This window comes from Tursiops truncatus, chromosome 9, assembly GCF_011762595.2.
Source record: "Tursiops truncatus isolate mTurTru1 chromosome 9, mTurTru1.mat.Y, whole genome shotgun sequence".
Classification (NCBI taxonomy): domain Eukaryota; kingdom Metazoa; phylum Chordata; class Mammalia; order Artiodactyla; family Delphinidae; genus Tursiops; species Tursiops truncatus.
In genome coordinates this window covers 47,775,929-47,920,107 of record NC_047042.1, presented here as the reverse complement: position 1 = coordinate 47,920,107, position 144,179 = coordinate 47,775,929, and the positions used below count along the sequence as shown (strand labels likewise).

General features: G+C 38.7%; 3 protein-coding genes and 1 long non-coding RNA gene across 10 annotated transcripts in view; 2 read left to right on the top strand and 2 right to left on the bottom strand.

Moving 5' to 3' along the window:
• Positions 1 to 13,247, top strand: part of CASD1 (CAS1 domain containing 1) — a 77,198-nt gene extending 63,951 nt beyond the window's left edge. For both annotated transcript variants that reach the window (XM_019927557.3, XM_019927551.3), the window contains one exon: positions 11,775 to 13,247. In XM_019927557.3, the coding sequence (XP_019783116.1) occupies positions 11,775 to 12,041 (267 nt within the window). In that variant the 3' untranslated portion in view covers positions 12,042 to 13,247. The remainder of the gene's footprint in view (positions 1 to 11,774) is intronic.
• A 27,084-nt stretch (positions 13,248 to 40,331) lies between these two features.
• LOC141279540 (uncharacterized) lies at positions 40,332 to 44,725 on the bottom strand. The gene is made up of 2 exons (XR_012333967.1): positions 42,030 to 44,725; positions 40,332 to 41,873 (listed from the first exon to the last, which is right to left on the bottom strand). It is a non-coding gene; the product is annotated as an uncharacterized lncRNA (long non-coding RNA).
• Positions 44,726 to 60,485: 15,760 nt separating this feature from the next.
• On the bottom strand, positions 60,486 to 128,211 carry SGCE (sarcoglycan epsilon). 5 transcript variants are annotated; one of them, XM_073809701.1, is made up of 13 exons: positions 128,023 to 128,210; positions 111,758 to 111,865; positions 102,315 to 102,437; positions 100,305 to 100,462; positions 94,286 to 94,358; positions 89,752 to 89,950; positions 78,575 to 78,737; positions 75,972 to 76,183; positions 75,002 to 75,028; positions 74,086 to 74,274; positions 63,592 to 63,635; positions 62,680 to 62,714; positions 60,486 to 60,780 (listed from the first exon to the last, which is right to left on the bottom strand). In XM_073809701.1, exons 1-13 carry the CDS (start codon positions 128,129 to 128,131, stop codon positions 60,730 to 60,732), a joined length of 1,491 nt encoding a protein of 496 aa, XP_073665802.1. In that variant the 5' UTR covers positions 128,132 to 128,210; the 3' UTR covers positions 60,486 to 60,729. The 5 variants fall into 5 exon arrangements, with proteins under 5 accessions (XP_073665802.1, XP_073665803.1, XP_033718945.1 ...); XM_073809702.1 differs by lacking the exon at positions 75,002 to 75,028 and having other exon boundaries at positions 128,023 to 128,211; XM_033863054.2 differs by lacking the exon at positions 62,680 to 62,714 and having other exon boundaries at positions 128,023 to 128,209.
• A 218-nt stretch (positions 128,212 to 128,429) lies between these two features.
• Positions 128,430 to 141,211, top strand: PEG10 (paternally expressed 10). 2 transcript variants are annotated; one of them, NM_001291099.1, is given in 2 exon segments: positions 128,430 to 128,651; positions 134,869 to 141,211. In NM_001291099.1, coding segments are annotated over 2 exon segments (2,358 nt in total). In that variant the 5' UTR covers positions 128,430 to 128,646; the 3' UTR covers positions 137,221 to 141,211.
• Positions 141,212 to 144,179: the final 2,968 nt, after the last annotated feature.

Below are 144,179 nucleotides of genomic sequence, written 5' to 3'. Positions count from 1 at the left end.
CTGTTATCTGTTCAGATGTCCCGCAGGCACTGAATTTACAAAGCCAGCGGCAGAGGTGTTAATCCATGGCTCACACAGCCACGGGGAGAGATTTCAGCCCTGCTTTCTGAGTTGCATGGCCCCTGGGGCTCAGCTGTGGTTTCAGCCCCACCTCTGCTTGTGGGCAACACAGTGACATCTCCTCCCAGGGCCTGCCAAGGTGGCGGTTGGTGTGGGAGCCTGCCAAGGCAGCGGCGGCTGAGGCACGCTCTCCTGGAGGCCAATAAGGTGAGGCAGGGGCCAGCACATGAGCTGCTATGGTGGCCCCATCCTTCACGCACCACTTAACAATAGCCCTTTGTTTCTATGGCAGGCCCAAGCATCTTCCTCGAACACCCACTACTGCAGCCGTACCACACTCCAGCCCCTTCAGGCTGTCTCTGTGCAGCCAACCCCAGTCCTCTCCCCAGGTCTACCTCATTGCAGTTTTGATTTGCATTTCTCTAATTGTGATGTTAAGCATCTTTTCATATGCTTTTTGGCCATCTGTAAGTCTTCTTTGGAGAAACATCTATTTAGATCTTCCCATTTTTTCATTGGGTCATTTATGGGTTTTTTTTTTATTTTTATTGGAGTATATTTGATTTACAATGTTAGTTTCAGGGGTACAGCAAAGTGAATCAGTTATACATATACATATATCCACTCTTTTTTAGATTCTTTTTCTATACAGGCCATTACAGAGTATTGAGTAGAGTTCCCTGTGCTATACAGTAGGTCCTTATCAGTTATCTATTTTATATATAGTAGTGTGTGTACGTCAACACCAATCTTCCAATTTATCCCTATGCCTCCCTTGCCCCTGGTAACTATAAGTTTGTTTTCTACATCTGTAACTCTATTTCCGTTTTATAGATTAAGTTCATTTGTACCCCTTTTTTTTAGATTCCACATATAAGCGATATCATATATTTGTCTTTGTCTGACTTACTTCACTCTGTATGACAGTCTCTAGGTCCATCCATGTTGCAGCAAGTGGCATTATTTCATTCTTTTTCATGGCTGAGTAATATTCCATTGTATATATGTACCACATCTTCTTTATCCATTCCTCTGTTGCTGGGCATTTAGGTTGCTTCCATGTCCTGCCTGTTCTAAATAGTGCTGCAGTGAACCTTGGGGTGCATGCATCTTTTTGAATTACGGTTTTCTGCAGATATATGCCCAGGAGTGGGATTGCTGGATCATATGGTAGCCCTACTTTTAGTTTTTTAAGGAACCTTCATACTGTTCTCCATAGTGGCTGTACCAGTTTACATTCCCACCAACAGAGTAGGAGGGTTACCTTTTCTCCACACCCTTTCCAAGCATTTATTGTTTATAGATTTTTTGATGATGGTCTTTAATAATGAATGATGTTGAGCATCTTTTCATGTGCTTTTTAGCCATCTGTATGTCTTTTTTGGAGAAATGTGTATTTAGATCTTCTGCCCATATTTTGATTGGATTGTTTGTTTTTCTGATATTGAGCTCCATGAGCTGTTGGTATATTTTGAAGATTAATCCCTTGTTGGTTGCTTCATTTGCAAATATTTTCTCCCATTCTGTTGGTAGTCTTTTTATTTTGTTTATGGTTTCCTTTGCTGTGCAAAAGCTTTTAAGTTTCATTAGGTCCCATTTGTTTATTTTTGGTGTTATTTTAATTACTCTAGGAGGTGGGTCAAAAAAGATCTTGCTGCAATTTATGTCAAAGGGTGTTCTCCCTATGTTTTCCTCTAAGAGTTTTATAGTATGTGGTCTTATATTTAGGTCTTTAATCCATCTTGAGTTTATTTTTGTGTATGGTGTTAGGGAGTGTTCTAATTTCATTCTTTTACATGTAGCCATTCAGTTTTCTCAGCACCACTTATTGAAGAGGCTCTCTTTTCTCCATTGTATATTCTTGCCTCCTTTGTCATAGATTAGGTGACCATAGGTATGTGGGTTTATCTCTGGACTGTCGATCCTGTTCCATTGATCTATATTTCTATTTTTGTGCCACTGTCATACTGTTTTTTCATGGGACTTTTTTTTTTTTTTTTGGCTGCAATGTGTCTTTGTTGCTATGCATGGGCTTTCTCTACTTGTGGCGAGCGGGGGCCACTCTGTTGCGGTGCATCAGCTTCTTGTTGCAGTGTCTTTTGTTGTGGAGCACAGGCTCTAGGCACACAGGCTTCAATAGTTGTGGCACGCAGGCTCAGTAGTTGTGGCACACGGGCTTAGTTGCTCCGCAGCATGTGGGATCTTCCTGGACCAGGGCTCAAACCCGTGTCCCCTGCATTGGCAGGTGGATTCTTAACCACTGCGCCACCAGGGAAGCCCTATCATACCGTTTTGATTACTGTAGCTTTGTAGTATAGTCTGAAGTCACAGAGCCTGATTCCTCCAGTTCCATTTTTCTTTTTCAAGATTGCTTTCGCTATTTGGGTTCTTTTGTGTTTCCATACAAATTGTAAAATTTGTTCTAATTCTGTGAAAAATGCCATTGGTGATTTGATAGGGATTGCATTGAATCTGTAGATTCCTTTGGGTAGTATAGTCATTTTCACAATATCTGTTCTTCCAATCCAAGAATATGGTATATCTCTCCATCTGTTTGTGTCATCTTTGATTTCTTTCATCAGTATCTTAGAGTTTTCGAAGTGCAGATCTTTTACCTCTTGGGTAGGTTTGTTTCTAGATATTTTATTCTTTTTTTTTTTTTTTTTTTTTTTTTTCGGTACATGGGCCTCTCACTGTTGTGGCCTCTCCCGTTGCAGAGCACAGGCTCTGGACGTGCAGGCTCGGCGGCCATGGCTCACGGGCCCAGCCACTCCGCGGCATGTGGGATCTTCCCAGACCGGGGCACGAACCCGCATCCCCTGCATCGGCAGGCGGACTCTCAACCACTGCGCCACTGGGGAAGCCCTATTTTATTCTTTTTGATGCAATGGTAAATGGGATTGTTTCCTTGATTTCTCTTTATGATCGTCCATTGTTAGTGTATAGGAATGCAGCAGATTTCTGTGTATTAATTTTGCATCCTGCAACTTTACCGGATTTATTGATGATCTCTAGTAGTTTTCTGGTAGCATCTTTAGGTTTTTCTATGTATAGTATCATGTCATCTGCAAACAGTGACAGTTTTGCTTCTTTTCCAACTTGCATTCCTTTTATTTCTTTTTCTTCTCTGATTGCCATGGCTAGGACTTCCAAAACTATGTTGAGTAATAGTGGTGAGAGTGGACATCCTTGTCTTATTCCTGATCTTAGAGGAAATTCTTTCAGTTTTTCACCATTGAGAATGATGTTTGCTTTGGGTTTGTCATATATGGCCTTTATTATGTTGAGGTAGGTTCCCTCTATGCTGACTTTCTGTAGAGTTTTTATCATAAATCAGTGTTAAATTTTGTCAGAAGCTTTTTCTGTATCTATTGAGATGATCATATGGTTTTTATTCCTAAGTTTGTTGATGTGGTGTATCACAGTGATTTGCAGATATTGAAAAGTCTTTGCATCCCTGGGATAAATCCTACTTGATCATGGTATGTTCCTTTTAATGTGTTGTTGCATTCTGTTTGCTACTATTTTATTGAGGATTTTTGTGTCTACGTTCATCAGCAATATTGGTCTGTAATTTTCTTTTTGTTATATCTTTTTCTGGTTTGGGTATCAGGGTGATGGTTGCCTCATAGAATGAGCTTGGGAGTGTACCTTCCTCTGTGATTTTTTGGAAGAGTTTTAGAAGGATAGATATTAAGTCTTCTCTAAATGTTTGCTAGAATTCTGTGAAGCCATCTGGTCCTGGACTTCTGTTTGTTGGAAGATTTTTAATCACAGTTACATTTTCAGTGCTTGTGATTGGTCTGTTCATATTTTCTATTTCTTCCTGGTTCAGTCTTGGAAGGTTGTACCTTTCTAATAATTTTTCCATTTCTTCTAGGTTGTCCATTTTATTGACGTATAGTTGCTTTTAGTAGTCTCTTATGAACCTTTGTATTTCTGTGGTGTCTGTTGTCATTTCTCCTTTTTCATTTCCAATTTTACTGATTTGAGTATTCTCCTGTTTTTTCTTGATGAGTCTGGCTAAAAGTTTATCAATTTTGTTTATCTTCTCAAAGAACCAGCTTTTACTTTCATTGATTTTTGCTATTGTTTTCTTTGTCTCTATTTCACTTATTGCTGCTCTGATCTTTATGATTTCTTTCCTTCTGCTAACTTTGGGTTTTGTTTGTTCTTCTTTCTCTAATTGCTTTAGGTGTAAGGTTAGGTTGTTTGAGATTTTTCTTGATTCTTGAGGTAAGACTATTGCTTTAAACGTCCCTCTTAGAACTGCTGCATCCCATAGGTTTTGGATCGTCTTTTTCCGTTCTCATTTGTCTTTAGGTATTTTTTGATTTCCTCTTTGGTTTCTTCAGTGATCCATTGGTTATTTAGTAACATTCTTTAGCCTCCATGTGTTTGTGTTTTTTACAGGTTTTTTCCTATAATTGATTCCTAATTTCATAGCATTGTGGTCAGAAAAGGTGCTTGATATGACTTCAGTTTTCTTAAATTTACCAAGGCTTGATTTGTGACCCAAGATATGATCTATCCTGGAGAATGTTCCATGAGCACTTGAGAAGGAAGTGTATTCTGCTACTTTCGAATGGAATGTTCTATAAATATCAATTACATTTATCTGGTCTAATGTGTCATTTAAGGTTCATGTTTCCTTATTAATTTTCTGTTTGGATAATCTGTCCATTGGTGTAAGTGGGGTGTTAAAGTCCCCCATTATTATTGTGTTACTGTCATTTTCCCCTTTTATGGCTGATAGCATTTGCCTTACATATTGAGGGGTCCTATACTGGGTACATATATATTTAGAATTGTTCTATCTTCTTCTTGGCTTGATCCCTTGATCATTATGTAGTGTCCTTCCTTGTCTCTTGTAACTGTCTTTGAAGTCTACTTTGATATGAGTATTGCTACTCCAGCTTTCTTTTGATTCCATTTGCATATCTTTTTCCATCCCCTTACTTTCAGACTGTACGTGTCCTTAGGTCTGAAGTGGGTTTCTTGTAGGTAGCATATGTATGGGTCTTGTTTTTGTATGCATTCCACCACTCTAAGTCTTTTGGTTGGAGCATTTAATCCATTTACATTTGAGGTAATAATTGATTTAATTATTTTACATTTAAGGTAATTATTGATAATGATATGTACATTCCTATTTCCATTTTCTTAATTGTTTTGGGTTTGTTTTAATTGGTCTTTTTTCTTCCCTTCCTCATTTTTTCTCTTATGTTTTCTGCCTTGAGAAGCTCCTTTAGCATTTGTTGTAAAGCTGGTCTGGTGATGCTGAATTCTCTTAGCTTTTGCTTGTCTGTAAAGCTTTCAATTTCTCCGTCAAATCTGAATGAGGACCTTGCTAGGTAGAGTATTCTTGGTTGTAGATTTTTGCCTTTCATCACATTAAATATATCATGCCACTCCCTTCTGGCCTGCAGAGTTTCTGCCGAAAAATCAGCTGATAACCTTATAGGGATGCCCTTGTATATTATTTATTGCTTTTCCTTTGTTGCTTTTAATACTTTTTCTTTGTATTTAATATTTGTTAGTTTGATTAATATTTGTCTTGGAGTGTTCCCCCTTGGGTTTATCCTGTGCAGGTCTCTCTGCGCTTCCTGGACTTGGGTGACTGTTTCCCATGTTAGAGAAGTCATTCTTTGTTTTTTGATAGATTAATCACTTGTCAGTCACATTGTTTGCAAATATTTTCTCCAATTCTACAGGTTGTCTTTTCATTTGGTGTATGGTTTCCTTTGCTGTGCAAAAGCATTTATTTAATTCAGTCCCATTTGTTTATTTTTATTTCCATTACTCTAGGAGACAGATCCAAAAAGATCTTGCTGTGATATATGTCAAACAGTGTCCTGCCTATATTTTCCACTAAGAGTTTTATAGTATACGGTCTTACATTTAGGTCTTTAATCCATTTTGGATTTGTTTTTGTACATGATGTTAGAGAATGTTTTAATTTCATTCTTTTACATGTAGCTGTCCAGTTTTCCCAGCACCACTTACTGAAGAGACTGTCTTTTCTCCATTGTATATTCTTGCCTCCTTTGTTGTAGATTAATTTACCATAGGTGTGTGGGTTTATTTCTGGGATTTTTATCCTGTTCCATTGATCTGTATTTCTGTTTTTGTGCCAGTACGATACTGTTTTTATGACTGTAGCATTATAGTATAGTCTGAAGTCAGGGATCCTGATTCCTCCAGCTCCATTTTCTTTCTCAAGATTGCTTTGGCTATTTGAGGTCCTTTGTGTTTCCATACAAATTTTAACATTTTTTTGTCCTAGATCTGCAAAACATGCCATTGGTAACTTGATAGGTATTGCATCGAATCTGTAGATTACCTTGGGTAGTATAGGCATTTTAACAATATTGATTCTTCTAATCCAAGAACACAGTATATCTTTCTATCTGTGTATGTCATCTTCGATTTCTTTCATCAGCATCTTATAGTTTTCAAAATACAGATGTTTTGCCTCCCTAGGTTGGTTTATTCCTAGCTATTTTATTCTTTTTGTTGCAGTAGTAAATGGGATAGTTTCCTTAATTTCTCTTTCTGATCTTTTGTTGTTAGAGCATAGGAATGCAAGAGATTTCTGTGTATTAATTTTGTATTCTGCAACTTTACTGAATTCATGGATGAGCTCTAGTAGTTTTCTGGTAGCATCCTTAGGATTTTCTATGTATACTCTCATGTCCTCCCCAAACAGGGACAGCTTTACTTCTTCTTTACCAATTTGGATCCCTTATTTCTTTCTCTTCTCATTGCCGTGGCTAGAACGTCCAAAACTATGTTGAATAAAAGTGCTGATAGTGGACATCCTTTTCTTGTTTCTGATCTTACAGGAAATGCTTTCAGCTTTTCACCTTTGCCAATGAGGTTAGCTGTGGGTTTGTCATATATGGCTTTTATTATGTTGAGGTAGATTTCCTCTATGCCCCCTTTCTGGAGAGTTTTTTAATCATAAATGGATGGTGAATTTTATCAAAAGCTCTTTCTGCAGCTACTGAGATGATCATATGGTTTTTATTTTTCAATTTGTTAATGTGGTATATCACACTGATTGATTTACGGATATCAAAGACTCCTCGCCTCCCTGAGATAAATCCCAACCTGATCATGATTCTGTGATCCTTTTAATGTATTGCTGGATTTGATTTGGTAGTATTTTGTTGAGTATTTTTTTGTCTTTGTTCATCACTTGTGTTGGCCTGTAATTTTCTTTTTTTGTGGTGTCTTTGTCTGGTTTTGGTATCAGGGTGATGGTAGCCTCATAGAATGAGTTTGGAAGTGTTCCTTCCTCTGCAACTTTTTGGAATAGTTTCAGAAGGATAGGTGTTAAATGTTTGCTAGAATTCTGTGAAGCCACCTGGTCCTGGACTTCTGTTTGTTGAGAATTTTTAAATCACAGTTTCAATTTCAGTGCTTGTGATTTGTCTGTTCATATTTTCCATTTCTTCCTGGTTCAGTTTTAGGAAATTGTACCTTTCTAAGAATTTGTCCATTTCTTCTAGGTGGTCCATTTTATTGGCATATAGTTATTTGTAGTAGTCTCTTCTGATCGTTTGTATTTCTGTGATGGCCATTGTAACTTCTCCTTTCTCATTTCTAATTTTATTGATTTGAGCCCTCCCTTTTTTCTTGGTGAGTCTAGCTAAAGGTTTATCAATTTTGTTTATCTTTTTAAAGAACCAGCTTCTATGTCATTGATTTTTTTCTATTATTTTCTTCATCTCTATTTCATTTATTTCTGCTCTGATCTTTATGATTTCTTTCTTTCTTCTAACTTTGGGTTTTGTTTTGTTCTTTCTCTAGTTGCTTCAAGTGTAAAGTTAGGTTGTTTGAGATTTTTCTTTTTTCCTGAGGTAAGATTGTATTCCTATAAACTTCCCTCTTCGAACTGCTTTGTCTGCCTCCCACAGGTTTTGGATTGTTGTGTTTTCATTTTTCATTTGCCTCTAGGTATTTATTTCCTCTTTGATTTCTTCAGTGATCCATTGGTTGTTTAGTACCATATTGTTTAGCCTCCACATGTTTGTGTTTTTTACAGCTTTTTTCCTGTGTTGTGGTCAGTAAAGATGCTTGATATGATTTCAGTTTTTGTAAATTTACCCAGGCTTGCTTTGTGGTCCAGCATGTGATCTATGCTGGAGAATGTTCCATGTGCACTTGAAAAGAATGTGTATCCTACTGCTATTTCGATTGGCACACCTTATAAATAGCATTTAAGTCCTTCTGGGCTAATGTGTCATTTAAGGCCTGTGTTTCCTTATTGATTTTCTGTCTGGATGATCTGTCCATTGATGTAAGTGGGGTGTTAAAGTCTCCCACTATTTTTGTGTTACTGTCAATTTCTCCTTTTATGTCTGTTAACGTTTTGCCTTGTATATTGAGGTGCTCCTGTGTTGGGTGCATATTACAGTTGTTCTGTCTTCTTCCTGGATTGATCCCTTGATCATTCTGTAGTGTCCTTCTTTGTCTCTTGTAACAGTCTTTATTTTAAAGTCTGTTTTGTCTGATATGAGTATTGCTATTGATTCCCATTTGTATGGAATACCTTTTTCCATCCCCTCACTTTCAGTTGTATGTGTCTCTAGGTCTGACATGGGTCTCTTGTAGACAGCATATATACTGGTCTTGTGTTTGCATTCACTCAGCCAATCTATGTCTTTGTTTGGAGCAATTACTCTGCTTACATTTAAGGTAATTATCAGTATGTATGTCCTTATTGCCATTATGTTTGTTTCGGATTTGTTTTTGTAGGTCTTTTTTCTTCCTTTCCTCATTTGTTCTCTTGTGATTTGATGACTATTTTTATAGTGTTATGTTTGGATTTCTTTGTGTGTATATCTATTATGGCTTTTTGGTTTGTGGTTACCATGAGGTTTTGATATACCTGTCTATACATGATTGTTTTAAGTTTCTGATATCTTAATATCAAATGCATTTCAAATATCCTGCATTACTTTTCTGTAGTTTCCTTCTCTCACAGTTACTGGTTTAGATATCATGTTCGTGTGTAGATGATTTCCTGTGTTTCCTGTATGTTTGCCTTTACTGCTGAGCTTTCCCATTTCATAATGTTCTTGTTTTAGTTGTGGCCTTTTCTGCCGAGAGAAGTTCCTTTAGCATTTGTTGTAAAGCCGGTTTGGTGGTGCTGAATTCTTTTACTTTTGCTTGTCTGTGGAGCTTTTGATTTCTCCATCTAATTTGAACTGAGGGCCTTGCTCGGTAGAGTAATTTTCATTGTATGTTTTTCCCTTTCATCACTTTATATTGTGCCACTCCCTTCTGGCCTAGAGTTTCTGCTGAAAAATCAGCTGATACTCCTGAGGGGATTCCCTTGTATGTTATTTGTTGCTTTTTCCTTTTTTTTTTAATATTTTTTCATTATCTTTAATTTTTGTCAATTTGATTACTGTTGTCTCACCATGTTCCTCCTTGGGTTAACCCTGTATGGGTCTGTGAATTTCCTGGACTTGGGTGACTGTTTCCTTTCCCATGTTTGGGAATTTTTCAGCTATTATCTCTTCAAGTATTATCTCAGGTCCTTTCTCTCCCTCTTCTCCTTCTGGGACCCCTCTAATGCAAATGTTGGTGTGTTTGACATTGTCCCAGAGGTTTCTTAAACTGTACTCATTTTATTCTTTCTTCTTTATTTTGTTCCATGGCAATAATTTCCACCACTCTGTTTTCCAGCTCACTGATTCATTCCTCTGCCTCATTTATTGTACTATTGATTCCTTCTAGTGTATTTTTCATTGCAGTTATTGTATTCTTCGATTCTGTTTGGTTGTTCTTTATACTTTCTAACTCTTTGCTAAAAACTTCTTGTAACTTCTCACTCTGTACATCATTCTTTTCCCAAGTTATTGGATCATCTTTACCATTATTACTCTGAACTCTTTCTTGGGTAGACTGGTTATTGCTACTTCACTTAGTTGTTATTTTGGGACTTTTATCTTGTTCCTTCATCTGGAACATATTCCTTTGCCATCTCATTTTAATTTCCTATTTGTGTTTTTATATATGTTGTAGTTTAGTTATGTTTCTTGACCTTGGAGAAGTGGCCCTCTATAGGGGATGTCCTGTATGTCCCAGCACTACACTCCCCTCTTGTCACCCAAGGGCCAGGGACCAGCTGGTCCCAGGGTAGTTCTGACCTGTTTTCGGACTCAGTTCCACAGGCTGCTGGATCATAGTTTTCTTGCTTCTGGTGTCTCCCCTCTGGTGGGTTAGTCCAGTCTAGACGCTTGTGCAGGCTTCCTGGGGGGGGGGGGGGGGGCGAGGCCAGTGCCTTCCTTTGGTGGGTGGAGCCGGGTCTTGGCCCTCTTGTGGGCAGGGCCATGTCAAGGGGCGTGTCTAGAGGTGGCTGTGGGCTCAAGAAGTCTTTAGGCAGCCTGGCTGCTGGTGGGTGGGGCTGTGTTCCTGCCCTTTTGGTTTTTGGCCTGAGGTGTTCCAGCCCTGGAGCTTATAGGCAGTTGGGTGCAACCAGGTCTTAGTCAAAGGACCCAAGATGTCTGCCTCTAGCCAAAGTTCACGTAGGTCCCCGCATGCCTGCCACCTTCCAAGACCAGCAGGTAATTCTGGCCCAGGCTCCTGTGGAGTCTCTGCTTTTGCCCTGGGTCTTGGTGTGCATCCTCCAAGAGTGAAGTCTCTGTTTCCCCCAATCCTGTGGAGCTCCTGCAGTTGAGCCCCACTGGCCTTCAAAGCCAATTGCTGTCGGTGCTCCTCCTCCCAATGCTGAACCCCTAGGCATGGTGTGGAGCTCAGAGCTCTCACTCCTGTGGGAAAACTTCTGTGATACAATTATTCTCCAGTTTGTGGTCCTCCCACCCAGGTGGTATGGGATTTGATTATATCATGAGACTGCCCCTCCTACTATCTCAGGTTTCTTCTTTATGTCTTTGGAAATAGAATATCGTGTTTTGGAAGATTCCAGTCTTTTTAATTTTTTGATGTTCTCCTGAGAGCAAGGTCCTTCTGCTCTGCCATCTTGTCTCTGAATGTCCTATTTTTTAAGTCTCCTTTAAAAGAGAGATTGTATAGAATTTAGCATTCTTCAGCATGTTGATATTTGTTGAAGTAGCTTAAGCATTTTCCTAATCTTTGATATTTTGAAGCAATGTGATGGTAGAACCACATTTGTAATCACAATCAAAAGTAGTAGTTGTGTCCTCTAATATGTATACTCACATAGAAGTTGAAATACACTTTTGAAACATTCAAATGCAATTCAAGACATTTGTCTGGTACAGAACAAACACGAGGACATCTTAAAAAACATGCCATTTCCCATTCATATACACATATACATAAGTATATTCACAAATATACATGTAGTACAGACGTGTACACACACACACACACACACACACACACACACACACACACACAGTAATTCTTTATTTGGCGTCTGAATACAAAAGTCCATATATCATTGCATGATGTAGAAGACAGCTGACAAAGAAATGTTTTTAAAGTTATAAGGTTCCTGGTGGTTCATTTCTTGGGGACTTTGAAGCAGTGCTTCAGCAATTAGGAGTTCTGGACACTAGACACTAGACTTTTCAAGGCCAACAGTGAAACATAATTAAATGGTTTTGGAAAAGCCTTCTGACGTAATTACGCTATCATATGTTTAAATTAGGAAAATCTGTAATATATTCATGGACCCTCTGAACATATCTGACTTGACATATTTTTCCTTTCAGCTGTTTATTTGTCAGTATCACATATGGCTGGCAGCAGACACAAGGGGTATCTTGGTACTCATACCTGGAAACCCTATGCTCAACATCATTGTCAGCACTTTCATATTTGTTTGTGTGGCACATGAAATTTCTCAGATCACTAATGATCTTGCACAGATTATTATTCCTAAAGATAACTCATCTCTGTTGAAAAGATTGGCATGTATAGCTGCATTTTTTTGTGGACTCCTCATCTTATCATCTGTTCAAGATAAATCAAGACATTAGGATACTAAAACCTTAAACTCTTCAGATTAACTTTGTGTCTACCTGGAGAACAGCATCTATCTGAAGATACAAATGTATATGTAAATAAAAATTTGTGTGACAAGAAGATAGCTCAGTGACATCTGTTCAACATATGTGGTTGTATATTTTGGAAATGTACATATATGATGTGAAATACTGAAGAAAATTGAAGCAGAGTGTATTGTATAGGACTGCATGTGAAAAGTCTTTTCTACTGGATCTGTATTTCCTTTTATAAGTGATTTTAAGTTAACCTATGAAGGCAGGGAAATAATTACCTTTCCAGTAAAAAATACAGATAATTAGCTTAGTGACACCACTGAGTGTTTTGATATTTACTAAATTTGTGGTAATAAAATTGTATGCACCTATATTCATCATGGAACTTCCTATTTCGTTGAAAACTTTCTTACTCAAGAAAGACTGCAATATTGTTTTCTTATATGTGCAATGATGTGGAATGACAAACAGTATGTCTTCTGTGTTCATGTTCTGATTGTTATGTTTCCTGACATGAGTTTTCTTCCTAACTATGGTTTTCAGGTATGTAAGCCTAAAATCTTTGTACACTTTGTCTCAAATTTGTTCTAGGCTCCATGACAGGGTTTTGTCATTGATACTGTTGTAGCTTTTTATAAAAAGGCCGTTTTTTTCTTTCTAGTCCAAACATTCACCTGTTTCCTTTCTTTAAGCTATACCAGTGTAATCCCAGTTACCCTGTGGATCCATTGAATATGCTTTCCCCCATCTAATTTTGTATATTATTTCCAATGTTTGGAAGCTCTTTATAACCATTTTGGTATTTCCTATTACTCCCTCCTATTTTTAAAAAAATATTTATCAACCTAAACTTGTGCAGTGTAGTAAAGATTCAAGTTATGTGTGAGATGTATAACCATAAGTAGAATTTTAAGTAAACCGGTGACCTTGGGCAATGTATGTTTTTGGTTTTGTTACAAGCTAACTGTTAGAGGTATAAATTTATTTATCTGTTGTACAGATTTGATTATAAATTTTAATGTTTGAAAGATTGCACTTGTTTGCTGTTACTGTGTATGGGGTAAAATATTTTTTGTTCACAGTATATGAAAATATGGAGTAATTTAAACAGTAAATAAACATTCTGTGGATGCTTATTTTTGTATTGTAAAGTATCAATTAAACTTTTTTTTTTTTAAAGCTGGATCCATTAATGCTTGGTTCAAATGTCTAATTCATTTCCTCAGCTTAAATTTACTTTTTCAATCTCTTAGCATATATGGGTAAGTCACTGTGACAGTTAAAGAATAATTTAGTTATCAGTGCTTCAGAGGATAATCTGCCTTTCTGCCCATGAGTTAAAACATTGTTTTATTAGTAATGTTAAAGTTTTTTTTGTTTTTTTTTTTGTTTTTTTTTTTGCAGTACGCAGGCCTCTCACTGTCATGGCCTCTCCCGTTCCGGAGCACAGACTCCGAACGCGCAGTCTCAGCGGCCATGGCTCACCGGCCCAGCCGCTCCGCGGCATGTGGGATCCTCCCAGACCAGGGCACGAACCCGTGTGCCCTGCATCGGCAGGTGGACTCTCAACCACTGCGCCACCAGGGAAGCCCCCCATGTTAAAGATTTTTTAAATTTATTTCTTTAGCACTGGATTTATGTGCTAGTGATATATTTCCATTAATTGAGGAATATTTCTCTAACAGATGTGTGGTCTTTCTTTTTCCTCTCTTCTTCTGCCCTTACTTAATCTTTTGACATTTCCCAGATAGACAATTGTAATGATTCATTGCTCTGCCTCCTAGACTGCAGGCTTATAAGTAGAGAATAGTATAGTTATAAATCAAAAACTTCCAAGTACTGTGATCACATTATTCTTGCTGGTGTGGCTTGCCAAAGAGTAGAGTGCATTTTAATTTAGCTTGTAAGTTTTATCATCTGAGAAAGATTCCTCCTGATGAAACAATTGAAAAAGAAAGATGACCATTATTTGTTTTTGAAAGTACTTATGTCTTCTAATAGTGATAGCCAAGTAAAAAGTTTTTTCCTAAAACTTGGAACTGGTAAGCCCTATTTCTTCATCACGTGTTCTCATTTAATTTATATGTATAAAATAAAACAGTGGCACATAAAAATTAAAATCAAAATGTGCATGTTATTAAAATATATTTGATTTTCTTAATGAGTCTTTATGGATAAGAGGTTATTGTGGTATTAGTTACCACAATGATAGCATCTATGGTATGTTTTAATATTTTTTCTGCATTGACTCACATAGTGATTATTTGCATTAATCATACCATTCTTCAGAAAGATGTTTAACAGAATATTTAGATATGCTAAAATTTAGATAAAACCACAGATTCTCTAAAACTCAAATTTTCTATAATATAAATCATGTTGAAAAATCTATCATCTGGCCCGAAAGGTACTTGCTTGACTCACTCTAACCCAATCCTTCCCCATTTCCCTTGTCAAACGGTCCCATTTTTATGGATAGCCAACATAGCATTAAAAATTCAGAGCCTTCACCTAAAACCATTCTCTGTACCTATGAACTGGATCCTATTATTTGTTTTAGGTGCTGGCATAAGATAACATTTACATCCTACCATTCCATTGTAAGATAAGTTAACCAGTTAAAATTTTAAAGATGGGTGAATATTATTTCAAATGTTAGTGAGCATAGTAAGCTTTTGAGCTTGGTAAAATTAACTTTAATGATAAGCATGTCTGTGTTTGATTATGTATATTTTTTACTACCTTGTAAAAATATGTATATAGGGCTTCCCTGGTGGCACAGTGGTTGAGAGTCCGCCTGCCGATGCAGGGCACACGAGTTTGTGCCCCAGTCTGGGAAGATCCCACATGCCGCGGAGCGGCTGGGCCTGTGAGCAATGGCCACTGAGCCTGCGTGTCCGGAGCCTGTGCTCCGCAACGGGAGAGGCCACAACAGTGAGAGGCCCGCGTACTGCAAAAAAAAAAAAAAAAAAAAAAAAAGTATATAAACTATTAAGCCTAAACAAATAAACCATAGGACCTAGGGCAGAACCTTCATAAAACAGACTCAGTAAGAACAGTTTGTCAAAGAACATGCAATTTCTACGAGAATGCCTCTCCCCCTTTAGATTGATAAGAGAGGAAGAGGCAGTCTAGTAAACTTGAGAGCCAAGTTGGAATTTTTATGTTGAACAATATTAAATCGCTAATATGCTATCATTTTGACCTACAAAAATGGCAGTTTCATAGGGCTCAACCTAACAGTTTCCCTTGATTAAAACATCAACAACAACTTGGGTAGTTTCCTGCAGAATTGATCTTGACAACTTCAAAAATTCTAAATATTAAGATACTCATGCTTGAAAAGCACGTTTAAATCTGTATTGGTCTTTTAATGAAATCCCTCCTAGCATCTTGTATTATATGAATTAGAATTATAAAACTTCCGTAAAAGAGCCGTAAGGTAGTATAAACGAGACTTATTTTCCAAAAGTAGAGATGAACATATTATGAGCTATAATACATCTAACATTAAGAAATAAGACTTAAATTTCTGTGATTAAAAAACTTCCGACAAACAAAAGTCCAGGACCAGATGGCTTCACAGGCGAATTCTAGTAAACATTTAGAGAAGAGTTAACACCTATCCTGAAACTTCCCGGAAATTGCACGGGAAGGAACACTCTCAAGCTCATTCTACGAGGCCACCATCACCCTGATACCAAAACCAGACAAACACACCACAAAAAAAAATTACAGGCCAGTATCACTGATGAACATAAAAACAAAAATCCTCAACAAAATACTAGCAAACCGAATCCAAGAACATTGTAAAGGGATCATAAACCAGGATCAAGTGGGATTTACCCCAGGCATGCAAGGATTCTTCAGTATATGCAAATCAATCACTGTGATACACCACATTAACAAATTGAAGAATAAACGCCATATGATCATCTCAATATATGCAGAAAAAGCTTTTGAGAAAATTCAACACCCATTTATGAGAAAAACTCCAGAAAGTGGGCATGAAGGGAACCTACCTCACCATAATAAAGGCCATATATGACAAACCCACAGCTAACATCATACTCGGTGAAAAGCTGAAAGCGTTCCCTCCAAGATCAGGAACAAGACAAGGATGTTCACTCTTGTCACTTTTATTCAACATAGTTCTGGAAGTTCTAGCCACGGCAATCAGAGAAGAAGAAACAAAAGATCCAAATTTAAAAAGAAGTAAAACTGTCACTGTTTGCAGATGACGTGATACTGTACACAATTACTTACAAAATACTTTTTAAAATACCATTCCAAAGCATAAAAATGGGGTAGATCAACATTTTAAAAGGAAATTTATGCTTACCTAGAAGTGTTTGTCATGTGCAGGCAAAATCTTCATCCTTAAAAGTAACTTTTATGATATTTAAATTCAGCTGATTGTATTAGCATTTACTTCACTAATACCTAGTGGTCCTATTATATAGAAGACATTTGAGAGAATTTTTTAATAATGAAAATCACTTAAAAGGAACATAAAACTTAACAAATTTTTAAAAATTCTATAGCTACCACAGATGGATTATTTCTTTTAATCGCCACTTCTAAAATAATAAACTAGAATTTAGCACGTGGTAAAAGTTCTCCATGTTTATGCCTTTTTAATATGAATTCCAGCCAGACCAATCTTACTGTTCCCCAAATATACTATTCCTTTGTTCCCACTCTTCATCTACCTAGATCCAACTTCTTTAACATAGAATTTAAACTCCGCCTTTTCTGTGACACCAATACTTTATCTTTTAAACTATTCTAGCATTAGTTACCTGGTGCCATTATGTTGTCATTTCTTCCATTCCTTCAGTAAGACTGTAACTCCAGAGTCAAGATGGATATAGTAACGTGTTATACACAAAGTAGGTATAGAGAGGCTTGACCATCAGCTAACGGATTCTGGCTTTATTTTCTCCCATCTTAGAAACAAAATTCCTCTATCTCTAGCATTCCCAAAGCTACTGCTTCGTTTATCTTCTCCAGACCTGAACTGTTCTTGTCAAGATCAGCAAGAGCTTCCATACTGCTAAATCCATTGATGAGTTCTGAGTTTTCACCCTACTTGACCTATGGGCAGTATTTGACGCAGTTGATTTAATGCCTCCCTTTTCAACCATCTCCTTCACTATGCTTCCAGGAGATCACCATTTCCCATTTTCTCCCTACCTCAGTAGCCATTCCTTCACAGTCCTGGATACTGGATCCTCTTCACACCCTCAGTCTCTAAACAATTTCCCAGAGGTCAGTTCTCAGAACTTTAGGTGATATTACTTAAGGAGTGAGTATGAATTGTCACATGGCTTTAAACATTATCTATATTTTGATGTCTACCAAATTTTTGTCTTTAGTCTGAACTTCTTCCCGAAAATTCAAATCCAGATACCTACCCGCGTACTTTAACATCTCCATTTGAATATCTAAAAGACATCTCAAACTTAACAAGTCTAAAACAAAACTAAGCTTCCCCACTACTGGCCACAAACAAAAACACCCACAGTCTTTTTCTCAGTAAATGGCGACTACATTCTTCAGGTGCTCAAATAAAAAATTTTTGACTCATACTTTTTGTGTTATATTTTAGTAAAACTTTTCAGCTTCATCTTCAAAATATATCCATAATTCAATAATTCAACCACTTTTCATCATCCCCTGTGTGATCACCTTGTTCCAGAAGTCCACCAGCTCTTTCCTGGATTATGGTACTAGTCAGCTTCATTTTTCTCTGTAGTTCCAACATACTTAACACTTTTTATTTTCCTATTTTTTTAATCTTCCATCTCCCCCCATTAGAATGTAGTCTTTCTGAGGACAGGGATTTTTCCGTTTTACTCTCTATGGTATCCACAGCTCCTAGAACAATACCTCTCAATTATTTGCTGAATGAACTAATAAATAAATGCTCCAGAAACTGTCAAGTACTAACCCCATACAAGGCAGGTGGGCAGCCCTGCAAATGATGAAAAGGAAAATTATTTTCCCAACTGCCTTCTTAGTGATTTGGACAGGAGGCTACAGATATACTTTATTTGGCTGTTAGCATGTTGATTTGAATAATGTTATAAAAAATTTAACCCACTTATGCAGCCAGATAAAGAGTGAGTTTAAATAGTCACATGGCACATAACCTGTGACTCCGCAGCAGGGTAAGAGTCTTTCTGTCCTGGATGCAAACTACTTGCAGACCTGAGTGCTTGCCATACCAGGTAGAACATAAGCTTTCACTCGGCTGTGAGTCCTACCGTTCTTCATTTTTTTGCTTTATGCTGGGGGAAAATGTCAACTGCAATTTGTCATTGTACTTATACTATTTGTTATAGTAGAGAGAATTATTTCTTTGGAATCCTATCTCTTTCAAAATTGGAAAATGAAAAGATAAACTAAGAAAGCCATGTATTTTTAAAAAAGATTGTGCTTTTTGTGGAACTCAAAAATATTCTTCTGTGTTCAGACAAAATGTGACTATGTCATAAAATACTACTTAAAAATACTACTTAAACCGTTGTGAAATAAACTATATTAAAAACTATTGCCAGTACCTAGAAATGTATATATGAGTGCCAGTATAAGTAAAATCAGATTAATTAATTAAATGGAAACCTGAAATTTCAACAGGACTTTAATGAAAATTTTTAAAATGATAATGCTGTGAAATTCAGATATATATTAAGTGAATAAATTGTACCAGAACATTTAACAGATGGTAAGTTTTAAAAGCATATCCATTGAATAGAGCAGAAATTACATGCCAAAAAAATAAGCTTTTGAAAATAGAAGGCTAACTAGGAAAACTTATCTCCCTTGGTATATCAAGATATGGCTGAGAACTTATAGAGGAAGTTTATGAAAAGTGTAATTTGTGACATTTTCTATTGCAGTTGAGAGCACAGGTATCAGCAAACCACCTAGTTAATTATATTTTGCTTACACTGAGAATTCTAATGTAACGGACTCAGAAACATACCTATGTCATGTTCATTATAAGCAAATGATTTACTGATTTGATTGAGGAGATCTTAAAGTTTGATATAGGCTAATATTAATAAAGTTAATTAGTATGATAACAGAAAGTGCTATTGTGATGATCCATGGACTTACAAAATAAGACTGAAATTAATGATGTTTTGCAAGGACATGGAACTTAAGTCCACTCATTTCATTCCCTGGGAATGGCTTTATGCTAAATTTTAAAAATAGAATACATTCTGGATATAGCCATTGATATCATAAACTGGAAGTGTTTTGTGGGTTATCTTATAGACAGGTCAGTGTTTTGTTTGATAGGTTGGATGTACCATATGGGAGCCTGCTATATGACAGGAGGTTAGATGGCATTGTACTTAGAGATCTTTAGAACTATTGAAAGAGATTCAATTTTATACATAATTTAAGAGAAAATGACCATTAGCCTAATTTCAAAGACTGAAATAAAGATGGCCAATTTTGACTGGCAGTTCAATCTGTCTTACCAGTTTGAATATTTTTCTGCAAAGACATTCAAAACTGAATATATGACTCAATTTATTCATTCTCAGGATAATTGTGATTTGAGGAAATGTATTTGGCAACATTTATTCTGGTTCATTTTCTTATGCTAAAAATGGTTTCCAGAGAAGGAACGATTGGCAACTACATTCCCAAAATTATAGGGTTGACGACTAAATTCTAGAAAACTTTTTCTGGTTTTAAATCTTATAAAATATAAAAGCGCTATATGTTTTACCTTTTCATGTTAATAGTGATAGTAAAAATGAGATATGAGAAAAAAGTGGAATTTCTATGGCTGCCATTCAATATGGTACCAGAATCTAAATATGACAAAATTTTGGAATACCTGAACTCTATGTAATAGTAGGAATAGTTGTCCTAAAATATAAAAGCTATTATACAGGTATTTTATCCATTATGAAGAATTTTGGGGACTATGGAACAGGATAAAATGAAATACTTTGTCTTTAAAGGATTCAAAGATAAAATTTTACTGAGCATCATAATGGAAATATCTGACACTTTATATCTTAGTAAAGAATGGTACCCAAGATTTTTTTTCCAAATTCAAGGTAAACCAAGAAAGAAAAAAATTTCCATTTTCTAATTTAAAATATCTCCGATATTATAAATGTTTATGTTATATTAAAGGCTTACACCCTCATACATTAAAAATAAAAAGGTTTGATTCTCTATCTGGCAGTTGTGTCTTGTTTTTTTTTGTTTTAATTCTTAACCTTCTTTATTCTACTTTCTATCTAGTCAAAGTTCTTGACTTTTGACCATAGCTTTTTCATAACTAGGTATGTTTTGTTTTGTTTTGCCTGATAAGTCATAGGGTCAAGGTGCTGCTAATAAAAGGATTAGACTCTCCTCTATGAGACTAGATTAGATATTAATGTTTGGAGTGGCAAGATTAGTTTTAACTAAGTAATTCAGGAGAAAAATAGTGACAGCCATCTCTGGTATAGAGAGAGTAAACTAGAACTAGGAACCCACATTTTCCTTACCTCATCTCCTTCCATCTCACCCCCACCTAGGAACACTATCACTAAGAGAGAAAAAAATGATGGAAAAACATTTGGTTGAAGGCCAAGGGGTCCAGCACTTTCAAAACACATTCGTACACAAGGGACACAGAGCTGGAGCACTTACAGACTACAAAATTAAAAATGGAAACTATAGAGAAGTAATACATGGGCACGGCTATCCAAAAAAGAGTTCAAATAGAGTAATGAAAGGGGTAGGACTTGTACAATTAGATGTATAGACACATTAAGCTACAGTTATCAGTGTGGGATAGATGCAAGAATATATAGATTGACAGAATATGAAACAAAAACATTTTAATTCCAACAATTAGAGTAAGGTAATATTTGATTTCACATTACTAAGGAAAGATAGACATAGTCTTTAAATGGTCCTCAGACAATTGCTTAATTATGGGAGTGGGGGCAGTAAATTCCCTTTCTTACTCCAGATACTAAAAGATATTTAAGATGATTAAAGGGTTTAAAGACTATCATCCGAAAATGACCCTACTTCTGAGAAGTAGTGGTCATGTAGTGGATGATAGTGGTGCTGCTTTTATCTGAGTGTGATGAAATCCATGGTTTTACTCCAGCTAACTTGACAGATGAATGTGTGGTAAGTAATACCACGTGTGGTCCTGTCCACACTGCAGTCAGCTGATGTTCAGGCCATTGTTCTCTCCAGGTTTTAAGGAGGACTCAGTCTCCAGGTCGGAAAGGATGTAAGGCTACTTCCGTTGGATAGGCAGACCGGTTGGAGGCAAATTCATGAACAGGGGTTAGTATAGTGCCCAAAGTTTTAACATAATAGACAACTGCTAGGTCTTTAGAGCATTTATAGATTCTCCCACCCAGCAGACACCTGGAATGGTCTACCATACAATATTTCAAAGGGGCTTAATTTAAGCTTGCTTCTGGGAGCCACTCTGATCCATATCAGGGCAACTGTCAAGGCCTTATCCTAAGTTAAATTAGTCTCTTGACATTTTAGCAATGCTCTTTTTTAATGGATGATTCATTTTCTCGGTTTTTCCTATTGATTGTGGTCTCCAGGATGAACATAGTTTCCAATTAATTTGCAATGCTTTAGATACCTGTTTGATTATACTGGAGACAAAAGCAGTCCTATTGTCACTTTGAAGGGTGTTAGGGAATCTAAATCAGGGAATAATTTCCATAAGGAGGACTTTAATCACTCGGAGGCTTTTTCTGTCTGGGTGGGATATACCTCCACCCATCCTGAAAAAGTATCCAAACACTAGCAGGTATCTGAAATTTCCTGCAGCTCAAGGCATTTGAGTAAAGTCTATTTGCCAATCCTCGGTGAGGCAGGTTCCTTTGTGTTGAATCCCCATCTGGGGAGGTCTGACAGCAGTCTTCAGGTTATTTTTAAGCACAAATCATGCAATTCTGAGTGACTTGCTGGATTATCTTTTGTAGGTTAGACCCCATTATATACTTTTTAGTCCATGTAAGGTGGCATCTCTCATAATGGGTACTATTATGAATGTGCTGCAGCACAGTGTCCAAGAGTGTCTCAGGGATCAAAACAATTCCTTGTGCACTACATTTCCAGCCAAGCAAGGTGTGATCAAGAGTGAAACCCCATTCTTTGGCCCCCTCTTTGTCCTTTTCTACAAAGGAGATCTTGGCCCAAAAGAGGGATTGGAAACTCTGACATATATAAGAATTTTTGTTTCGGGGTGAGGTCTCCTAGTTGGCATTCTAGAGATTGTAAGAATGAATGATTTCGTACTCCTCCAGATACTCCCGTGACCAGGACAGATTGAGATGTTTTCTGTGCCACTTTGATGTCTACCACAGACTACGTTGCACCCGTATCTATAAGAAAGTCAATCAGCTCATTCCCCAGGACTCCTATCGGGAAATGGGAATTAGATGCCTCAAGTCCAAGGGAGCCCCTGGGCCTCTTCATTCATCAGAGTGTCCCTCTCTTTCTACCATATGAGAGGCTCCCGTCTTTTATTGTTCTTATGTTTTAGCTTATGGCAATCCAATGTCCTTCCTCCTTACAGTAAGCGCATTGTTCCTTCCCCAGTGGTGGCTTACCTCTCTTCAGGTTACTCGCCTCCCAGGAATCCAGCGCCACTACCAGAAGAGTGGCATTTCTGTTAATATTTGTTTTATGTATTTAGGTGCTCCTATGTTGGGTGCATATGTTAATGAATGTAATATCCTCTTCTTGTATTGATCCTTTTATCATTATATAGTGTCCTTCTTTATCTTTCTTTATGGCCTTTGTTTTAAAGTCTATTTTGTCTGATACGAGTGCCGCTACCCCCACTTTCTTGTCATTTATTTACCTGAAATATCTTCTTCTACCCCCTCACTTTCAATCTATGTGTGTCCTTTGCCCTAAAGTGAGTCTCTTGTAAGCAGCATATTGTAGTCTTCTGTTTTATGTTTTTTAATCAAATCTGCCACTCTTGATTGGAGCATTTAGTCCATTGACATTTAAAGTAATTATTGATAGATTTAAAATGGCAAATATATATCTTGTTTTCCAGTTGATTTTGTATTCTTTGTTCCTTTCTTTGTTTTCCCTTTTGTGGTTTGATGGTTTTCTTTTGTATTATGCTTGTGTTTTCTTTTTGGTTTTTGTGAACCTATTGTATGTTTTTGATTTGTGGTAACCCTGCTTTTCAAGTATGTTAACCCATTACTATATCTATTTGCTTTAGACTGGTAGTCCTATAGGCTCAAACACATTCTAAAAAAAAAAAAAGTACATTTTCTTACTCTCCTCCCCCACATTTTATGATTTTGCTGTCCTCTTTTACATTTTCTTGTTTTCCTTTTGCTCTTCATTGTAGTTATCATTGCTTCCACAAAAACTTTGATTTTCTTTTTAAATCTGTATACTGGCTTATTTAAGTCATTTACTTTCCAATTGTTATTTTCTCTTTCCTATAGGTTCTTGCTTCTTTTCTATTTAGAGAAGACCTTTCACTATTTCCTTTAGGATATGTTTAGTATTGCTGTATTCTTTTAGTTCTTGCTTGTCTGAGAAATTCTCACTTTCTATTCTAAATGATAATATTTATTAATACTCTACCCAGCAAGATTAACAAACATAAAGGGAGAAGTTGACAGGAATACAGTAATATAGGAGACTTTAACACCCTACTCACATCAATGGACAGATCTTCCAGACAGAAAACCCATAAGGCAACAAAGATATTAAGTTACACAATAGAATAGTTAGACTTAAAAATATCAATTAAGACATTTCAGATTTTTTTTGGATATATACACATTCTTTTCAAATGCATATGAAACATTCTCTAGGATTGACCACATACTAGAACACAAAACAAGCCTCAACAAATTTAAGGATAGAAATTATTTCAAGCATCTTTTCTGAACACAATGGCATGAAACTGGAAATCAACCACAGAAAGAGAAATGAGGGAAAAGATAATTGCATGGAAACCAAACAACATGCTACTGAAAAAACCAATGGCTCAATGATGAAATCAAAGAGGAAATTTAAAAATACCTTTAGACAAATTACAATGAAAACACAACAATACAAAATCTATGGGATACAGCAAAAGCAGTCCTAAGAGAGAAGTTAATAGCAATGCAGGCATTCTTCAAAAAACAAGAAAAATCTCAAATATACAACCTAACCTACCACCTAAAAGAATTAGGTTTTGTCACTCTTTTTCTAAAGTAAACAAAAGGAAGGGAATAAAGATCAGAGAGGAAATAGAGATTTAAAAATAGAAAAAAAAATCCATAAAATCAAGAGCTAGTTCCTTGAAAGGATAAACAAAAATCGACAAACCTCTGGCCAGACCCATCAAGAAGAAAAGAGGACCCAAATAAACAAAGTAAGAAATGAAAGAGGTTAAATAACCAATACAACAGAAATACAAAAAAATAAAAATAAAAAATAACAGAATACTATGAAAAATTTTGAAAAATTATATGCCAAGAAGTTGGACAGTCTAGGAGAAATGGATAAGTTTCTAGAAACACACAGCTCATCAAAACTGAATCAAAAAGAAATAGATAATTTGAACAGATCAATCACTAGAAGTGAAATACAATCTGTAATTTAAAAAAAAAAAAAAAAACTCCCTGTAAACAAAAGTCCAGGACCAGATGGCTTCACTGGGGAATTCTACTTAACATACAAAGAACTTCTTTTGAGCCTTCTTGAACTCTTCCTAAAGATTGAAGAGGGAACACTCCCAAAGTCATTCTATGAAGCCACCATCACCCTGATACAAAAACCAGACAGACAATACCAAAAAAAGAAAATTACAAGCCAATATCTTTGATGAATATAGATGCAAAAATTCTCAACAAAATATTAGCAAACCAAATCCAACAACACATAAAAATCATACACCACAATAAAGTTGGATTCATCCCAGCGCCACAAGGATGGTTCAACATAAATCAATGTGCTACCCCACATCAACAAAAGACAAAAAAGCACATGATTATCTCAATAGATGCAGAAAAAGCATTTGATAAAATTCAACATCCATTTATGATTTAAAAAAAACTCTTCCCTCCTTATAGAGGGAACATATGTCAACATAATAAAGGCCATTTATAACAAACCCACAGCCAACATAATACTCAATGGTGGAAAGCTGAAAGCCTTCTTGCTAAAATCTGGAACAAGACAAGGATGCCCACTCTCATCACTTCTATTCAACATAGTATTGGAAGTCCTAGTCACAGCAAACAGACAAGAAATAAAAACATATCCAAACTGGAAGAGAAGAGGTAAAATTGTCATTATATGCAGATGACATGATATTATATATAGAAAACCCTAATGACTCCACACAAAAACTACTAGAACTGATAAACAAATTCAGCAAGGTAACAGGATACAAGATTAACATACAGAAATCGGTTGCATTTCTTTATACTAACAATGAAATATCAGAAAGGGAAAGTAAAACAAACAAACAAAATCCCTTTTAAAATCACATCAAAAAAATAAAATACTTAGGAATAAACCTGACCAAGAAGGTGAAAGATTTATATGCTGAGAACTGTAAAACAGTAAGGAAATTGAAGATGATTCCAAGAAATGGAAAGATATCCCATGCTTTTGGACTGCAAGAATTAATATTGTTAAATTGGCCATACTACCCAAAGCAATCTACAGATTTAATGTGAGCTCTAGCAAATTACCCATGACATTTTTCACAGAACTAGGATACTAAAATTTACATGGAAGCGTAAAAGGCCCAGAACTACCAAAGCAATCTTGAGGAAAAAGAACACAGCAGGAGGCATAACCCTCTCAGACTTCAGACAATAGCACAAAGCTACAGTAATCAAAACAGTGTTGTATTGGACAAAAACAGACATATGGACCAATGGAACAGAATAGAGAGCCCAGAAATAAACCAACACACTTACAATCAACTAATCTTCAACAAAGGTGGCAAGAATAGACAATGGAGAAAAGAGGGTCTCTTCAGCAAGTGTTGGAAAAGCTGCACAGCCACATGTAAATCAATGAAGTTAGAACACACCGTCACACCATATACAAAAATAAACTCAAAATGGCTTAAAGACTTAAATATAAGACATGACACCATAAAACTCCTAGAAGAGAACATAGGCAAAACATTATGACATAAATCATATAAATGTTTTCTTAGGTCAGTCTGCAAAGGCAATAGATATAAAAGTAAAAATAAACAAATGGGACCTAATCAAGCTTATAAGCTTTTACACAGCAAAGGAAACTACAAACAAAACTAAAAGACAACCTATGGACTGGGAGAAAATATCTGCAAATGATATATTTCCAAAACACACAAGCAGCTCATAAAACTAAACAAGAAGACCCAATCAAAAAATGGGCAGAAGACCTAAAAAGACATTTTGCCAAAGAAGACATACAGATGGCCAAGAGGCACATGAAAAGATGCTCAATTTCGCTAATATTAGAGAAATGCAAATCAAAACTATAATGAGGGGGTTCTGAAGATGGCAGAAGAGTAAGACGCAGATATCACCTTCCTCCCCACAGATACACCAGAAATACACCTACACGTGGAACAACTCCTACAGAACACCTACTGAATGCTGGCAGAAGACCTCAGACCTCCCAAAAGGCAAGAAACTCCCCATGTACCTAGGTAGGGCAAAAGAAAAAAAGAAAAAACAGACAAAAGAATAGGGACGGGACCTGCACCAGTGGGAGGGAGCTGTGATGGAGGAAAGGTTTCCACACACTAGGAAGCCCCTTCGCGGGCGGAGACTGCGGGTGGCGGAGGGGGGAACTTCGGGGCCGTGGAGGAGAGCACAGCAACAGGGGTGCGGAGGGCAAAGCAGGGAGATTCCTGCACAGAGGATCGGTGCCGACCGGCACTCACCAGCCCGAGAGGCTTGTCTGCTCACCTGCCGGGGTGGGCGGGGCTACGAGCTGAGGCTCGGGCTTTGGTTGGAGCGCGGGGAGAGGACTGGGGTTGGCTGCGTGAACACAGCCTGAAGGGGTTAGTGCACCACGGCTAGCCGGGAGGGAGTCCGGGAAAGGTCTGGAGCTGCCAAAGAGGCAAGAGACTTTTTCTTCCCTCTTTGTTTAATGGTGCGCGAGGAGAGGAGACTAAGAGCGCTGCTTAAAGGAAAGCCAGAGACGGGCGCGAGCCGTGGCTAAAAGCGCGGACCCCAGAGATGGGCGCGAGCCACGGCTAAAAGCGCGGACCCCAGAAACAGGCGGGAGACGCTAAGACTGCTGCTGCCACCACCAGGGAGCCTGTGTGTGAGCACAGGTCACTAACCACACCCCTCTCCCCGGGAGCCTGTGCAGCCCACCACTGCCAGGTTCCCGGGACCCAGGGACAACTTCCTTGGCAGAAAGCACAGCAGGCCTCAGGCTGGTGCAACGTCACACTGGCCTCTGCAGCCGCAGGCTCGCCCTGCACTCCGCGCCCCTCCCTCCCCCGGGCCTGAGTGAGCCAGAGCCCCCGAATCAGCGGCTCCTTTAACCCCGTCCCGTCTGAGCAAAACACAGACGCCCTCCAGGGACCTACACGCAGAGGCGAGGCCAAATCCAAAGCTGAGCCCCTGGGAGCTGTGAGAACAAAGAAGAGAAAGGGAAATCTCTCCCAGCAGCCTCAGCGGATTAAAGCTCCACAATCAACTTGATGTCTGTAGAATACATGAATAGACAACGAATCATCCCAAATTGAGGAGGTGGAAACTGAAAGCAAGATTTATGATTTTTTCCCCTTTTCCTCTTTTTGTGTGTATGTGTATGCTTCTCTGAGATTTTGTCTGTATAGCTTTGCTTCCACCATTTGTCCTAAGATTCTATCTGTCCGTTTTTTTCTTAATATTTTTAATTTAATAACTTTATTATATTTTACTTTATTTTATTTTACTTTATCTTCTTTCTTTTTTCCTTCCTTCCCTCCTTCCTTCCTTCCTTTCGTCCATCCTTCCCTCCTTTCTTTCTTTCTTTCTTTCCTTCTTTCTTCCTACTTCCACTAATTCTTTCTCTCTACTTTTTCTCCCTTTTATTCTGAGCCGTGTGCAGGAAAGGCTCTTGGCGCTGCAGCCAGGAGTCGGTCCTGTGCCTCTGAGATGGGAGAGACAACTTCACGACACTGGTCCACAAGAGACCTCCCAGCGCCACATAATATCAAACGGTGAAAATCTCCCAGAGATCTCCATCTCAGCACCAGCACCCAGCTTCACTCAAGGACCAGAAAGCTACAGTGCTGGACACCCTATGCCAAACAACTAGCAAAACAGGAACACAACCCCACCCATTAGCAGAGAAATCATAATAAAGTCCACAGACTAAAATCATAATAAGTCCACAGACACCCCAAAACACACCACCAGATGTGGACCTGCCCATCAGAGAGACAAGATCCAGCCTCATCTACCAGAACACAGGCACTAGTCCCCTCCACCAGGAAGCCTACACAACACACTGAACCAACCTTAGCCACTGGGGACAGACACCAAAAACAACGGGAACAACAAACCTGCAGCCTGCAAAAAGGAGACCCCAAACACAGTAAGATAAGCAAAATGAGAAGACAGAAAAACACAAAACAGATGAAGGAGCAAGATAAAAACCCACCAGACCTAACAAATGAAGAGGAAATAGGCAGTTTACCTGAAAAAGAATTCAGAATAATGATAGTAAAGATGATCCAAAATCCTGGAAATAGAATAGATAAAATGCAAGAAACATTTAACAAAGACCTAGAAGAACTAAAGATGAAACAAACAATGATGAACAACACAACAAATGAAATGAAAAATACTCTAGATGGGATCAATAGCAGAATAACTGAGGCAGAAGAACGGATAAGTGACCTGGAAGATAAAATAGTGGAAATAACTACTGCAGAGCAGAATAAAAAAAAAAGAATGAAAAGATCTGAGGACAGTCTCAGAGACCTCTGGGACAACATTAAACACACCAACATTCGAATTATAGGGCTTCCAGAATTAGAAGAGAAAAAGAAAGGGACTGAGAAAATATTTGAAGAGATTATAGTTGAAAACTTCCCTAATAAGGGAAAGGAAATAGTTAATCAAGTCCAGGAAGCACAGAGAGTCCCATACAGGATAAATCTAAGGAGAAATACGCCAAGACACATATTAATCAAACTGTCAAAAATTAAATACAAAGAAAGCATATTAAAAGCAGCAAGTGAAAAACAACAAAATAACACACAAGGGAATCCCCATAAGGTTAACAGCTGATCTCTCAGCAGAAACTCTGCAAGCCAGAAGGGACTGGCAGGACATACTGAAAGTGATGAAGGAGAAAAACCTGCAACCAAGATTACTCTACCCAGGAAGGATCTCATTCAGATTTGATGGAGAAATTAAAACCTTTACAGACAAGCAAAAGCTGAGAGAGTTCAGCACCACCAAACCAGCTTTACAACAAATGCTAAAGGAACTTCTCTAGGCAAGAAACACAAGAGAAGGAAAAGACCTACAATAACGAACCCAAAACAATTTAGAAAATGGGAATAGGAACATACATATCGATAATTACCTTAAATGTAAATGGACTAAATGCTCCCACCAAAAGACACAGATTGGCTGAATGGATACAAAAACAAAACCCATATATATGCTGTCTGCAAGAGACCCACTTCAGACCTAGAGACACATACAGACTGAAAGTAAGGGGATGGAAAAAGATATTCCACGCAAATGGAAACCAAAAGAAAGCTGGATTAGCAATTCTCATATCAGACAAAATAGACTTTAAAATAAAGACTATTAGAAGAGACAAAGAGGGACACTACATAATGATCAAGGGATCGATCCAAGAAGAAGATATAACAATTGTAAATATTTATGCACCCAACATAGGAGCACCTCAATACATAAGGCAAATACTAACAGCCATAAAAGGGGAAATCGACAGTAACACACTCATGGTAGGGGACTTTAACTCCCCACTTTCACCCATGGACAGATCATCCAAAATGAAAATAAATAAGGAAACACAAGCTTTAAATGATACATTAAACAAGATGGACTTAATTGATATTTATAGGACACTCCATCCAAAAACAACAGAATACACATTTTTCTCAAGTGCTCATGGAACATTCTCCAGGATAGATCATATCTTGGGTCACAAATCAAGCCTTGGCAAATTTAAGAAAACTGAAATTGTATCAACTATCTTTTCTGACCACAACGCCATAAGACTAGATATCAATTACAGGAAAAGATCTGTAAAAAATAGAAACACATGGAGGCTAAACAACACACTACTTAATAACGAAGTGATCACTGAAGAAATCAAAGAGGAAATAAAAAACTACCTAGAAACAGATGACAATGGAGACACGACGACCCAAAACCTATGGGATGCAGCAAAAGCAGTTATAAGAGGGAAGTTTATAGCAATACAAGCCCACCTTAAGAAACAGGAAACATCTCGAATAATCAACCTAACCTTGCACCTAAAGCAATTACAGAAAGAAGAACAAAAAACCCCCCAAAGTTAGCAGAAGGAAAGAAATCATAAAAATCAGATCAGAAATAAATGAAAAAGAAATGAAGGAAACAATAGCAAAGATCAATAAAACTAAAAGCTGGTTCTTTGAGAAGATAAACAAAATTGATAAACCATTAGCCAGACTCATCAAGAAACAAAGGGAGAAGACTCAAATCAATAGAATTAGGAATAAAAAAGGAGAAGTAACAACTGACACTGCAGAAATACAAAAGATCATGAGAGATTACTACAAGCAACTCTATGCCAATAAAATGGACAATCTGGAAGAAATGGACAAATTCTTAGAAAGGCACAACCTGCCAAGACTGAATCAGGAAGAAATAGAAAATATGAACAGATTAATCTTAAGCACTGAAGTTGAAACTGTGATTAAAAATCTTCCAACAAACAAAAGCTCAGGACCAGATGGCTTCACAGGCGAATTCTATCAAACATTTAGAGAAGAGCTAACACCTATCCTTTCAAACACTTCCAAAATATAGCAAAGAGAGCAACACGCCCAAACTCATTCTACGAGGCCACCATCACCCAAAACCAGACAGGATGTCCCAAAGAAAACTACAGGCCAATATCACTGATGAACATAGATGCAAAAATCCTCAACAAAATACTAGCAAACAGAATCCAACAGCACATTAAAAGGATCATACACCATGATCAAGTGGGGTTTATTCCAGGAAGGCAAGGATTCTTCAATATACGCAAATCAATCAATGTGATACACCACATTAACAAATTGAAGGAGAAAAACCATATGATCATCTCAATAGATGCAGAGAAAGCTTTTGACAAAATTCAACACTGATTTATGATAAAAACCCTGCAGAAAGTAGGCATAGAGGGAACTTTCCTCAACATGATAAAGGCCATATATGACAAACCCACAGCCAACAGCATCCTCAATGGTGAAAAACTGAAAGCATTTCCACTAAGATCAGGAACAAGACAAGGTTGCCCACTCTCACCACTCTTATTCAATATAGTTTTGGAAGTCTTAGCCACAGCAATCAGAGAAGAAAAGGAAATAAAAGGAATCCAAATCGGAAAAGAAGTAAAGCTGTCACTATTTGGAGATTACATGATACTATACATAGAGAATCCTAAAGATGCTACCAGAAAACTACTAGAGCTAAGCAATGAATTTGGTAAAGTTACAGGATACAAAATTAATGCACAGAAATCTCTTGCATTAATATACCCTAAGGATGAAAAATCTGAAAGTGAAATCAAGAAAACACTCCCATTTACCATTGCAACAAAAAGAATAAAATATCTAGGAATAAGCCTACCTAAGGAGACAAAAGACCTGTATGCAGAAAATTATGACACTGATGAAAAAAATAAAGATGATATAAATAGATGGAGAGATATACCATGTTCTTGGATTGGAAGGATCAACATTGTGAAAATGACTCTACTACCCAAAGCAATCTACAGATTCAATGCAATCCCTATCAAACTACTACTGGCATTTTTCACAGAACTAGAACAAAAAAATTTCACAATTTGTATGGGAACACAAAAGACTCTGAATAGCCAAAGCAATCTTGAGAATGAAAACAGAGCTGGAGGAATCAGGCTCCCTGACTTCAGACTATACTACAAAGCTACAGTAATCAAGACAGTATGGTACTGGCACAAAAACAGAAAGATAGATCAATGGAACACAATAGAATGCCCAGAGATAAACCCAAGCACATATGGTCACATTATCTTTGATAAAGGAGGCAGGAATGTACAGTAGAGAAAGGACAGCCTCTTTAATAAGTGGTGCTGGGAAAACTGGACAGGTACATGTAAAAGTATGAGATTAGATCACTCCCTAACAGCATACACAAAAATAAGCTCAAAATGGATTAAAGACCTAAATATAAGGCCAGACACTATAAAACTCTTAGAGGAAAACATAGGCAGAACACTCTATGACATAAATCACAGCAAGATCCTTTTTGACCCACCTCCTAGAGAAATGGAAATAAAAATAAACAAATGGGACCTAATGAAACTTCAAAGCTTTTGCACAGCAAAGGAAACCATAAACAAGACCAAAAGACAACCCTCAGAATGGGAGAAAATATTTGCAAATGAAGCAACCGACAAAGGATTAATCTCCAAAATTTACAAGCAGCTCATGCAGCTCAATAACAAGAAAACAAACAACCCAATCCAAAAATGGGCAGAAGACCTAAATAGACATTTCTCCAAAGAAGATATACAGACTGCCAACAAACACATGAAAGAATGCTCAACATCATTAATCATTAGAGAAATGCAAATCAAAACTACAATGAGATATCATCTCACACCAGTCAGAATGGCCATCATCAAAATATCTAGAAACAATAAATGCTGGAGAGGGTGTGGAGAAAAGGGAACACTCCTGCACTGCTGGTGGGAATATGAATTGGTACAGCCACTATGGAGACCAGTGTGGAGGTTCCTTAAAAAACTACAAATAGAACTACCATATGACCCAGCAATCCCACTACTGGGCATATTCCCTGAGAAAACCATAATTCAATAAGAGTCATGTATCAAAATGTTCATTGCAGGTCTATTTACAATAGCCCGGAGATGGAAACAACCTAAGTGCCCATCATTGGATGAATGGATAAAGAAGATGTGGCACATATATACAATGGAATATTACTCAGCCATAAAAAGAAATGAAATTGAGCTCTTTGTAATGAGGTGGATAGACCTAGATAGAGTCTGTCATACAGAGTGAAGTAAGTCAGGAAGAGAACGACAAATACCGTATGCTAACACATATATATGGAATTTAAGAAAAAAAAATGTCATGAAGAACCTAGGGGTAAGACAGGAATAAAGACACAGACCTACTGGAGAACGGACTTGATGTTATGGGGAGGGGGAAGGGTGAGCTGTGACAAAGCGAGAGAGAGGCATGGACATATATACACTAACAAACGTAAGGTAGATAGCTAGTGGGAAGCAACCGCATAGCACAGGGATATCAGCTCGGTGCTTTGTGACCGCCTGGAGGGGTGGGAGGGAGGAAAATGCAAGAGGGAAGAGATATGGGAACATATGTATATGTATAACTGATTCACTTTGTTATAAAGCAGAAACTAACACACCATTGTAAAGCAATTGTACCCCAATAAAGATGTTAAAAAATATATATATATATATAATGAGGCATCACCTCAGGCTGGTCAGAATGGGCATCACTGAAAAGTCTACAAATAATAAATTTGGAGAGGGTGTGGAGAAAAAAAGAACCCTCCTACCGCTGTTGGTGGGAATGCAAATTGGTATAGACACTGTAGAGAACACTATGGAGGTTCCTTAAAAAACTAAAAATAGAACTACCATATGATTCTGCAATCCCACTCCTGGGCATATATCCTGAGAAAACTATAATTCGAATCGATACATGCACCCCAGTGTTCACTGCAGCACTATTTACAATAGCCAGGACATGGAAGCAACCTAAGTGTCCATTGACAGATGAATGGATAAAGAAGTTGTGATATATATATACAATGGAGTATTACTCAGCCATAAAAAACCTATGAAATAACGCCATGTGCGGCAACACGGAAGGACCTAGAGATTATCATACTATGTGATATAAACCAGAGAAAGACAAATATCATATGATATCACTTATATGTAGAATCTGAAAAAAAAAAGATGCAAATGAACTTATACACAACACAGAAATAGACCCACAGACATAGAAAACAAACTTATGGTTACCAAAGCGAAAGGGGAGGGGGAGGGATAAATTAGGAGGATGGAATTAACATATACACACTACTATATATAACAGATAACCAACAAGGACCTACTGTACAGCACAGGGAGCTATACTCAATATTTTGTAATAACCTACAAGGGAAAAGAATCTGAAAAAGAATAGATACATAGAAGTATAACTGAATCACTGCTGTACACCTGAAAACATTTACAACACTGTAAATCAACTATACTTCAATATTAAAAAGTAACAGAAAAAAATAAAAAGTGGCATTTTGCTTTGCAATTTCCTTTTTCTGTCATTGTTCCCTGTTGCTGAACACTTTAAAAGCAACATCTACCAATTGAGAACTGTTCACTCCAAATGCACCATTTAATTTTTGCAAATTTCTCCTGATACCTGAGGCACCTTGCCCCAAAAAAGATCAAATTTACCATTCTCATATTTTCAGGGGCCTTGGGATCTGCATCAGTATAACATCCGTAGGGCTGATAAATCCTTTCCAAAAATTCAGAGAGGCAGACCAGTGGAACCGCTGCCAGCCCACTCTCGGTCCACACAGCCCGTGGCGCTGGCCACCCGCTGCCATGGGAGTGCAGGTGGAGACCATCTCCCCCAGGGTCCGGCGCACCTTCCTGAAGTGCAGGCAGACCTGCATGGTGCACGACACGGGGATGCTTGAAGATGGAAAGAAATTCGATTCTTCCCTTAAACAAGCCCTTTAAGTTTGTGCTGGGCAAGCAGGAGGTGGTCTGAGCCTGGGAAGAAGGGGTTGCCCAGTTGAGTGTGGGTCACAGAGCCAAGCTATCTCCCCAGACTATGCCTACGGTGCCAGTGGAGCTTCTAAAACTGGAATGACAGGAATGGCTCCCCATCCTTGGATGTGCCATGGAAGGATCTGGTGCCTCCAGATGCACACAGTGAGTCTGCAGGGAGCTTTCCCTGAGGTTCCACTACACTCTTTGTATAAACATCTTCCCTGACTGAATGTGTTCTGTCACCGGCTCTGCTCTTCCCCTTTCTCCTCGTATGTACGTTGACCTGAACTATACGCCATAAACCTCAAGTTACTCATTTTAGTTTGCTTTCGTTTTGGGGTGAAGACTGAGTTTCAGTCGTTTGGATCTAGGTTCCCACTTAAGTATGAGTCAAGTATTAACAGCACAAGTTATAGATTAACTTTAGAATAGGAATTGGTGCATGGGGGTGGGGTGGAGTGTGTTCAAGAATCTATTTTATTTTGGGGGATGAAAGTTTTATCTATTATATATTAAACATTCTTGCTGCTGCAAAGCCATACCAGATTTGAGGCGCGTTTAAGGGCCAAATTATTCTCCAAGTTGAGAGATGTCCTTGGGTTGAATTAGAAGCCCTACCCAAAACTAAAATGGGATGCCCAGTGCCTCCACTGCCCCACGCCTGCCCTCCCCTTAAACCCTGTGCCTTTTGACAGCAGATCGTTTTCACTGAGATGGTGGACACTACAGGTATCTGTCCCCAGGCCATCAGGGACCTCTGAAACCTTCATGGCCTGGCTTTTTTTTTTTTTTCCCCCATCCTGTGATTTTTCTAATGGATATTCAGGACTCTTGTAATCTCACAGCTATACAAGCTCCACTTCCCAAAATTTAAAAACTGTAATTGAAAGTTAAATTGAGGGTGCTGTTTGTAGACACTTACCGCCCATGAAAGCCCAGCCACCATGACAAATCCCGTCGTCTTAAGAAAGTGATGTTGGCCATCACAGCTTCAGCAGCTCCTGGTTTTTCATGCTCAGCTTCCCCCCTCTCTCACCTTTGCTGTCCTGTGTGGTGATTTGGTGAGAGAAATTGATGCCTATTCCCCCACCCCTACCCCCACCCCCTGCATTACATAGGTTTCAAGTTTTATTATTGCAATAAAAGTGCTTTTATGCTGGCTTTTCTCAAAAAAAAAAAAAAAAAAAAGAGGAGTCTTCATTTGGTTTTTGCTGAATTTCTTGAGTTTTGTTCAAACTCTTGCTTTGGTACCCCTTTTCAAAGCCCTGCCAAGATGCACTTACGGTAGAGCTCATATAAGGGCATTCCTCACTCACTGGGGTCCCAATTTGGCTCAGCTGTGGGTACTGCCAAGTGGGCTTCAGGTGTATCATTTGAGTCTCTTAGGTAGAGATGGTACTCTTCTTCCCTGGCCTTATCAATGACCATTCTTCGTTCATCTCCTGTAAGCATATCCTCCCTCTAAGGAGGGCTGCGATCTTTCCAATTAAACAAGCCTGAGGTGGAGAAAGGAATATGGATCCACGGAAACCCAGCTGGTTTCCATTTGCATTAAGGCCTCCTAGAGGATATCGGCACAAGGGAAATTGCCCTGCTCCAGAAGCGGCTCCTGGTTCAAACTGAGTGCCTTGTGGAGGGCTTAGATGGGAATACCAGACTAGGTCCCTGCGCCCAAGGAACTAACACAGGATTTTCTAGTTGCCCCTATCAGAAGGTGGGGCAGTCTGACCACTTCCTGATCCCCAGCACCGGGAATTGGGGCTGGGTCGGAACAGGAGGCAGTGGAAGGGGTGGATATATTAGTATAATGGCTGGAGCAGCTGGGACAGTCAGCTCCACCAGAGGTTGGAGCAACATATCCTCACCCTCATTCCCTTTCTTTTCGTCTTGTATGACAGATTTTCCCTTGGTTTCTTTTACCATAAAGGTGACGACTGTCTGACTTTTCCTCACCCTGATGTAATAGCACAAGTGCTGCACACAGAGGATCATCATTCTTCCCCGCTCCTTCACAGAATAGCTACAGAGCCATTCAAAGTCCACCGTAAAACCATAAATAGCAATTAATCATCTTTAACCATTAAAAGAATGCGTTCTTCTCTTGACATTAGCCAACCAGGCTGAATTTTGGAATGGTGATTTTGGTGATTTTAGGAACCCAGTGGAAACTCTTTCTCCCTGAGAATATCCCGCTTTCAGACAAGAACAGACAGGTTTTTTGTTCTTGTTGTTCCTTTCCTCCATTGACATCAGTCTGTAAGCGGAGAAATGGTACCCAGACAAAATGAAATGAAAAACCCGAAGAACAAACAGACAACCCTCAACAAACCCTCAAGTTTGGTCTCAGGGTTTTACATATCACAAGAAACATCAACTTAACCCCAAGGCAATGTGACTCCTTGGAGAGCTGTTGGATCCAGACCAACAACACAGGAGACCACAGACGATGTACTTGACGCAACAAGGGTGACAGTACATGGTGCACAGGCTCCCAAGGTAACCTGTCCTAAACCCCTTGTGGAGATCCTAACAGGTACTGCGGCCACACATCGTTACAATAAAATTTCTTCCTCTCAGTCATGGGTTCATAGCTGTAATCACATCACTTAACCAAAATGTGCTTCGAAGAACTTGCTTTAGGAATAGTTGAAACATTCCCCATTTTTTTTTTTTTTTTTTGGGGGGTACGCGGGCCTCTCACTGCTGGGGCCCCTCCCATTGCGGAGCACAGGCTCCGGACGCGCAGGCCCAGTGGCCATGGCTCACAGGCCCAGCGGCTCCGCGGCATGTGGGATCCTCCCGGACCGGGGCACGAACCCGTGTCCCCTGCATCGGCAGGCGGACTCTCAACCACTGCGCCACCAGGGAAGCCCCTCCCCATTTTTTAAAGACAGAAATACAAGACAAACAAAACACAAATGGTGCACACAGATGCTAGCATTCAAAGAAACAAACAAACTTGTTCACAAATCGGGTAAAATTCCAAGAACTATTTTCTCTCTCCAACAGGGTACTTCACTCCAATACAAAACAAATTGGCTCATTCCAGAGGAAAAAGCCCCAAACAGAGGAAAAAGAGTTTCTGGATGTACAAACCAGAGTGACTTACCCTACTGTATTGAGCCCATCAGCTTCCAGATGTCGATTCCTTGCTCCAACTGCCAAGCCCTGGGTCAGCCAGTTCCGTTTCGGGGAATTTTGAAGGGAAGACCCTCAGGACAAGTGGTCCTGGCAGCTGCTAGGGCCTTACCTGAAAATTCCCCAACTGGGGATGGCTGCCCACCAGCAGCAAGGCTCCTAGCTAGCTTCGTCAAAATTTGTTCACTAAGTTCAAGCTTGTACTGCTCACTACACGACCAGCCAACAAGTCAAGAGATGAGCTCTTGAGGCAAGGAATAGCGAATTTTTTGGAAAGCCAGCAGACAGAGAACACGGCGGGCTAGCGTCCCAAAGAACCATCTTCCCCAAGTCAGCATTCAGGCTTCTTTTATACTGAAAGGGGAGGGGTTACAGTCCTGGTTCCAGCCAGAACCCAGAGGGCGTGTTAATTTATTCCTCCTGCGGCTGTTCACAGGTGGGCCTGGTCAGGATGTTTCGTTTGAGCTAAACAAAGGTATTTTAGCTAAATGCGTATTACCTGGGAGGCAGGGTTCCCAGATATGGGCCTTTAGGTATAATTTAAGCTTATAGGCAACATTCCTTTAGTGATTCACTTGCAATAGAATACAAAGTTTCTTCCCTATTACAAGTAAATATTTCAAGATGAGAAAAGATCTACTAAGAATGAAACAAAAGATAAAACAGAATTGTTACATCCCATTACATAAAAATTTAAAACCAATACGCCAAAAGATATTAATAGAAAAAATACAAGCCAGAAAATTTTAGAACATGAGTATTTGACAAAAATTTAATGTCCTGTGTATATATAGAGCTCTTAAAGTTTTGAAAAACCAAGATATTTTCCAAATTTCAGTTGGTTCCTGATTAATTCTAGACAGAAGGTCACTTCATTCAGATACCTTGATGTACATTACGCAAATAATTTAACTTGGAAGAACATCAGGAAATCACAGTACTCAAAGCTAGGCTTTCTATGGATGTTTTTTGGGAGTTGAGGGAGGGGAGGATTAATTTTAATGGCCACTATATTTAGTTTGCCTTTCTTACACATTTTGCAGACTAATATTAATTAAGACTAGGTTATATTGAGCAGAAATCTGGAACCTAAATGGCCCATCTGTCTGAGAGTACATATTCCATTCTTTTTTTCTAAAGAGAATCTTGGCCAAGCTTTAGAGTACTCCCTCAGAAACTCCTGATCCTTAGACTCCTAAATTATCCCAAAAGGTGTCGCTCCTACACTTACTCGATGTTCTATTGTGCTACTGCTTTTTCCCTAGACCTCTGGAATAGTAGAACTCCAGGTGTAGGATATCCAGTTTTGAACTTTCAGTTATCTAATACCTATCAGCTATGGGTTTGGCTTGGGCCAAGTGTGTAAAGGAACATTAAAGATTTGGTTTTTACCGCTTCCTCAGATCCTTTAAAATGTGCCTCAGAATTAAGTCAGGCAAGCACCCAGAAAAGACCACCAGTGCAGTAGCTTCCTTCTGTACCCCCAGGATTTGCCTTTGGTTTGAAGCCCTTGGTCAGCATTGCAGGACACGCTACAAAACCATTACATGAAATTTATCATCACGTCACTGTAAGAATGTTGTTGATTACGTTACACAATGGCCTCTTTCTATGGACTCTCAAGAGTTATTTCATTCTGGCCTTAGCACTGGATATTTGTGCTTCTCCTGAACAGTTAGTTCATTTGCTACTATCTTATGGACACTGTGAGTTGGCTTTTCAAATATGCTGATAAAAAACTAGAGCTAAATTTGTGCTCCATCCCAGAATACAGGGCACTTTGGTCTCTGTTATTTATATTAGCCTCATTCTTGGCCCCTTTTCCCTCTCATCTACTTCAAATGATGTTATCTGACTATACTTTTGCCCAGCCCTGTAAGCCATCTTATGTCCTTTCTTCGAACAAGGCAGTGTGGTGGTCACAACTGTCTTCAGACCATACCACCCAGGATAGCAATAGAGGCATACCCAGCTCATAAAATGTTCCACAAAGCGTTCACAGTTCTCCATCTAACTCTTCATAAAAACAAGGCTGAGAGTTCTCCTCCTGTTCCCTCTACCTTATTTCTTCCTTCTCAGCCAATACTGTTTCTTTTTTTTTTTTTAATTACCAAAAATTCTAGTGGTATCTGTGCTGGTTCCTTTCCTAACTCCCAGCTCTGTTTCCCTTCTGGAGGTTACTGCTCTGAGGACCAGATGCCAGGCCACAGCCTCGAGATGTTGGTACACATGTGCCCTCAGGAAAGGGCAGTGACCTCTTCTGTGGAAACTTGCTTCTCACTGTAACATCGTTATGCTACTGCTCTGACAGCATCTGGCCCCGGCCAAGTGACTTCATTTTAAACCATAAATCAGATGCTGTCTCCCCACTAGCATGTAGTCTCAACTGCCCCCTTTTTCCTGTATCCCAGAGGATGCTGGAGGATTCAGGAAGATTCCTCTGTTTCTTGTAGCTTTAGTTTTCCTGGCCCTTCAGAAAAATTTAAGACACCCTAACGACCTGATATGATGTTGACTGAAAGGAGAGTAAGGTCTGCCCCATGCTTAATCCCCACCCTACACACAGGGGCCTTGAGAGAAATAGCAGTATTATCTCTAGAGGGACTCTAACCCATGAATTCCCAATCTGTAGTCTGTGTCAAAGTGAGGAGTGACCCTTGGCAGAGAAGAGAGGAGGAAGAAGAACCTGGCACTTGGAGGAGGTGTTGAGTAGACCATTCAAGATAGGAGGTTACACTACTTCCCTCCTTATTACCTTTTCCATATTTTTTAAAAGGGGTCAGTGTTAAAGAGGCCTCTTCCATGCAAAGGTCAGAAAAGGCCTCTCTGAGAAGATCATATTTAAGCTCTGGTAAACTCATATATAGCTAAAGAATTCTTTGAGGGAAGGTGTTTTTGTTGGGTTTTCCTTTTTTTTTTGATGGTTGGGCCGATAAGAGAATCAAGTCATAATTATTTATTTTCAGTTTTCAATTTTTTTCTTAATAAAGTGCCTATTCATTTCCTTTATCCATATGGAACTAAAAGCTTGCCTTTCGGTAATCTGTAAGCACTCATTGTATAATAGGATGACAACCCTTTGTCTAGTTTTGCAAATACTTTCCCTGGTTGCCATTCGTCTTCTATTTTGACTGATTATAATTTTTTACATAAAAATGTTCAAGCTCAAAATTTATGTCATTTTTATTCCTCTCTTTCCCTCAAACCATGATGCATTTGTGATACCTGTGAAAGGAAAGGGGAAAGGATAGAAATTTGGGTAAGGAGCTGCAGAGTGCATGAAACCCTGAGAAGTCTCAGGCAGGCTGTTGAGGAGACCTGGAGCAAGGATCACCCATTCAGAGGAGTCCTGTGTCAGAGGGTAATAGCTCGGCTAATGGACACCCACCATGCTTGCTGTTGGCTGGGGGCAGCCCAGGGAGATGGAGACCTCAGCCTGAACAATGAGGCAGCTGCAAAGGTGCTGTATCTGCAGACTGTCCACTATGGCCTTCTTCACATCGGGTTCTCTTGAAGGGCGATGTGAACAGGGCACCTCCACAGCCATCACAGTTCACCCCTGGTGTTGGACATGAATCCGTATCCACACATTTCCAGGAAATTTGTCCCACGTGATTTCCACCACTTTTTCTAAAGATAAATTTTCAAAAGAGAGGTGAGTAGGACAAAATACAGTCCTTGCATCTGCAGTTAGCCTTCGGGCCACAACTGATGCTCACACCTCCCTCCTCCGCTGCCAATTCTAAATCCCTTTTGCCCCCAGCCATGCAGCTCTCCGTGGCTTACCTGGAGTTGTGATCCAAACTCTCCTTCTGGAAGGGTCTGCGTTCTTGGTAATCATACTCTTATCAGGCTGGGTTCCGCACACATTCTTTCCATCCGCCGTTGTGTAAAAGCAGTCCCACCTCCTACTGCTGATTAGGATCCTTTGTCCCTTCCAAAATGGTGACTCCTCTTCTTACATGCTGGTTCGTGTGTTTTGAGGGGAGATCTGAGCAGCACACCTCCATGGTCACCCCAAAGAATAATGAGGGAAGTAGTTGTACTCAACAGTAATAAAGAAACCCAGAAAATTACAACTAAATTCACGTGCTACATCAAAGGAGCAGAAGAAAAAGTTGGGAATAGAGTCTTATATACAGGACAATTCATAATATAGTGAACACAGGATTTTAAATTAGCAAGGAAAGGAGGGGAAAAAAATACAACTTAATTTTAATCTAATCTCTGATACAGAAAGAATAGCTTAAACATATACCCCAAAGAAGAAAACAAAATTGACAGGATTGGGATACTCATTTATGAAAAAGAAGTATTTCTCTTGGCCAAAAGAAATGCCATAAATAAATTGAAAGGCAAATTGAAAAAAATATTTTAAAAATGAGTAGACCTGTTTTTAATATTCTTATATAAAAAACTTTTACAATTTTATTTTTTTAAAGCAAGATCTTCTCCAGCTGATGGCTGGTTTGTAGTTTATGATTTCATGTGGCATATCACTACATTCCGTTACTTTGGCTACATTACATAAATAGTTTAACTTGGAGGGTACATCAGGAAGCAACAGTGCTCAAAGCAGGTCATTCTATGGGAGCTTTATTGAGTTTTTCCTTTTTTTTTTTTTTTCCAACGTGCCACAGTGGGCTTTTGGTTACGCCTTCCTTAAACATTCTACAGAATAAAATTATTGAGTCTGTGCTATATGGAGCAGAAACTTGGGTCCTCAATGGCCCATCTGTTTGTGATTAAGAGCAAATTCCAAGTTTGTTCCTGAGGAGCATCTTGGCCGGTCTCTACCCCTCACACATCACTCATCCTGGTGCGGCACGACCATGGTTCTTCTAGTGTTCAAGATGCAGAGAGAATGTTTCCCTTAACCCACTGTCCCCTGCCAGTTACTATTTAAATTTGCACTCTGAATCAACCAGACAGAATAGCTGTACGCCAGATATTGCCAGAGGGGTTTTACACTTTCCTATTTATTCTGCTCACTGTAATTTTAATCTTACTGCTTCTATCCTGCTTTATATTATTTTATTACTCTTTATTGTTGTGATTGATTTTTCTTTTCTAACATATTGCAGTCGTCCAATTTTTTTTTCTTTTCTACAGATTTAAACCTTTGATATCCTGCTTTTACCAGACCCGTGGTTATCTTTCTTTCCTCAGAGTTCTAATTTTATCTGAGTGGGGACATGTAAAAGGAACAGGCATATTATTGGAACAAAAATTAAAATTGCCCATCACTTCCCGCATGAAGCATGTGTACATTTCATTTTTGGCAAGGTGCTAGCTTTGAAAATACCAATGGAGTTATAAGGAGAGAACAGAAAGAAGACACCAGAGGATTGGTAAGCCTCTCTCTCAGCATTCTGCTCGTCTTTAAAATACCAGGGGAGATATGTGTAGATAACAGAAATAGGAATGTATACGGGTGCCAGCCGTGTCCTCTAGCATCTTCTCTCAAGGTCAACTTCGTTCATTATTTATTTTCATGTATTTATTTTTGAATAGGGAATATATTTAGATGGTTCAAAAAATATTAAAAGAAAAGTTTTATTTTTCCTCCACAGTCCGTCATCTGCCTAATTCTCATGACTGCTACTCCCCCAGGACACGTAGCCACTTACACTAGCTTTTCATGTATTCTTACAAAGTCCCTTTATACAGCACAAAGAAATATATATTCCCATTTCTTTAACGTAAAATATACTATCCTGTCTAGGTTTCTGTACTTTTTTTTTCACTTAGCAATATTCCTTGGAGAGCTTTCCCTATCAGTGTATAGTTTCCCACTGTTTATTATGCCTGCATAGGGTTATATGGCAACAGCAATCTACCATTCCTTTATTGATTCCCATATTGATCCACCATTCTCTTATTAATTTGTTCCAACCAATTGCTATTACAAATAATACTACAGTGAATAGATTTATTTATAAGGTCATTTTCCACCAGTATGAATCTATATATAAGTTCCCAGATGTGGGATTACTGGGTCATAGGGTATATGCATTTTTAATTTTCATATTTACAGCAAGATTGCTTTCCTTAGGGATCCTAGCAATTTATACTTCCAACCAACAACGCATCAGTGCTTGTCTCCTACAGCCCACAGCCCCGATGGAGTGTTATCAAATTGCATCCTGTCATATATTTAAAAGCAGTTACTAATTCCATTTCTGTGAATACTTTGCCTATACTGTTTGCTCATTTATCTATTGTTGGTCCTTTTCTTATCAACTTCAAGGAATTCTTTACACGTTTGGGAGAGTAGCCCTTTTCTATAAGATACAGATACTTTTTCTCAGTCTGTCTCTTGCTTTCCTTATGGTGTTTTTGCTCTGTAGATGTTTTATATACATATAAGATTTTGTCAGTCTTTTCCTTTATGACTTCTGGATTTTTATTTTTTTAACATTTTTATTGGAGTATAATTGCTTTATCATGTTGTATTCGTTTCTGCTGTATAACAAACTGAATCAGCTATACGTATACTTATATCCCCATATCCCCTCCCTCTTGTGTCTCCCTCCCACCCTCCCTATCCCACCCCTCTAGGTGGTCACAAAGCACCGAGCTGATCTCCCTTTGCTATGCAGCTGCTTCCCACTAGCTATCTATTTTACATTTGGTAATGTATATATGTCAATGCTACTCTCTCGCTTCGTCCCAGCTTACCCTTCCCCCTCCCCATGTCCTCAAGTCCATTCTCTACGTCTGCGTCTTTATTCCTGTCCTGCCCCTAGGTTCATCAGACCCTTTTTAAAAATATTTTTTCTTTTAAGATTCCATATATATGTGTTGGCACATGGTATTCGTTTTTCTCTTTCTGACTTACTTCACTCTGTATGACAGACTCTAGGTCCATACACCTCACTACAAATAACTCAATTTCATTTCTTTTTAAGGCTGAGTAATATTCCATTGTATATATGTGCCGCACCTTCTTTATTCATTCATCTGTTGATGAACACTTAGGTTGATTCCATGTCCTGGCTATTGTAAATAGAGCTGCAATGAGCATTGTGGTACATGTATCTTTTTGAATTATGGTTTTCTCAGGGTATATGCCCAGTAATGGGATTGCTGGGTCATATGGTAGTTCTATTTTTAGTTTTTTAAGGAACCTCCATACTGTTCTCCATAGTGGCTGTGTCAATTTACATTCCTGCCAACAGTGTAGGAGGGGTCCCTTTTCTCCACACCCTCTCCAGCATTTATCGTTTGTAGAGTTTTTGATGATGGCCATTCTGACCAGTGTGAGGAGATACCTCATTGTAGTTTTCATTTGCATTTCTCTAATGATTAGTGATGTTGAGCATCCTTTCATGTGTGTGTTGGCAATCTGTATGTCTTCTTTGGAGAAATGCCTATTTAGATCTTCTGACTTTTTGGATTGGGTTGTTTGTGGTTTTGGTATTGAGCTGTTTGAGCTGCTTGTATATTTTGGACATTAATCCTTTGTCAGTTGCTTCATTTGCAAGTATTTTCTCCCATTCTGAGGGTTGTCTTTTCATCTTGCTTATGGTTTCCTTTGCTGTGCAAAAGCTTTTAAGTTTCATTAGGTCCTATTTGTTTATTTTTGTTTTTATTTCCATTTCTCTAGGAGCTGGATCAAAAAGGATCTTGCTGTGATTTATGTCAGTGTTCTGCCTATGTTTTCCTCTAAGAGTTTTATAGTGTCTGCCCTTACATTTAGGTCTTTAATCCAGTTGGAGTTTATTTTTGTGTATGGTGTTAGGAAGTGTTCTAATTTCATTTTTTACATGTAGCTGTACAGTTTTCCCAGCACCACTTACTGAAGAGGTTGTCTTTTCTCCATTGTATATTCTTGTCTCCTTTATCATAGATAAGGTGACCATATGTGCATGGGTTTATCTCTGGCCTTTCTATCCTGTCCCATTGATCTATATTTCTGTTTTTGTGCTGGTACCATACTGTCTTGATTACTGTAGTCTGTAGGATAGTCTGAAGTCAGGGAGCCTGATTCTTCCAGCTCTGTTTTTCTTTCACAAGGTTGCTTTGGCTATTCAGGGTCTTTTTTGTTTCCATACAAATTGTGAAATTTTTTGTTCTAGTTCTGTGAAAAATGCCATCGGTAGTTTGATAGGGATTGCATTGAATGTGTAGATTGCTTTGGGTAGTAGAGTCATTTTCACAATGTTGATTCTTCCATTCCAAGAACATGGTATATCTCTCCATCTGTTTGTATCATCTTTAATTTCTTTCCTCAGTGTCTTATGGTTTTCTGCATACAGGTCTTTTGTCTCCTTAGGTAGGTTTTTTCCTAGGTATTTTATTCTTTTTGTTGCAATGGTAAATGGGAGTGTTTCCTTGATTTCACTTTCAGATTTTTCATCATTAGTGTATAGGAATGCCAGAGATTTCTGTGCATTACTTTTGTATCCTGCTACTTTACCAAATTCATTGATTAGCTCTAGTAGTTTTCTGGTAGCATCTTTAGGATTCTCTGTGTGTAGTATCATGTCATCTGCACACAGTGACAGCTTTACTTCTTTTCCGGTTTGGATTCCTTTTATTTCTTTTTCTTCTCTGACTGCTGTGGCTAAAACTTCCAAAACTATGTTGAATAAGAGTGGTGACAGTGGGCAACCTTGTCTTTTTCCTGATCTTAGTGGAAATGGTTTCAGTTTTTCACCATTGAGGATGATGTTGGCTGTGGGTTTGTCATATATGGCCTTTATCATGTTGAGGAAAGTTCCCTCTATGCCTACTTTCTGCAGGGTTTTTATCATAAATGGGTGTTGAATTTTGTCAAAAGCTTTCTCTGCATCTATTGAGATGATCATATGGTTTTTCTCCTTCAATTTGTTAATGTGGTGTATCACATTGATTGATTTGCGTATATTGAAGAATCCTTGCATTCCTGGAATAAACACCACTTGATCATGGTGTATGATCCTTTTAATGTGCTGTTGGATTCTGTTTGCTAGTATTTTCTTGAGGATTTTTGCATCTATGTTCATCAGTGATACTGGCCTGTAGTTTTCTTTCTTTGTTACACCTTTGTCTGGTTTTGGTATCAGGGTGATGGTGGCCTCATAGAATGGGTATGGGAGTGTTCCTCCCTCTGCTATATTTTGGAAGAGTTTGAGAAGGATAGGTGTTAGATCTTCTCTAAATGTTTGATAGAATTCGCCTGTGAAGCCATCTGGTCCTGGGCTTTTGTTCGTTGGAACTTGTCCCTTCAGGTAAGAAAACTGAGGCCACATGCCTAATAGGTGGCTGAGCTGGGATATGAACTCAGGGAACCAGGCTCCAGTGTCTATACTCTTAGCCACTACATGAAATGATCCTCCCTCTTCACCCTAGAGGATGCTCATCCTGCCCCTTTTACAGCTGAGGACACAGAGACCCGCAGCCTATTTCATAGAAGCTCACACAGCTAGTGACGAGGCGGGCCAAAACCAAAAAGCGTTAAGCTCATGTGTCTACTTCCAAGTCTTGTGCTCTCCTACATGGTACACCGCCTCCCTTTGCTATCCTAAAATAAATAAATAATTAATTAAAAATTTTAAAATTTAATTTATTCAGTCACATAAATGACCATGGCAAGAGATTAAGGGTGTGCCTCCCAGATCTTCCCAATCAAACCAGAGGGCCTCTAAGAAACATAAAGGTGCTGTCCCTCTGCCATCTCAGCAGGAGGCAGAGACAGAGAAGGAATTATCTCCAAAAAATCTAGGGATGGCTTTTGTCTACTGAAGTTGATCTCAGTGAGATCCACAGAAAGCCCGTAAAGTTCTTGAGAAAATCGTTCCAGTGGAAACTCTGCCAGCTGGGACTGAAAATGACGGCAAACGTACAAATTAAAGGACGTTGTTTAATACCTCTCACCCACCCCCAAAATCTAGTGGCAGGAAGCAGGATGATACATGCTACCTTTCATGAAAAAGAGAGAGTGACTCAGAGGATGGAACCAAGAGTCACGTAAGATTATTCCCAAGCCTTGAAACCTAATCTAGGAAAAAACAGTTGCCCAACTGGATTTCAGAGCTGTTATGGATCAATGTTTCCTTTTTATCTACCATTGTCTCCCCCTTTTGAACCAGAATGTTTGTAACTATTATCCTACATTTCTCTCACCACTGTAGCCAAGGTATGTTGGGGGGAAAAACTTGTTTCTTTAGTATCACAGGTTCACAGGTTAAGAGAAATCAGACTTCAAGAACTTCACTTAACAGATGACACCCAGGAGCCTTATCTGCATCTGATTTAAATAATGTTTGACAATGAGGCTTTGGACTTTGAGCCGATAATATCATGAAATTCAAACTTAGATGATGAGATTTTTTTTACTCTGAGCAGATGCCATAATAGGATGATACTCCTGGGAACACTGCCCCTAGGAAAGGGGCAAATGTTTGGAAAGGATGTGAATCTTTGGGAATCAGAGGAAGGACTGTGATAGGCAGAATTCTAAGATAGCTTCCACGATTCAAACTTTTGGTATAATTATACCCTGTATAACCCCCTTTCATTGAGTATAGAAGGGACTAAGAAAAGGGGGTGATTAGGTTATTAATCAGTTGACTTCGAGTTCATTAAAAAGAGATTGTCCCCAAGTCTGGCCTAATTAAGTGAACCCTTAAAAGAGTGACTGAGCCATTCCTAAAGGGAGAGGTTCAAAATGAGAGAGATTCTCCTGCTGACTTTGAAAAAGGAGATACCACGCTGTGAACTATGCAAGAGGCTACACGGCAAGGAACTGAGAGCAACGTCTAGGAAGTGAGAATTGTCTCCAGCCTATAGCCACCAAGAGAGCAGGGACTTCAGTACTATAACCACAAGGAACTGAATTCTTCCAACAACCAGTGAGCTTGGAGTAGCACCCTGAGTCTCAAATGAGATCATAGCTCAGGCCAACACCTTGACTTCAGCCTGGTGAGACCCTGCACAGAGGACTCACCTAATGCATACCCAGCCACTTGACCCATGGAAACTGTGAGAGAACACATTTGTGTTGTTCTAAGCTGTTAAATTTGTGATAATTTCTACATAGCAATTGAAAACAAATCAATGACTGTTATACATCTCCAATGCTTCCCTCTTTTAAAAAGTATCTATTTATTTAACAAGTACCTATCTCATCATTTTATGTGGAATTGTGGGAATGACGCAAATTACTCATAGTTTAGTATATGTCTCCATATCAAGAGAGACCACACACAAATAGAAGCATCTGAACCTGAGGTAGATCATAAAATCTTGTACTTTAAGTCTGTTGCTGTGTTTGGATGAGAATTTGGAGTCTTGAAAAGGGTTTAGTGTATTTTGCATGTGGAAGGAACATAAACAATCAGGGCCAGTGTGCAGACTATGGTAGATTGATTGAATTAATGGCCCCAGTTAATAGCTGCCCCATATTTAGTATACCTGTAATCTTATATTCTTCTCCTACTCTGATTTAGGGCTCAGTCAGTTTACTTGCTTTGACCAATGACATATTAGCAACTGTGTCACAAAGAGTGGCTTGAAAGAAGATGCACATTTTCTGATAACCCTTTTGTGTTTCTGCCATGCTACGAGAACATGCCCATGCCAGCCCAATTAAATGAAATAAACCTGGAGGAAACCACGTTTTCCCACCATACCAGTTGAGGCCACCCTAGATCAGTAGTTAGTCAACTCCACAACACATGAGGAAATTTAACTGAGACTGAAAGAAACTTCTAATAAAACCCAGCTTAAATGGTTGACCCAACGTGAGCTAAAAAATGCTTATTATTTTGGGGGTAATTTGTTACACAGCAGAACTGTAGCAGTAGATAAATGACACATCAAGACATAAGCTGCTTAGCATAATCTAGCTGAAGGATACATCTTCCATCCAATTTAAAATTTTTTAGGCACTTGGCATTCCTCACAAAATAGAATATTTCTCACCAAGTAGGCTTGTGAGTCACTCTGATGCAGAATGTGTCAACATAATAGATCCAAGCTATTTTAAGAAAGACCTCACATGTTTAATCCATGATTATCAACTATAAAGATGTAGCACCAATGACACTGTTATGTCTCACTAGAAATTCCATGTGCAGTCAATAAAGAATTCTTCTATCTCAATGAACCTGACTCATTTGGCTCGGCCTGGGAGTTCACAATCTCAACATTCAGATCCCTGAACACAGGAGGAAGCAATTTTAATTATTCATTTCAATTTTTCAATAATTTTCAGAGAGGAGGAATCACCACAGATAAGTTAGGCCATAACTCTATTTTGAAATGTGTTTGTTCTCCTTTAGGTTTGTCTAAGATAGCCCTGTGTTACACATTCACCTGAAACAAGAACCCTGGACTTCATTATCTGTATCCATGACAGAACCTTTGAACACTCTGCGCTGATATAGACATTACCACGCATTAGTATACATGTCCAGTTAACGTTTTACTAATGCTGTCTGTTGGAGCCAATAAAATTTGTTTCAGAGGCTTACCACAAACTTATATACACGAAAATTTGGCAAATGGCATAGAAAATTTCTCAGATTGCACGTCTACCTTGCTCTTTGCCCTAGTAAGAGTTGGCCTCTGTAACTAAGAAAAAAAAGTTCAGAACTAAACTCTTGGTTTTATCCTTGATATATATTCTTTGCTCAGCCTTCTCAAACTCAGTAAATAGATCAAAAATATACCCAGGAACTAAGGCCATAACTCTGGAAATTATTTTCATTCCTCCTTTCCCCAAATTTCCAAGCCATCAACAAATCCTATCAATTTTATATACAAAATATTTCTCAAAGACAAATAGTTCTATCCGTTTTTTCTTCCTCATCCTATTTCTCAAAAGTTGCTCTTCTTTCCTCTGCATTAACTCCTTGCCCTTTTATCCATTCTTAATATTTTGTTAGAGTGCTATTTTTAAGAATTTTTATTTTCACATAATTTCAGACTTGCAAAACGTTTTAAGTATACTACAACTAGTACCATATAAAGTTATCAAATGTTAATATTTTATCACACTTGATTTTTTTACTTCTATCTATATATCTATCTCTCTATGTATGCAATTTATTTCTAAAAGAGCTGAGAATTCCAGCTCAAGATCACACACTGCATTTGGTTGTAATGTCTCTAGTTTCTTTTAATCTGTAGTTCCTCAGTCTATAGCTCCATGAGCTTGATGCTTTTGAAAAATAAGGCCAGTTATTTTGTAGAATGTCTCTCAGTTTGGTATTATCAAATGTTTCTTCTTGTTTGATTTAGGATATGCATTTTTGGCAGAAATATCACAGAAATGGTGGTTCTTTTGATGCATTATAACAGGAGGCACGTAGCATAAACTTGTCCCATTACGGATGGTACCTTTGATTGCTTGGTTAAAGTAGTGTTTTCCAGGTTTCTTTACAGTAAAGTTACTGTTTTTCGCCAAGGTAATTGTTAAGATATGTTGATCAAAGCAGGATGTTGAAGAGATATTTACACACCCATGTTCACTGCTTCATTATTTACAATAGCCAAGCGGTAGAAGCAAACCAAATGTCTATCAACAGATGAATGGATAAAGGAATGTGATATAGATATACAATGAAATATTACGCCACCTTAAAAAGAGAAGGAAATCCTGTCATATACTACCACATGGATGAACTTCAAGGACATTATGCTAATTGAAATAGCCGGTTATAAAAGGACAGATACTATATGATTCCACTCACAGTAGTGAAGTAGTCAAAAAGTAGCTGAAGTAGTCAAAAATCATAGAAACAGAAAGTAGTAAGGTAGTTGCCAAGGACTGAGACAAGGGGGAGGAGAAATCAGTGTTTAACAAGTATACAGTTTCAATTTTGCAAGATGACAAAGTTCTAGAGATCTTTTGCACAACAACGTGAATACAGTTAACATTACTGAACTGTACACTTAAAAATGGTTAAGATGGTAAATTTGATGTTATGTGTGGTTTTTGTTACCACAGTAAGAAGAAAAAACAGGATGGCCAGAACACTATGTAAAAATTGTTCATCTTTAGTGATAAAGAAGTATTAAATAGAACCACCAGTACCAGCGATGAATATTATTACTTTTGTCATCTTTGACAACCTGTCTTTGCATAGGTTAGGATGTAAATTGAAAACATTACCTTCTTTGAAAGTATTTTGGCAATATAAATACAGTAAACATGGGGAAATAAAAGGATATGTTGAAGTCCTAACTCCCAGTACCTCAGAAGTTAATTTATTTGGAAATAAGGTTGTTGTAATAGTTAAGTCACACTGAAATAGAGTCAGCCCTTAATCCAATTTGGTTGGTATCCTTATGAGAAGAACAGAAGAGATACAGAGACACAGACACACAGGGAGAGAAGGCCATGTGATGACAGAGATAGAAGGGCTGCCACTGCAAGCGAAGGAATGCCAAGATGGCCAGCAAACCCCCAGAAACTAGGAAAAGACAAGGAAGGATTCTCCTCTAAGGTTGTAGAGAAAGCAGGGCCCTGCTGACATGTTGATTTCAGACTGCTAGCTTCCAGAACTGTGAGACCGTAAATTCTGTTGTTTTAAGCCACCCAGATTATGATATTTTATTATAGCAGCTTTAGGAAACTAAAACAGTAATTAATCATTACACTGTACAGAGATATTTTGAGTCTATGTAAATATCCTATATTACGGTAGAGATAGAAGATGTGTGTGTGTACATATATACATCTATATATCTTCTAGCTCTGTTTATTGGGAGGACTTAGAAGCAATGACACTGTAGAATATCTAGTACCCAGATCTTAGTTTCTACTTAATTATCTATTTATGATTCTTGTGTTAAACAGTTTTCTCCGTGGTGGTCGCAAAATGATGATTTGCTAATTCCATCATATCTTCTACATTAGTTGATATTCTACTGTAAGGAAGCATTTCATTCATTTATATCAGTACACATTCAGGGACTCTTATCTACAGTTTATAATACATTACTATACTTATTTTGTTACCCAAATTGTCTTATATTTGGCCAGTGTGAGCCCCTTCTAGCTGGCTCCTGAATTCTTTTGTAAACCTCCATTATTCTTTGGACATTTAAAATTTTTCTGGCACAAGAAGGTGTTCTGGGTCCACGCTCATGCTATTCCATCTGACAAAATTGCTAAGGGTGACTGACAAGTGATCATCTTTCCAATTTTATCTTGTTTTCTCTTAAGATAGACCTATTCTGATCATTTAACCTAAGCAGCTCCCTTCTCCAGTCCCTATTACAACACTCCTTTAACCTTCACAGCCTTTACTTATTGACATTAGATTAATTCCTTCAACAAATATTTATTTAGCGCCAACTAGTGCCAGACATTGTACTAGACTTTGTTTATTGTCTTTCATAACACATTATGTCTGTTTTATTTACCAAACGTAATTCAATGCCTAGAACATAACAGGTTCTAAATAAATATTCACTCCATGAATGAATAAAATGACCTGATACTAAATCCAATTAGAAATTTTGAGATGGTTTGGGGAAAAAAAAGGAACAGGGATATATTATTCTGTTAGACCAATTTATCTCAATCTTACCTCATTGTTTTAGCACTTAATTTGCTTTAGGCACACACATGGATGCCCAAATTTAGGTAATAAAAAGAAGCTTGTCATATAAAAATCATTAAATATATTATTTATAAAATTACTAACATAAGTCCACAATACATTACTGATAACTCTTGAGAACAGGTATATTTTAATATTCAATTGTTTTAAGATTCTGTAAGTGCAATTAATATAAGGTATGTTCCTTATATAACATATTCAATAAGGTAAGGGCAATATCCTGTAATAAATGTTAAACTTTCTATAGCAAAAAATCATACCAGGGCTTCCGTGGTGGCGCAGTGGTTAAGAATCTGCCTACCAATGCAGGGGACACAGGTTCGAGCCCTGGTCTGGGAAGATCCCACATGCCGCGGAGCAACTAAGCCCGTGAGCCACAACTACTGAGCCTGCACGTGTAGAGCCTGTGCTCCACAACAAGAGAAGCCACGACAATGAGAAGCATGCACACCGCGATGAAGAGTAGCCCCCGCTCGCCGCAGCTAAAGAAAGCCTGCGCACAGAAACGAAGACCCAACAGAGGCAAAAATAAATAAATAAATTAATTAATTAATTAAAAAAATCATACCAAGTAGGATTAAGAAAGATAATATAAGTATCCTCATTTTTGTTCAGGTCAAGTTCTATCATTAAATGGATTTTCTATGAAGCTGTGAAAAAAATTGAGATCTTTGGATTTGGAAATAGCAGACAAGGGACTGTAAACTTAAAATCATATATTTTTCTATAAGAATTCAATGCAGCATTTCTCCAAAATGTGTTTATTTAGCTCAATTATTATATCTAGGCATTTTCTTTTTTGTTTTTAATTCCACTGAATTAAAAATTCTATCTGATAAATTAGGTCATTGAGGATGACAGAACTACTTATCTGCATAATTATGTCCTTCATTTTCACATACAGCTATTAGTCCACAAGCACCAATCACATGTTTTGTCCAGTCCACATCTGTGGGACAATGCTTGTGTTCACCACTTTTTCTTCCTGAGTACACAGGAAGACTACATTTCCTAGCATCCATGGCAATTATGTCTGGGTGACAAGACATTACCAACCACCAGAGCGTAGATAAGAGTGAGAGATGCCATTTCGAAGCCCATCTCTTAAAAACAACCAACATGGGCTTCCCTGGTGGTGCAGTGGTTGAGAAAACGCCTGCCAATGCGGGGGACATGGGTTCGAGCCCTTGTCCGGGAAAATCTCACATGCTGCAGAGCAACTAAGCCCATGCGCCACAACTACTGAGCCTGCACTCCAGAGCCTGCAAGCCACAACTACTGAAGCCCACACGCCTAGAGACCGTGCTCCGCAACAAGAGAAGCCACTGCAATGAGAAGCCCGTGCACTGCAACGAAGAGTAGCCCCTGCTCGCAGCAACTAGAGAACACAATTAGGGAAAGCCCACACGCAGCAACAAAGAGCCAACGCAGCCAAAAATAAATAAATTAATTTAAAAACAAAACAACCAACATGACCTTTCAGCTTTAATTTCCTTTTCCATAGAAATCCTGGATATCATGTGTTCCAAATCATATAGTATACAAAATGGAGGAAGGCTGACATAGTTGCTCTGTAGTGTGATATTAGTGAGCAGTAAACTTTCATTGTATTAAGCCACTGTGATTTCAGGGATACATTTGTCGCATCAACACAGCTCACAACATAATTTTTCCCTAAATGAAGATCAGTCCTCTCACTGCATGAGACTCCAATGATGGAGCAAAAAAGTCATCAAGCCATTCTCCCTGATATATGAATCTCATGTATATCACAAGTCGACTTGTATGCTGTACATCAATGATTTCATCTCACTGCAGACTGAAATGTCAGCTAATAAATACAAGTGATAGTAATTGCCTTTAAACATTGTATGTCAATAATACTATGCAAAATCCAGCACTGCCCCCTGATCAAGACATTTTGCTAATAGCTTATTCAGCTTTCTTTCTTTTTCTTTCTTTCCTTCTCGTCTCAAGTGTCCATAGCATCTCTGAGCTTCTCTGCCCCAGGTTTTTCTCCAGAGCACCAAGATCTCACCCAGCCTACTCACAGCCAGAGCCCACAAGTATGTGAGTCAGTGAATGAAAGACTAAACCTTCTGTCACGTGGAGGGAAAATTCTGAGGTTTATGCTCCATAGTTCATTACAGAATCCACAGTAGGACCAAGTTCTGCTTTCCAGAATAATAGCCAGATGCATGACATAACCTTCACTGTCTTTCCTTCAGACTGCCTCACTCTTTCTGCTTCTATACTCTGGCTTCCTGGGATTACCTCCCAAATGAACGAGCTATTCTGGGGGGACCCAAACTAATTCAGTACTTCCGTGGTACTGCTACCTTTCATGAATTTATCTATAAAAGCAATCAATTTCATTCCCAATTGTTTTTATTAAAAAAGGAATTACATATTGTTTGAAAATGATGCAAAAACAGACAGCAAACTAGTTACTGAGGTACTAGGGAACAGATTTCTGATCCAATAAAATCCACTTTTTTAAGATGAGCACTTTTCTGTTTGGGCTTCTCTTATGTAAAATCCTCACCCCAAATCATGTATTCTCGTACACAGAGACATATATTCTATATTTGCAGTCGGAGCCCTAATCATTCCATATGTTCATGGCATTATTTTGAATTATAGTACATGTACATATTGGTATAGTGTGCTTATTGTTGTCAGTTTTCTTCTTCAGTGAACCATTTTTGAACCACTGATCCACATTTGTGATTGGGAATGTAGAGCAATACTATAGAGATCCACTGGAGCCTCTGGAAAGTAGATGCTGAAATGGAATTGCAAGTGCAAAGGTTTATTGGGGCCAAAGCTGTGAAAGAAAAGAGGGGATGGAAGCAGAATTGAGCAAGGAAAATCTTCAACCCATGATGGCGATCTGACACCTCTGAAAAGAAAGGGGGGGGAGGGGAAGCTGGATTGAGCAAAGAGGTCATCCGACCACAGTGCACATCTGACAAAGTCACAGCCAACCCAATAATAAGGTCCAGAGAAAAGATTTCCCATCAGAGGAGTCCCAGACCCTAGGACTCAGACCATGCTCAGTCATGGCTGAAGGGTGCCTGCCCAGGAAGTTTCTCTGTTCAGAGGCCAAAGGCAGGTCCTGAAAGTGCTAACGACTGGAAGCTGTCAGTTAACTGCTCTCCTTGCAGCTGAATGGCAAATTCTTTCCTGAAAGAAGATCTAAGCAGCACGCTGCCATGGCTGTCACAGTTTAAAAAAATATAAGCACCAATATGAAAACTACATGATAAATTACCTAAGATGAACTGCAGCCTATGAATGGAATGTAAAGGGAGATGATCTAACCACAGAAACCCTTGCAGCCCATGTACAACCTTTTAAAACTTCAGATTTATTAATAACATAGTATGGTTTCAATAAAAACCTAAGTAATAGTACATTTTAATTTTGTGAAATGTGAATAAAATACCATCCCTGCCTTTCTCTGTCCATTAGATTCTGGCAAACACTCAACTTTACGTACCCTACTCTTTTGCTAGCCATTGGAGGAATAACTGTAACACAAAATGTAGCTGATCCACGAGTGTTCAGGGGACATACCAAGGACCAGATTTCTCATCAACTTTCACGGCGTCAATGACTATGTATACCCAGATGACTTACCAATCATATCACCAGCCCAGACCTCTACTTGGAGCTTCAAATTCATGTATCCAACAGCCTACGTCTCTCGGTTTTCTCAAGGACACTTCAAGTTCACCTTATGTACAACTGAACTCATACTGTTTTCCTCAATCCTGGTTCTTATCCAGTATCTCTTATAAGAATGGACAGCACTACCATTTGACACGGCCCCATCAGAATTAGCCCCTTTCTTTTCCTTAACACCATTTCCAAAGTATCCAATGTACCAACAACTGCTGTTTTTCACCTCCTAAATAGCTCTTTTGTTTGTTTGCTTTTATTTCCATTTCTCTAGGACGTGGGTCAAAAAGGATCTTGCTGTGACTTACGTCATGGAGTGTTCTGCCTATGTTTCTAAATAGCTCTTGAATATCTCCATTTCTCTCCATCTCTTCTACCACCAAAGTTATTTCTCCAGTTATATCTACAATAGCCTCCTAGCTGGTCTATCCACTCACACTCTGCCCACCTCCTCTCTCTCTTCTCTATATTACAGCTGGATTGATTGTACAAAAATGCAAAGTATGACCACATCACCATCCTTCGTTCTTAAAATGCTTTTGCCTTTCAAGTCATGCATGGTTTGGTCCTACCCGTTATCTTGGGTCTCACTTTCCCAACACCTCCTCCCTATACTCCATACTCTGGCTGCACTGAACTTTCCGGTAAACTCCTACACTCATCAGCAACTCTTCTCCCCAAAGGACTTAGCAATGCTCTTCTCTCTGCCTCAAATACTCTTTTTTACTCCACTTCATCTTACCAATTTCTACTCATCCTTTTGCTAGCAGAGCAAACTTCCTTAGGAAATCTTTTGTGACCCTGATGACCAGGTCACATCCCCCTGTGATAAGCTTTTATAGCACCAATGACTTTCCCTCATAGTATTTATCACAGTTGCAATTTGACATTTATTTGTATGACAACTCGATGAATGTCTGTCTTTCCTACTAGAATGTAAACTGCATGAAGGCAGAGCCTGTGTTTCGTTTGGTCCACCACAGTGTCCTCAGAACATGACTTGACTCATATTAACATATTGGGTGTACAACAGACAAGCAGCTAGAAGAGTGTTCCATAAGAAATTCTAAAATGCAAATTTGTGAGGCTGCTCCATCTTAGAATGGTTTGCTTAAAAGTTTTGATCCATCCCCTCAACTGGGTATAGTCAGGACATGGGAAGCAAGAGCTCAAATCTTGGACCACTGAACCCAGAGGTCACACACCCCACCTACATGCTATATCTATACTCGGAGGCTCCAGCCTTGATGTTGTTTTCTACTTAATTATTCTGTAAGTACTCTCTTAGCCTCAAATTTAGCCTTAACATTTTTACCTAATGCTCTCTTCTATCATCGGTGTAGACATATAGACGTGAACTTCCCCAAAGAGAAGGTCATCATTTATTGAGTGGCCATGGAAAAAAGAAAAGTCACAAACTTTTAGGGGATATTTGGCATCTAGAGCTGAGTTTTCATGAGTTCCTGAAAGTGCAGACAACCATTGCAACTGGTTTTTTAGGGCAACAGCTTACTGAAAAAAGGTGTTCTAATTTAAGTTCACCATTGGGACCCCAAACTCACCATGTACTCATTTGCCCTCTATGAGGGTGCTTAGGTGGGACAGAAATCCTCAGCATGGGGCAGAATCCCCGCATTTTTTTACCCATAAAGTAAGGGCTATTAAGGTAGCAACAACCACTGGGAAAGCTATGTGGATCTTCTTCCCTATCGAAATACTAAGTCAGAGGCAAAATCACTGGTTTATAGGGAATTGCAGAGATTAAGGCAATTATCAAAGATTTGTGAGATGCTGGCCAATGATTCTTATCCCCATTCAATTCCTCCATATGGTCAGTGTGAAAACCGATGCTAACTCCAACTGCATTTTCCAATCCCCACAGTAGTCTCTTTCCTAGAACAGATGAATAAAGTTCCCGACTCCTGATCTGCAGTTCCTGATTTGTGGATCCTGTATTACTTTGTTCCTGCTCATCTGGACTACCAGGAGTAGTTTGATTTCACCTGGCAGGAGCAACAGTTTGTTAACTCTCCACCCTGGGCCACAGTCTAGTTGCCGGGAGTTGTGGCAACATTTCCTTTCTTCTAGCACATGGCCCTGACCCAATACTTTTACAACCTCAAGCTGATCAATCCAGGAGAATAGCGAGTGGCAATACCCTAGATGTCTTGGAAAGGAATATGAGGTAAATCTTTAAAAAACCAAAGATTCCACATCCTCTGTTAAGTCCCAGGAAGGTGTGGCTGGGAGGGGGAGTTTCAATGTCAACGACACGGTAGACTATTTCCCCTAAGTGGAAGACAAGTTGTACACAACACTAACAGGGAACCTTCTTGGATTCTGGAATCAGATCTAGATAGCATTTGTGTATCCTCTGACCAATTAATAGGTAACACAGAAATCTGCCCAGATCAGATTAAGAGAAGGTTTTCTGGTCTGCAACAAAAGCGGCCTGCTAGTTGGCCTGATGACCACATTGATCCAGTAGTGTCCAAGATGCATGAAGCATGTATATACCAACATGGTATAAGGAAACTCTGCTAAGCCTTGAAAGTAGTGTTACCACAGGGAAGCCTGGGGTTTTGGAGCTAATTCATGTCACCATCAGCAGGTAACTATTCTCTTTTTGAGTAACAACTCCTGGCGTGCTTCTAAAACCAAATATCTGATTATAGAGTCAGGTTAAGTATGCAGTCTGGGCTGCCCTTCATGAACTGGGGATCATCAGATCCACAATCCAAAGGGCCACGTTTACCCTAAAACAGCTCCAACGAGCGGTATATAAAAGAACAAGCTTTACAGGCCACAAGGATAAAAGTATTAAGTAAATGGGTAGCTCACTTGGAACACAGAAGCGTAGACATTTTATACATTATAGGAAGTGCTTAATAAAAATCTCATTAAATAAAGAATCAACACGCGAACCTGTTCCTAGCAATGAAAGATTCCTACTACACAGGAGGCAATCAAATACTTTCTGAAGTAAATTTTGCCAGACTTCAGGCTTCATTAATAATATTTATTTTAAAGATCACTTTTCATTGTAACAAATATAAAGTCATCAATGTTTTACAAATTGTCAAAAATGCTTTAAGTACCAAAAAAAATACATTAGTAAAATGAATGTTATTTTGTATTATTTGATATATACTTGATACTGTCAACATGCATACCATATGTCAGAAAAGCTCATGCATTATTGGAAGAGAGCAAAAATAAGATATAAGTGCTATATTGTCTGATTACAAATTCATTGCTTCGGTTAGTTTTCTTTCTTCAGGGATACCATTTACCTGCAACGTGTAAGAATGAATATGGGCATGAGTTAAGCATGGACACTTTTAGATTTGGAGCAAAACGAATTACTGCAAGGCGTAATGTTCTATCTTCTTAACATAATTTAAAATAATTATGTTGCATTATTTCTCTGCATTTGGTTTTCAAAAAAAAGGAAATTCTAAATTAGTCATCTGCTTCTTGGGTCAAAGCTACAATGTTCTGTATTTCTCAAAAGGCCCGGCCTGAAAATTCCTCCCACAATAAACAAAAAGAATGAGTTTGACTGCAGGACGTATGACTGTACCTTTTAATCGTGGCTCTTTAGAAAATATCATGTGGTTTGGAAGGGCAGAGAAAATGAGAAAACCTGAAGGGACATCAAAACTAATGGCTTGGGCCTGGTCCAAACGGTAGTGCTATTGTCAGCTCTTAACTGCTCTATTATCTCAGCTAGTGCTTAAGTCCAGGATTACAACCCCAGCAGCTAGTTCACTTCTTAAACTTCTGATGATCTTTTAAAAGAAAACAACTAACTAAAGAAAACAAACTTCAAAATATACCCTCCCTTGACAAATTCCATACAGCAAGCTGCAAACAAAATGACTTGATATCCATGGGACAAACCCTGTGCTTAAATTACCTTCATAAAGAAAACTGTGACATTAGCATAGTGCTTTGAGGTAGTTGGAAAAAACAAATTATGAAAATCCTGCACTGATGTTGTTGCCTCTTTGCGATACCAGGATAACCAGGATAGAGGGACAGCAAAGCTGTTGTGCACATGAAAATACATACACAGCACTGAATCCATGCATGTGCAGACAGAATGGAATAACTTCTAAATTGAGAAACAAACTTCATGTTTTCATTCACAAGAACAGAATGGGAATAAGGAATGTAACTTGCCCATTTAGCTCTTCTCTTCAGGAGGTACGACTATTTGGTGTTACATTTATCAGAGGCAGAAACACAAAAATCTAATATCATAATTATAAAAGATGCCAGCCTGGTCTCTCTCCCTTTAGCACTTAGGTACTTTGGGGACTCATCAAAAACAAGAACAAGAAGAAAACAACCAAGAAGATATGGTGTACTTTAGGCAATAATACAGAAAATTACAGAAAAATATAAGAAAACAAGAAGGCAATAGGCTATAAGTGTTAACTAAAAAGGAGATGAAAGCTTTCCTGACTTAAGCAAAATGCTTGTTCCTCAAAACCTGTCTTAGAAAAATAACTTAGAAAATTATGTTGAACAACCTAAAATCCCCCTAGGGAAATTCTTTGGCTCTTATAACATTTGCTCAGGCATAAATTATCTTTGTATTTGGAAACGGTGCCTATTACTAAAACGTAGCAAGCTAACAAGTCTACTTGCTAAAAATTTATACAACTATTAGGTAAATCTCCCTAACATCATCTACTTAGGTTTCCTTATTTCTCCCAATGGGAGGGGGGGAGAAGTCAAATCTAGATTTTTTAAGTATTCGAAAGAACTATTCACTATTTTTCTAGATATTGTCTTCCTTCACTCCTTGTCTGAAATAATTAAGAATCAGAGGTATGACATCTTAGGAGAGACGGAAGTCTAGGAGGTTAATGAGGAAGAAGTTCTAGCATTTCCATTGAGGAAATATTCTTTTAAAATTATACGTCTTTAAAAAAAAGTCATGAAATTAGTGGTAGTAGGGATTCATTTATTTCTTTGCTCTTTAGACAACACACAATTACAGCAGTTTGTTCCTTCATTAGTCTCCTGAATGCTCACACAGTAGCACCACTGCATTAATATACTGAACAGTCTTGTTGAAACACGTTAGCATTTAATTAAAACAAGCAATCAGAATTGTGGGGGAAATTCTTATAAACGTTATTTCATAATTAAAATCTGATGAACAACTTCATTATACTTGCCTCAAATCTTTGAAAAGTTGTCAAACGAAAATCTCCTTAAATTCCCGAAAGCAGTAATAGAGAAGATAATTTTTTGAATGAAAACAAGCAATAATTTTCTATATGTGCCTAAAGTTTTTATGAGACTTACTTAATAGCTTCCCTACCACAATACCACTATTCATACTCAGAACTCCACATCCAACTTACATTTTTAAAACTTCTCTGGCTTTTCCAAAAGAGCTACAAAGGCATTACTGGTTGCTCAGCAATTAGAACTAGGAATCAACCACTAATTAGAAAACAATCATGAATAAGTTATCTACTTGGTACAGAGATGAATGAAATAATTGGCTGTGGAAATTTTTTAGGGACACTGGAAAGAAATAAACTTAAAGAAAGCAAGTCTTAGGGAAATAGAATAGTCCAGGGAGAATTGCCCGCCATCTTGTTGTCACTGGTCATGTTATAAGAGCTTTTTAAACGGCATTAAAACCAGACCAACCATTTCTCATTTATCCCCCTGAAGCCTCAGTGATTAGTCACAATGGTTTCCTTTTGTAAGAGTCAGTTTCAAGCTGCTCACTTACTGAGACAAATCCTGGAAGCATCCAAGCTAAGAATTTTTCATACCAAGGGGAAGAATAGGGAGCTTCACCGAAGGAAGGGGATTTTATTCAGTCTTCCTTAATTAGACAGGACCTCCATGGATGCTTCTGCTGTAAGATCATTTACCCTGTGTTTATCACTCTTATGCCAATCTACGCAAAGATCTAAGCTATTATTCAGAGGTTCTAACTCTGATTAAGGAATGACACAACTGTTTTGCCTCACTTGGTGAAGATAAAGCTTCATAAATTACCTAGTAGTATAGTTATCTTTTGATCTATTAGCTTCGTTCATAAACATGAACTTATTACTTTTCGTACTCACCTGTAGTCTGCTGTTGGGGAATCTGAGTCTGATGTGGCAAGTTCCTAGAAATGATTAACATCTTTTAGTAAAACTGTATTTGTCCACACACATGTTAACAGAGAGCAGACACATTAGCATGAAAAGCTTTATAGCTGGCAAGACCCCAGAAATCATCTGATCCAGCACAAACACAGCCCCCCACCTCTCATAAGTTTATGGATGAGGAAACTGAGGTCTGAGGAAGATGAATAATAACAATATGTGATAATGTTCATGGAGTTTCTACTACATGTTATACTCTACCTCACAACAACATAGGAGGTAGGTATTATTTTTCTCAATTTACAGATGAGGAAATAGGCTTGGAAGTCCAAGGCTACGTAGCCAGGAAGTGGTGGATAAAGATGAGAACATAGGACTCCAGGGCTTGTGTCTGTAACCTGTACACTTTCAGATCCAGGTCTAGAACACATATACACCCTCACAGAACAACATATATTACCATCTTCATTCACTGTGCCAAACCTGTGCTCCTCCATCCAAATCCCAGGGAATGACACTGGCTATCCACCCAACTGCACCAGTCAAAATATGGAAGTCATCATTGACTCTTCCCTCTCGTTCAGTTTCTACAATGAATCCCTTGGGAACCCTTCATGATTCTCCTCAATCTCCTTTGACTCTCTTTGCGTCTTCCCCATCTCCACTGCTACCTTGGTTGAAGCCATCATCATTTCTCATTTGGATCTCGGCAACTGATCTGAATTATCTCCTCATTCCCATTCTTGCTCCCTTATAATCCACTGTGCACATTGCTGTCAGATGATCTTCTGAGACACAAATCTGATTATGTCATTCAAATGAACACATTTCATTATTTCCTTATACCTACTGCAAATTAAGTTTCAAGTTTCTTAGTGTGATCTGGAAGGCCATCAATGTATCTGGTTCCTACATGGAGCCCTCCCTGAACTTCCTGAAACAGAATCACCGCCACCATGGCCACTATCATCTCTTGCCCCCAGCCAGCTCCCATTTATCCTTCCAAACTCAACCCAAAATTTGTTACAGTGGACTCATATTACTCCTATAATTTAAAAATATCCCACAGGAACGTTAATTAAAATATTTAACTTATTATTTTTAATTTAAAAAGTACTACCTCATCTATGCCCCCTCACTCTCTAAGCACTCCTTCCCCCAACTAGGTTACCACTGAGCAGGCTTCCATACACAAGCGGTCATTGTATTTCTCCTCACATAATGTTTAACTGCCCCAAAGTGCCTTAACAGTAAGAACGTTCCTATTTTGTTTAGTATCCCTAGTAGTAAGCGTGCAATAAACTATGTTTGGATGAATACATGCAAAAATGAAGATACTTACAAAGATTCACATAATACACATGTTTATCAACACTCATATTCACCCATGCATTTTCAGATTTTGATATGAAAATTAGTTTACAAAAATGTACAATTTAGATTCTGTGTGGAAGAAATTCTAGGAGTCAGCCCCTTGCAACAGAGTAGGGCTTGATCCAAGCCAGGGATTTTCAAGGTTTTTTGTTTCTCTTCAGCAATGGAATTCCTTTTAATTGAAATCCTAAGCAGAACTCTTGATGTACAAAAGAGATAAATGTGAGGTTGCCCGGGTTGAAACAAGGGAGCCAGGAATCCCGCCTGCTTTGTTTCCTTTGCCTCACATGCTGGACCCTAAGGCATTGGTAAGAAACCTCCAAGAAACAAAGTTTGAAAAGCGTTGATCTGAATCATTTCAGCCAGGCAAATATTATGCTCCAAATACAGTGATCTAAACTCGAAAACAGTACATACTAAATACTGTTCAAACTTAAACTAATCCATAGGAATGTTAATGACTTCACGTGAATTTTTTTAAAGTTTCAGTTCCTTTTAAAATATATGGTTAAGGAAATAAAGTCAATTCTAATTCAATTTGAGGAAGTTACTTAATAATTCATCTCAATAATTACATTCTTTTTTTGCTATTCCCTATCAGCCCTACTTATCCTTGTGTGGTCTCCGAGAGTATTTTCCTTGGTTTGTTTATTCTTTCAGTATTTCACACAATGTATTTATAGTGCTTTTGATCACGAAAGTAAAAAGATTAATTTACAAACCACAGAAAGGAAATTAAGTTACAGATTTAAAGACGGGTAAACAAACATCTTTACTACCAAAGTCAAAATGCAAGTTCACGGACATTTGGGAGGGGGATATGAGTTTTCTTTTAACTTCTCAGGTACAACTACTTTGGGTCTATTCTACATTAGAAATGAATACGGCACACCTTGCGTGCACACGCATGCACACACACACACACACACACACACACGTCCTCATTTCCTATCATCTCTAGCTCTACCTGGCCTATTAATGGATTAAATCAATACATTTTGACAAAATAAAGATACCAAAGAGGACAAAGAAAGCCTTTCAAAAGCCCTAGATCAGGATAACCAAATTCAAAATCAATCTGTGAATGAAGCAGCTGGACCCCACTCTCTCACTGGCCAACCCACCTGACCCTTCTGTGGAACACAGTTTTAAAACCACGGATCAAAGTCAATCTACACCCTGTCATTTCTTCTCTAGCCTTCGGGGTTTTTTTTCCTCTTTTGCTACAACTTTCTAAACAGCAATGGCCTTGGTTAGGTTTGAAGAGAAATGGTTAGTTCAGAAAGTGCCACACAAATGAGTAAGAAATCTGGAGGAGAAGTATGAGCAACTGTGTGTATTACACTGGTTTAGGGATTTAAAAGTATCTGCAGTGAGCGTCCCAATTAAGTTTGTTAAGTTTGAACAATGTACATGTGCTCCTCACAACTTCAACTGAAACTCAGATGAGTTACATACAAGTACAGTGTGTGCAACAAGGTGCTCAACAAAAAAATACGTGGAGATTCCACATCCCCAGAGTCTCCAAGGTGCGCACACATGACTGATTTTGCGGTTGACCAAACTTGTGGCTACAGGTAAGCCTGTGAGTGTTAATATACCTATGATGGGCATATTTGAAGTATGTATTCCATTTAAAGATTGAAGGGAGGTAACTCACAAGAGCGCTGCTTCAGGCATATTAGAAAAATGCCCACAACTGACTTTGCTATAGTTGAGCAGAGAATGCAGTAAGAAAATGGAAACGCTTCTATCTTTGGTGAAAGCAGGCTGCTAAAGGCAATTAGACAGGAAAAGTCGGGGTTGACTTCAAACAGAAGTCCTATAATCCTTCAAAGAAAGGACCTTTATAAAGTCATCAAACTATTTAGAATAATTAAGCTATTAGTGGACTGGTGGAAAGATTATTTTGCGTAAACTGAATTATGTAGAAAAAAGATTTACAAAAACTGTAATTCTCTAATTATTAGCATTAATTTTTTTCTATTTTTACTACCATTAACGACAGGCATTTAAATAGAAAATTATGTAAATTGGCTATTGCACAAACTCTATCCTTTAAGAAAGCAAAGGTAATAACTTGCAAATTAATAAATAAGTGATTTGGGGGAGTACACAATTATTTATTATTTGTGCAACCATTTTAAAGTAATTTGACATTCTTGGATATCCTGTAGAGTAATTCTATGAGTAAGGTTGATGATTATCAACTCATTATGTTCCTACTTGCTTGAAGACTCAAAAGCAAAGAAAGGCTGAGGGATTTGTATAAAGCCACAGAATCCATGCCAGAGTTGAAAACAAATGACATTAGTTTAGTTACGTGGAACACAAAACACTTCTTTTGAATTAGTATGTATGCATTTAAAAATAAGAAATAGTAATATCTTTTTGGAACTTCTCAATTATCAACAAAATTGACATTATCCAAACCTTGAATTTTCTACAAAATTTTTTCTACAAAGATGCTGATGTGGACACAGTCTACTTTTACTAAGGAACCAGGCCATTATTTTGCTCAAAGAAGGAAGGAAGGACACAAAGAAATTGGAAACATCACCACAATTTTAAATTTCAAGATCTAATTTTAATTAAAATCAATGTAGAATATACGTGGAATATAAAGAAGAAAGGAGAAATTCATTTATTTTAGGTTCTTTTCCCTACTTTTTTTTTTTTTTTTTTTTTGTGATACACGGGCCTCTCACTGTTGTGGCCTCTTCCGTTGTGGAGCACAGGCTCCGGACGCGCAGGCTCAGTGGCCATGGCTCACGGGCCCAGCTGCTCTGCGGCATGTGGGATCTTCCTGGACCGGGGCACGAACTCGTGTCCCCTGCATCGGCAGGCGGACTCTCAACCACTGCGCCACCAGGGAAGCCCTCCCTACTTTTATAAAGCTGAAAGCAAGGCCACCACAGCCTTAAACTGAAGAAGTCCAAATCTCTAGAACCAAAGTCTGTCAGAGAGCTACTATATCTGTCACTTTTAGCATACACTCGCTGAATTTTTTTAAAAAGTCAATGGCTCTGAAATATCCTTGGCTGCTGGACACTTCTTGTCAACAGGAAATCATTATCTTGATCCCCCGAAACAGTCTCTTCAACTGATATTAACTTTCATTGAAACCTAATTTTTTATTTATGGAATTTTACCATGAAGCTGGTTCTCACTATTACCCAAGGGAAGACAAATGGAAAAATACTTTAGATAAAAGCTAAAATGATTAGTTACTAAATATCTATAATTAGAAGACTTAACTCTACTTTTATACTTGTTAATTTGCAAAAGATTAAACACAACCTACTTCCTGTCTTGAGGGAGACCCAATCACCCTGGATTAAGTGTTATGTTTAGTATAATGAACAAGGAAAATTTTTGTATAGCCAATTAAAATCTTCCTAGAAAATGTTTGGGTACTTGCCCCTATTATTCCTTATATAAATTCCTCATTGACGAGGCCTCCCACTCAGGAAAAATCAATTGATACTGATGTTGGGATTAAAAAAAGAATAATGAAGAGGCAGACCTACCCCCTAAAAGACCACATAATACACTACAAATTAAAGAATAAATTATTTTTTAGAAAATTGAATATTTGGGATCCTCCAGTCAATACTTCACATGAAATCGCAAAATGAGCACAGTTTCCAGGTGGTTTTTATCTTTTCAAGGTTTACCGTTTCTCTGTCCCATTCGGATATCATTTTCTAATCAGCACTAATCTCTCACTTCTCCACACCATCCTCCTCGGCAGTTTAAGGAAGTGTGAAAATCTAGAGGCACAAAGCCCAACACTCTGGACTGTCCCCTTTCACATTTTCTTTTGCACAGACCCCTCAGGGGGAATTAGGAGAAACTGTTCCCCCTTTAAAACTTCCCCCCCACTCCCTCCACAACAGAAATACTAGAAATAATGAATCCTAAAACGTAGGTTCTTTAAGTATTTAAAGCTGGGATTCCCAATGTTTTTTTCCTGCTCCACCATAATACATACGTCCACCAGCTTCCAAACTCCCAGAAGTAGGGCCCTGGGATCTGTATTGCAAAAGCCTCACAGGGGAGTGTAACGTGCAACTTGGTTTGGGAATAACCAGGCTAGACTACTATCTGTCAACATTCCTTTTAGGACCTAAAATTCTATGCCTTGGAATTGGACTTTCTTAATTTAAATCATTACAAAAGCTTATCTTTGAAGTACATCAGTCAAATCTGTATTATATTTTTGATGTTACATCTTTGGTCAAAAACGTAACCTCTAATCACAACAATGATTCTTCGGGCAAGGCAAATTTACTTTTAAGAATTACTTTAGAATGTGATTTCTAGCAATGAATTGCAATAAGTCAGGGGACTGCCTATAGAGGCAAAAATTCTTCTTCCTATTAATGGTAACACGTATTCACTGAGCTACAAAGATAACAGATTAAGTACAGATGCAGGCAGCCTGACTATACTGTGGGATGGGGGACACTCTACAGAAGACACGGCTAGTGCTCCTCAAGACTGTCAAGGTCGTGGGAAGCAAGGACGGTCTAAGAAACTGCCTAGAGCAGAAGAGACTAAAGAGTTATGCCAATTATTGTGTCCTAGACAGAATCTTGGAGCAGAAGAAGCACATTGGGGGAAAAACTAGTGAAATCTGAAAACAAAAAAAATCTGAAGTCTGGTTGATAGTAAAGCACCAATGTTGGTTTCCTAGTTGTGACAAACTAAGGGACTGTACGATGTTAACGATGGGAGAAATGGGGTGGGGGAATCTCTGGGAACCCTGTATTATCTTTGTAACTTTTCTGTAGCTTGAAAATCATTCCAAAATTAAAAAGTTTATGAGGGCTTCCCTGGTGGCGCAGTGGTTAAGAATCCTCCTGCCAATGCAGGGGACACGGGTTCAAGCCCTGGTCCGGGAAGATCCTACATGCCGCGGAGCAACTAAGCCCGTGAGCCACAACTACTGAGCCTGCGCTCTAGAGCCCACAGCCACAACTACTGAGCCCATGTTCCACAACTACTGAAGCCCACGCGCCTAGAGCCCATGCTCCACAACGAGAAGCCATTGCAATGAGAAGCCCGTGCACCACAACGAAGAGCAGTCCCCGCTTGCTGCAACTAGAGAAAGCCCACACACAGCAACGAAGACCCAACACAGCCAAAATTAAAAATAAATAAACAAATTTATTAAAAAAAAGTTTATGAAACAATAGATATGTTAGCAAAGATCAAAATTAATTTGCCTTATATTTTTATATTATGTGATCATTTTAAAAGTCTGTCTATATTGTCTCTCTGATCTGAAAAGTAGAAGGAACACTGTACAAAATGAAATCCCCCCTTTCTAGCAGGTGTCCCATCTCCTGGGCCTGCTCCAGTTTCCCTTTCCACTATCTGTTCAATCACCTTGCCCATAACCTGAATCAGAAATCCTTCGAGGTCAATGACCACATTATCTATCCCTGACTTGATATCAAGATTGGTAAATAACCTAATCTCAGTTTTAACCTAATTTAGGTCTCTTATCCATATCTCGATTTTATCATCTGCAAATGATTAGACATTTTTTTACTGTCTAATTTAAGGTGCCAGTCTGGAGTCCTATGAAGCATTCTACCAAAAAGAAAAGATTACTGTGTAATTGATAAATAACTGTGGCAGCCTCCCGTTACACAACTGCTACGAGTTCTATAGACCTCGCTGTTACGAGGTTCGCTACACCTCGTGGACTGACTTGTTTAAAAGACCCAAACAAGTTTCTATGCAGCTCTGAAGGAAAGCTTTGAATGTTCTTGAGTCTTACTTAGAAGCCTACATAAACTTTCAGCCCTATTACGCCTGAATATTTCTGCTGTCAAGTCTGAAGAATAAACACAAAATAATGTAGCTAGCCACATTATTTATGAATGATAAATTCAGTACAGTTAGTATGAATATGTGAAGATGCATGCCCTTTTAGAGAGGGTTAATTAATAAATAACAGGCAGCATTATCCAAGGATATACCTGGTTATCAAGTATTGTGATACCTCATCGAATATCTCATTTTAACATTGAGAATTCAGTTCGATCCAAATGACCAAAATATTTATGTATGTGTGTACCTGGGCTAAAATAAACCTTCAAAAACAGGGAAGGAGTAAAAGCTGAATTTGCGTAAAGGACAGTTGTGATGAATCTGAAACAATAAATTCTCTATTATCTGGCATGGTTGGAAAATGAGGTTAATCACATATTCTGGCTTATAGGGAGTTACCATAGAGACCGTGCACATATTATCCATTTCCAAGAATAAAAGAAAGATAATATAAACTCAACACTGAAACTATATTGAATGTAATTTAATTTTCCTCTGATGAGTCAGACACACTTGATGATCTTGCAGTGCCTCAGAATAATCATTGTGAACATCATCAATTATCTATGTACCCTATTTATATAGAAGTGCTAGTTAATGGACTTTTTCCATTAGCAGACATCTGAATAATATAAAGGTTTTCTGGACTTAAAAATACATGTATGGTCAAATTGTTGCAAGTTCAATAAAATAACCTATGGCATTTGCAAACAGAGAGATCTGATCAACATAAGGACAGTCTTGATGGGGTTATGGAAGGACCAGGAAGATGCATTGAGTTATAAACTAAGTAGGAAGTTTTCTTTTGCTTGCATATTAGTAGCAAAATTGCAAAGTCCTAGGAACATAGAATCAAAATAAAATTTAAAGAGTTATCCTTATTCCCAACAAATATGGTCAGAAAGCGTATAAAAAGTGACCCTGGCTTTTTTTCCTCCCTTAAATTTTTACTGACTTAAAAACATATTCAAGTTCCCCTATTCATTATAATGAATATTTCTCTCCTCTAAAATTTGATAGCATTGTTATTTTGTCAATAGAAGATTTCCCAAACTGTGTTCTTTAAAAAGAGTTACCTCTTCCGATCTTTTCCGTGCTTTTCACAAAGCATATCAACGCACTAAAGGCTCTGAGAACTCTTGTAGTTTAAACACAAAAAACAAAACACCCTGTTTCTCAAATGTATTTGACCATTTCATGTTTGAAAATATAGATCAACCTTTGAAGAATAAATATCGACATCTCACTAGCATTCTTGGGTAAAGAACATAAGAAATGGAACCTTAAAGAATTCTTTAATTATTTTCATTTTGAAAATGAATGATAAGGCTGCTCATAATTGTCATCTAAAAAAAGACAGGAGAGATTGCTAAATTGTGAACTATTACAATATTCTTGAAATTTTCCTAATTTTTCTCATCAGTATCTAATAATCCTGGTAAAGTAGGTTTCATGATGACCCTCTAACCGTCAGAGGACATAGAAATCCATCAGTTCCATTCAGTACAACTCAATTTTGTGAGACTTTAATATCTACATCCCTGATAGAATATTGTTTCCAAAACTCAAAATTTTAAATGTATGCAATTTTCCCTACTGCTAATGGAACCTGAATCAATTACACACAAACACACACACACATACATGCACACAAACACATACCTTGGTCTGTCCAACAGTAAGTACGTGTTGTTAGAGGACTTCAGGAAAATATTCATAATACTTTTAAGAGTCTCATTCTCTACCGAGCTAGCTGGGCGCGCTTTCACAATATTTTTAGATTGCCAAACTATTTTGGACAAACTTATAGTCTGACTGTCTATAATACTCATATTAATTACTGTTTACTCTTCAAATTACCACATGCTCTTTACACGGTTGCAAAATAAGCATCTGCAATGGAAAAATACACCCAATATGGTTCCCAAATAAATCTTTAATCAGTAAGAGGTTACTTTTATATCATATCCTAACGTTTGTGTGTGTGTGTGTGTGTGTTGGGGTGAGAGGGCCAGATTTTTTTGTATATCCATTGTATTTACAAGAGTAAACTGAAAAGGAGGATCTCAAAAGCAAACCGTGACTTCCTTGGGGAAACTGAATTTAACGCATTTTAACACATGGTTAAAAAAGAAAAGAACAGCCATGTTCTTAGAAATAAATGACACTTTTACCTACAATTCCCTTATACCAAAACCGAGCTTCTAGACATATAACATGGGTTCTCAAGAGCAACTGACCAGTCTCCTCAACCAATCTCCTCCACACCTATCCCTTACAAAGGCCTCTTCCCAGGCTTTCTAACCATAGTCCTTCTAGCACTACAGAGAAGGTCTGCACTAATAAATTGTGTTTTGAGCCAAAATTGGAACTACTCATTTTGATATATAAGCAAATGACAAAAAAACGCTGAAAACAAAAAAACAAACAAAAAAACAAAAAAACGCTGAAAACCCTGAGGCAAAAAATTTAGATTAAATAGATCTGTGGTAATAACATTAAAAACAATAGGTTAACAGAACCAAACAATTCTAATAGTTCTAAAAAGTAATCCATTTGCTATGCTTTAGGACATGCCTCTCTTTTCACAATTAACTCATCTTTGAGCAAGCATATGTTAGTTTATTAGCAGTGCCAGTTTCTTAACTATTAAGAGGAATGTCATCTTGTTTGGATTAGTGAAGGAAAAAAAGCATTTCCTGAAGGTAATTCTATTTATTTGGGTTAGCACCATGGGGTTGGGATCTACACTATCAGTATTTTGCTATTTTCTCCTCCAGTTATAAACAAATAAATGCAACAACAATGAAGACGTCTGGTCTTGAAAGACATTAAGTAGATATATTCATGCATTAATAATTACGGTTCCAGGGGCTTCCCTGGCGGTGCAGTGGTCAAGAATCCGCGTGCCAATGCAGGGGACACGGGTTCGAGCCCTGGTCCGGGAAGATCCCACATGCCACGGAGCAACTAAGCCCACGCACCACAACTACTGAGCCTGTGTTCTAGAGCCCGCGAGCCACAACTACTGAGCCCACGTGCCACAACTACTGAAGCCCGCATGCCTAGAGCCCATGCTCCGCAACAAGAGAAGCCACTGCAATAAGCCCGCACACCATAATGAAGAGTAGCCCCAGCTTGCCACAACTAGAGAAATGCCACGCGCAGCAACGAAGACCCAACGCAGCCAAAAATAAATAAATAAAAAAATTTTTAAAATAATAATAATTACGGTTCCAAGTGGATACTTACTGCTGTGTTTGCATCAATGGCATATTAGTGCTCTCATAATTGTCTGCGTGTAGAGGAGGTACGATTTCCCCAGTCACAGGGTGAAACACAGGAAGTGTTGACAGGGGCCATGCTATCTCTCTATTCTTGGACATGTCACGAAGTTCTTTGGTAGATTTCTGAATAGCACTATGATGGACCAGTTGGATGCTAGGTCAAAAAGAAATAAAACCACATATATTTAAAATCACATATTAGCCCCACAGGTCATCAGTTTGAAAAAGTTACAAAATCATTTTTTCTTTTTAAAATAAGAAGACATCATTTAACTCTGGGCATTCTACAAGTTATTTCAGAAGAAGATACATTTCATATACTTTTAACATAACAAAACTGAAAATTAGAAACTGATTTTTAAATAAATGCGTCTCTCATTAAAGTAAGCTATAAAGCACTGCGTTACTATTACAGCCCTAGGTAGCAAACTACTATTCTATTTAATTTCTACGATTAAGATAAAACTACCATAGCTTTTATATTGTTGCTTCTGATGGGGCATTTATAAATACTCACAGAAGTTTCATTTTATGGTAGGTTATTACTGTAGATTCAGGAAAACGTGTATGAAAGGTCTTTTCATCTGTTCTCTGGTTTATAGAAATGCAGATTGGGAAATCACATAATATAAATGGCAAGTTAATATGCTGAATCTGAAATATTTTAGTTTTAATTTTTACCTATATAATCTTAGTTTTCACACACTTTTTATTTTTAGTCTCACCCCTCCTAAATATCTCTATTTAGAAAGCAGCTTTCACATTTATGAAATAAACTATGAAAGATGATGAATGGGGGAAAAAAAAGCATGACACACATGTATGGAGCATGAGAAGCAACTGAGAAATGAAAAAGAAAATAACAGGAAGAAGACACTTACTCTGGTGTTTGCATGTTTCTCTTTTCCCTAGAAACAAAACAAAATTTATGAATTAAATAATAGCATTGATATTTGGAACATTAAGACTATATGCTCATGGATCTTGCACGAGGTGGAAATGCTGACACTGTTACTATTAAACGCAACCAGGCAGCATTTGCCACCAGGTTTATGACGTTACTTGGATGAGTACACATACAGAGATGGAATACTGGTGAGAAACGCACAGGAAAAAATGAAAAAAAAAATGGAGATTAAGAATCAAGCTCTTGGAAATAAGTTCCATGACATGATGAAATCAGGCTACATGTAAAAATGGAAGAACTTGTTACTTGCTGCTTTATTAATTTTTTTATCCTTTGTTTTGTTACCCTGACTTCCAGATAATCTCGGGAGATTATTTTAATTGACAGAGCTGTCCAGAAAGTACTAACTATTCATGAAGTGAAGACTCATTACTCAAATTATCATCTTATTTTCATTAATTTACTCCTAAGTTTTTATATATCTATATATACCTTTAAATATTTAGGTGGTATCGCCCTGTTTGATAGCAGAACAATTTCAAGAAAAATCCTGACCATCATTTCTGATCAAACTGACTGAGACAATTTATTTATTTAAAGTGCAATTACCATGTCAATAGATTCCGCAGTCTCTGCTTACACAGGATGGCTTGTATAACCAAAATATCTAGCCTCAGTTATTCTTGGGACTGTTTTGCCTGCAAGAATTTACATCTAGCCTTAATAATTTTTGAATAAAGTAATTATAACCTCTAATTTAATTTACTAGACTCAAAACTATTTTACTTCATTTTAAAGGAATAAAGTACTGTAGTTTGACTTGAACACAATTTCAATTCATTTATAAAGTGTTTTATGCACTAAATGAAACTTGGCTTTTAATGGAATCTTATATGTTATCTTAGTAGCTCTATAATTTTTTATTAGTGATTTAAAGTACTCACACTCCTTCCCGTCGGCAGCACATGATATAAGCAAGTATTAGAAAAAGGACCAATGCTACTGCCGAGGGCACAGCCAGTGTAATTAGGAAATCCGTGTAATAGTCTCTGCTTTTCAAAGAATCGGAAGGGGGTTTGTATTCTCCACCATCAGGTAAAATCCCTTCTCCACGAATCACTTCGTGATAGGTGGACACTTGCTTTGTTTTATCAACCTGACACAAAAGAAGACAATTACACATCAAATTAATAGTTGCAAACATTATGAGAGTTTAAGATCTAGACATATCAAGACAGTCTTTGACTAATTTCTAAAAAGCAATCTTTTCCAATTACTTTATCACCTTGAACTTGTAATTATTTATGGAAACTAGGAAGAAGTAATGCATAAAAGTAATAAATTAAAGGGTGTATATTGGCCTACTTTCTAGGTCCTTCCCACAACATATATACATACATAAACGTATACAAATATAACAAATACGTGTGCATGTGTAGGTGTGTGTGTGTACAGTTGTTCTTTTTCAGTTTACTTCCTCCAAAGCAGAAGTCCTTCACACCACTCTGTATATTTCTTGTTTCCTAGTGACAAATCTCTGGTGCAGATGTTACAAACTGTGAACTGGCTGACTTCACAGCCAGTTCATACTCACAGTATGTGAGTATGGTTTCTAAGGTTAGTAATAGAGAAAAAAAAAAAGAGAGAGAGAGACAATTTCTACGTGACTACAACCTTGATCTTTCTGCCATCCAGCTGACAGAAGTAGTTTTTAGGAAAGATAGTTTAAGGAACAGGTAACCCATCCAATGCTACAGTTTCAATAAATTCTATTCCAGGCTCAAAAAATGTACAACAGTTGGACTATATTAATTTACCTCCACAGTAATTGAACTGCTTTCACTATGTTGCATTTAATTATGCTAAGGTTTTTACTGAAGGGCACTACAAAAATAGCCATGTGAAACTTGTTACTACATTTGCTCGCGGCCTGAAAGAATGTTGGGGAGAATTATCTGTGGCATTTCTCAGTATCCTCTCCCATAAAACCCCACTGGAAGAATTTTGTTAATGATACAGTGCTAGTAAAAACTTTATCTTCTGCCAAGGAATTGATGCTCTGCCTCCTTTAAGAATGAGAACCAAATAACAGATGAATTTCCTCATTTAATCTGGGACATTAGGAGGCTTATTGTCAAACTTGACCTTAGGCTTATGTTTTGGTCAAGTTTAGGTCCTGATTTTCCAGTTCTTTTATATTTTATGTATTATGTTTATTGTCTGACCCTTTAATTTAAACCTCCTGAAATCTTCTGTGGTAAGATGTGACCTATAAATAAATACAAGTAAAAGAAAAAACCGAAAATTCCCAAGCTTTCTCTTATGAAGTCTTACCACAGAAATTTAAATCTTCAAAGAAGTCATTTTTAAACCTTTAGAAATTAGATAATTTTCCTAAACATGAACACTGTACAGCACAAGCACAAATAAAATGGTGTTGTCAGGGCCCGCTGTCTACTGGCTCTGGTGAGAGGCATCTATTTAAGTTATGATTGCAGCCACTCAGTCTTTAGCACCCTTGTATGGTTAGCATGATGACTGAAATATTGAGCTTTGTAAATAATACACATAAACCACAGCATCTGAATAATTTTACTTGATTTGAGAAGACAGGGAAAGAGCATTATTTTCCTAAGACACAGCGACATGGAAAGAGGAGCCTGGGGCCAAGGGCCACAGGTGCTAAGTGCCACAGTGTGAGCAGTATGTTCTCCCATCCTGGATCTGGGAAAAGTGCCTGCCGCTGGTTCTCTAAGACATGAAGTGACAGTTGTGTTTATGTGTTGATATTTGTTCAAATGTCAACTTTAAACTTAGACCTAATTCACTCACCACCAATCATCAAGAGTTGACAGAAGTTAAATCTAAAGGTCGCTAAAGAAGTGAAACAACTTTCCTATCTTCCAGAAAGGAGGATCAAAAAATTTAATATAACTTATATATAAAATATCATATATACCTTTCACATACAGGAAATCTTACCCATATGTTCCTAAGTCTTTGAACATGCTAATAAAAAAGTGATTTAGAAAGAAATATTTAATATTTACAGGGCTGGGGTAAGAGTCTAACTTTCCTCTGCTTTTCCTTTTATTGCTTGGTCTCTCCCTACAATCTGCGTTTCTAGGACATTGAGTCATAGCACAATATTGCTTTATTTCAGATTTGTGATTGTATTCTGGTCTCCCCTTCCCAAGTGGGACAGTGGCAGCATGTCTGAGGCTTCCTGCACATGTCACACTGACTCCAAAATCTATCTGGACTTAGCAGCCACCTGGATGTCCAGCGGGAACACTTGGACCACCTGCCAAGCTAATCTGGCCCCCACAACTAATCAAGAGTAGACTGAGTACAAAAGTGGAGGTACTAGTTCTTAAATGGATGCGCTTTCAACGGACTTGCCAAATCCTTAAAGTCAAGGGAAGTCAACGGCAGTTAACAAAGTAAACCCAGGATTTGTTCCTAAAAGCAGTTCAGGTTTTAGTCAAATGCTATCTCCAGCCACATCACTTCTAATTACATTTGCAAAAACAAAATAAAAACTCACCAACGAAATTTTGCACCAGTCGATATAAAACTGAGTACGAAATTTTTTATCACACGTTATTACAGGCTCCATTTCTTGACTGCATCTCAATTGATTCTGAGGATTTTCAACTTCTCGTAAACAAGAAGAAAATGGAACGTCGGCACCAACCATGACATAAACGCTGCAAAAATGTGAAACACTCAGGTTATCCTTTAAGAAAATTGGAAACACTGAAAAACAATCTACCCTGAAAGCAGGATTTATCCTTTTGAATTGAGGGATTATCTACAGTCATCCCTAAGGTAGGGGCCTGGGCTTTAAAAGCAGTGATTCATGTAGGGGCTTCTTTTCATTCTTTCCTTTATTCAACCAATATTTACTGGGTGCTTTGGTGTACGAGACACTCTCTTGATTCCCTGTTAATTTCTAAAAATTTTTTCACCCTATTTAATTCAAAATAATCATGTATCATATTTCAATTACAATATTTGGTAGATTACATTCAAAAATATTCTTAAAGTAAATTGTTTAGAAAATAATATTATCACTAAAATAATTATCAGTAATAAATCTTCATCTGATTTCATTTTTAATAAGATTGTGATGTTACATCCTGGAGGTGTGGAGCTGTAGGCAGACTTCTCCATTCTACCTAAGAGTTTTATCCATCAGCTTTCCTACTGCAGAGACCCCTACTGTTAGGTTCCTCATTATAAGGTCCTTCAATCTTTAAGAAGCTAATATAAAAGAACAACTATTGCTTGGTAAATACAAATTAGGCAAACGAAATGTATTTTCTTGATGTGTATCTTGGCAACTAGGGGAAAAGAACTCTATTCAATTTGCCAGTAAGAGTTTCACAATAAAAGTGAAGATAGTGATAATAGCATTTAAATAATCTTGGAGCAGCTTAAGAGGGTAGGAATTTCATAGGTTTTTTCCAAAAGAAAAGGGAAAACCAGGAAATTACTCTAAATAAATATTATTTCTTTTCCTATTGACAATGCTATAACTACTTACAAAATGGAATAAATCCATCAAAATTCCAGCTGTCTTCTTTGCAGAAATTGACAAAATGATCTTAAAACTCATATGGAAATTCAAGGGACCCACCTACACACAAAATTCTTGAAAAAGAAAAACAAAGTTGGAAGACTCACAATTACCAACTTCAAAACTTACTATAAAGCAATAGTAATGAAGACAGTGTGGTGCTATCGTTAAGGCTTGGCATGTAGATCAGTGGAATAGAATTCAGAGTCCAAAAATAAAATCTTTAGTAAATTGATTTTGTCACAGGTGCCAAGACAATTCAATGGGGGAAAGAATAGTCTTTACAACAAATGGTACCAGAACAACTGGATATCCACATGCAAAAAAAAGAAGGTGGACCCCCAACTCACACCATATAAAAATTTACTCAAAAAAAAAATCAAAGACTAAATGTAAGAGCTAGAACTATTAAACTCTGAGAAGAAAGCAGACACAAATTTTAATGACCTTGAATTAAGCAACAGTTTCTTAGATATGACACCAAAAGTTCCAGCAATAACAGGAAAAAATAGATAAATTGGATTCTATCAAATTTTAAAACTTTGTGCTTCAAAGGACATCATCAAGAAAGTGAAAAGGCAACCCACAGAACAAAAGAAAATCTTTACAAGTCATATGTCTAATAAGGGACTTATACCTATAACATATAAAAGCCTCTAACAATTCCATAACAAAGAGACAAATAATCCAGTTTCAGAATGACAAAGGATCTGAACTGATATTTCTCCAAAGAAGGTATACAAATGTCCAATAAGTGCGTGAAAAGATGCTCAACATCATTAGCCATCAGCAAAATAGAAATCAAAACCACAATGAGATACCACTTCACACCCATTAGAATGGCTACAATGAAAAAGACAGACAGTAGGAAGTGCCAGCGAGGATGGGGAGAAACTGGAACTCTCCTACTCTGCTGGTGGGAATGGAAAATGATGCAAGTGCTTGGAAGACAGCCTCACAGTTCAAGAGGTTAAATACAGAGTTACCATATATCTCAGCAATTCCACTCCTAAGTATATACCCTAAGAGAAACTTAAATATATGCCTACCAAAAAGCTTGTACATAAATGTTCACAGCAACATTCTTCTTAATAGTCAAAGAGTGGAAACAATCCAAATGCTCATCAACTAATGAATGGATACAAAGTAAAATATCCATACTTTACCCAGCCATAAAATGGAATGAAGTACTGTACATGAAACAACATGGATGAACCTTGAAAACAATATGCTAAGTGACAGAAGTTGGTCACAAAAGACCACATATTGTACGACTCCATTGATATAAAATGTCCAGAATATGCAAATTTATAGACAGCAAGTAAATAAACTGTGGTTGCCTAGAGCTGGGGATTGTGGTGGTGGTGACTGTTAACAGGTGTGAGAGGGGAGTGTTGGGAGGATAAAAATGCTCTAAAGTTGACTGTGGTAATGACTGTACAACTTTGTCAATAAACTAAATCCACTGAGTTATATATACTTTAAATAGGTGAATTGTATAGTATGTAAAGTATATCTCAATAAAAAAGCTGTCTTTTTTTAAAAAAATGAAATAAAAGTATGGCACAAAAATTCAAATGTATGTAAGTATGAAGTCACACCCGTAATTGACAACTGTGCCCCAGAGTACCATTACACAGATTCATTTGGTTGCTCTTTATGTGAATTTTATATTTGGACTTAATTTGAAAGACTTTTTAAAAACTATGGTGTCTTTGGGAGACAAATAGTATATAATGGATTGAAATTTAAAATCAAGTTAAACATTTGTAAGTTCAGAAAAAGTAGATATAAGAAACCACTGGTGGGGCTTCCCTGGTGGCGCAGGAGTTGAAAGTCTGCCTGCTGATGCAGGGGACACAGGTTCGTGCCCTGGTCCGGGAGGATCCCACATGCCGCGGAGCGGCTAGGCCCGTGAGCCATGGCCGCTGAGCCTGCGCATCCGGAGCCTGTGCTCCGCAATGGGAGAGGCCACAACAGTGATAGGCCTGCGTACTGCAAAAAAAAAACAAAACAAAACAAAAAACCACTGGTAAAGAATTTTGATGATTAGTGAATAGAAACACATTCCATTTACAGGAATATTACTCAGCCATAAAAAAGAACAAAATAGGGCTTCCGTGGTGGCGCAAGTGGTTGAGAGTCCGCCTGCCGATGCAGGGGACAAGGATTCGTGCCCTGGTCCGGGAAGATTCCACATGCCGCGGAGCGGTTAGGCCCGTGAGCCAGGGCCGCTGAGCCTGCGCGTCCGGAGCCTGTGCTCCGCAACGGGAGAGGCCACAACAGTGAGACGCCTGCGTACCACAAAAAAAAAAAAAAAAAAAAAAAAAGAACAAAATAATGCTATTTGCAGCAACATGGATGGACCTAGAGATTGTCATACTGAGTGAAGTAAGTCATACAGAGAAAGACAAATATCATATGCTATCATTTATATGTGGAATCTAAAAAAATGGTACAAGTGAATTTATTTACAAAACAGAAAAAGAGTCACAGATGTAGAATACAAGCTTATGGTTACCAAGGGGGAAAGGGGATGGGGTGGGGGGAAGGGATAAACTGGGAGATTGGTATTGACATATATACACTAGTATATAAAAAATAGATAACTAATAAGGGCCTACTGTATAGCGCAGGGAACTCTTCTCAATACTCTGTAATGACCTATGTGGGAAACGAATCTAAAAAAGAGTGGATATATGTCAATGTATAACTGATTCACTTTGCTGTACAGCAGAAACTAACACAACATTGTAAATCAACTACACTACAATAAAAATTTAAAAAAAAGAAATATATTCCATTTATAACAATTTGTTAACTTTTAAACTTCATATAAAGCCGATTTCTATCCCCTTATTAACTGCTTAGCAAAGACCATATTTTTCCTTGATAACTGTGAAATATATTTGTAAATACAGAAATAAAATAAATATTTTAAAAACTGTTAGTTCTCTTGCTTTTACATAACATTGATTTGCATTTATAATTAGTAAGATTTTAAATTAATTCACTTCAAGATAACATAAATAGGCATAAGCATACGTTTTGGGTGCTTCGAAATGTTTTATTTTTTTCCTCAAATTATAAAAGCAATATAAAAACATTACATAAAACGTGGGATATAAAAACAATTAACTTCTATTACCAAGATCACGATTTTCATTTTCCAATGTACCTTGCAGAATACTTTTCAAGTGCATATATTTTAGCCTAATTGCAATCAATCTCTAAAATATAATTTTGTATCCTGCTTTTTCACTTAATGCGTCATAAGCATTTACCATATTGTACGGTCTTTGTAATTATATTTTTATAGAAGTATAATTTTTAAGTGTACACGATTTATTCAGTAATTATTTCAGAGTTGGACACGTAAGTTGCTTCTCATTTTTTGATGTTATAAATAATATTGTAAAGACTATCTCTGTGCATATTCTTTAATGTTACTATCTTAAAAGAGATGCCCAGAAGTGGAAACATTTTTATGACAGTTGACACATACTGCCAAACTACTTTCTTCTCTACTTGGATGATCCAGAAGCTTCACAAACTTAATATGTTCCGAACTGAGCTCATCACCACCCCACCCCCACCCCCACCTGTTGCTCCTTCCATCATCTTCTCTCTTGGTGATTGGCATGGCCAGATGCTCAAGCACCATCATCTTTGACGCCTGTCCTTTTCCCTACATATTCAATCTATCATCAGTCTCTGACATTTACCCTGAAAGAACTCTCATACACACCTGTCCACTTTGTTCCATCCCACTGCTACCACCCCAGTTCTAGTCACTGTCACTTTCCACAGGGAGTGAAGCCAACAGCCCCTTGATTGTCCTCCTTGAACCCAGTCTCTCTCACTGTTCTCAGGGAGCCTATCTGCAGAATGAATGATACCAGTTTACAAACAGAAGCAACTGTGTATTTGAAAGTTGCTAAGAGAGTAGTTCTTAAAAGTTCTCATCACAAGAAAAAAAAATTGTATCTATGTGAGGTGATGGATGTTAACTAAAGTTATTGTGGGGATCATTTTGCAATATATACTTATATCAAATCTTGATGCTGTACACCTTAAACTTATCCAATGTTATATCGTCAATTATATCACAATAACACTGGAAAAATAAATAAGTTAATAAATAAAATGCAAACACACTACTCAAGAGAAGCAGATACTGGATTTGCCTTGAAAGTCAAAATAACATGTATTTATTGCTTCTTTTATAGAGCCAGTAAGTTTCAACATGTTGGCTTTTTAAAACAATAATTTTGTACGAGGCCATGTATAACAATATAATTCTATGCTATACGTGCTAAAATACATCTTTCCTAATCTGCTGTTTTCCCAGATCTTTGACATGCAGCTTTTTTTGATTTGCAGCTATTTTGATAGGCTAGCCTTTTGATAGGCAGAAATTTAAAATTTTTATGAAGTGAAAGGAGGATGATCTTTACCTTCATGACCATAGCCATATGTTTTCAAACTTCCAAATATATGTAAACAGATGGGATGGGAGCATATTATCAAGTTCAAGGCTCTCAAGCAATGTTAACAAAACATGGTGACTCACAATCTTAGGCACTGGGTACTCTGAATAAAATTTGTTCCTTACGAAGGATTTTTTCTTCCAATTTGAACAACTCAATTTCCCTTGAGGTAAAAAGCATTTACTGAGTCCTTCACACATACAATGTGGAGAACCGCGTTACAGGTAAACAATTTAAGTCAGGGGCTTCCCTGGTGGCGCAGTGGTTATGCATCCGCCTGCCACTGCAGGGGACACGGGTTTGAGCCCTGGTCCGGGAAGATCCCATCCCACATGCTACGGAGCAACTAAGCCCGTGTGCCACAACTACTGAGCCTGCGCTCCAGAGCCCGCAAGCCACAACTACTGAAGCCTGCGTGCCTAGAGCACGTGCTCCCAAAAGAAGCCACAGCAATGAGAAGCCCACGCACCGCAACGAAGAGGAGCCCCCGCTCGCCGCAACTAGAGAAAGCCTGCGCACAGCAAAGAAGACCCAACACAGCCAAAAGTAAAAATAAATAAAATAAAATAAATTTATAAAAAAAAAAATGAAGTCAAAACTCTGGTTTTTGTCAGCAACAGCCAGATAAACAGATCCAGTGATTGTATTTTTTTACCTAATTGTCCAAGTAATGAATGTATTTTATTCCTTATTTTATGTATATAGGAGACAAGGGACAGTTTAGAGAAGAAAGTGTCCACATGTGCTACATGTTGCCTGGGAACTCTTGAGCTCTTGAAAGAAAATGCATCATGATTCCTGCCTCTCTGCTCCACCCCACTTCTTTGTTCTGTGCATATCAGTCAATCAAAAAATAAGATGAAAAATAAAGAAGAAATAAAACTAAATAAAGAATCTAATTCAGAATAAGAAATAAAACAAAGAATAAGGTCACTTCTGGACTCTAGTTCTACTGCTTGTTACTCATCTTTACTGGAGAAGGGATGAATTATCTTAACAAAAGAGGGAACTGGCACACAAGGCTCAGACCTTTCTGGAGTTTTTTGTGGGAGGATTTTCCTGCTTGCAGAAAGGAGGCATTTAGGTTTGGTCTATTCTTTCAGCCATGTGGTAGGGCTTAGCAGGCCTACTTGCTAAAATGAAAATTTTAATATAAACCATTTTCTTCAAAGGTCCCTAGTGCTTCAAGATAAAAACCCAAACAATTCTTCCAGGTGTACGAGGCCTTACATGGTCTGGTCTTTGCCTCTTTGGTCATTATCATTTCTGGATCCCTGTCCCCCATTTCCACACAAAGTAGGTTTCCAAATTGACCAGGCTTCCTCCTACCTAATGGATTTTGCCCAAGCTGTTCCTCTGCCTAGACTCTCGCTTTCTCATTTTTTGAGCTGGCTAATTTGTACTCATATTTTAAACTCAGATCAGGTTTCATCTCCTCTATGAACGCTTTGACATGGACCAGAAGTGGGAGAGGAGCCGTCTCTGTGAATACCTCAAATGTGATAGGTACAATACTGCTTTCTAATTATCTGATTACTTGCCTGGTCCCTAATAGATGTGAGCATAGACTGCATTCTTTAAAATCACTGCACCCTAGAGACTAATACATTATTCCCCCATAAAAAATAATAAATGCTAAACTATGAAAGAAAAAAGTGAATCTATGCCTAGAACTTAGAAGAACAGATATTAAAGAAATATAGTTATAGACATATAGTTTAGACATATAGTTGCATTGACTTTTAAAATTTATTTATTTTTATACTTATAAAAATCGACTAATATTGGCTTCCAATTTTTACTTTATTAAGCCTTTTTTTAAAAAATTCCAATCTCATATCACCATCATTCCCTAAAAGAAAGAATAGTTGCATCAAAAACACAGAAGGCACGTTATTTAAGAATTAAAGACTGGGCTTCCCTAGTGGTGCAGTGGTTGAGAGTCCGTCTGCCAATGCAGGGGACACGGGTTCATGCTCCGGTTCGGGAAGACCCCACATGCCGCAGAGCGGCTGGGCCCGTGAGCCATGGCCGCTGAGCCTGCGCGTCCGGAGCCTGTGCTCCGCAACGGGAGAGGCCACAACAGTGAGAGGCCCGCGTACCACCAAAAAAAAAAAAAAAAAAAAAAATTAAAGACTATCTTGTAAATCACCAAACATGGGGACAGATTCAGCAGAGCACTACAGACTGGCCTAGGACCATGACCTCACATCAGAGCAGTCTTTGGCAGCCTTTGACTTACATTCTCTTCTTCAAGTGTAACTTCTCCCTGAGCCCTTTACAGGGCAAAACACAGACAATTAATTAGAGGGAGTACTTTGTGAGATTGTCTAGAGAATAAACTAGGATCCTCTGTTGTTGATTGAGGATAGATCCACAGGCTTTGGTAACCAGAGGAAACAGTGGTAGGTTTGACAATCTCTTATGAAAAGTGAGTATATTCTTTAATCCTCACACCCCGTCATTCCCTTCCTAACCACCATTTACACCGCATCACTCACCCTGAGTTGGCAGCTCTGCCATGCCCAGAATGAAACATGAACCTGCTCCTCTTTCCACCAGCTTTATCCCAGGCTAAATGCATCCATGAGTCCTTAGCCTCTGGCTCAGTGTCAAGAGCAAAGCAGCCCTGAGACCACACCCAGAGAGAGCACAGTTGCCCTGAGGTTATGGGTCTGGAAAGTGAAAGGGAATCTTTTCAGGAGGTTTAGGGTTCCTTTGCAGGAGCTTACTCACTTTGAAGGAAATCTTTATAATTGTTTTCTGTTAGATTTAGAAGAAGTTTAAAGGCTGTCAGTGAGGTCGGCAGAGATGAAAAAAATGCACATCAAGAAGGATGAGGAGCTGGGATGCTGTAGAGGGGGTTCTTGACGACTGACACTTAAGGGCACTCTGGGCCGTGGAAGGGCTGTTGGTTTACTCTGAGGGTCTACTACTGAGAGGTCCTCTTTGTCTTCTGCTGTTGGTTTGAGTAACATGGAAAAGTTTGCAGTTAGTACATTGTGGCTGCCGTGCGTAACAGGAAATACTTTCGAGAAGTTTTTTCTTTTTTTAATCAGAGACTGAGACTTATGCAAAATATTAAGCAGAACACGGTTATTAGGTGTTTAACACTTCTAAATATATTTTTAAATAAAATTTTAGAAAATAAAGGGATGCAATTCCTTTGCATCTCTGATCCCACCCTCAATCTTTTCAATTTTTTTTTTTTTTTCTTCAGTACGCGGGCCTCTCACTGTTGTGGCTTTTCCCGCTGCGGAGCACAGGCTCCGGATGCGCAGGCTCAGAGGCCATGGCTCACAGGCCCAGCCGCTCCACGGCATGTGGGATCTTCCCGGACCGGGGCACGAACCCGTGTCCCCTGCATCGGCAGGCAGACTCTCAACCACTGCGCCACCAGGGAAGCCCTCAATATTTCATTTTTAAAGAGATTTATAGCCCATGTTATTTTCAAAACAAAGTACGGAGGCAAAAAGTTTTGTAAGTGAATCAAGAATCATGATATACATCATTAAAAAGAAAGGAAAGCACAAGAGATGAGTTAAGCACTGGATTTATTTCTAAATTGAAGGCTACAGCGTAAAAAAAAACCCCTATTTTTGTTACCTTGACATTATGTAACAACCAAAGAAAATATGCAAAATCATTCCCAGGGACAAATTTTTCTCCTGCAATTATACTCCAGTAGGATCTTATTTCATTGGTGCACATATAGGGACACTGGAGTAACAGAGTTGGCACTGGGTATAATTTATAGAAAATCTATTTTAAAAGACTTATTATATGAATACTCTGTAAAGGTTGCGGCTTAACATTAAATTAAAACTCATGGAAAGCATTTCAAGTTGGGAAAGGATCTGAGACAACAGGGTCCAAATAAATGCCACGGGACTGACAGCACATGCCTCCCGCTAGCAGGTGTTGGGGGGTCAGTCAGCTAATGACTGAATTCTCCAACAAGTACTTGTAGGACAAAAAATTCTGTTCTTAATTTAGAGTCACATGCTCAGGCCCAGCCCTAGACTCAAAGATCCGGAATCTCTAGGGGGAATCAGAGGCCAGGAACCTAGGTATATTCTTCATAAACCTCTACTGGCAATTCTCAGGCTAGACATAGTTGCGCAGCCCTGTTTTAGGTCAGAGTTTGGTTTAGAGAGCTGTTAGTTCAATTTAGCCTAGTTGTTTCTTAAAGTGCCTCTACGGGTGGGGTCTACACTACTGGTTAGAGAAGCGGTGAGCCCAGAAGAAAGCACAACTATGGAAAACTCTACCAATACCTGGTTTTCATGTTGTTTCCTCCAACATCTTTGGTCATTGTTTTAACAATCACTGTGGAACACATTACCTTAAAAACCTGTTGAAAAGATTCCACATTTGGAGAATGTCTTCAGGGGAGATACCCCTGTTCATCTCCTTCTATGGTCCTCCTTCAATTACTCAATTGGGAAAGAGATCCATGTTGTACCTCTCAAGTAAAATTTTAAGCTCCAGAATTATGTTTTCATAGAGAAAGCCAACCAGCAGATGATAGGCAAGCGATAAAGCGACTATTTTCCTCCAAGCACTTCTATGTGTGCTTGACTGACTTCAAAATCCATTATTGTACCATACAAGGTACAATGTAATTCTGAAATTTGTAACTTGGACTTTGCAGCTCATTGCTTATCCTTTATCCCCCTTCGGACTACTCGCTCATACCTCATCTATGTCTATTTGTGATCTTTTCCCTTATCTCCAACAAAGTTCTCCTTTAAAGTTTCCCTTAAATTTGATTCTTATTAACCCAGATATTCCAGTTAATTCCAGATATCATCTGTATAAATGTTACCAAGAATATGGATAAAGGAGGAGTTGGAAAAGGACATTTATTGGATTTATTCCATATCTCACATATTTATAGGATTGGTTTTTAAAAAGGCAGATCTGCCTCAACTTACGGAACAGAAATTAAACAGCAAAATTTCATTTGACATTGAGATTCGATCTGTCAACGTACCCAGGCATGAGGAGTATTTCATAACCTCTACAAGAATGTAAGTCATACTCTGAATCTGTAAGGCTTGAGAATAGACAAGTCCCTTTCAAATGCATTGTCTCGTTGAATCATTACAACAACCCTGAGGGAGAGAGTATAGTCCCCATTGGAGCAGATGAGGAAGTTGAAGCCCAGAGGAGTGCAGCAGTTTGCCCAGTGTCACCCAGCTTGTGAGTGACAAGGCCAGGCTTTAGGAATGGGTTTCAAATCCACCCCAGCCATCAATCACCACCACATGGTGGAAAGAATGTTAAAGGCGAAGAAATAGTTTCCTAGAATAAAGTTACAGCAGTCTGTACATCCTTCTGCAGCTGATAACTGGGGCATCAACTTCCTTTGAAATTCAGGACCCTAAATAAACAGCTTCTCTATGGAAGGTACAAAAGACTTAGTGCTGTAATTTATGATGTGGATCCTGATCTATGATTAGATTTCACAGGACCTGGAACATCAGATATAAAATCTCTTTGTCAATACAGAAAATTGCTAGTTTTTTCATATCTTTACAATAACTATTTCTTATTAAAAAGAAAAATGCAATAGGCCATCTTCCATCTATAATAAGTTTGATAAGATCACCATATTTAAAAATCCATACTTAAGGTAAGTCTGCTTACCCCTCCTTCATGTCATTGATGGGAAGCGGAACCCTGCCGCCCCTGTCTAGAGCTGACGTGATGTTTATGGCGTTCAGACGCTCTGGCTGCCACACATTTTTCACGGCCCCAAGAAAGTCTCCGAGAACCTCGCTGGCCAACATTTCTTCTACGTTCATATTTTTAATGAAGAATTCTGCTTGATACGGTAACGGGAAGTCTAATTTTGGTGAAAAAGGGTATGCACATCTTTAATGAAGTAGTCTTTTGAAAGGGAAACAAAAGAACCATTTGAGATTTGTTGATTTCTGTCACAATCCTGGCTTCCGGGAACGATATTATTACTGACTTTAAAGGCTTTCTATATAACAGAGGATATATCTAAAAACACGACGTACATTAGACCCAGAACTTTATCTACAATGCAGTCAAATCTAAGGAACAGCAGGACAATTCACAATTAGAGAAAAAAAATAAAAGGGACAAGAAAAAAATGTCAAATCTCAAATCTGTCGCTAACTTGCCAGCGACCTGCCGGCCTCCTTGTCCTGTCAATGTACTCAGGTAGAAGGAGCATTTCCAGAACTTAGAAAAGTATTTTGTACTTGTAGTGTTCTCAAGCTGACAGATCTTCAAATACATTGTTTAATTTAATCGTTACAATCCTAGGTAGTGCTATTTCCCATTTGAACAAAGGAGGAGGCTGAACACAGCACCATCCTTTCTAAATAGAGAAGACATGGCAAAATATCTATACTTGCTTGTGGGTTGCTTATATATGACATGGAAAACCATATTTTTAATTTGCAGTGTTACTGATCTTTTTAGAGCATGCTAAAACATCACATTTTACTAAAATAAATATTGACTGTATTTTCAACAAGAACTTTGAAATCATAGCTATTTCATTTTTTGGATCACTCCATAATTAAATATTCTAGAGAAATAATATTTTAAATTTCTCATGAAATTCCACACCTCACATTGTTAGAGATTGAGTTTGCTTTTTCCCTCCCCAATGTCTCATCAGTAATTTCCCTCTAAAGATGCCAAAATGAATATTTTAAACCAACCCAATGTCCCATTCAGACTCTCAATACAAGAAACTTTAAATAAATATAATTTATTTCAGCTTCTCAAATGTTACTCTTCAATTACAAACTATCATTTCCTGTGTTCTGGTTGTTCTGTTAAGACAAAGAAAGGATAGCTTTCTTTTTGTTTAGTAATATTTCTGTAAGAATAAAGGCTACTTTTTTTTTTAATACTTACTACGAGGCAGGCCAAGCTAAGGGAAAGAGGTGAATTACCGTATTTAACACTCACAAGCAGAAGGTAAGCAGGTACTTGTATTTTTCTCCATAGGTTCAGAAAGGGAAGCTGATCTTTCGATCATTTGAATTTACCTCATATGATTTTCATCTAAGCTAAAAGAGACTGTATATATAAAGTGCCCAATGGAGCTCCCAATATAGAGTAAGAACTGAGAAAATGGTAAACTTCAGCAATTCTTACAATAATATGCACAAGTTAATTACTTGGATTCTGCACTTTACTTAAAAGGAAAAAAAATACGTCTGGACTATACACGGATTTAAAGTCCCCAACAATAATTATATTATGTATATCCTCTGACTTGTTTCATTAAAACTCATGTACTATATGTTCTTATTTCTTATACTATTTTTATCTCATGTACTATTCCATTCTTATTTAATAAACAAAAAACTAAAATTATACGACAAATAACTGAAACCTTGATGACTTCATTTATTATCAAGCCTCTTTAATATTAAAGGACATTTGATGCCAGAGATGAAATCAAGGAGATATTCTGGCTTTCGAGTTTTCAGGAGAGTTTTCTGGAGTGTGGTGTCTCTCCCTAAAGACTAAGTCTTTCAAAGCCCTAATCACAGAAGGCTCTGTACTCATCCCCTACCCTGTAATTTATTCTGCTTATGATTTTGTTAGATTTGTTTGATGTATAGCCCATCTGCAATCTTCTAAAATATGCTATGTTTATTCTTTTATGTAGATAAGTTTCCTGTTTTATACTGATACGTTTCCTGTTTTATACAGATAAACAGGAGCTTAATCATGCTACATTTTTCCCCATACTGAGAAACAGTCATGCAGAAAAATGTCATGAAGAACAGTTTCTTGGCAATAAATAATATTTATAAATAATACCAAGGGGTATGCTAGAAGTCTATCATCTATTAATTTCATTCAGTGAAATTTTTCTAAAAAAGCGTGCAAAACTTTTTCCTTATTATCAGTGCTACTCCTTGGAGAACTGTTACTTGGCTTTCCCTAATCCGTGTGACCCTCCGTGGCTCCTTTCTGAGACTTGCGGCCGCCACGCCCTCCGAGGCTCCAGGCTGTGCAGCTGCCTGCCGTCTACCCGGCCAAGTGCTGCTGCCAGGCCTCCCAGAGATGAGTCACAGTAGCTTTCTAACTTTGGGGAAATCCCGTGCCTGCTATATTTGGATATCACGGAGGCCAAGGGAACAGTAGCCAACAGATTGGTGGCAGGCCTCTGAGGCACTAAACCCAATTTAGAGAATCACTCTATGTACTCTCCTTGAGCTCCATGCTGTACGATTCTACATGACTAATTTCCCATTAGGTCTCCCAGAGCAGGAGACTGCTGGGCAGGGAGTTGCACCGGGCATGGTTATCCGGATATTCAACCCTTGTTACTTCTTTCCTAACCTTATCCGGGAGAAACGGCATGTGTACAGGCCATGCTCAAAGATGTACGTCCTAGTGTCCACATGCATTCCATCGAGACAAGCAAGGAAAAATGCCTGCCATTTGGTGCACTGATTTTCAGAGTTTGGGCCACTGACCCTTATGTAAAAGGAGGCTTTCAAAACCCACGTACTCGTGCTCCCTCAACCCTGATTTAAATAAGTAGCCCCTAATGCCAACTTTCAATCCTTCAGTCATCTAACAGTCTTACATTAGTATCTGCTTGAACATGGGTCCCCACATGTGTACTATGTATTGAGTACATGTGTGTGGACCCATGTACTCTGTATTGACAGATGCCTGTGTACTCTGTATTGACAGGACTGAGACCAGACTTGAGAAGGAGATTCAAAACTGTAGACCAGGCTATCTTTCAGTTTGTAGGGGCTCCCATACCTGACAAAGGGTTTTGAGTCCCTCTGAGAGCATAATAGTGAGGTTAGTGGTCCAAGCCCACTGCAATGGAAGTATATAACTAAACTGATGGATTCCCAAGGAGAAAGGGAACTTCGCAACCATTCTGCTCATTAAAGGTATTCCAAATTCTACAAGGACAGCTTGGACTGGATGCAAGTATCCAATTACAATTGGAGTCAAGAAGAAAAATCTCCTTGATCCAAACATGAATACCTTCCAAAAGCCCTTGGGAAGTAGAAAAGTGGGTAAAGAGTCTTCTGTCCAGGCCAAAGGAACTGGTACTTGGACTTTCTTTTCATATATGAAGGTCATTTTAAATTTTAAACTAGCACATTTGTTGTCTGCAATTATTACAGCTAAAATGCCTGGGAAAAAAACTCATGCTAAGGGTTTCAAAAACCTCCAGCAATCTTCTCCCCAATTATGTACTGCATTATCAATTCTATCGAAATTGCTTTCTTTCATATACTGTAAAGGTAATTTTTAACTCAGCCTTTACTGAATTATTATGAATTCCAAATTAGTAGGCTCTGATAAAATGTGTTGTGTTTGCTTATTTGTTTTCAATCATACTAGTAAATAGAAGTAATTTTCCTATCCAGGATGCACAACTGTTTTACTGTTTTGGGGGGAAAAATGCTATATCAGTTCTTCTCCTGTCACCCTCATAAATGATATCTGGTATAGTATCCCATGATTCATAAACTTTAACCACAAAGTGTTTAGTGGTATGTATTTTTCCCATTGAATGCCAAAACAGGATCAGAATATTTGAGAGTGTAATTCTTGGAATCTCTCCTGTGTCCCTAACCTTCTAAATCCTTAGGCATCACTTACAATTCGAGCATGTGTAACAATAAATTGATGTTGGACTCCAGCAATTACAGATGCATGATTAGCTATTTAGAAAGGAGACTGTGACCCAAATTATGGTTTATTTCTGTCCATCAACAACTCTTTATCATCATATACAACCAAACTACCACCGATGATAGGTTTGAAAGTAAAATAATACCAATCATGCATTCTACGATCAGCCCTATGTCAAGCACATTTTGAGACTTAAATGATGGCATCCTTACCTCAGACTTATGAGAGAAATAGTATTCTTAGTCTCACTTTACAGATGATTTAACCAAGGCCTGGAGAAAATAAGTGGCCTCTACATTTGGTTCCCTACCCTGAGGTTTTCAACACCAAAACACATCATGATATTTTATAATGAATTAAATATTGCTTAGTTTTCTACATTTTACTATTTCATTAGTTATAGTAGGTATGTGGTCCTTTAAAATCCTTAACTATGTTTTACATACATATAAAATATAATGAAATACTTCTTGCAAATAAGGAAACAATCAGCAACATATTTTTCCATACCTACCTTCCGCTGACATTATATTAATTATCAAATTATGCCTTGCAGTCTCAAAGGTACGCCTATTGTAGGCGGTTATCTATTAGAAAAAGAAAGTCGTATTAAAGAAGTAAAATGTTATTCGGAAAACGAAATTCATTAAGGACAAAATGAAAACAAATTGTCGTCCTTTCCATTTTCATTATTTGTTTATATACTTACAAAATATTCCTTCTCTGGACAAGAATCCAGAGCTTTTAGCAATATTGTGGGAAAATAGATAATTAGGTATATTTAACATGCTAAAACAAGTTAAAATCAGAAAAACCCTTTTATAGAAGACTGTTAAGTACCAGTAGCAATGCAGATGCATCATTAGTAAATGGATTAACCATTACGAATTACTTACCAGAGCTGTTCTAAAATTTCAAAAAAGCCAAAACAATATATTGGTGTACTTTTAAATGGAGCTTAAGGATCATACCAGAAAGTACACTTTAAAACAAGCACATCTCTGTGTTGTTTGCATTCAGTACTAAACTGCACACCAACCAGTCAAGAAATGTCACGAACCCTTTGGAAATCACATCTCACAATGGGAGTAGAGCAGTAAGGATCACAGTCTAAGAAGATGATGGCAAATGCTCAAAACCACAAATCAATCCCTTCACAGAGTCAAATATTAGTAAATGTTTGCAGAGCCAATGAACTTACATCAAAGTCAATTCAGAAACAGCCACTGCAAACAACAAACAAAGCAAAGGCCAACAACAGGATACGGCTTCAAAAATCAAGGAATAATTAACTTTATAACAGACATTAAATCACTCAGACAGGCCTGCAGTACCTCAAAAAAACCCCAAATGATTGTGTAAAAGTCTTAGCATCCCAGCACTAGCCTTCTGGCAGTAACTGCAGCTGTAGTTGACACTGAGACAAAAAAGACAAAACTGACGCAAACTGAAAAGAAATATCGTGCATATTTAAAAACAAGTATCAAAGATTTTAATAGCATCACATATGAGCTTTAAATAAAATACATTACACTCATCAGAAATATTATTTGAGAGAACAGTGAAAATCAGAAGTTTGGAATAAAAAATTCCAAACCTTTAACAATATTTCAAAATACATATTCTGAAACGTGTCTTATTCCACAAAGATAAAAGCACTTATCTCTCCACAATTTGTCAAATTTCTTTTGGATTTAATGATTTCTTTGCTGCTCTCTATTGGGACACATGGTCAATTAGGTTCACACTGAACACTAAAATTAAGACTAGTCATTAAAATTAACGAGGCATTATTGTTCACAAGCAAATGAAGAAATGCAAAAACATTTGGGAATCCTCATGATTTTAAAAGTTTACCCTGCAAAAAATTTAATAATATTCTCAGTGGAAAGAAAATACTAGATACTATTTGTTATAATATCTCAAAGCTAATGCTAGAAAAAAAGATTAAACATTTTCAGATTAATGGCAATATTTTTCTGGCTAGCCTACCCATAATTATCACAAATTTCATTATTGTAAATTTCATAAATTCTAATAAGTGTTTTTAAATCAGAGGCTACACAAGAGAGTGAAGAACCTTTCATGAATCCGGAGGAAGAATTTTATTACCTGAATTTATATTTAATGCTTAATTTTAACAGCTGTAACAGAATGCAATTCTTCTATGACTTCTAATGAGATATTTAAATACTGTAATATTCTCAGTCGAATTCTACTTATCATGATGATGTGAAGCCCTTCATAGCAAAGAGGTATGCATATTTGTGAACTTTCTGATCCCCTATTTCTAAAATAGTGGCTGATCTATTTTAGATGCTTAATAAGTAGCTACTGAATAAATTAATTAGTGGATGTATATGATTAAATATTAGTTTAAGATACACAAAATCTTTTGACTATATTATTAATAGAATATTTTTAAACACTGAAAATATGTTATTATATATGGATGTAGAAATGAGTTATTTACAGATAAATCAATCCTGTGTTAGATGAAAGATATGCTAAGTTTTCATAATCTTCTTAAAAAATTTATTTATTTATTGGCTGCATTGGGTCTTTGTTGCTGTGCTTAGGCTTTCTCTAGTTGTGGCGAGCGGGGGCTACTCTTCGTTGCGGTGCGTGGGCTTCTCATTGCGGTGGCTTCTGTTGTTGTGGAGCACGGGCTCTAGGTGCACGGGCTTCAGTAGTTGTGGCCGTGGGCTCTAGAGCTCGGGCTCAGTAGTTGTGGTGCACGGGCTTAGTTCCTCCGCGGCATGTGGGATCTTCCTGGACCAGGGCTCGGACCCGTGTCCCCTGCACTGGCAGGCAGATTCTCAACCACTGCGCCATCAGGGAAGCCCTCATCATCTTTTTGGATATTATTTGATACATACTCATAACATTGTATGTTGGTAGTAAGGTGTAATGCACCCCTGTGAATCCTGGTTCAACACGTGTTTCTCTCCTACCCTAGCCTCTTGCCTCTCTCCAACCAGAGTAAACATTTTGGATTTTGTGTTTATCATCCCATCCATTTTAAATATAGTTTTATTATCCATGCATGTATGCTTAAAACATATTGTCCATTTTTCTGGGTTTTGAGCGCCTATAAAAATAGTAAACTGTATGCAGTCTTCTGGGGTTTGTTCGGTTTTTTTTCAACATTACGTTAAAAACATTCGTTCATGTTGCCAGGCAAGCTTAAGTTCATTGCTGCTATAAATGTTCACTGTGCGAATACCCCACAATTTATCTATTCTCTTGCTGCTGGACTTCTGGATCTCAACTGGTTTGTGGGTTTCCAGTGTTTTCCTATACACACATTGCTCAGTGATCATGACTGTGCATGCCTTTGGGTGGACATTTGCAAGTGTTTCTTTTTCTTCTTTTTCTTTTTTTTTGGCCATGCTGCGTGGCTTGCAGGATGCTAGTTCCCCGACCAGGGACTGAACCCAGGCCACAGCAGTGAAAGCACCAAGTCTTAACCACTGGACCGTAAGGGAATTCCCTGCAATTGTTTAAGTGCATATCTGGAAGTGGGACTGCTAGATCATAGGGTACAGTGATACTCAGCTATGTGAAATATTCCGTTTTCCAGCCCATATCCACTGCAATGACCTTAACTGAGGATAAAATTCTCACTGAGGTTCTAAATTGAATATTCCTCCTTACTGAGGAGAGTAAGTTTCTTTACTTAAATGGCATTGATGTCTCCTCTTTGGTGAAATGTCTGTTCATGTCTTTTTCTTATTGAAATTGTAGGAGTCCTTTTTTATATTTGACACACTTATCATTAGTCGGCTAGATATATTTAAAATATCATCTTCCAGCTTGTGGGTTGTCTTTTCTTTAATGTTTTCTTTTGATGAACAGAAGTTCACAAGTTTAATATGGTAAAATTTATCAATCTTTTCTCTTAAATAAAAAAATTTAGGTGTTATTTATCTTTCCCTCCCCCAAACTCAGAAAGATACTCCTCTACACTTTTATATAATAGTTTAAATTTTTGCTAAATCCTTAATCTACCTAGACATGAGTTTTGTATTTCCTGTGAAGTAAGAATCTAATTTTATGTTTGCCATATGCTGAGCACCAGTCAATAAATTGACCTCCTTTTCCCTAATCTGTGATCTCTGGTACCATCTCTTTAGACATATATCATTGTTCTTTATGTAGATGGATCTGTCTCTGGGCTCCCTATTTTATTCATTGGTTAATTTGTCTATCCCTGTATCAATACAAACTTATGATTGATTACTACATATTTACAATAAATCTTGCTATCTGGAAAGGAAAGAAATCTTTCCCCTTTTTATTCTTCTTTAAGCATGTCTTGATTTTGCTTTATTATCTTCTTTATAAATTTTAGAATTAGTTGCCAACTTCCATGAAATAACCTACTGAGATTTTTTTATTGGAACTGCATTGAATCTATAGATCAATTAGGGGGAAAGTGATGCTTTCATGATTTTCAGTCCTCCTATCCCTGAATGAACTATCTTTTCATTTATATAGGCATTCTTTAATATCAACAAAGTTTTATAATTTTTCCCATACAGAACTTGCATACCTTCTGTTAGATTTATTCCAAGTACATTATAATTTTGTTGCTACTAAAAAAATGGTATCTTTTAAAAACATGTATTTTTCTCAGTACTTGTATTTAATGAATAAATATAACTAAATTTTTAATATTGATCCCATAGCTTACTGCTAGGCTTTCTGAAGATTTTAATAGCCTATAGACTCTTTATATCATTGACTATTCCATTTCTTCCTTTCGAATAGTTATAAATTTCTTTTTCTTTCTTTACTGCACTGGATAGGACTTCTAATATATTCTGTAATAGATGTGATACAGGGGGTCATTCTTGTTTTGTTCCTGAATTTAAATGGCATTCCTCTAGTGTTTTCCCATTAAAAAATGATGTTTGCTATTATTTTTGATAAATAACCTATTAGGTTAAGGAAGTTCACTTATATTCCTAGTTTGCTAAGAGTTATTTTTTTCTTATCAAGAATAGGTGTTGAATTTTATTACATGCTTTCTCTGAATCTTCAAGGTGATTGTGTTTTTCTTTTTTAATCTAGCAAGGTGGTGACTTACATTTATATATTTCTATTATAACTTTACTGAATATTTTAAAAATTATTTTGACAATAACTCCAAATAACTTTCTTTCTTATATCTACATATATTTCTATCTTATATCAACATTGCCTTAAGAAAGCAGATCTATAGATAGAAATCACTGAAATGTCATGTTAATACAAACTTCAGTTCAAATGAAGAAACACCTTCTCTCAGCCAGCATGGAAGTTCATATCCAGAGTTCACGGCTGATTAAAACTTCGGAGAACAGCTCAAAGCATGTAATCTCCTGAGAATCTACAGAAATTCTACAAATTTTTGGTGGTAGAAAACATGCCACGCAGGACTTATGCAAACTCCTGGCAATTCCACTAGCAGTTCCTATGCTGGTGCCCTGGTCACTACCAGTAAGCTTTTATGGAATTGAAGAGTTAAATTCCAGTTTAAGATCCTAGAGGCATCTAGGCATAAAACTATAGTAGGCCTCTCCTGCCGTTAATGGCCATTATAATTCTGATTTTGTTAGGTATAGTAAAGAGTGAAACACCTTTAGCTTTTACATCCATTCATTAAAAAAAAATTAATTCCCATTAAAGGTTTGATGTCATCACTGTTTTTGTTTCAATTTCTAATATCTTCCAGGTATGATATTAGGTACTGGTAAAAATCTGATTAATTATAGCACCATCATCACTCCCAAAGTAAAGGTCAAACATATCCGCATGGCTTACAGAGCCCTCAGAGATCTGCTCCTACCAACATCAACACCTGCATTCCCATCATTTGCCCTCTGGAGTGCATCCTGTCCTCTAGCCACACTTGTAGTTCTCTAAGACTATGTGGTTATGTTTATGCCTCCAAGATTTTGATGTGCTGCATCTTCTGCCTAAAATAGCCTTCCTTCTACTTAGTGAATTTCTGTCTACCCTCTTATAACTCTGCATCAAACAGCCCCTTCTTATTATAACAGTTATGTCAGTGCTGGCTAAGTTTGGGTTTCCATTCAGTGCTTCAACCCCTGAACTGTAAGACATGGCAGAGCACAGCTACTATTCATCTTTCTACCACCGACACCTATCATAATGTTCAGCACATGGTAGGGGCTCAAAAGACGTCTCCTTAATGACTGAATGAACATGAAATCTGAAGTTAAAATTTGGAGAAAATAAGTGTTTTAAGTTTTTGTTCATTTTATTAAATAGAATTCACAGTAATTTATTTCTTTTAAATACCTTTTAATTTTTTCACTAATTTTAGATGACGCTTTTTTACATAAAAGCTGAAACAAAAAACTCTGTAGATGAACAGAAAGGAATGGTACATTTGCAAATGTTATCTAGTGTGTTTTCATGCATAAAATACTGAAAACCACTGCCATGTAATTTTAATCACAACATTTGAAACTCAAATTACAAAAAAATCAAGAATATAATTTTGCTCTTTCTAAGTAAATTACCTCAATGACTGTTGGTTTCCCCACATTTTCAGCCGTTGGAGACCCATATAGGACTCCATCACTATATGGTGTCCTTTGGATATACCGAAGCCATCCAGGCCGGTCTGGGTAACCCATTAAATTTGTGTTAAATGTTATGGGATCATTACTAATCTCGCCTAGGTAAGAAACACAGAAGTAAGATATAAGACAGTTATTTTCACATGTTGCTTTGATTGTTTCAATAAAAATATGTCTGTCTAAAATTTTTTTTCTTAACATTTGTAGCAAATTAAATACACACCAAAATAAAATCCATCTGGGAATTTAGATTAGGGCCTCATGTAAGAAAAATATCCTTTTGGTTGTTTAGTTAGTCTAGAAATCTGATTCAACAAAGAAAGCATATTCACACAATTTGGGGGTAAATTTCCTTTTCTTTTTTGAGGGGAGGAGGTCACATAGCAGTGGAAAAGTTCTACCAATGAGACAACTATCTTTCAGGAAAATCCCCTAATCATGTTGATGTATTCATTCTTCTGAGAAACCTTCCTTTCATGAAACTCTGAGCACTATCAAACTCATCTTAAGGGATATCTCAAAATTATAAAAGTGTCATCAAAACAAAAATAATGTAATTTAAAAACAATGGAGGATGAGTTGAAAAAATCCAAATCCAAGTCCAAAAGAACTGCAATAACATGACATTTATTAATAATAAATAATAATGGTGTCATTTTATTAGCATGTGCCTGGCCTCTACAGGCACTATTTCATCCGATTTTCAAACATACCAATGAAAGTAGTACTCTTATTAGCCCTAATTTTATTGACGAAATACGTAATTTTCCATGTTAATTCTTCATGGTCATATTAAGTGGTGAAACTAGAATTTTTTTTTTTTTCCTTGCAGTACGCGGGCCTCTCACTGTTGTGGCCTCTCCCGTTGCGGAGCACAGGCTCCGGACGCGCAGGCTCAGCGGCCATGGCTCACGGGCCCAGCCGCTCCGCGGCATGTGGAATCTTCCCGGACCGGGGCACGAACCCGTGTCCCCTGCATCGGCAGGCGGACTCTCAACCACTGCGCCACCAGGGAAGCCCCTGAAACTAGAATTTAATCTTGGCTGACTCCAGAAATATGCTCTTAACTACATTTTCTTCTCCAGTGTTGAAGCTGCTGCTCACAAGGTTTAGCTATATAGTTTTGCAAAAAGAGAATGCCCCTCACGAGAACACACTTTTTAAGTAATTGATGAAAAGACTGCCTTGTTTCTTGAATGCTGGTGAGAACATGCTTAACTATATTTTACGAGTGTTTTCAGGTATGCTATTCATCATATAATCCACAAAAATAATATTTATATTAATTCTAATGCTGGAATATTCAGAAATTCATTTTTATTTGTTACTTAAGTGAAAGTCATAATAACAATGTATTTTCTCTTGCTATTCTTTCTGTATCTTCGTTAATTTGATGGCATTTGTGACAATCCAACATAACATAATTTAAACCGATAGTAAATTAAATAGGACTTCGTAACTGGTATTACTTTGAAGAAAAATTAATCTCCATTATATGATTATGAAGTTATATAAAATTATCTCATATTGTAAAAGCTTTTTTGAGAACTCTTTCTTAATACCGTATTTCAATCTCTTCTACAACATATGTATAGTTTTCCAAAAATCAATGTACTCTGTAAGATTCTTAAGTCTTAATGTGTAAAATTGTAATTGTACATCTATAATTATTTCTCTGAGAATACAGGTAGATCATTTGTCAGAAGCACAAAACTCAAGACTAGGAAATCAGAAATACGCTTTCTTTAAATTTCAAAAATGAGTTATTTCCTTCGGTAATTAAATTTCTAATCTTAAAATGGGAAATATTCTATAACAATCAATTTATCACATATCCAGACCATGTCAAGTAATGTCAGTAATATTTGATCATATATCATCTAGATTATGCACATTGAACAAAAAGAAAAATTTAGTAAACTAACCACTTTTTTTCCCGCCAGAACATACCAGGTTTTGGGTAAGGTGGAAATTCCCCCTTAAAATACTCTCTTTCCAAAACATGTACAAAGAGGACACCTGCAGATGGGTAGACATTCCGATCAGAGTGCACCTTGGAGAAAATAGTGTACACTGAAAACAAAGAGGGAAGATAAGAGACAGAAAGACAAATAATGAGCTCTGCTTTTGAAAATTCACTTACACTGTAAAGAAGGGTTTCACTATGTAGAAATTTCTGAGAAAACTGAAGCAACATGCAAGATTGTTAAGAAGTTTGTTTTAAAGGGGAGTGGTTTTAGGACAAAGCATGGAACAACTCTCAACTTGCTGTGTTTATAGACTTTTCAAATATTATGTAAGCAGAATTAGGCATATTTAATATTTTAAATTATTATTAAATAATAAAGACATCCATGAAATCTCTTTTGTAATTTTTATGGAGATTATTACCAACAAAATACATCATGAGAACTGATCAGCTATATAATTGCTACAGTATATTTTTTCTTTTTCCTTTTTTCAAAGCAAAGTATAAAGAGTCATTTTTTTTAAATGGTAACAATCTCCACCATATTAACTGTCTGCCAGACAGAGCATATCGGACTACATAATACCATTGATATATGTAAGATGACTTTCATATACATTGATACTTATAAAAATGCATTGGATACTCTTTCTTTGAGTATTATTCCCCCATCTTTCCTGGAAATGATTTATTCCACTTTACCTGATCTCGACATTTAATAATTCACACATACAATCTAGTCTATTATGCTACCTCCTAAATAAGCAATAACAATTACATCACAAAATTCAGTGCAAATCATTTCTTTAAGTGAAATGGGGCAGATTTCATGATTTACTGGTTACTTAAGATACATGATGTGAGTACATTAAAATGACCAAATTGGTTTGATTAGTTTCAACTTATCGTTTTTTTCCTCTGATATCATCGTCTCCACCAACACAATACTGCCATTACCCTTGTCACCTCTACAATCTCTTTTGATTTTCTATCTTCCTGTTTGGCTACTGGCTGCAATTTTTAAACAGATAAACCCTATCAGGCAAGTTCTTTGTCTTAGTCACTGATGGATTTGTAAATGTAGTAATTAACCTTAAGAACTCAAGGCTGCTCACTCCCGGGCTCACAACTAACTAAAAGCCCTTGGATGGCAAAATCACTGACAGTGAATTTTTCAGCATAAAAATAGGAACTCCCACAAAAATGTTTCTTTATCTGTGAAAACTTGCCCCTACAGTTCTGTGGATGGCTGCCAAAAATGGGGAACTGAACTAAAATATTTGGCTTGTAGCTTCATGTATCCATAGCTTTACTACTAAAAACACAACTTCAAAGGCTGCGGTAACAGAAGGAAGGAAGCGGCAAGTTAGGTTTAAATTAGGTAATAGGGAGGCTCGTTCTTTCCTGACTTGTTTTGTACTAGCACTGGTAAGCATTCCCATGGCATTTAGAATACCCATTCTCTACCCAAGAGCAATTTACTCACCTGTGAAAATGGTCCCGTTCCAAAAAAACAAGAATAAGTGAATCACAGAAAAATAGTAAGGATGAGAATTAGAGATTTTTCACCAGCTGGATTCCATGGCATCCGCTGAATGCTTGGTGCTGTGGAGAATGTGAAGATGAAGGAGACCCAGTCCCTGCCTTTCATGAGCTCACCATCTGGTTTGGGAGACCAACACTCCCCTAACTAGGTATGACCCCAGAGAGACAAACTGCTCTGGCAAGACCTGGAAAGATGGTGAAGAGCAATGGAAGCTGGAAAGACCTGGGAAAGGTTTATATAAGAAGTAGAATTCAATATGGCTTTTAAAGTGCTAGCAAGATTCTGAAACTCAGAGATGGGCAATTTCAGCGTTGAAATGTGCAAGATACAAAAGTGGGATACTGCAGGGCCCTTTCAAGAAATGGAATTAAGCCAGTAACGCTAGATCCTGGTAGGGGGGAGGAAAACTGGGAAGGTGAGTCAAATTATGGAGAGCTGTGAACTCCTGGTGAGAAGTTATTTCATTCTATACAGAAAGGTGTTTAAATTCTAGATCACAATCCTACATCCACGGCACAGGAATGTTTTGCATAATTCAAAGGAATCTCTTTGGAGCTTATCCAATTTATTCTTTTTAGAGATTAAAAACACCTTGAAGTCCAGCACTGAACTTTATTTACCTTTGTTATCTTCTCGGCACCTAGAAGGTGTCTGGCATATGTGAATAATTTTATAAATGGATGAATACATTCTAATACAAAGCACTGTAGAGGGAAACACAGTTCTTATGTTTATGTTCTAAATATATATAATTCTTAACTTCATTTTCAGTTTTGTAACCTAAATTAATTCTCATATGTGTGTAGCAGTTTATGGGTTACCATCCTCCATTTACATTATAAACTACTAACAGTCTCCCGTAGTTTTTGCTGACATAAGGTGGTAAAAGCTAGCTTATAAATCAAAAAGAAAAGTTGTTCATATTAATAATATTGAAATGGTCCTATTTTCTATATGGCCCATGGCAGGGCCTAAAATAGAACCATAAAAGGGTACTTGTCACCTCACTTCAAGGACTAGTGTAGAACATCTCACTTTCTGCTTTCATAAAACAAAACAAACAAACAGAAAACAACAACAAACAACATTTCTACAATCTACAGAGCCAAACCACAATCTACCATGGCCCTCCTGGGTTTTAAGATTACATGCGCATTTCTTTATTCATGTGTAAAACTGCCTTTCTGCAATCTGCTGAACTGCATACTTGCTGGTCAGTTACCTTGGCAACTCTGCGGTAAAGCCCGCTTCACTGTAAGTATAGTATGCCATTCACTTTGAGAAAAACATGATACAGATGTATGACACACTCATCATCTAGAAATGGAAAATGACTATGCCACTATGTTTTGTTTGTGAAAATAATACTTCCTTTCTGTAGCATCAGTTTAAATTATGGGCACCCACAGCACATTTTAGAGAAGTGCCCTTTACCTTACCCTTCCCATTTGTTACTTGCAAAAACAAACAGCTCTTCAACAGAGGCTATTTGGGCAGTATTTACACCTAGCTTCCTTTCAAAAGCAACAAAGTGACACACAGAATTCAGACTTATGGGCTCTTGTTCTAAACATGAGCGATATAAACAATACTGATAGGGTTTGCACTAACACCAAAAAAGTCTGTTACTTAACAGTGAACACATGTTGCACTCACCTATGTCTAGGTAGTACTCACAAACAGCAAGCTTGACGCATATTGTTTTCCCTAAAAGAAAGTCTTGAAAGTGAAATTGAAACACTTTAAGAATCTCTGAAATACACATCTCTGAAAAAAAATCTCTGAAGAGTCTCTGAAATATACAAGCATACAGTGCCTTGCTAATCAAGCTGAGGTCACAGGGTCTGGCTGCTCTGTGGATTGCATGGCTCTCCAATCGTCTAGGGCTGCAAATCCATTACCTCTGCAAACACATGCCACTGGATACAAATGAAACTAGAAACCAGTCTGTGGCTAAATCCGTGCAAATCCATCACCATTAATGGGCAAAACAATTAAACCAAAAGTCCAACCCACGGGGGGTCAAAAACATCATCTTCAAACCGCAAGGGTAGCTAGATTTGCAAAGATTAAAAACTGAAGACGGGTAGTCATAAATAACGGCATTTTTTACAGGAAAAAGTACATATCTGAGTTGAAAAGAGCAAAAGGATATGTGGGCAAGTGGCAGGGTTATATTTCACCCTCCCTAAATGCAGGTCCAATATTCCTTGTTAACATGCTACCAAAATCTTTCTATAAAACTGTTCCCTGTATGTTTTAATCATAAGGCATAGAAACTACAAACCATTTTCGAAAATGTATCTTATGGGACAGCAGAGAGCCAAGAACCAAGTAACAGACGGTGATGGCGGTAGCAATAAAGTGGGACCTCATGCTAGCTAAATAGCATCCTGTCTTCCTTTATTAATAGTCCATTTGGAATTCTCTCCCTATGGGAGCAACACTGAGATGAAAATATGAGGGTGCACATTTGTGTGCTTATTTACAATTACTTAAAAACAAAAGCAAATCTGTATGTGTTTAGTAAACATCAAATTTTGAAAGGGTTTGGTGGTGCATTGCTAACGAATCTAGAGCATATAACACTTCACAATTATCACAATGATTTTTTTAATGGCATATGCACGTGCACAGGCACATACAAAGTCCACTCTCTACAAAAGAGTCCGGAGAACCCCTATCAGCCCTTTTTCTGCATCAAGAACAAGGACATGACTATAAACTGGCTGCTGAGTGTGACACCCTACAAGTCTCAGCTAGATTTAAGTCTTAAAGTCTCTCCTCTGAAGTCATAAAGGATTGTCAGTATTCACGTCAAGGTGATCTCTCTCTCATAGATGCTTTATCAACAAATTAATCACTTTAAAAGGTCCACTTACATCATCATTTTCTAATTTTTGCAGTTTGAGAGAATACAGTAAAATCTCAGTTTAGCAGGAACCCCAACGAAGGAAACATTTTAGAGACCTGAGTTTTCTAAAGTACTCAGCGGTCGATCCTTCTTCATTATGGCATAAGATCATCATTTGGCACATCAATTATTGCACTTCCCTCTATAATACAGTCATGCCCTTATGGACTGTTTGGTTGCCTTGTCATTTACCGATCCCAGTAGCACTAGCGGGTCACCGTTTGCTAATGCTTTTTATGGTTGTGTGTTTTATAGATTTTCTGTTTTCTCATCTGTAGACACGTTGTCAGCCGTCACTTCTCATTGCTATCCATATGTTTCCTGTAACAGCTCCTCTATCCCTTCTAATTTGCTGCTATTAATCCGCTGCAGGTTTAGAAACGAGGCTACCAAGTGAGGTGGGACTGCATGTTAAAGTAAGAACCAATTTGTACTGTCTTAACGCACGCAGGGCTCTGCCAGGTGTGAAAAACAGGAGCCTGCGTTTGCTGCATCTATTCTTGCTACCCAGAGACCCTTTTGTGGCGTATTTCCTGATTCTTAGTTGACACAGTATACTTCTGAAAGTCTTACTATAATTGGGAGACAGCCATTACTTGAGGAGGTGGCAACATAAACTCTATGTATTAAATGCATTCAGAAATAAATAAGTGTACCACAGAAAGTCTTAATTCAACCCATATGTTACGTAAACAAACTGCCAAATCAAAAGGAGGGGATTTAATGTGCTGTATAAAATAATTTCTTACATATTTGATGTGTGGGAAATATACTGCATAATTTAAACGAAGAGATCTATTGATTAACTGATCTATTAACCTTAGCAATAGCTAAATCAGCCTAAGAACATAACACACTAAAATAAGTAATTTATTAATAAGAAACTGAAGCCCATTTCCAAAAGCATTTCAATTTTGTTAATTTGCCTCTCGTGTTCAGAGAGTTTTAAGACGTAAGCTACTCATTGGGAAACATGACAAGGGTGCTTTAACTGAGTGCAAATTAGTTAAATAAGACAGTGCATATTTTCCAACTGTTCATAGTATTGCCTTAATAGTAAGTATTATTTGAAAAAAATTTGGATAAGAATGATGAAGAAGACTTTTAAATATGTTTAAAATACAAAGATAATACTGAATAGCCACTTATCCGGTACAGTTTTTAAAATAAACTTTTGCCTAAGCAACTAGGTATCCCAATTCCTTAAAATCCTATTTACAGAAGAGACACCACGTCTCTGCTAAAGAATTGGAGTATTATTAAAAAGAAAGTTACACAAAAAATACAATTGCTGAAAACTTATTTTACTATATGATCATCTCTGATAATTAGAAACTGTAAGTACGGACAGAAAAAAAATAAGACTTGACTTCTCTTTTATAGTTTTAATAGCTAAAAGCTCTTTATGACACTCAGAGCCCCTGTATACACAGCACTCCAAGAAGCTGCTACCAATTAGTGGGAATTGATTATAAGAGATGAATTCCATTTGATATCTCTGCACCAAGAGAACTCATTTCAGGGTTTTCAGAGCTTGATATATTTATGGTTTCCTTCCTAATTTATTTTTCAATGTGTTATTTCTATAGTCTAATTGAAATTTAATTACTAGACCAGATAATGTCTGTAGAAAAATAGTTTGAAAGGCATCAATATGCAGCCAGGTACACAACCTGTTTTGGTTTTGTTTTTTTCTTTCCTCTTTAAAATTTACCCTGTGTTTTATCAATCCAGCTTTATAAATCTTGGCTTAGAGTCAAAAGCTTTTCTCGGCAGTCTGCCCTTCACCCCTTAAGTTTACTCAACATCAAAGTACTGAAGGCCATTCATTGGGCAGTGGTCAGCTATTGTTTTATTTCAGTCACAGATAGTCCACACCTGGGCTGTAGAGCTCATCATGCAGAAGGCATTAAATTGCCTTTTAAAACTTCACTCCTCTAAGAGATACCACCACTTTTCTCTACATGAGGTAGAAAAGAAACCACTTCTTGGATCTTTTTCTACAAGAAGCAGAAAGGTTACTTTGTGAGATTCCCCTCCCCCCAACCAAAGCCACTTACTAAAACCATTTTTCTACACTAGAGTTAAATATCCTGATTTTTCCATAGAATGATCATGTGTTTGTTTTGTTTTGTTGTTTTTTTCTTAAATGTTGGCTGGAAAGTGGTTGCAAACCATTTTTAATTGGTAATCAATAAACTTGGTCTCATAGAACACTGCAGTTGAAAGGGGCTTTAGATGTCATCCTGTCAGGGCATGCCAAATAACTTTCTCTACTAAGAGACAAATCATTGCATTACTTCCTGCTTGGATATGGCCTCAGCATTCTACTCAATCCAGGATTCCTGACAGATAACATCAATCGGAGTTTGCATGCAAAAAATCAAGTTCAGTCCTTCATTTTATAGTTAACAAAACTGAACCCAGAGAGGCTGAATGACAGGTTCAAGCTTACAGGACTAGGAAGAGGAAGAGCCAGGACTTGAACCCAGGGTGGTTACGTATTTTGTTGATTTGCTAACATGAGGTAATACATTTGGTGGCTGTCCATTACATTATTACAACCCACTAAAGTAAACTCATTACTCTCTCTGTAAGATATTTTAATAATGCAGAACTATAATGATAGGATTTAAATTAGAGGAGGAGACCAGGAAGGTAGAAGCTAAAGAATGAGTTCAAGAGAAACTGAGGAAATAAGAGAATGTGATAATCTGAACTGGTTACCTCAAGATGTATTGATCATTTCGATTTTGAGAACTACAGTTATGGCTCAGGTTCCAAGGAGAAAATCAGTTTGAGGTCCAGAGGGAGCATGAAATTTGAAAAAGGAAGAGATGGAGATTCTAGAGAATGCTATGGTAAAGGCCTTGGAATACATTTCACTAAGAAGAGCACCATAGCTGAGCCTGACAGCCGGTTAGAGAGCACCTTTATGCAAAATCAAATAGGAATGGAGGGACATGCTTAAAGAGGACAGAAATTCTAGGGATCAACGTTAAAAAGAAGAAACTGAAGAAAAGGGAAAGACTGCAATTTAGTGCAAAATAGTGTGAAGTCCAGAGGAAGCGTCTTTAGTGATCTCGTGTGAGGCAGCAGGAATCACGGCAGGTCCCAAATCCCTGGGAGATGACAGAAGTAAATTGCAGATGGCAATACTGAGGGCCATCTGGGGCCATAATTGGTAAGATTAGAAAACGGGAAGGGGCTTCCCTGGTGGTGCAGTGGTTAAGAATCTGCCTGCCAATGCAGGGGACACGGGTTCGAGCCCTGGTCCGGGAAGATACCACATGCCATGGAGCAACTAAGCCCGTGGCCACAACTACTGAGCCTGCGCTCTAGAGCCCGCGAGCCACAACTACTGAGGCCGCGTGCCACAGCTACTGAAGCCCATGCGACAAGAGCCCGGGCTCATCAACACAATGAGAAGCCCTTGCGCTGCAATGAAGAGTAGCCCCGCTCGCCGCAACTAGAGAGAGCCTGTGCGCAGCAACGAAGACCCAACGCAACCAAAAATAAATAAAATAAAATAAAAAGAAAACAGGAATAGTGGATGTGCCGAAGAAGCCGAAGGCCCTCAGCCTGATTAAGGAGCAGCCCAGATAAGGTAGCCGGGGGTGATTCCCTTGAAGGAAACAGAGAAAATCCCTTGAGAATATCTAAGGAGGGTGTGGGGAAAGGACTGTGGGATGATGCGCTTAGATCCTAGAACAGGTGAGTCTAGTGCTTTTGAAAACAACTTTTTGTGAACTTTTCATGAGAGTTTACTGTTATAAAACTCTTTTCTTTTATATTAGAGATGAAAATTCCTTAAAAATGCAGAGGTGTTTGTGGGTTTGTTTCAAAGACAGCAGAGTAGAAGAGATGCTGGGAGCCTTGGTCCTACTGTGAAACAGATCTGGGAGTAGAAGATTCTAGCTGAGGAATAATTTGATGCTAGCTGGAAAAAAGTCAGTGACCCCCCAACTCAGAAATGTAAGAAGAAAATGAGGTAAGCCAGGAATCACTCCTACAAGATACCTAGAAAGTTTTATATGGCAGTAAGGCCATTTTATCACATAAAATTACTGCTCTTTTCAAAATATTTTAAAACTGTTGTTTTTTTAATAGATATTCTGGTTACCCCAAAGTTATGGAGACTAGGCTACTGTTCTGCTAATGTTCTGTTCATGACCACATATAGCCCAAATTGTATGTGGGGTTGGGGGGGGAGGGTACGGTTAAGAGGGATTATAAAGAGAAGTAATCCAGAAATATTAAGTGAAAGCTCATATTGATAACTGATATTTTTAAAACAACTAATCTTTTGGTTATTAAGTAAGTCTTTTTCTCCCTGATGAAATGCATTATTTCAAAGGTGCTGACATATTGCTAATGAACACATTTAAGATAGGGAAGAAAAATTTAGAAGGACAATCAATCATTCAAGGGTCAGGCTATCTTTTCCATAGAAAACAAATGCCATCTAATTAGTTAACAGCAAACATACCAATTTGGTTTTGCAACAAAAATCATTCAAAAAATCATCCACAACTAGCCAAAATATTTTATGACCATTTTTCTAAGGTTATGTAAATACTGTTTTTAAACGATTTATGTTAAATGTACTTCTTAATGTTTTTCAATGTTATAAGTAAATTGTTATAATAACCACACTGGGACAATTTTCGTAAGTGGCAAGCTAGTGACTGGATAAGGGGCAACAATAGGTTAAAAACAAGAATTATTTTTGGTTAAAAAAAAGGGAAAACTACAGCAAAGGAAAAAAACTTGGAGAATAATGGATTAAGAACACAGAGGATCAGAAGCTTTAGAAGATTAGGAAAACAAAATTTGATTTTTTTCAGACTGACTTATCAAAAAAAAAAAAAAAGTCCACACATGACTAAAAAAGCAAAAGGACTATTGGAAGCGGACACTTAATTGACTCCCCAAAAGGATTTAGATTTACAACCTAAACTCACCATCTTTCTTCCCAGCAGTCATTTTTCTGCTGACAATAAAATTGTTGGCCTGTTTGGTCTTCCAGTTAACTGTTCCACTTATGCCATCAGCACAGCTTAATAAAAACGCTTTTCAGAATAAAACAAATGCACAAAAAATGAAATTAATGTCAAATTAAAATGACTATCACAAATCACCTACTACGTATTAACTGGTATCAGATTCCTTCCAGCCCCAGTGAGCTGTTTAATTCCATTCAATAAATATCTGTTGCATGTCAATACAAGGAATATATGGGGATACAAAGTAAAGACACAGTTCCTGCCCTCCAAGGAGCTTACAATCTATAGGGGTTGATAATTCATGTACCAAAATATATATGTAATGTATAATATAGTGTATACGCATAGCAATTACACATATACACACAGTGGTAGAAAGCATAGCTGCTACAATAGCACTGAGAGGGGAAGCAATTTTCCCCAGCTTGGAATGTTGTGGTAAGTTTAAAACGTCTTTGAAATTTACAGTTGAGTTTTGGAAACATTACACTGGCAGCAATGAACAGAATCAGGGTCAGTGGATACTAAATAGGGGGTTATCTCTGGAGTGTAGAGTAGCAGTCAGCCCATAATCAGGGGTTGAAGAAAGGAAGAGTAAAGGTGGGGCCAGTTACAAGACATCATGGGAGAGAATACTGACAGTACTTCTCAAATTGCTGGATGTGGGCTAAAAAAAGAATAATGGCTTTGAAGTTTTGACCCAGGATGACGCAGAACAGTGATGTATTAGGAATGCCAAAAAAGAGTCCATTTCAGTAGAAAGATGACAAATGTATTTGGGGATATGTTAAATGTGGGGTACCAGTTGGATATCCAGGTGAAACCACCTAAGAAGAAGATGGAAATAGAGCTCTGGTTCACAGGAGAATCTAAGGCAAGCTTTGGATGAAGATTTGAAGTTCATCACCAGAGAAATGATTATTGAAGCCAAAGCCCCAGTGCAATTCCTTAAAGAGATCATGCTCTCAGGTAACACGCATTAGACTGTCAGGAACAAAATGATCTGGAGAAGATACACATTCACGTTCTTGACCTATTTGCCTATACTATTTCCAATCATCCAAACTACCAATCTTACTGCTTACTCTCCCATTTTTCATCCTTATCTTCCAGACTTGATATTTGGGTACCATTTTCCTAACTACAACATTGGGTCACCATCTCATTCTCCCTTCCTCTAGCCATCTCAGATATGTTCCCTTTGAGTTCAGCTCAGTTCCCAAATCCCCCAGGGTGTACCCCGTAGTTTTGTCCTAGCTTCCGGGGTTGAAATATATAGCAAGAAGGAATGCACGAAAAGTGGGAGGGACAACAAAGGCAGAAGAACATGTTAATAAATACATTTACATAGCAAAAACCAGAGGATAATTCAGCAAAGAAATAAGAGACAAGGCGGTCAGAGAGGTTGGACCACTGAGCCTGAAGTGTCATATACATATGTCAACGGAAGAGTTGTCAAAAAGGAGAGTGTGATCAACATCCTCACTTACTGCAAAAAGGTCAAAGCGGATGAGAGCTCAGAAAAGATTGCTAGACGTGAAAGGGGAGAAGTTATTGGTGACTCCTTGAAAGTGGAGTTCCAATAAAGTGGTAAGAGTAGAAGCCAGACAGCAAAAGGCCAAGACGTAGATGCAACAAACAGAGTTAATCTTTTAAGAACACTGGCCAGAATAGGGAAGCAAAGAGATAAGATGATATGGCAGACTGAGGAGCAGCAAGGTAGAGAAAAAGATTGTTTATTTTCGCGTAGGGAAACAAATTTTGTTTATAAGCTGAGGAAAAGACATAAGGAGAGAGAAAGAGACTAGGTGTAATGAAAAGGAACATAAATGATGAGACACAATCCCAGAAAAACTAGAATGGGTGGGACCAAGCAGAAACATACAATATACATGTATTTGTATATTGTACAGCATATACAAAACATATATGCTTTATACAAGCATACAAAGAAAATACTTCATGAATCAGAGAGTAAGGACAAGTGAAGAGAGAAACACTTGTTGGGGTACAGGACACCTAATGTTGAAAGAGCTCCTCACCCTAGTAAATCAGAGGTGAAATGGTTATTTCCTTCTCAAACTGAATTCTGAGTAAAATTCTAAACTTAAACTAAATTATGAGAAATACCAAGTCCCCTTCCAAAATGAAAAAAAGAATACAACTCAAAACCCAAGTTAGTAAAAATAAACCATCAAACAAAACCTCAGGTGATCATTTCAGTGATACCTGGGAGTGGAAATCAAAGGCCTTAGCACCCCAAGTGAATAAATGAGTTGGTTGGTATTGAATTTTTAAATTATGTAAACCTAAGTATACTAATTTTATATCTACTAAAAGACCAATCTTATGGCTGATTCACCTAATAAATGGTTGATTCACCTAAGAACTGAAGTTATGTCCTTTTAAATCTAGATGAAGAATACAGTAGTCATTTCCTAAATAATTTAAGCTGAAATGGATCGGAAATGTTCATGGCCTCTTGTGGCAAAATATCCCACCTCCAAGGGTTTTCCTAATTGCTGGGTTCCAAAGGCAACATGCTAGTTACATAAGAATCCCCTGGGCAGCTCTCTAAAAATACATATTCTCACACACCCCAAAAACTACAAAATAAAAAAATTTAAAACACATATTCATGACTCCACCATGGAGAATCTAGGTAGGCGGGTTACACAGTTTCATCAGGTGATTCTCACACACAAATACGAACTCTAGAAGACCAACAGAAGACCTACAGAACCCAAGGGTATATAGGATATTCAACCAAGTCACATCAAATGTGACAAACGTAGGGCTAACCTTATAACTGAAAACTTTACTCTCTCTTATCCCCAACTGGCCCACAGATGCAGCCAATTTGCAAGAACATGAAAGTCACTGCTGTACAGTGGGAAATCTCAACCTAGAAAGACAGGAAGCAAGTGGCCAAATTCTTCTCTACAACTCTTCAAAAAACAATGTATATATGTGGACCTGACAAGCAACATTTACATTTAAATCCATCACATCACCTGGTCCTGAGCAAGGTGCTTTCATGCAGACTGTCTAGTTCAATCCATACAAAACCAAGAGATCTGTTAACATGTCTGAAGGTTATAGAGGCTTCATCGAACAGCAGAATGGAGTAAACCCTGCAGGCAAGCAGGCAAGCAGGCACGCTTCAGAATCCTCCACTTTTCCATGGATTGGGGAGTTACCATAAAGAAAGAAGGGCTTGGGTGTCCAGACAGCACCCCTTTTGTTCCTTCCTTTATTCTAGCCCAGTGGTTCTCAGACCATGCCGTGCATAAGAATTATTGTTCAGTTATACACACAAAACTACACATAATGTACTTCATAGGTAATTTAAAGGATTTACTAGGGTAACTTAAGTCTACGGAATTTTTTGCCTTATACTCTGGCTTTTAGAACCTCACTAACCCATAAGATTTAATGTCACTGCACATCCTTGCCGGGTGAACCAACGTATCATTGCTCATGCTTTCCAGGTCCTGTGTAAGTGCAGCCTACTTGGCTTTTACAGACAAGAATTTCAAAATTCAAAAGACAAATGTGATTGGTGCCTCAGTTGTTAAAAAACAGAGGCAGGGTAAAATAGTTTAAACACATCTCACAGATATAGCTCTGTTTTAAGGCTGGCATTGCTTTGAGCATATTCAATTTTTTTAAGTTTATATTGATCCCTCTAAAGTCCTACTTCGACCACAGGAGACCACAGTCCAATAAGTCTAAATAAAAAGACACCTTTTTACTGCTCTACTCACCAGACAATGTCAATAAAGGCAAGACACAACACCACGGATAATGTGTCTGCTTAAACATTCAAGTCCCACACCTTGAGGGAGAAATCTCAGTAACACTGAAATATCTATTTTTCACTGCGTGTCCAAGATCATGGATCCACTTAGCTAACTTCTTGTAAAGAAAATTATTGTAATCTGTACATTGACAAATGCAGAATACTCACTGGGGAAAAAAAGGTAGTATTTTAATAAGTTTAATTTTCATTAGAAAAGGAGCACACCATTTTTTTTCTGTGAGAACAAATTTCCTTAGGATGGGAAAACATGACTCAATTTTTGAAACTATTTACTCTATACATTACTTTTCAAGATTAAATCTAGTGTGTAAAAAAATAAAGTCAGCCTGTATAGACTGATTCTTGGACTCCTTCCAAAGATAACGGACCATCCTCAGAAATCCTGAAAGAACTCCACTGTGCTCATTGGGTTCATGATAATCTATGCTACATTTGTACCTGGATATGAGTTTTGCTCTAATTCATAAACACAAAAGCAAAGAATAATATGAATTTTGTGTTTACAGAGCCCAGACTAAGAAGACAGTCACACAATTAGCTAGCATAGCATGGTATACAATTTAACCAATTCCTCAATGCTCCCTCTCAAAACTCATCAAAGCCTGAATTAATCCAATGGTGACTGGCATGCCCTTAAATTCCCTAGAAACCATTCAATCCTTAAAGTTTGTCTTAAGGTTCCATGATTCATGCGGAGTCTTGTAGCAGCATGACTGCATCTCATCTGGCCTGGGGCAAACACTCTCTGAAGAGACATGACTCTCCCAAACCTGAATAATTTGCTGACTTAGTGAGGAAGGGTTTGCTATTTAATAAAAGCAATTGAAGAGCTGTGAATAGTGACTGATTGCTGATGAGCTAATCAAAATGTCAAGGGATAGAAATAATAAATAATAATTTAGTCTGACATCACTGTCCAAGTAAATAGCAGAATATGCCAGATGAAATATAATCTGATTAACACACTCACCTTAGAACCAAACTGTCAAGTCTTTCTCTTGTTCTCTGTTTCATCTGTCTCTTTTCCTATTTCACTCAAAGGGGACAAAGACTTCGTTTTCATAAATAGGATAGACAGCTCATGTCGCCTACATCTCTTCCCTTCTCTTATCATTCCCCATGTCATTATGTCTCTCCCTTGCCCTCTACATTTTCTCTTCCCTTTTCTATGCAACTATCCTTAATACTTTTAAAATTGTCTCTTATGCTGAAATCTTGTTTTTGTATTTTTCTCTCTAAAAATGTTAGCTGACATTATCATTAGCTACCAAGTTTTGAGTGCTAAGTACAAGGCACTAAAGGTTTTATACATAACTATTCTAATCCTTACATCATCACTATGTGAAACAGGTATTATTACTTCCATTTTACAATGAGGATAAGAAGTCTTAGGAAATTATGTAGCTTATCCCAGGTCATTATGTTTAGTAAGTAGCAGAGTTGGATTTTGAACCCATTTCTTGATTGACTTCAAAGTCCCCGTTATCTACTCATCCATACGATCCCCAAATGGTTAAATGGGAAAGCACTCTGTGAACTGTATATTTCTTAAGTAATTTGAGATATTATTATTATTACTAGTAGGTCCTCTTCAACTTACTTTTCTTTCTAGAAAAAAATAAGTTTTCCCTGACTGCTGGATAAGAAACAGCTAGCAAGGAGGCAATACCCATGAGAATTAATCCTATGTGTTATGTACGTATGTACACACACACACACACAATTCATTAAAAGAGGAAAGCTAAAAGGTTAGTTGGAACCTATGGAGAAAAAAATGGCTTTGCTGAGAACTGTCCACCCCAACCTCAAAGGGAGTCAGAAAAAAATATTCCTAAGAAAAGTGTAATAGCAAGACTTCAAACTGAAAATGCCAGAATGAGAAGCCTCTACACTTTGTTAGAACAGAAGAGCCTGGCGGGGCAGAACGTTAAGTAATTAATATAATTTAAAGTTATTAGAATTTTATAATTTTAGCACAAGCTAGGTAAGATTTTAGACTTTAGAGTGAAATAAAAATTGGGAGCACAGAAAGGTAGGGTTTAAATCAGCATCTCTGGAGACAGAGTCCCTGGGTTCAAAACCCCAGTTTTTCTCCACTGGGCGAGTTATTCAATGTCTCTGTACCTCAGTTTACTCACCTGGTAGGGCCAGAACAGTGCCCACTTCATAGAGGCATTGTGAATATTAAATGAGATAATACACTTAAAACCCTTAGAAGAGTGCTTAGCACACAATGATGTTCTCAAAAAATATAAGCTATTATTACATTTACTCTTCACTTGATATGAAGGAAATTTTAGATTTCTTTAAATGTGTTTTTTTTTAAAAAAAATAGATGTTCAAATGGAAAAACTATTGTCACTACAGTTGGCATTATAGAATATAGCACTCTTTTTTTTTTTTCTTCACGGTCATGAGACACATGAAAAATGATATTTGTATGGCAGAGTGGAGTAAATGCTAGAGGCTGCTCACCAGCGGAAGGAGAAGCCCAGGGGCTCCAACCACCCCAAACTTCACAGGGCTAAGAAGATGGCAGCTTAGCAAGTCTTCATTCCCAGTACCGGCCAAGGCAGACTGGTTGAGAGCTGCAAAAGCCAGGTGTGATAAGAAGCAAGTTATAATTGAGGATACGGGGGCCGGGGGGAAGGGTAAGCTGGGACGAAGTGAGAGGGTGGCATGGACATATATACACTACCAAACGTAAAATAGTTAGCTAGTGGGAAGCAGCCGCATAGCACAGGGAGATGAGCTCGGTGCTTTGTGACCACCTAGAGGGGTGGGATAGGAAGGGTGGGAGGGAGGGAGACGCAAGAGGGAGGAGATCTGGGAACATATGTATATGTATAGCTGATTCACTTTGTTATAAAGCAGAAACTAACACACCATTGTAAAGCAGGTATACTCCAATAAAGATGTTAAAAAATTAAAATAAAATAAAAAGAAGCAAGTTATATTGATATCTGTACTCTCTGACTCTCACAAACTCTTAGGTATTTATTCTGAGGAAATAATGCAACAAAAGCAAAAACTGCATGGACACAAGATTCGACTTTGCATTACACATATCAAAACTGGATGAAACATTAAATGTCTGATAAAAAAAAGTGTTGGTTTGATAGAATAGTTCATGGAGAAGGGAGGGTTATCCACTTCTCTTTGGAGTTTTACACCTTTGCTCAAATAGCCCAACCAAGGCACGTACTGGGTTTTCACTGCCCGGAAATGGTACTGTCTATATTCTATCTGAGAAACACTAGATGCATAAGGAGCACCAGTGGGACCCTTGAAAATGGGATACATAATATATGCAGTAGTTACACGCACCATTACAATTTAATGTCCTCATCTGCAAAATGTTGGACTTTTTTGAAATTAATAAAATTAGCGAAAGTTAGAATACAAAATACTATGCAGACGGGGAAATCTAGCCTAATAGTGCAATCTAGTGGGAAAGGATTAAAAGGCAAAGTGGTTAAGAGCTACTGGGTTAGGGAAGCAAAACTGTAGGAAAAAATTCTGCTCAAAATAAAAAATATAACAATAATATACTAATGGGTCTTTACTTGAAACAGTCATTATTTTTCTTTATTATAGAAGCCACACATTTTCATTGTAATACATTCAAATAGTATAACCAGGAGGGTATAAAATATAAAAGTCCCCTCCAATGCCATCCTCCTAATGCCACTGCAGAGGGTACCCACTCTTAATAATCCCTGCATCTTTCCATATTCTATGCATATGCAAACGTACGTTTATACACATACACATATAAACACACACATACACCATGCTTTTCTTTACATAATGTGATCACACTTTCTCCCTTAGCATATATCTTGAACGTGTTTACATGATATCACATTTTAAGACTGCAAAGCTTCATGCTGTGTGGCTCAATCATAATTTATTTATCATCACCTCAAACTCAGCCTGTCCAAACTAGGACTCCTGATCTTTCCCTTAAAGTTTGGTCCTCTTCCGGCATTCTTCATCAGAAGCATGGTATCACCATTAATTCTCATGAATACAACAGAAATCTAGAAATCATGCTTGATATTTCCTGTCACTCTCCACCCCAATGTCAATCCACAACCCACTCCGATTGCTGTTTACCCCTCAAGATATCCCTCCTATCTTCATTTCCCCGTCACCACCCCAGCCTGGAGGTCATCATCCCTATTCTGGGTTAGTAAAGTAGCCTTCGAACTACCGCTTCTATTCTGACCCCTCCAATCCTTTCATCACAATGCCGCCAAAGTGCTCTTTTTGAAATGCAAATTTGATCAAGTCCTGCTTAAACCCCTCCAAAGACTTCCCGTTGGTTTTAGGATGAAGATTACACTCTTTAAGGCAGTCTAACAGACCCTGTAAAATTTGCTCCCTGACCCCCTATCTAGCCTCCTTTCATATTGTAGTTCCCCTTCCCTCCCGGCTCCAACATCACTGGACTTTTTCCAACACCTTCTATTTGCCAGGGCAACCTGCCCCAGGCCCTCTACAGAGCTCTTCCTTTGACCTCAAATATACCTTTCCTCTTCACCTCTCTTAACGTTTACTCATCCTTCAGATCTGAGTACCTACTCAGAGAAGCCTTCCTTAATCCCCCTGTCTGGCCAAAACCCCTGCTTAGAAATTCTACTAGTGTTTGTAGCACTTACCATAGTTCTGAGGGCACATTTATATGTGTGATTAATTGATTAATCTTTGTCAACCCCGCTAATGTAAAACTTCCCTAACGGCTGGGAAAGTGTATTCCCCAGCATCTAACACAGTCTCAAAACCAGTCAATACTCAAAAAATAAATGAATGAAAAAAGTATTAGTTAGTAAGATGACCCAATTTTTTTTCTAGTTTTTCATTATTACTATCAATCCTACAACAAACGTCCTTATATTTTTATTTTTCATCACTTAAAGGAGTATATTTGTAAACTAAACTAGAATTTAAACGGCTAGACAAAAAATAACATACATTTCAAATTTTGATAAGCACATGTAGCAACCTGTTCTGTTTCCACTTCTGCAGTACTGGCCTTTGATTAGAATCAATTCTATAACTACAAAAAAATGAAAGATGTTAAAGGTGCTACACTGATTTAACTCTTTCATAGGACAGAAGAGCCACAGACATTTTACCGCACAGTGAGAAAACACCAATTTGCTAAGGAGAAAAAAAAAAAAAAAACCATGGGGCTAATTTTTTCTTCTTCTGCATTCCAAAGTAAAAAAATCAACTTTACTTCTATGTCTATTGCTGAAGAAACCAGGAACTAAAATATTTCACTTTAACTGCTATAGGAAAATTAACTGCGGTCTCTTCTTTCAAATTCACAGTGAACCCCAAATCTCCATGATAATCAAAGTGGTGACCAGATGAATGAGTGAAAAGCTAAAGAATGGGAAAGAATTTACACTGGAGCTGCCTAACTCCTAAACATTTTTGAAACGAGCGGCTTCATTTGTCAGAAGAGAAAAAGTCTGCCTTCCGTGTCACAACAGATGCCGTGGCGATTCCCGTGGTACAGAATGCCAAAGAGCTGGTCTAAAAAATCTGATTAGTCCAAGGCAATTAAGTAGAAAATGAGACGTGCTAAAGACAAGCGCTTTTTAAGTGATAAGACACATTTAAACCGCGATCGCATAAAGAGGGCATAGAAATTCTTAGATGAAGACACGAAAAATAAGAATTTTACCAAAGTGACCCAAGAAGAAAACAGCACTTCAGCTTTACTAATATGTTGATTTTTGCAAGAATAGAACATTAATAAGCACAGCAACTCATGTTTCAAGGCTACCTGTTTATTTCCTAAGATAACTTCTTGAAGTTTTAAATTTTAAACGTTGGAGATCATTTGCTTCCCAAACCCAGGAGCAGAGGAGCGAGTATTGCATTCAAGGAATTGCAAGTAGCCGCCCGCAGATCAGGTGCGTGAGCGCTGACAAGCCAGCGCTCATCGCTGAGCATTTCTCTCTCGGAAACATGAGCTTAGCTCAGGAACGCCTGTGGCATCTTCAACAACTGGGAACCCAGCCATCACAAGTTGCCCGGTGTATTACTACTATCCCACAAAAGTGCACGACACTTTTATAAAAGATAGAGAAAATAAGAAGAGGAGAAACTTGTTCAACATTAAAAATACACTTCACATAGTCAAGGTTAGCTTGCCCATATATCTGACCTAACAATTTGAGTGGAGGAGAAAGTTCTGGGTGTGGGGAGAATAGGCAGGAGTAAAAGAGGCAGGAAAAAGTTGGTTTAAAAAGATGACTGAAGAATGTTCTCTTCTTTCTTCACATTTCTCATCGGAGTCTTAGTTTCCAAGGGTCAGGGGCATAAAAATCGTTGCTATGGAGTCAGATGTGTTACAGGTTATCAGTTCTTAGAAGTGGGGTCCTGTGTGCATACTCCACAAGTTAATTTTGAGCAATCACATTTTCAAAGTTAGAGATGATAATCAAAATAAACAATCAATAGGCAGATGAAGAGGAAAGAAAAATCTGTCCCAAGACGTGTTTGAAACACTAAGACTGGCAGTCAGAAGCGAGGCTAACTTGAAAGGAAGAGAAGTTAAAAGAGCACAGGGGCAGCAGCTACTTTTGATTGAAAGGTTTTATTTTCTATTGAAAAGCTAAAAATTGTAACTGTTAAGTATTGCAAGGACATATAAGGGGGGGGGCGGGGACTGCAGAAGGGAGAATGGCTCCACATTTCCCCTGAGTAAGAGGCTCCAGCAGCTGAGGTCTCAGCTGCCCAGCAGCGGTCCACTCCCCCTTAACCCAGGGCGCCCCCCAAGGCATCTGCAGCCACTCTGCCTGAGAAGCCCGTTCTCAGCAAGCAAGAAACACTAGGAAAGGAACAACTCTAGGAAGCAAGTTAAAGCCAGGATAATTTGCAGGGGGGGAAACAGCTTTACTTCTACAGATTTTCATGTTTGAAATGAAATGAGAAGGGAGGAAAGAATGTGTTAAAATGTCCTGTTGCAGCTATTTTCAAGTTGTAAGAAATCAACCTGCAACACATAGGACTATTCTTTTTAGATAGTTGATCAGAAAAAATAAAATGTTTCCATCACAAGTATCTTTGCTATCCTACACTAAAATGTTATTATGGCCTTCAAATTAAATATTCATTACAAGAAAGGTAAATATTTCTGATACTTTAAAATAAGAGACCAAGTAAAGGTGTTAAGTTGATTCCCTTCCTGAGCTGCACTGTTAGAAAGGTCTCAAGTTGAAATCCATCTCTACCTTTCACCCACTGCAGCTAGATGTGCTTTCTGAAGCAGACAGAAGAGAGTTTACGTCTACTTTTAGTCTTCAAGCGAAAAAATTTCCAGACCCTTGGAGGATACCTCCTATGACAGGATTGCCAGACCCCTCACCATCCCCACAGACTGTTCTGGAAGTTGTCTACTTTGTCAATGTCTCTCTTTAAACGTGACAGCCAGAAATGGACACAATACTACAGATGTGGTTAATTAGAGCAGGGTACTGTTAATTTTTGTGACATATGGACACTACACTATTATCAGAATCTAAATTTGATATTTTTGTAGCCATGTTATGCCACCAGTTCATACTAACTGTCCTTTTCCTCAAAAACTGCCACCATGTAAAGTCACCTCCTTCCTTACACACCAATGAATTATGATGCATTTACTGCTATAAAATATATTTTTGAATAGCACTACAGCCTACTTAAACCTTGTTAACTCTAAATTCTGTTATCTATTTGTAACAGTTAACCTTTTTTCAAGTCAACCATGGATTTTAAAGCAAGCCTCTTAGATCTTCATCACAGTTATCCATAAAAATGCTGAAAAAGAGAAGACCTAGGGCAAAGACTTGTGATCCTTCACGAGGGACCACTCCCAGACTCAAACCCAGTAAACCCCACACCTGGTGGGTACTGGCTCAGCCTGCCTCATGCTCACAAAGCAATCCTGCTAGTCTAACACAGCATCTCACACACAAGAGCATCCTAAAGCCTTGACAAATGCCTAGCTGAAAGCAAGATTCACTTATCTTTCAAAGCAAAGTGTAAAAAATCTACACATATTAAAATTATAGTCATGTAAAAATATATATGCACATGGAACAAAGACTAGAAGGGAAGGAACATCAGTGGAAATGTTTCTTCTAGTGTCAGATGGTGGAGATTGTTTTTTATTCAATACTGTCTTTACTATAGTTACATTGTTTAAAAAAACTGAATTTTGCTTAGACAGAATTTTGCTTGGAAGCAGTTCGGAAGCAGTTCATGTGGAACAACTTTAAGAGCATTGAGACTCTATCTGATTCTACCAACCTGAAAAATACTTGTTGATCTTTAGAAACACCAGCTTCCTTTTCTGAATTATGCACTGATGCTTTTGGCTTAATATTTTTAGAAATCAGGGAGATAGCAAACTGGAGAACTGGATCCTAAAGTTTAGAAAAAGCCTGGATGTCATGCATGTGTGTGTGTGCCCAAGTGTCTGTCTATCTGTCCATGTTTGTCCGTCTGTCTATCTGCCTACCCATGTGTATCTGTCTTTCTATCATGCCTGTCTCTCTCTGTCTCTGATGGAGGGATTGGAAAGGATAGAAAGAAAAAAATCACAATGTTAATACTTCTGTGAAGCTCTGGACTTAAACAGAGCTCCAGACCAAGAATCTCTAACGGACACATAAACCCATGTCATCTATTCACTTACAGTCCTTTTTTACACTAAGAGTAGGAAATAAGACCAACAATAGAATTTACACTTCGGTGTTTAGAATTGACTTAACGGTAAGTTTTAAGAAAAGGGATCAGATAGAGTAAGCGTGGAGGGTTAGTAAAAAAGAAAAAGAAACAGAGTAGCTGGTTATTTTGGAGAAAATGTGATCCATAAATATTGCACTTATTACAATACCAACCAATCTGTATATCAGATTGAGAATTTTTTAACATGTCAGGGTTTCTTCAATGCTTCAACACTTTGTTTGGAGCATGGTTTTTATCAGTGAAAACCAGTGCTAGAAACTGGATACGTGTTACTTTTCTTTCTCATCGATTTTCTCACTGTCCCTTGCTAATTTTCAATGTCTGAGAGACAAGTGAAAATTCCGCTTTGCTTAGAAAAACAATTTGCCCACCATACTAGAATTTAAACTAAATATATGAGGTAAAGCAACAGTTTTTGGATTTATGGCAAACTCTTATAATAAATGGATAAAATGATCAAGTACTAAGTCCAGTTAATATTTGACAGCTGAAAATTTTACTTTGCTTAGAAATGAATTTTTCCTAATATACTAAAAGGTAAGTCAAATGCATGTGGTAAATCAGCAGATTCATAGAGCCACAGCAAACTGTCATCTAAAATAGATAAAATGTCCGACTAGAAAGTCCAGTTATTATTTGACAAGTGAAAATTCAACCTTATTGTTTTGGAATACAATTTTCCCACCACCCAAGAAATTAAGCTGAACATATAAGGCAAATCAACAGCTTCACAGATACATGGCAAATTGTCTTAAATAAATAAAACGTCCAATTAGAAACTCTAGCTATTATTTGACAAGTGAAAATCCCACTTTGTTTTTAAATACAATTTTCCCACTACACTAGAAGTTAAAATACAGGTGGTAAATCAACAGCTTCATAGATCCACAGGAAATTCTCATAAAAATGGATTAAAATGTTCAGATGCAATGCCCAGTTATTATTTGATAAAGTATATAATGCACATTAGCACCTCTTTTTGCTTTGCGTGTAATCGTGTGCAAAACGGGTAAGAAACCAACAACATTGGGAACAAATATCTGAGAAACTCCAAAATTCACTCATGATATCAAATGTCAAGAAAGTGTTTTAAATTCCTGTCTATTAAGTTGGGGGGTGTAGTTTTGTTGTTTTAGGTAACATGTTATCTCAAGTATTTATCTATTAACATTGTATTTTTGTTTTTATGTTTAACATTGTTTTGCTGCTTTAGATTAAAAAGTTTTATCAAAACTACTTATCTACTGATGTTTTTTCCTTAGAAAAATCTATTTCTGAGCAAAAATTATTTCATATGTAGAAGAATAAAAAACACAAGGAAATATAACAAATGATTACTATGTGTATGTTAGAATAGTGAGATCAGAGGAAACTCTCTATTCTTTGGTTTTAAATATTTCTGTACCAATGTTCATTTAAAATTTTAATTAGAAAAAGTAATTAATACTATTTCCTTTTAAAAAAAACTCTGCAAATTTAATGTTATTAGATAGTTAAGCCTCCTTGAAGAGAAAAAATGGAGGAAATTAATTTGATCCCATTTTCAATTTTTAGAAATTATACATGTGCAACTCTGTGAAAAATGTATATTATTTACGCACATGTATATGCATAGATAAAGTAGAGCCCATAATGTTTACTGGGGTTATCGCAGGATGAAGAGATTACAGGTGATCTTGATTTTCTTCTTGATTTTTTTTTTCCCCAGTTTCTGGAGTTTTTCTTCCCTAAATTTTGTACAATGAATAGGAATTACTTTTATTATGATAAGGATAATACTAAAGCTGTTTTTTTCCCACAAACACACCCCCCACCAAAAAAAATCCTGGCTAACATTTTGAAATAAAAATTCAAATAGGTTCAAACTTGTTCAAACTTTAAAAGTCTTGGGATAGATTTTTAAACCTGAATTTTCTCTATCACCTATACTATTTTTTAATTTCATTTTTTAGAAAAAAGAATGTCTATCAGTTAACAAACAAGTAGATGAAGTAACTCTCCTGGATTAAAAATGCTAAGAATTTGACAGTCCGGAGGTCACCGGAACAGTACTCTAGCATACATAAGAAATCCTGAAATTCTACATTGCAGAAAAGAGTGAACATCCTAAACATTAAAAGGCACTAGGCACTTCTAAACAGTATAATTATGTTCACCCAACTTCCTAGAAAAATATCTTTCAGTGTTGGAAATCTGCACTTCATTCATTCACATATCTGACAGTCAACATTTTATTTCTGATTAAAAAGTAGAATCTCAATAAATGTGCTACAGTTCTGTTTACTCCTAGAAAGGCTCACTTTAAGTGAGATCTCTGCTATCGTATCATCTACAATGGGTCAAATTCTTATCTATCCTCCTACAATGGGTCAAATTCTTATCTATCCTCTATGTATAAAATAATCTGTAGCAATGTTACTGAAATATGCTGTTTTAGCCTTTATATACAAATGTGTCTCATCTGTGTTTCAGGAACCTCACTCAGTTGTAGGCAACTGGTTTTTCATTTTAAACTTCTTTTACTAAGATTATCAACAGATTGTCCCTTTCCTCAGTGCGTAACACTCTGAGGCACTTAAATGGAAACCCACGTTAGGCTTTTTTTCCAGCATCCTTCCTCATCAGTATTTTAAAGTCTTGTAACTCACTGCAATTTTCTCTAACGTAAAATATATATGTTTATATGTATAAATATACACAAATATTTGCGGCCGAATCTCGGCAACACGCTTCAAAGGATTAAACGTGCGGTAACCGTGACTAAATGTATTCATTCACCCTACAAGATTTAGAAAAATGTAATGTTGCAGAGAGATCTAGGTCTCTGCGTAAACCTCGTAATCACCACCACAAGGCCGTAGCTGGGAGCCTCCGAAGCCCGCCAACTACACTGGAGGCATCCACAGCTGTTTCTAATTGTTTTTGCTTTCTCGAAATAGTGCACTTGGTGGGGCAAACCTTTCTGTTTGCAGCATCTCTGGCCCCCAGCCGAGGTTAACCTGACCTCAACACCCTGTTTGGCTCCTAGCGTTTCATGATTCCTTTTCCCTGCTCCGCAAAACCTAAGAAAAACGAGATTTCCGTCGCCGAGAAATTCTCTTAGAAAGAGGGGAGAATTAGGCGTTTCAAATGCACATTTTTGTGTTCTCTCCAGATCGGATTCAAGAAAAGGAAAAAAAAGATGCGTTTGTGTAGAGGGGGGCGCAGCTTGACACCCATTTCCTACGGCGCGCCTCTGGGCCGCAGAGCCCCATTCGCGGGGTAAGCCACAACCCCCCCCCCCGAAATGGTCAACGACCCCCAGCTCTTTCAGGCAGGGATCGGGAGAGGTTCACCACCAGGACTGCTGGGGGTGGGGTGGGGGAGCAATGGGAATGGAAATTGGAGATGGAATTTCGGCGCCTCCGGGCAGGGAGGGGCCCGCAGGGGGCGCGGAGAAAAAAGGCCAGGGGTCAAGCCTGGTAGGGGACGTACAGGGCCCGGGAAGTGGGGTGCGGGGCGTCCTGGAGGAGGGGTGCACTGGGGATTCCGCAGCAAGAGGGGCTGATGCCCAGAAAATGCACCCGGGTACCCAAAACCCGGGCGGGGGATGGGGAAGCGGCGGCCTGTTGGCCCCAGGACCTCCCGTCGCGCGCGGGCCACTAACCTGTCAGCAAGAAGGTGCCAGTGGTTGCGGGGCTCATCCTGCGTGTCCCCCGACACTGTCCCGTCCAAGCACAAGGGTCTCCCAGCTCCCACCACCAGGGCAATTGCATTCTTGGCCTGCCTAGGCCGGGCCGTCCTCGATTCTCCACTCCCCTCCCTTTCTTCTTTCCTCCCAGCTTGGCCAGTTCAGCATCAGCATCCTGCACCCCCTCCTTAATCCCGTGCTCCCTCTAGCGGCGGGCCAGTGTAGCGTGGCCATCGCCCCCACCCCCATCTCCCCCACCCCCCATCCCCCATCCCCTCCGCCCCCGCTCCCCCCTCCGCCCCCCTAACCCGCGGAGCACGCTGGGATTTGGCGCCCCCCTCCTCGGTTCAGCCTATATAAGGCTCCCAGTCGGCGCTCTCGGTACACGCGCTTCAACTTCGGTTGGTGTGTGTCGAAGAAACCTGACTACGACCTGAGGAGACCAGCGAAGAGGGACCACCGAGCCTCGCGAAAGGTCCGCTGAGCGGGCTCGCGTCCGGAGCCACTCCGGGCTGCCGAGCACCCAGCGGAGCCCACGCCTGGCACAGGTGTGGGACCCCGTCCTTAGTGTCTTCGCAGAGGAGTCCTCGCGTGGTGAGTATGCGGTGAGGATGTTTCTTTTTTTTTTTTTAAGATCACATTCATTCCCCCCTTCTTATCGGAAGCTGCGGGAGATGGAGTAGCGCCTGGAATGTCTCCACGCACACCTTGTCACGCCTTCACTGGCTGTGCCCCAAAACTGCATGGAGAAACCTAGCCTTCAGGGCTTTGATTTCCAGAACCTAAGTCCAGATACGGACTGTAGACACATATGAGCTGCGGACAAACATGAGCTGTAGACGGACATGAGCTACAGACCAATTTGCAAATGCGCTGCAAAGTGATATGCACTACAAACTAATTGGCGCTTCAAATGCGCTACAAACTGATGAGCGCTTCAAATGCGCTACGGACGGATGGGCGCTTCAATGCGCTACAGACTTGATGGATGCTTCTTTGCGCTAGAACCAGTATGAACTGCAACGATATGTGAGCCGCAGACTGATGACTGATTTGCGCTCTAAATGCGCTACAAAATCTGAGCTGTAGAAGATCAGCTCTACAAAAATGATAACGATTAGCACGACAACAGCGCTTCATTGCGCTCCAAGACACAGGAACCGCAGAGGTACATGAGCTGCGGAACAATTTACACCTAAAATGCGCTACAAAGTAATAACAGCTGCAGAGGTACACAAGCTGCACTGTTTTGCGCTACAAAGAAACCAGCTGAAGTGCACATGAACTGAAGAGTAAGATTACTGTCTTCTTGGAGGAACCCCACCCTTTGTCTCTTACACACCTTTTGGAATGGCTCCCACTATGTTTTTCTACAGGACGGTTCTCTGCATGATGGTGCTGTTAGACAAAATGGAGCCCTGGGCAAAAATTAGTGTTTAACATTCTGCCCACACCACTCCTGCTATGGCAGTGGAGTGGAAGGGCGCTGACTTGAGCGTAAAAAATCTTTTGGTGGTGGCAGAGCGGGCTGCCTTGCCTAGTTGCGCTTGATTGAAGTGGCGGTATAGTTGTAGTGGTGGCGCGAATTGGCGTCCAGCAACAGTTTGTGGAAACTGGTTTGCTTAGTCTTGGAAGGCGCGGGGTGGTGGTGGGGGGATTGGATCTGGGGGTGATTGCTCTTGTTGCATGAAATGAATCTGCCTGTTGGAGGCTGGTGGGAGGTGCTTGGGGAGGGGGGAATCCTGGGAGAGGCATGCAGCCAGTCTCAGACCTGCCCCGCCCATCCTAGCGCGCCTTCTCTGCAGTATCTCCTAGGAACAGGCTTAGCACCTCCCAGCACCTACTCAGAGCGCGCCTCCTCTGCGGCGCGCCTTCCCAGAGCGCGCCTTCTAGACCCTGCCTCCCCAGACCCCGCGCCTCCCCGAGCCCGCCTCCTCTGAGGCGGTTCCTCTAGACCCCTCCTCCCTCTGAGCCCCCCTTCTCTGGAGTGGCTCCTCCAGACCGCACCTCTCAAAACTTGGCCCCGCCCTGAACCAGCCTCTTCTGGGCTGGCCTATGGCCCCACCTCCCCAGGGCCCACCTGCGCCTGCGCAGTGTGGGCCCCCCACCCCTCCCATCAGGTACCCCTCCCATCAGGTACCCCTCCTTTGCGCCTGCGTCTTCGCTGCCTGCGCCTGGCTGCACAGCCCAGCTCTCCTGCGGTTTCGCTGCTGCGGTTTCTCTTCTGCGCCGGTTTTGCTTTTTATCCACCAGTGTCTAATAAATATAAGAAAAATAAATAAGGACAATTAACAACAATAATAATTATACATGGCATTAATAAGCACTTTGCATATGTTAAACAACATAATCCCACAATTTAAACTCCTGATAGTGGCTTATGAAGGGTGCTTCCAAGCTGACGTGGCTGGCGCCTCTAAAGGCAATCTAGCTAAACGTTTTTACTGCAAATGAAAAAATATTTTAAATGCTTTTAACATCATTAAATTTTAAGATTTTTTAAACCTTAAAAAATTTAAATTAAAAATTTAATTTTTTAAAACTAAAAAACTCAAGTTCTTTTGACAAACTAGTGGACCTTTGTGGTGGGACGTACTGGAATCAGATGCTTTGGTGGCTACAAAATAAAGAACAACCTGAACTTTGTTTCACAGGAGTTTTAAGTGACTTTGTTGGTGCTACTGGCTTGGCCTCTGAGCAAGGATGAGGTGTTTATCTGGATTTTTTTCTTGGAATTTTAGGGGATTAGCCCTGGCTAACTTGCCTACATAATTGTGCCTGACACACTGTAGGCACAAATAAGTGTTAAATGACCAGAGTAAACTGGTTTATTCAGTATCTTCCTTGGTGTCTGCCGTTGTGTTCTGGTTTTTTGCTCCTGGCTATTTCCTATGGTGTTTTGCTGTCCTGGGTTGTCCAAGACATTGCTTGCCTTATCTCTCTCTCATTCAACAGGATCTTTAAAAAAAAAAAAAAAAAGCATTTTTAAGCTCCAATAATGTAAGCGGTAATTATAATTCAAAGCAACTAAATTCAAAACACTCAAAATAATTAGCTTTTTTATAAACTAAAAAGCAAAAGCTAATTATTTAAATTTGGGGCAAGTGGATTATTTAATGGTACATAATTGTCATTTAAAATTTGTGTAACGTAACAAAGTGGTTACATGAGAAAATATAGATTGAAGGTTTTAGCTGGCATTTAAAAATATCTTATATAGACAAATTTATAGCTAACTGCCAATCCGCTATTTATGTTTCTAACTAAATGAAGAAATTTTAAAACCTGGTTCCATATATTAGAAACCATGAGCCAGGAGTGTTACAGGGGCATTTGGAAGCACTGGCTCCCAAAAACCTGTCACACGCCACCAATCACCCCTCCCCCCAAGCCCCCAACAAGTATACAATCTATGAATAACGTGTGCTAATCATAATTACACCTTTCAGTAAGTCCCCAGGCCCCTTTTACCCACCTTGCCACCCTGACCCCTCTTCTCTTCGGAATTTGTGTCTGCATTTTAAAGAGGTTCAAAACAATGGTTTGAAAAATGTGCATATTATTAGAATTTCCATTTCGCAAATAGTACTCATAGCTCTCAAAAAGAAATGTGGACGTTTGCAAATAAAACAATTAAGCACTGTTTAATGAAGTGTCATTTACTAGTGCGATGTTTAATGTATGGCGGGTTTTGGCTACTTTTGCACCTTGGTGTGTTTGTAGGGGGGGTGCGGTGGATAGAAAGTTTCAAAAGTCATTGTGAAGAGTCAAAGATGAAGCAAATGTCTTTACTTCTTAAATAGAGTAATACTGAACTCTTTTTCATGTCACCTTTATGGTGGCATCTGTCCCAGGGAGCTTAGCTTTATGCTGTGTGTCCTTCCAGGTTTTAGGCACAGGGCCCCTTGACCCACCTTCCCAGTCCAGCCCCTACTAAGGGGGTGTTTAAGGAGCCATAGTCCTATATTCAAGTCAAGTTACCGTTCTCCTGTTCCCATGTTAACTGGTGCTCCAATTGCTGTTTAAACATTTGTAAACTTTACTTATACTGTTGACTTGCCTGCCCACTGCCCTATCACTTTTAATGGTTAAACGACTCTGTTCTGGGCAGTTAACTCTTTTAGGACTTAGAGTCCCACCCCAAAATTACAAACCCCGGGAGTGTAGGCCTTAGGCCTGATATTGGTAAAAGTTAAGGGCCTCAAACCGGTGATCTCGAAGGTAAAAAAAGGCCCTGAATTTGTTTGACCAGCACTGTATTTAAAAATTTTACAAGAATTAAAAGATGGGGGGGTGGGGTATGCATCCCCAAGTTAAATAGTTGCAGCCCCTTCCTGTTTTCCTATCTCCAGTCTCTTCTCACCTTTATATTACCTTCCTATCACCAAAAGCATTTGAATTTTAAACTCTTATTAATCTTCCGTTTCCAAAAACAATACAGTGATTGTTTGCTGATTTCCTAATGTGTTGTTATTTCTCTCCTATCATGTTTTGCAGATGTGAAAACCATCAGACCTGGCCCTCATTAAAGCCCACCCCAGTGACTGTGATTGACATATAGGTTGTTAACCTTCCTGACCTGGGTCGCGATGCTCCAGGCCATGCTGTGAATGCCTTTTCAGAAGTCTTGTCTCTAAGTTTTTAAGTATTAGTGTCTTGATGACAGAAGTGACACCTGAGTCACCTGACCTGCGCTTATTAGTTGCTTTCTAATGGGACATTAAATCTCTTAAGTTTAATTAATAAAAATTGCATTATTTTGTGACCTCATTTTCTGAATGTCACCAATATAATTGTCTTTAAGCAGCTGGAAATGAAACAATGTCACAGGCTATGATGTGTTAATTACATCTTCTGATATTTTTTTTCTAAACTTGAAGATTTTATCTTGCATGTCAACTATTAGCTGTTTCCATAGCCTAAGCTACTAAAGTAATTAAGTAGCATTTAAAACTATTAAAATGGCACAGTAATTCTGTCCCTTAAGGACTCTACTTGCTGTATAGCCACTCCTTGAAGAGGCCATACCCACAGTCCAGGGCATAGGGAAAATGGCTGTGGATGGCAGGGCTGGGGCAGGGGAGGGGCCTAAAGAATGAGGAGGGGTCTTAGGAAGGAAGGAGGAAGGGGTATTTCTCTACAGCCAGGCATCATGTTTGATTACCATCACCTTTTTTTTTTCCCTTGTACACTATTGGTTGAAATATTAGCTATTTTTCACCTAACTTCTCTGAATAACACGTTTATCTTTGTGGCTTTATTTTACATAATTAATTTGGTGTCCATTTTTTACCTTGATGGGTCAGAGAGGAACAGGTGACCAGGACTGCCAAGTTAAAACGTAGTGAATAGGCAGTCTGCCTGCTTTACATATTATATTTTTAAACTTTTGAGCACTTTCCTAGAGTTTTCCAAATATGAGAATTTGAGGCCTGTTAAAAAAATCATCAAAGTGTTAAAATAATTACTCAAAATGAATTTAACCCTATTTCCAGGAAGTACACAGGCCCTGTGTGCTGATTTATTATATGTATGATTTCTCGTCACCCTACCCATAATTAGGACATTTAACCCCCCTGTCCCCTCCCCCCCACACACACACAGTCACTCACCCCGCTAGGAGTGACCCATCCCACTCTCAGTTACAAACTTTTAGGTGGGGCTGTATTGACAAACCTTGTTTAAAAACCTGGGATTGCACACTGCTGACCTGCAAGCCTAATGAGGCCCTGGATTTGTCTGACCAACACAGTATTTTAAAAAAAAAAAAAATTAGTATCTTTAGTGGGATGTGCATCCCCAGGTTGCCATAGTTGCAGCCCCTCCCTGTTTTAATTGCAGCCTCATTACACAGAAATTTAAAGTTTCTGTTCTTTATTAATAACTTCATTAATATCAGCTAACAGTTATTGAATACTATGTGCTTTACCTGCATTATTTAATTAAATCCTTACTATAAGTTTGAGGTATACTATTATTGGGCTTCTTTGAATGTCCCATTTTATAGCCCAGCTACTCCTAGGAGACGTCAATTAATATTTGTTGATTGACTGCATAATAAGGAGGGAAACTGATATACACAGGTTGCTACTCATTGCCATTTCTGTCCCAAAGGGAATTCTCTTTGGGAAATCAAATTATGGCCCGAAAAGTAATTCAGACAATCCAAACTGGTCTGGTGGCAGTTGTTGTTTGTTTCGATGACTAGTTGCCTTCTCTGTAGAGGTGGATCAGGGTCGAGACAGTGGGCCGGAGTGCCCCTCTCCCCCCAGGTTGATGAATACAGGCACTGTGATTTTTAACTCACCCCTCCCCTTTCTTTTTCTTGGTTTTCTATTGGCTGGAATAGTAGCAACTTTTCGGGTAACTTCTCTAATAATAAAGTTATAATTTTGACTTTACTTTGTGTAACTTTTCCACTATCAATCTTTGCTTGAAAGTTTCTTGCTCTGCTCTCTCCTTATAAAACTTCTTGTTTGGAGTGTCTCCTCATTCTTTATTAGTCAGTAAAGGTCATAGTGCTGTTGATACAGTTGTGTATTGTTGAATCATGATGAACAGGTGATTGTTGAGGAGGAAAAAGTCATTTGGACATCAAAAAGTAGGATGCTTTTCATTATCTACTGTCCTACTGATTAATAGCTTTTTTGCAGGGCTTTTGTCTGTTTATGAACTATTGATGTGAGCAAGCAGAACAAAGAGATGCTTTAAATACTCATGTGTTTAGAGTACTTTAGTAGATACTGTAAATGATAAAATCTTCTTTGTATTGTGGTGCTTTAAATGCATATGTTGAATGTATGCTTTTATCTTCACTTACAGAAACAAAAAGCTTCTGAAAACCAAAAGGCGAAAGGGTGGAAGAGGAGGCCAGGATCCAGGCCTCTCTCCCCACCGGAGTGAAGCTGCACTTGGGAGGTCTCCTCCCACCCCACCTCTCACCCTGGGGCCCGACTGCCCACCTCCTCCTCCTCCGCCTCCCCCCAACGATCCTGCCTCCCCCTCCAGCTCCCCCTGCAGCGGCCAAAGGGGCCAGTACAACCCCAACCTGGCCGAACGAAGGCGGGAGGATCTCTCTGAAGAGATCAACAACCTCAGAGAGAAGGTCATGAAGCAGTCCGAGGAGAACAACAACCTGCAGAACCAGGTACAGAAACTCACAGAGGAGAACACCTCCCTCCGCGAGCAGGTGGAGCCCGCCCCTGAGGAGGAGGAAGATGACATTGAGCTCTGCGGAGCTGCAGCCGCTGCTGCCCCAGCCACTCCGATCGAGGAAGAGAGCCCAGAAGACCTTCCCGAGAAGTTTGACGGCAACCCAGACATGCTGGTGCCTTTCATGGCCCAGTGCCAGCTCTTCATGGAAAAGAGCACCAGAGATTTCTCCATTGATCGCGTGCGTGTCTGCTTCGTGACAAGCATGATGACCGGCCGTGCTGCCCGCTGGGCCTCCGCCAAGCTAGAGCGATCCCACTACCTGATGCACAACTACCCAGCCTTCATGACCGAAATGAAGCATGTGTTTGAAGACCCTCAGCGGCGCGAGGCTGCCAAACGCAAGATCAGACGTCTGCGCCAAGGCATGGGGTCAGTCATCGACTATTCCAACACTTTCCAGATGATCGCCCAGGACCTGGATTGGAACGAGCCTGCCTTGATTGACCAGTACCACGAGGGCCTCAGCGACCACATTCAGGCGGAGCTGTCGCGCCTCGAAGTCACCAAGTCGCTGTCCGCACTGATCGGCCAGTGCATCCACATCGAGAGAAGGCTGGCCCGGGCAGCCGCCGCCCGCAAGCCGCGCTCCCCGCCCCGTGCGCTGGTGATGCCTCACGTCAACAGCCACCACCAGGTAGATCCGACCGAGCCCGTGGGAGGTGCCCGCATGCGCCTGACCCAGGAAGAAAAAGAAAGACGCCGAAAGCTGAACCTGTGCCTCTACTGTGGGAATGGAGGTCACTACGCCGACAACTGTCCTGCCAAGGCCTCGAAGGCTTCGCCGGCGGGAAACTCCCCGGCCCCGCTGTAGAGGGACCTTCAGCGACCGGGCCGGAATTAATAAGGTCCCCACAAGATGATGCTGCTTCATCGCCACACTTACAAGTGATGCTCCAGATTCATCTTCCGGGCAGACACACCCTGTTTGTCCGAGCCATGATTGATTCTGGTGCTTCCGGCAACTTCATTGACCACGAATACGTTGCCCAGAATGGCATTCCTCTGAGAGTCAAGGACTGGCCAATACTTGTAGAAGCGATTGATGGACGTCCCATAGCATCGGGCCCAGTTGTCCATGAAACGCACGACCTGATCGTCGACTTGGGAGATCACCGTGAGGTGCTGTCATTCGATGTGACTCAGTCTCCGTTCTTCCCCATCGTCCTAGGGGTGCGCTGGCTGAGCACACACGATCCCAACATCACGTGGAGCACCCGATCGATCGTCTTCGATTCCGAATATTGCCGATACCATTGCCGGATGTACTCTCCGATACCACCCGCGCTCCCACCACCAGCACAACCGTCATTGTATTACCCGGTGGAAGGATACAGAGTTTACCAACCCGTGAGGTATTACTACGTCCAGAATGTGTACACTCCAGTAGATGAAAACGTCTACCCAGACAACCGTCTGGTTGACCCTAACATAGAAATGATCCCTGGAGCACACAGTATTCCCAGCGGACACGTGTACTCACTGTCGGAACCCGAAATGGCAGCTCTGCGAGATTTTGTGGCCCGAAACGTGAAAGATGGGCTCATTACTCCCACCGTCGCACCCAACGGAGCCCAAGTTCTCCAAGTGAAAAGGGGGTGGAAACTGCAAGTTTCTTACGACTGCCGAGCTCCCAACAATTTCACCATCCAGAATCAGTATCCTCGACTGTCTATTCCAAATTTAGAAGACCAAGCTCACCTGGCGACGTACACTGAATACGTACCTCAAATACCAGGATATCCGACCTACCCTGCATATGCCACGTACCCGACCTACCCGGTAGGATTCGCCTGGTACCCCGTGGGGCGAGATGGACAGGGGCGATCGCTCTATGTCCCCGTGATGATCACCTGGAATCCGCACTGGTACCGCCAGCCACCGGTGCCCCAGTACCCACCGCCACAGCCGCCGCCGCCGCCGCCGCCCCCACCCCCGCCGCCGTCTTACAGCACCATGTAAATACGCATCATGTCCTTCAGGATCTCTGCCCTCGAAGTGAACTCCTGTTCAGCTTCTCAATCAGTGACTGCGTGCTAAATTGGGCTATTGCACCTTCAGACCAACCTGAGGCACAGGTTTTCTCTGAAACGGCTACAGAGGGTCAGGGCCACCCTGGACTGGGGCACATCCTAAAGCACCCACAGACCTCCACTGTTTGGTAGAAGTGACAAAATATTTACCAACGAATCATCTCTGTTTTCCACCTTAACTGCCAATCTAATTAAAATTCGTAATAAGTTTACTTCCCAGCAAACCCTGGAAGCCTGGGTTTTACCTGCTGAAACCTCTGTCACCATATGAATTATTGGCTGCCAGGTTCCTCATATAATAGTTACTGAGAAGCTGATGCAAACACAGGAAATGCTGTTTTCTTTATGGAGGGGGAGACAAGGAGGAGGAGGACATGACTTTTCTTGCAGTTTCGGTACTCTCTTTACATCTTTGGAGGACCGAGGCCTTATTAAGGAAGCCACAATTATTGGTGCAGTGTGAAACGGCTTCCATGATCTTTTTGCTGCACCCTTTGAAACTTCACCATCTTCAAACTCCACTTTCATGATGCAAGGAGCAGCAACTCAACTGGTTCCCCCAGGAGCAGGCAAAACCCCTGCAACAGAAACACCTCAGGCCTCGGAAGGAAGTACGCTTAGATGGACGTTGGCATGTGTGAGTGTGCCTTCACATCCTGGTGCAAATCACATGTACCCAATAACTCTGGCTTTGTCACAACACCTTACCATCACCATGCCAGCAATGGCTTCCACAAAACCTTAAACCTGGTAACCAGAGACTATTGGTGGCTCCAGGTGTGTTAGATGTTTGTGAAATGTGATCACCTCTCAGTCATGTATGAGGGCTAACGAGTAGCAAATCAAAAGGACTCCTAAATCCCCATACCCAACTCTTAAAGGGGAGACTCAGAGTTAATGTTACCACCTTGACCTGGAACTTCAGAAAGAATTTTCAAGAGCGTTGTTAATTGGCTGGAAGAGCATCACCTGAAGTCTTGGGAGCATCTATCCATGTCTCTGCCTCCATATGCATCTGGGCATTTCATCATCAGTCCCCTCACTAGACTGTAGCACTAGGATGCTTAGGGAGGGGGAATGATTTTAGCACCCTCTAGGGGTTGGAGCCGATAAGCTGCCAGGAATGAAAGGCCTGCGAAAGCAACTCAAAGCAACAGACAACACGAGAGTTGTCTTCAATCCAGTACCATCAGCTGGTGTCTCCTGGACGCTTTGTGCTAACCTGGCACTGCTTGACTTCCTTTAGCCTGGTCCCTTGCTGCTACCTTGAACTGTTTGTCTAACCTCTCTCTTTCTATTTACTACTGCCACTAACCCTGCTGCAGGATTTGTGTCATCCTTCCTGCCTGGCTGCTGAGACTAGTTTGCTGCCATGCATGGAGAAGAAAGAGGCAGGCTTCTCGGAGCATGTGTTTCAACACACAGTCTCCAACAGTTTGAGTAGGAAAACAACATGGTGTATATTTCAAATTGCCTGTCATGAAGAGGAGTCTAATGGTGAAGTTTCACTTTTCATCAACATCATCTTTCACATGTTATCACCCACCCTTATCCTTGCATGTTTAAATACTTAAAAGTTTTAGCTGTAGGTTGATAGTGTCCTTTTAACAGTGTTTTAAAGTGGTGACTCTGCTTTCAAAAGTGATTTCCATTGAATTACAAAGTACTATCCAAGTCTTATTGTTAAATTAATTAAAATGGATAAGTAAGGTAGTGTAAAATATTTCTTTACTGTGAACTCTTACAACACTGTGAATGAGAGCCTCCTCAGAACTGGAGTACCTGTATAATAGTTCATCCTGTTCATCTTTAAACTTCTGTTTTAACATCATCCATAATTTCAATTTTTTTTTTATTGGGCCTTTAAAAACTCACACAAAATGATATACAAATTCAAGGAAGATACCTAATTGGCTATTTAATTCAAAACAACTTTTCTTTTTTTCTTTTTCCCCCAATGGAAGCAGAAAGCTTGTCAGTCACTCGTATTTTAGAGTAATTACTTTTTAAATGGTGCATTTGTGCTTCTGGACTTTTTGAAGCGTCACTTCAGTTTACCTCAGATACCAATCCATCCTCCATACATTTGAATTTAAGTTGTTCTGTGTCACATTTACAGTTGTCACTTGATCTTCAAGCTGCAGAGGGCCTAGAAATGGGCTATTGTCTGCAGCCCCGGCATGTGCACATGGACATTTGCCATCACTACAAGCAGAAGTCTGGAAATGTGGCAACAACAGCTGTCAGGGAGAGCATGGTGGTGTGGGTGAACGACTCACGGATGAAGTCCCTGACACGCTTTTGGCTGTTTCGTAAAGCTTCTGAAAACCTGTTTGGCAGTGTGTACTATGCTCTATAGCTGTATATGCCATCTAGTGTAGGTGTTAAGGATAAGTAATCTCAAATTTATTCTGTAGAATCAGAATTAAGTTTCCTTTCGCTCATGTGATTTATTTCATTGCTGTTGATCAACTATTTTAACTGAATACAATCTTTTTGGCATTTCCCAACAAAATGCCTTATTCAACAGAAAGGGGAAAGCAAAGAATTAAATCTCTAAAGAAGGTGGAAAGGGAGCAATATAGAAACAAAGGAGATAAATAAATTAAAACATCAAAATTATTAAGAAAAGCCAACGGTCTACCTTTTGAAACAAATTGGCAAAATTGATTGACTTTTGGCCCAAATTTTCAGTGTTAATTAAAAAAATCAAGGAAGAAGGTATAAGCTCCCATTGTTAGGCAGACGTGGAGAGAACTAGCTAAGGTCACCATGTTAGGTTGTTGAAACGGAGGAAGTTTACATACATTTCTGAAGGGTCAATTTAGTTTGAGCAATGAGGTATTTGTATTAGATACTGGAAAATGGAGAATTATTTGGAATAAATCATGTGAGCTAGCACAGTGAACTTGCAGGTGCACAAAATAAGAGGGGTACATCTACGTAGTGCAGTCTGGATTTCTGTTTAAGTTTGCAGGTACCTCTTGGACTCCTGAATTGATCCAGTCATCATCCACCACAGATGTCTAACATCAGATAGAATTCCAAGATTGGCAACAGAGAACACTCTGCTAGAAAGACCTGGGCAGAGATAAAGGACCACCTGCAGAGATGAAGAGCCTGATGGGAACCATGCTGTGTTTTCATCTTAAAGAAAGAATGCACATTGGTTGGGACTGAAAGTTCTTTGTTGTTTCAGACTGTAGAATGCTATCAAATTGGTCTGTGGAAAATTGCATTGTTTCTATATCTTTGTGTAATCAGTATAAGTAACTGGGGATATATATATAATCATAAGTATTTTAGAGTGGGAGGGACTATTAAGTAATCTTAAGTGGGTGGGATTAGTTAAAAAGCATGATATAATGTATTAGATATCTCTGTAAGTGGACATGTGTACTTACTTGTGATCCCTTACCCTGTGATTGCTACCCCTAAAGGTTTCATATAAATTCAGAGGGAACTGCAGGGAGATCAATCTTTTTAGGGCTATTGAACATGGATAAAAACCTAGTGGGAGAAAGTTCAAAGATGACTGGATAAATAATTTAATAGAGCCACTCGGCCCTGCGTATTCACTCCAGGGATTGAGATTGTAAGCAAAGCCTTTAGAGAGTTAGGATAGATAGATGCCCTTTGAGAAGTTGTTGCTGGAGTGAAATTGATAATGATGGATAGTAAAGATTCATGGAAGTTACAGGAAAGTGATGAATAAGAACCATTGCTTATGCCCCTGTCAGTAGCCCTCCTCCTCACCTCTGCCCCTTTTCCCTAACTCTACACCTCCTACCTATCCCTGCCCCACCTCCCTGCGCTTCCCCATTTTATTGCTGTTTTCTCTTTACTCTGTATTTCTATTTACTAATATTGTATTGATGTTAGAGTAAAAATTCAATAAAGATTTAGTGGTTAAGTGCAAACTGTGTCTCAATCATTTCAGCATACACTGGCACGAAGTGAACAGGGTGGGGGGAGGACAGGAAAGGGGGAGAGGGAGAGGGGGAAGGAGGGAAGAAGCGGGAAGGGGGGAAAGAGGAAAGGAAGGAGGGGTGAGGAAGGGGGGAGGGGGGAAGGAGGAAGGAGAGGTGGAGAGAGAGAGGACAAGGGAGGGTGAAGGAAGAAGGAGGAGTTAGGAGGGTAGGGGGTCTAGAGGATGGGGTTGGGGGTGGGAAGGGGGGGGAAGTGGTGGGGGTAATATAATGAATACATCAATCAAGCAACCCAGTATCCATTATTTACCCAGAATACTCCAGGAAATCAACGAAATCATTCCTGCTGCAAACGTTAATGTATAAAATAAAGCCACACAATTAATAGTGACTCTATGGACATAATAAAAAAACTTTTTAAGCTGCAAAACTTTAACATATAAATTAAAGCCACACAATTAATAGAGATTCTACTGACATATAAAACTATTTTTATATAAATTTTACTTGGAATATTTGAGGTTTATTAATAGAAAATTATTAAAACTTTAGTGAGGATAAAAAAATACCAAATATAGTCAGGTATGATGTGCAGAGAAATTAGGATACAGATGTTTTTAATGCCAAGTAACACTAAAACAATATCAGAGTGATCATGAAAGTTATCTAAGGAAAAGTGACAAATGAGGTTCATGAGGCACTCAACCTATCTAATTTCAAAACATAATAACATTAGGGTTGTAGAATAATTGGCTGCATATATAAAACCTGAACTAAATGTATAATGGTAATCATTTCACAATATAAGTCAAACCATTATACTGCATACCTTAAACTTATGTATGTCAGTTATATCTCAATAAAACTGGAAGAAAAACACCAACAGATTGCCAGCTTCCCCCCTCCTTAGAAAAAGAAAACCTGAAAAAGGGACTCTTGATGATGTGCCAGTTTTGAAGAGTTACTGGGTTCATGTGACATGGTGATGACATAAACACAGTCGTTTATTGGGAATTACACATGGGAGACGATGACTAAATGGAATGATCTGGGGTAATGATGGACACACAACCTAAAAACTCTCACTTTGGAAACACATTAGCCTGAATAGTTACACATCCAGCCCAGAGTTCACAAGGTCTCCAAGGTGCGCTGGGTGGTGGGTGGAACTGGCACAATTGGTAGTGGGACACAAATGCTTGCTTTGGGGGGTGGGGGTTACTTATAACATAGACAATATGGTGTTAGAGCTATTAACCAAACCACTTTGAAAGGAAACTGAAGTACCCTATACATCCCTGTTTTGTTACACCTACACTCCTCCCCCTTCTGACCCCCACCTCTCTTCCTAAACCACATGATTAAACAGAACTTAAGGGAAAACACACAGATTATAAAAACATATAAAAGCAATTAAACATATGTGGAGAAGAACTGCTTTTGATCCATACCTCAAAAAATACACTAATGGATTCCAGATAAATCAAGAACTACAAAAAGGAAGAAGTTAATGGCAGAAGAGGGTAAACAAAATTACTCATGGAATCATAATCGCAATCAAAACTAAGACCAGCGGTTTTGAATTCGTAAAGAACTGCATAACATAATGAAAAACTATATGGTACACACCTATAAAATATGTGATAACTAACATATTACCCAAGCATCTAATATTTTCCTGAAGAAATTAAATACCCAACCCCCACCCTTCACTCATTTTCTGGCTTTTTATAAAATATATAAAGAATCTAGATGGATAAATAAATAAATAATAAAGCTGTGTGTGTGTGTTCTGGCTTCCTTGAATATATGTAGAGAACAATCTACATGGATAAATAATTAATAAGTAAATAAATAAATGTGTGTGTCTCCTGGCTTTCTTCAATATACGTAGAGAAGAATCTAGATGGATAAACAGTAAATAATAAGTGTGGAGAGGAGCTTCAAGACAGCGGAGGAGTAAGACGTGAAGATCACCTTCCTCCCCAGAAATACATCAGAAATACGTCTACATGTGGAACAACTCCTACAGAACACCTACTGAACGCTGACAGAAGACCTCACACCTCCCAAAAGGCAAGAAACTCCCCACATACCTGGGTAGGGCAAAAGAAAAAAGAATAAACAGAGACAAAAGAATAGGGACGGGACATGCACCAGTGGGAGGGAGCTGTGAAGGAGGAAAGGTTTCCACACACTAGGAAGCCCCTTTGCAGGCGGAGACTTTGGGTGGTGGAGGGGGAAAGCTTCGGAGCCGCAGAGGAGAGCGCAGCTACAGGGGTGCGGAGAGCAAAGCGGAGAGATCCCCACACAGAGGGCCGGTGCCGACCAGCACTCACCAGCCCGAGAGGCTTGTCTGCTCACCCGCCGGGATGAGCAGGGGCTGGGAACTGAGGTTCGGGCTTCAGAGCTTAGATCCCAGGGAGAGGACTGGGGTTGGCGGCGTGAACACAGCCTGAAGGGGCTAGTGCACCACGGCTAGCCGGGAGGGAGTCCGGGAGAAGTCTGGAGCTGCCGAAGAGGCAACAGATTTTTTTTCTTGCCTCTTTGTTTCATGGTGCACGAGGAGAGGGGATTAAGAGCGCTGCTTAAAGGAGCTCCAGAGACCGGTGCGAGCCGCGGCTATCAACACGGACCCCAGAGACGGGAATGAGACGCTAAGGCTGCTGCTGCTGCCACCAAGAAGCAAGCACACCAAGGCTCCTCCAAGCCACCAAGGAGCCACCAAGGCTCCTCCCGGGAGCCTGTGCAGCCCACTACTGCCAGGGTCCCGTGATCCAGGGACAACTTCCCCGGGAGAACGCACGGCGCGCCTCAGGCTGGTGCAACGTCACGCGGGCCTCGGCCGCCGCAGGCTCATCCCGCATCCGTAACCCTCCCTCCCCCCAGCCTGAGTGAGACAGAGCCGCCAAAGCAGCTGCTCCTTTAGCCCCGTCCTGTCTGAGCGAAGAACAGGCGA

Excerpts from the sequence above, each read along its gene's own strand:
- SGCE (XM_073809701.1), bottom strand. The coding sequence starts at position 128,131 with ATGCAATTGCCCTGGTGGTGGGAGCTGGGAGACCCTTGTGCTTGGACG. Across the intron at positions 89,951-94,285 it reads TAATATAATGTCAGCGGAAG|ACTTCCCGTTACCGTATCAA; the intron begins GTAGGTATGGAA and ends CACCAAAATTAG. Across the intron at positions 74,275-75,001 it reads AGAAACATGCAAACACCAGA|CATCCAACTGGTCCATCATA; the intron begins GTAAGTGTCTTC and ends TTTTTGACCTAG.